Raw genomic sequence first — 144,179 nt, 5'->3', positions numbered from 1 at the left:
TCAAAATAAATGTTTGGGTTTTTTTAAAAAGCAAGTTATGGAACAATATGCATAGGTTGATAGCATTATGTAATTTTTTCAAACACATAAGCAGAAAATAGCATATCTTATTTATGGTTACATATGTAGCAAAAGTATAAGAAATACACATAAAATTTGTGAATGTAACTACCTTTGGGGAGGAACTATAATGTTTTATTTCTTTGAAAATTAGTATGAGGTCAATATGACAAAATATTATTAATTTGTGATGTGGGTGTTGTCTGCCATGGAAAAATAAAACTGTGAGGAGGGGCTAGGTACTATTTCTGCTTCTTACACACTCACAGAGTTGATGTCATATCTCGTTTCCCACAAGTTTACCTACTACTTGAACTCAAGTTATGGTTATTTTTCACATTGATATTGGAATATATTTTACTTTAAACAACTTAAAATGTCTACATTTAAGAAGCAACTGACTCTTGATCTTATGCAGACATAAACTGGTAGAAGATTTAGTGACCTGGAAGCATGACAGGTTTTATTAGAACTGCAGGCAGAAATCAGGAGGGGCTCTGAATTATCCTTCCCTCTCGGACAGACACTGAGCTCTGATATTCTACCAAGTTATTTCCTTGGGTAAGAGTGTTGTTACTTCTGATCACCCTTGCCCTTGTCCTCTCATTGCCTTCTTCCCTACCATCAAGGGGTAGTTGTAGCTATTAATATTTTCATACACATGGTATTTTTTAACACCTTTCTAACCTAATAGGACAACCAGCTGAGATGCAGAAAGTTTTGATAAGAAGAATGGGAATAAGAAATACAATACCCTGTGTCCAAGCATTTATTAATTAGTTTGTACTACGTTTGGCTTAGTAGAGAACAGCTGCAAAACAATTTCAAAATTGTAATTGGTTTAACATGCAAGTGCTTCTTTCTCATGTTACACACGCAAAGCAGATTGGCCGAGGGTTCTTTTTCAGCCAGGAAGACTGGCGATAGAGACGTCACCATTTCTTAGCTGAACTATCTGGAAGATGTAACCTTTTCGGTACCATTAGAGGTTCAATGGCAAATGACAAAGGCACATAAACTTTTCATCATTAGCCCTCCTTTCGGTCAGAAAAGGCTACAGGGTCCAGGAACTCCAGGCATTCGTCGTTCATGTGCCCGGATTGGGAGGAAATTGAATATTGGTGACCACTAGGAATAGGTACCAAGGTGTAATTCATGGTTAGGGCTGGGAGGTAGAGAGGAAATGCAAGAAGAGCAGTCAATGCAAGGTTGGAAAGAGAAGCAGACTTCCCAATCCCTACCTAAAAGTATCTCTTAATAAATTCAAATATTTGGTTGACATAGAGAAATTGGGGTGGGGAGAGGATTTAGCCAAGTGCTCTTAGTGTAGACTTCGGTGTCATATGTGCCAGATGCCCTGAGTCAGAAACACAGGACACGCACATTCAGGGCTTTTTTTGCTTTTCAAGACAATTCAAGCCAGATATCTTTTATTTTGCTGATGACTATAGTTGACACATAGATGCTAGGTCTTCTATGATTTTTTTTTTAAAGATTTTATTTATTTATTTGAGAGAGAGAGCATGAGCGAGGAGAAGGTCAGAGGGAGAAGCAGACTCCCCGTGGAGCTGGGAGCCTGATGCGGGACTCGATCCCAGGACTCCAGGATCATGACCTGAGCTGAAGGCAGTCGTCCAACCAACTGAACCACCCAGGCACCCCCAAGGTCTTCTATTATTTAATGTTTTTGCGAGAAAACACAATAATCAAAGAAAAGGAATTCATTCTCATTCTTTTACTTCTGTTGATGAGATCCAGTACAAGAATATGAACATTTGTTGACGTTCCAGAAACACTCTGTGCAGAGTTTTGAAAACATTTTAAGGGGATTTTATTATCTTCAGTGATGCTAGAGGTTTGTGCAATTACACCTAAAATTAATCTCATGAAGATGAGTCTCTTTACCAAATTTATTTATTATACTATAGCCTCCATAATATGATTGATTGTCTTCTCGCCAGGACTGAATTGTAATCAGCTATGCTGAAAGTTCTCTATGTGAAGTTGCATACTAGATATTTTTATGTCCAAGGCAATTTAATGCCAAAATGTATCCATGTTCTGTAACAAGAAATTCTAAACAAATCTAACAGACCTTGTCTATTTCCTTTATCTTTTGTAAAAACTATCGGTAGTTGCAAAAATAACATAATCTTCCTCAAGCATAGTATTTAATTATTGGCTCATAATATTATTAAGTTCAATGCAGCAACTATAATGAGTTTGTGTTCAATTCTGCATTCAGAATCAAGATCTAGGGATTAAGTAATCTTCTTATATTCCTATTCATAACCCAAATCCAAAAGCACTATCTCAATTTGATAAGATGTAAAACCTCAAGGAAATTGCTATGGTCAGCTAGATCTGTAGTTTTAATTTTGATGTAGAGATAATATGATAAACTTCTGCAGGAATTTTTTCTTTCTTACAGTTCCCTTAGACCTACCGCATTTCTTTGCAGGCATGTCTCTGACAGCAAACCCAGAGTGTTTTTCCCTTCAGTTTTCCATTTTTGACAAAGAGAGAAAACAAAGTCGGCAAGCAATCCTTTTCCTAGAACCAGAGCAGCAGAGCCTTTTAAAGGACCTTCATTATTTCACGTAGTAAATGTTCACAGCTCTCAAATTTATTGGCATAGCTGTCAACATGTATATTCAGTTTGATAACAATGTTCCAGCTTAACGAGGCCTCTTGGAATTATTTATTATTAAATTTCATTACTTTCTGCAAATGTTCATGCTGATTAAGCCCACCCTTTCAGGCTCTACCACACTTAGAGCAATCATAGTGTGACGAGAGCTAACGTGTTTTCCACAGGACCTGTCTTGTCAAATCTTTAAATATAATTTAATGAAACGTCTGTTGACGTAAATTTGGAAAGTGGAAAAACTCATTTATAAAATCAACCAACCATACCTGAAGAACATTTGCACTCTCTGACATGACAAGAATTACTTAAACAGTTTGGACTGCCTTTGAATGGAAAGAATTGTCACATGTGACATTTGCCAAATATTCTGTCCATTGTACTCTGCTGTGAACATGGCACATTTTTCATGAAGCACATTCCTCCCAAGGCTCACATGTCCATAGAAAAAATGCTTTGAAAAATAGGAGCACCTGGGTGGCTCAGTGGGTTAAAGCCTCTGCCTTCGGCTCAGGTCATGATCCCAGGGTCCTGGGATTAAGCCCCGCATCGGGCTCTCTGCTCAGTGGGGATCCTGCTTCCCCGCCCCTCTCTCTGCCTGCCTCTCTGCCTACTTGTGATCTCATTCTCTCTGTCAAATAAATAAATGAAATCTTAAAAAAAAGAAAAGTGTCAAATGATACAGAAATATAGTATGATATTATCTTTACAGATGTCAACAGTCAGAATAGATCTTGCCCAAATTCTTGATGATTTTGAAAGGTATTAATCAAATGCGATAGGAATATATTATATATTATCAATATTGCCATAAAAGGAAACCTAATTTTATGCATGGGATGAAGAAGGCCCACAAATGAAATATATGTGTATACACATACATGCCCACACAAACTTATGCAATATGTATAATTTCCAACATGGGAAATGAAAGTATTCAGTGCAACAAGAAAGAGGGGTATGACAATAACAGAAAGAGTGTGGACCCATTAAAAATCTTCATGGGCAAGCTGTGGGATAAGAATATTCTATTTTGAAAAGACTGACAGCCAAAAGCAGGTTGAATTTGCCCTGGGGTGCTCCCACAATACCTCTGAGTTCTGTCTCTGCACCAACCATACCTTTATACTTATTTGTTACTGATTTGTCCTTCTCACTTTTCATGTGTTCTTTGAGGTCAAGGACCTTGTCTTTTTTTTATGTTTCATTTCCTGAGCATCTAGAAAAGTATCTAAAACATGGGAGGTGATCCGTTAATGTTAAGTAGATGAGTCAAAGGTAGAAAAAACAATTATGGCCAAAACAAAAACCTCTAGAAATTTCCTTATGTACAAATAGATGTAAAATTATTTTCATATTCCTAAAAAAAGAGGTACTGGTAAAGACAAAAAAGATAGATTTTCTTTTTCCAAAATCCTGAAAGATTATTTTATATTCTTTCTTTCTGCTATGGTTTGGTTGGAAATGTATCTCTTATTCAAATCAGCTAATATTCGAATACCTACCTTACTAGGTAGTGTCAGGATGATAGGCAGTAATATATGAAACACATTCCTTACTCATGAGGACCGTATAGTTTGTTTCAAATGCATGCTAATTTTACAAAGCCCACTTCAGCGTATCCTCAGAAATGTAAAATTTTGAGAGAACTGCGTGCTGTGAGAATCTAATGTTTTTCTCTTGGAAGGGTTCATGGAAATGGCGTACTTCAAGTTGTGCTTTGAAGTACAGCAAGATTGTGGGTAAGCGAAGGAGGCCTTGGGTGAAAAGAAAAGTCTGCTTCTAGGGGAGTAGATATGAAAAGGAGGTCATGAGAGCCTGCCCCAAACAGACCATGATCAGCCAAAGTAGAACCCAGAGAGGTTTCGACGACAACAGGTCCACATTTAAAACAATTGGGACGGGAGGGCATTAGGACATTATGATAAGGAATGAAATAATAATCAAGAAATGGGCTTCAAGGTGATTCAAAGAGTAGCAACCATTTACCCTTTTAACCAAGTCTTATTGAATGATTATTATGTCCACATAGAGGAAAAGGGAAAACAAGAATTTTAGAAATAGTTTTTTTTTTTTTAAATATTCATTGAGGGGCGCTTGGGTAGCTCAATTGGTTAAGCATCTGACTCTTGATTTCGGCTCAGGTCAGGACCTCAGGGTTATGAGATCCAGCCCACTGTCCAGCTCCACACTGGGTGTCGAGCTTCCTTACGATTCTCTCTCCCTCTCTCCTGCCCCTCCCCCATTTTCTCTCTCTCTCACCAAAAAAAAAAAAAAAAAAAAAAAAAATTTTTTTTAAATGGTATTCATTGAGCTGTTTTGTGCCGGGTCCTATGATTTACATATTTATCTCAATCATTTTGTTAATTCCTTTTGTAGAAGGAAAGTGAAGTACAGAGATGTTATTTGTTCCAAAGCCAGAGAGCCGTTAAGTGGATTTGAAACTTCCGTCTTTCTGTGCCAGAAACATACCGTCTTTTCATTCTCCATCCCAGGCCCCCTGTGTATGTACTGTTTCCCAAAGGTCTCTCCCAACTGGAACATCCAGGGACAGGGATGCTGTCCACAAAGGAATTCTAGTCTTGTATAAAAAAGGGAGAGACAGAGAGATAGCGATAGAGATCCATAGATACAGCCATTAAATAGCAAGTGAAAAGCAAGCCACAAAGGCAACTGCAGAGTGAAATAGTTTTATCAAAATCCTGCATGTAACGAACAAACAAAGGAACCACCCTGAAGTATGAAGAAACAGAACACAAATTATATCACAAACATACTTACCCATCCATACCACCATACATAAGTCTACAAATCCAGAACCTCAGTTTCTGAACCATTTAACCTATTTTGAATCATTGTACTGTTGCTATTTCATTCACCTCCATTGTTTACCCATGGATATAATTCTGTCCCGCTGAGTTTGGAATGATGTGCAAGCACATAACCCAGGGGAAACTAGAGTGACACAAGTCATCGTCAGAAAACGATCCCCAGCAGAGGGAGGACTGGTAATCAGTCTCATGCGGGCAGTGTCCAGGGCTACCAGAAGAAGAACTGATCAATCCCAGGGTTAAGTGCAGACTCTTGAAATGGTCTTGAGGCTACTGTTTGTATTCATATAATTTTGCCATCTTTAACTTAAGACTGAAAATCCCTTCTTCAGTTTCTGGTCTTTCATGATAGTGCACCAAAGTTAAACAGTAAACACAAATGTTCTACATGGCTCTGACTCCAGCATCTCCAAAAGATAAGCAACTAGATTTGATCTTATGGGGCACTTCAAAGGGTACCGAAAGAGTCTTGGCAGATACTTTCTGCCCAGGAACGCTGGACTTCTGCATTGGTGGTCCTCACATTTAAGTCAACATATTTAGTGCAATGCCTGAGCAACCCCTGGCCTTAGAAAGCATGGTGGCAGCAGCATCTGCAGAAAATGGCCCTATAGCAAAAGCTCTTAGGTTTCTGAGTTGGACACTCTACGGTTTGAAAGCCAGCTCCTACTTTACTTTTCTGCTTTCTCTTCTATGACATCAGAGAAGCATAACGTCCCATATTGGTTTTTTTCAAAAATTAAATGAGGCAAACCATGCAAAGAGCCTGTGATGGTGCCTGACACTTAGCAGAGCCCCCCAAATTATAGTTATTCCTGATATGGTTTGATTTGCCCTATGACGTAGCTAAAGAAAAAAAAAACAGTAAGTATGCAGTTTAAACGTCTTTTCTGCTATCACACAATGGAAAGACCCGGACTGACTCCAAATTTGTGCTCATAGCTGAGAAGAATCCATGATCTGGAGAAAAATGCATTTTTAAAAAAACATGAATTTAGGGGTTGGAGTCGCTAGGGCAATTTCATAATTTTATAATTAACTAAAAATAGCTTTATTATAAGCCAGGGGATCTCAACAGCAGTCCTGATTTGATCTGGACATCTACGCTTCACTGCGTACACTTCACAACAAACCTTCAAATCGGAAAATTCACTGAGGTAATTAAGATTTTTAATTGGAAGAAAAAGTATACAATTTGCAAAATGTATTTAATTAGCCCTCAGACCACTTATGCATCCAACAGATAATTTCCAAAACACTTGTACAATTCTATACATAGTCTTTGCTAGAAAAGGAACCTTATTAGAAAAACCAAAGAACTACAACTAACTTAGAGGGTAAATGTATCCTGATCAAATTTTATTCTTACTTCTTGGCATTTAACCCGATTCCCTTTAATGTCTCTCTTCTTTCTTGGATGCTTTCAAGCTTGTTTTTTTATTAATTATACAAATCATTAGTATTAAAAGACAATATAATGGTTTCAAGAAGTAGCTTCACAGACTATCTGCATATTTAATCAACTGCCTCTAAATTTTTAATCATTTGAGTCCAGGTTCTTGTCTTGAAGCTTAACTTGATAACAAACCTACCAACTGGTAGAACTAATTGGTACAGAATCAGTCAATAATTTATAAGGAAAGGAAAAAAATATCGGATGTTACGAAGGTATAAGACCACCAGCCGCAGTTATTTCTGAGAGGTAACAGCAAAAACCAGACTTGATTCTACAAATCCATGGCGCACTGGTGACATCCACTGGCTATCCTCTGACATTGTCCAGAGATTCTTTGGATTTTTAGTCTAAGACTGGAAAAAAAAAAATCAGCAGGTTTTACGTAGTTATGTCTTTCTTTAATGTTAACATTAAATGTTACACTGTTATTTGGGCAAATCCACGCATCCATTACATTTACTGCATCATGTTTCTGATTTTTCAAAAGCTTGAAATTCAATAATCCATGAGAATCATGCTGTATATTCTGAGTTGAGAGTGACTGATGAAGCTTCTTCCCACCATGAGTTTGAAAGAAGACAAACTGAAGCATAGTGAGAGGAGAAAATATCCCGCTTCTCATATGATCAGCAAATATTTTATACTAAAGAGAATGTGGTAAATTGCCTTGCTGCTGTAATTTTGAAAATAGTGGAACATGTGACAAAGACTAGCACTGGGCAGGAATGGTCATGTGCATCAGTGACTTATGGTCCCTGACCATAAGTCAGTGGCTCTCGTGTTTAATAAGCATCAGAATCACCTGGATGGCTTATTCCAGATGCAGATTTCTGGGCTCCATTGCAGAGGTAACTTAGAATCTTGGAGAAGTCTTTAGTGCAGCTTGTTCACAAGCCACACTTGGAGGAACCCTGCACTAAGAGATAGAATCTCTTATCTCAATGCTCCATGGAATTAATGTAATCCCATACAGAATGCAGAACATGAACTACTTTGGACATCCTATTGGGGGCAACATGGTGAAGAGGCTCAACTTTATCAGTGGAACAAATCCTTTAAATAATTGTTTTGCATTATGTTACTTTCCAAATGCAGTCATCAAATCATCAAAAAATTCTTTTCTTAATTTCTTCAAATCTTCAGGCAGTGCATATAAAACAGAAATAATTTATGATTACATATAAATAAAAGTCAGATGCCCAGAAAAAATGAGTTTAAGTGGGTGGAAGATAACTAGTATGAAACACTCAAAGACAACATGTAATTTATCCTCTCCATGCCAATGTGTCAGCACTGTTGTATTAGTACTAGCAATATTATAGACAATTGTTCTTTTTATCCTCTCCTACTTTTTTCTAATTTTTCTTCAAGAAAGACATGTTATTTATGTGATTTCTTTTACGTTTAGGCACACATGCACTATCGTTTCTGGGGAAATCAGGAGTCAGGTGTGCTTTCCGCAGTCCCACGATATTTAATCAATCATCATAATTATTTTCATCATCATCCCCCTAAATCTCACAACTAAGCCTTCAATCAACAGAAGCTTTGTGGATGATGTTAAGAACTGAGTTAGTGCAGGAAGAGTTTGGGTATTTCCTTGGCAGCTATGATTTAATAACCTTACGTTAATAATTGTCACCTTGAGTAAAGAACAGTTTTGAGAAGACCCAAGAAGGTGAGAGATGTAAGCGCAAGAAAGGCTAAGACTAAGCTATTATCTATGGAAACCAAGGAAAAGGTATTATAGAGATGGGGTTATAAAGTGGTAAGAGCAGGAGAGACAGCATCTAGAACTTAAAGGGGGGAAAACTATTATTTTCCATTTAGGGAAAAGACTGAAAATTAACCAGGGAGCTTGCAATTCCAAGTAAGTTACTTCTCTTTACTGTAGTAAAATGTCACAATGTTAGATGTAACACAATAAAAAAGAAAAAGTAATGTCCTTTCCAAAAACCTGCTCAAACCACCTGCAGGCTCCCAAGGACCAGGGTGGGGTTGCTGCTGGAAGAGGACTAGGCTGTTTGATGCTGAAGCCAACTTGTGATCTTCACTTGTCCTTCAGGATAAAAGCTGAAAGCTAGCCTAGACTTGGAAGATAAAAACAGGTCCCTTTCAATGAAAATTCTGTAGTACCTTTGAGTTACAAAGAGCACAGCCTGGTGAGAGAGCCTACATGTAGATTTCTCTTCTTTCCTTAAGGGAATGGCAGGCATCTGCCAAGATGTATGTTTGTTGTCATTGAGAATTAATGGGAAATAATAAACCCACATGTTTGGCAGACAACGAACATGCTCAGATGGAAACCCTAGATAAGACAGACTAGCCCCCCCCCATTATCCACACGTGTGTCCTACTAGACAAGAATGCCAGTTTACATTAAGTGGTGACAAACTATTGAAGTAGGTGAACTTAAAAAAGTAGAGGGTATAAAATGTTTTAAATGACTTCCCTCATGTAGAGAAAATTTTTTTTTCTCTAAAGCACAAAGAGATTCAGTTTTGTTATTATGAAAAGTACACCCACTCAATAAAAGCCATAAAGAAAAAAAAAAGACAAACATAAAGCCACCTAAAAATCTCACTTATTTCACATTCTAGGCAGAACAGGGTCAACTACTTATACTATCATTTTGTGAACATCCTTCCGACTTGTGCACATGTGCACACACACACACACACACACATGCATGCATAAACACACACAAGCACGTGTGCTGTCTCTCAAAAACTGTGGAGGTTTGTTTGGTTTTTTTTCCGGTATCAATGAATACAGATACATGATCATTCATTATGATGATTATGACCAATCTGCTAAGTATTTCTTCTTTACAATTTTTCACAATATAAATGATACTGCAGTAAACAGTTACTCTTTCCCACTTCCAATCCATTCTCCACACACCCTTAGAATAAAATCCAAATTCATTTCCTTGGCTTAGAAGGGCCTATGTAGTCTAAATGGTACCTGTCTCAGGGCACCTGGGTGGCTCAGTGGGTTAAGCCTCTTCCTTCAGCTTAGGTCATGATCTCAGAGTCCTGGAATAGAGCCCTATGTCAGCTCCCTGCTCAGCAGGGAGCCTGCTGCCCCCCTCTCTCTGCCTGCTTGTGATCTCTCTCTCTGTCAAATAAACAAATAAAAATCTTTAAAATAAATAAATAAATGGTACCTGTCTCTCTGCTTTCTGCACTTCTCCCCCCTTACCCATCATGTTCAACCTTCGTGTTCCTTGAACACATCTTGTTATGTTTTGCCTCAGGCTTTCGCCCATTCTCTTTTCACTGCTTGGAAAGCCTTCATCCTCAAGATCCTCACATGGCTACTGTTTAATTGTTTGTCTCTCTTTAAATGACACTTCCCTAAGGAGGTCTTCTCTGCCATCTTATCTAATGTACATTCTCTTGTTCTTGTGAATAGTTCCTTACAAGTAACGTGAAACTCTTTTTTAAATTGGCTTTCTTGGATTTGAACCTAAGTACCTCGAGATCAGTGACCGCTTCTTTCGTGTATACCAGTTCATAATCAAGCATATAGTGGGCACTAACAAAATATCTGTGGAGTGAACGAGTAAGTGAACAGAGGTACAGATGAATCGAAGTACATGTTGATGAATTACATGATGAATTTTCTCCTCAGAATGTTTCTAGAAATAGAGTTTCTATAAACTGAGGGTTGCTGGAGGGGAAGGAGGTGCGATGGTTGGGGTAGCTGGGTGATGGACATTGGGGAGGGTGTGTGCTATGGGGAAGAAAAAAAAAAGAAATACAGTTTCTAGCTAAAGGGGAATTCACATTTTTATTTTATATAAATATTGCCAAGTATTATTTATCCATAAAGAAGAAAGAATTCCTGACATTTGTCATAGCATGTGTGAACCTTGAGAGCATTATGCTAAACAAAATAAGTCAGACAGAGAAAGACAAATATGTATGATCCCTCACTTATATGTAGAATCTAAAAAAAAAAAGCAAAAACAGAAAAATGAACTCATAGATGCAGAGAACAAATTGGTGGTTGCCACAGGTTGGGAGTGAGGGATGGGTGATATGGGTAAAGGTGACCAAAAAGGTACAAACTTTCAGTTATAAAATATATATAATATATATAAGTACTGATAGTGTAATGTACAGAATGATGCCTGGAGTTAATACAAAGAGTAGATTTTAAAAGTTCTTATTGTAAGAAAAAAGCAAGTGTAAAATATGGTGATGAATGTTAACTAAGTTTATCATGTGAATTATTTCACAAAATATACATATAACAAATCATGATGCTGTTAGATGCTAACACCTAAAACTAATACAATGTTCTATGTCAGTTATATCTCAATTATTTAACCGCAGATATATATATATGGCCTAACTCTTCTACCAAAAGTATGGAGCACTCGAAATTCCCACCAGTAACATGATAGGGATGTTTAATTTTCCTCCTCACATCCTTAACAATACTTGATATCAATTAGGAAAAGAAATAATTGATCAAAACTTAAATTTTAGTTGCTGAATGCTAATGAGCCTGGATGTCTTTTTATGTTTCCTGGCTTTTTAAAAAATTATCAGTTTATTTCTTTCCTTTTTTTTCCCCACTGGAAGGCATATTTTGCTTATTGGTATATAAAGACATTTTGTATATTAGAAATAATCTTATTTCTTCTTAACAATGTTATCAATATTTTACCCAATTTTTTTTTGTTACTAAGCCTTATTTATGGTGGTATCCTTTTATGTAGATTTTAATTTTGTACATGTCAGTGCTTCTTTTATTTCTGGCTTTAATATCATGATTAAATACAACCATAATTTTACAAAAATATTCCTCCATAATTTCTTGTTCTTTATGATTTCATGTTTTATATTTAGGTTTTTGAACTATCTGAAATTTATTATGGCATAAAGAGTGAAGTAGAGAGCTATGAAATGCTAGCTGTCCCATTAAACCTAAAAAAAATCAACTGTTCCCTCATTGATTTCTAATTCCATGCATATTCTTGATTCTTTTTCTGGCTTTTCTCTCCTTTTTTCATTTTAAAGAAATATAGATCTGCTCAATCATATTTGAGTGCAACAAACTTCACCTTTATAGAAACCCATGGCATGGTTCCAAGCAATGAGGGCCATATCTTGATCTTTCTTTAGTGATTAGTGCCATTTGAAACTTTAGTTAAAAATGTTGCTGTCAGGGGCACCTGGGTGGCTCAGTGGGTTAAACCTCTGCCTTTGGCTCGGGTCATGATCTCAGGGTCCTGGGATGAAGCCCCGCATCGGGTTCTCTCCTTGGCGGGGAACCTGCTCCCCTCCCCCCAACTCTCTGCTTGCCTCTCTGCCTACTTGTGATCTCTGTCTGTCAAATAAGTAAATAAAATCTTAAAAAAAAAAAAAAAGAATCTTACAGTCGAATGGATCTTCTGCCTTCGGAAGGCCTTTTGGGCTCCTATTTCCAAATACATGATCTGCCACAGAAGCCCTCATCTCTACTTTCAGAGATAAAACCATTAAGAGTCTAGTGTCCCAGGCATCCTCCATTCACCCACCCTTCTGTAGAGCTGTAGAGGAACCAACCACCCTTCTGTAGAGCTGTAGAGGAACCAACCACCCTTCTGTAGAGCTGTAGAGGAACCAACCACCCTTCTGTAGAGCTGTAGAGGAACCAACCACCCTTCTGTAGAGCTGTAGAGGAACCAACCACCCTTCTGTAGAGCTGTAGAGGAACCAACCACCCTTCTGTAGAGCTGTAGAGGAACCAACCACCCTTCTGTAGAGCTGTAGAGGAACCAACCACCCTTCTGTAGAGCTGTAGAGGAACCAACCACCCTTCTGTAGAGCTGTAGAGGAACCAACTACCCTTCTGTAGAGCTGTAGAGGAACCAACCACCCTTCTGTAGAGCTGTAGAGGAACACACATTTCTGCTCCTTGGGAAAACCCCATTCATCTACTTCTCAGTTTAGGTTAACCTCTCTCTCTCTCTCCTCTTTTGTTAGAGCATTTCTACTTCTTGCAATATAGAAATTCCTTTTCTCCTCTTTGGATAATCTAGCTTTATTATCCTTCAATAGTCAAAATGTTAGCACCTTTTTTTCCCCCAGAAGTGTAGGATAGAGTGTGTAATTGTAGGCTCAAATGTATACACTCACAATGCTGATCTCTGCTTCCTGAACTAATAAGAGGAAAAGTAACAGCTTTACCCTTCTTTTCAACAACAAAAGCAAGTTGAATTAACTTAATTACACAATGATCACATCCATCTATTTGAAAAATTATTTTAAACACTTTATGTTTTAATATCTGTTGTAATAAAAAAAAAACAGCTCACCATTTTCTAAGTGTTCTTACTATTCTTATATGTTTATACCTCCAGACAAATTTAGATTATATATCTATACATATTTTATATCCAAAGGCCCAGAATCCTTTTCTCACAGTGTGTCATAGCAACTCTGGATTTAAAAGTTCCAAAACTGACATCATATTCAATTTCTTATCATGGTACTGATTCATTCAACAAATCTCTGCTGAGCACTTAATATTAGCCTTAGACACTTGGCTAAATTCCAAGGCTACAACCAGAAGCAAGAGAGTCCTTCCTTGCCAGGAAATTACACCAAATAGGAAAAAAAAATAATAATTCAATAGAGACTGATGAGTATTATAACAGATAGGTTGAAGGAATATACTGTTGGGTAACCTAACCTAATCTATAGTCAAGAAAATTGTCCTAAAGAAAGTAGCATTGTTACCTGACCTCTAAAAAGTGAAAATCATTATCTGAAATGGAGAGACAGGTACAAGAACTTGTTGAAGACAAAGGGGAAACCATTTACAAAATCCCAAGTTAAAGAGAATATTTCAGAATAGAGTTTATTCCAGGGGATAGCCTGGTTGGAAAATAGGATGCAAGGCAGAGTGGTTGAAGATTGTGCTAGAAATACAAAGGCAAAAAAGCCTCATCACCATGTTTGGGTGTTTTATCCAAGGGCAATAGGAGGCCAATGAAACTTTTAAGTAGTAGAGTGTTATGACCAGTAATTCTGAGAGAGCACTCTGACTGCAGGGTGTAGAGTGAACTTGGGGAAGGAGAGTGAGTGTGGAGAAAGATCAGGGGAAGAAAGGCAATTCAAGAGCCTGCTGTGGTAGTCTAGGAAAGAAAGTGGTCTTGATTTGTGTAATGGCAATGGGAATGGAAAGAGGCCCATGGATCCAAGTGACATTTACAACAGCTGGTGTTCTTTGGATCTGGAAAGTGTCAGTCTTCCAATACCTTTCCAGGTTACTGTTTTGGAAAACTGAATGGTGATGCCATGTTTACTGAACCGTAAAGTTCTAGTAGGGACCAGGTCTCAGGGGAAGGTAAAGAAACCCATGGAAATGTGGAATTTGATGTAACTGTAAGATGTATAAATGGAGATGTTGAATGGGTAACTGAATACATGATCTAAAGTTCAGAAAGGAGGCACAGTTTTTTTTTAAATTTTATTTATTTATTTATTTGATAGAGAAATCACAAGTAGGCAGAGAAGCAGGCAGAGAGAGAAGGGGAAGCAGGCTCCCTGCTGAGCAGAGAGCCAGATGTGGAGCTCAATCACAGGACCCTGAGATCATGACCTGAGCAGAAGGCAGAGCTTAACCCACTGAGCCACCCAGGTGCCCCAGGAGGCACAGTTTTTAAAGCCATCTAGACAAAGCCATGACATTAAAGGAAAGAGTCTATAGGGATGGGGTAGAGTAAGAAAGCAGGGGAATTAAACCTAGGACCTAGCTAAGCATAGCAACATTTAAGGGATGAAAAAAAGGGAAGTGAGTTGTAAGGAAGACCAAAAAGGTACTCAGATGGATAGGAAGAATATAAGGATTCTGTTGATGTGGAAACCAAAAAGAAGGGGAGTGCCTAGAGGAGAGAGTGGTTAACAGCACCAATGGCAGTGAAAGAGCAAGTGCGAAAGGCCTGAACAATTCCCTTTCAAGGGGCCTTCCTGTTTCCGTGAGGTGGAGGGAGGTTAGTGCTTTTGAGTACCAGCAAGCCAAGAGATGGTGATGTACACGAAGGTGAGGTCAGTGAATGAGTCAGGGTTCATGATAAAGCAACCAAAGGGTGATTTAAGAAAATGTAATAGAATGTACAAATTTTTAACTGAGGGCAGCCTGCCTCTCCGTTTTTGTAAAACAAACTACATGCACTCAAAAGGCCAATGCCCATCTCAAAGTTTCTGTCATGTGACCCTACCGTTGGACTCTCCTGTTTCCACTAAGATTTTAGTGGTGGTCCGCCTTCACCTGCCACCTGAACCCTGATGTGGAGCACGGTCCTTCCTCTGGACTCCCTAGAGCACTCTTCCAAAGTATGTGTATGTACAGAAACTTCACGTCAGGTTTGGGAAGCTGAAAGTGGTTAAACTGTAGAAACACAGAGAAAAATCCTAAAAACTATGTGCTCGGTATCCATGTTCTTGAGTGTCTTTTTGCCACCTGGTCTCTGGACATTCTTGATGGCTGTTTTTCTCCTCAACTTCCAGACTTCCCACTGTCTTGTTGGGTCTCTTCATTGATGCTCTCCCCACCTCCTCTCTTGGCTTTCATGCCTAAATTCTTAACTGCTACATCAAACGGAGTGCTTAGTACTTACCTATTTCTTTCAGAATGAAATCTTCAGGCCTCACCATCCTATAAAAAAAAATGTTCTAAATAAAGACAAATCTTTCTCTAAGAATTCCGATGCCATCTATTCATATTGTAACTTTTTTAAAAAAGATTTTTACGAGAGAGAGGGGGAGAGAGAGAGAGAGAGTGTGTGTGTGTGTGCGTGTGTGTGTGTGCGTGTGTGTGTGTGTGCGTGTATGTGTGTACGAACGGGGAAAAGGGCTAGAGAGGAGAGAGCTGAGCAGAGAGCCTGATGCGGGGCTCGATCCCAGGACCCTGGGATCATGACCTGAGCCAAAGGACTCAACATCAGGACCCTGGGATCATGACTTGATCTTTTACATTCAGGAGTACCCAGCTGACTCAGCTGGTAGAGCAGGTAACTCTTAATCTCAGGCTGTGAGTTCAAGCCCCACCTTAGGTGTAGAGATTACTTAACATCTTAAAACAAAACAAACCAATAACTCTTAAATTCAGTCTGTGCCCTTGTCAAGCTGCCTGGTGTTGCCATTCCCCCTTTGCTGGTTCCACACAGTTCTTGATCACAGGTTTTGAAAATATTAATTCCTACACGCCTCAGGCCCCACTGCACCCCTCCCACCTTCCAGCAAATTTAACTAGTGTCTCTCTTCCATTGTACTAACAGTATAACACTTACCCAGCCCGGCTTCTAAAACAGATACTTGTATATCTATACTCTATTCAATTTTGCATCTCAAAAGTGTCTTTCTTATAATAGGCACTCAATACATGCTGAAGTGAACTTGAAGAGCACACAAGGTAAGAACAGTGTTTTCAGCTCCTAATCAGATGGCTAACATGACAAGAGCTTCTGAGGACAGCAGAAACCTCGGGTATACTCTATTAATTCCTCAGGGATGCACCAGTCACCCAGGAGTCTTTTCATCTTCCTGTACTCAGCTCTGCATTAGCCCATTTCCTGGGTTGTCCAGGCAGGACAACCCTCGAAAGAGGGTTTTCAATCTTTTCTATTTCCCAATTCCTGTTATTTGGGAGGAAAGAGATGAAAAGTGCAAGAACCCCAAATCTCACTTTATATATTTTTTTTAAAGATTTTATTTATTTATTTGACAGACAGAGATCACAAGTAGGCAGAGAGGCAGGCAGAGAGAGAGGGGAGGCAGGCTCCCCTCTGAGCAGAGAGCCTGATGCGGGGCTCGATCCCAGGACCCTGGAATCATAAAATGAGCCAAAGGCAGAGGCTTTAACCCATAGAGCTACCCAGGCGCCCCTCACTTTCTATTTTTAATCAGCCAAGTTGCAGAAAGCATGGGAGTCGGTAAGTTCTGGTGCAGGTGGGGACAGTTGTCCACAGAGTGCCTATGAATGGGCTGGTCCCCTCCCCCCACCGCTGTACCATAACCATAGCTGCTTCCATTAGTGCAGTCTCATGAGGACTAAAGTCAGGGTAGGCATATACTGTGCATTGTTTTCTTCTTCTTCTTTTTTTTTTTTTTAAGATTTTATTTATTTAACAGACAGAGATCACAAGTAGGTGGAGAGGCAGACAGAGAGAGAGGGGGAAGCAGGTTCCATGCTGAGCAGAGAGCCCGATGTGGGGCTCAATCCCATGACCCTGGGATCATGACCCGAGCCAAAGGCAGAGGCTTTAACCCACTGAGCCACCCAGGCACCCTGCATTGTATTATTCTTGACAAGAGGGACAAACAAGTGGTGGCAGAGCAAGGCACTCAGTAGTGGAAAGGACAATATTCCAGGGAGGCAGAGTACCTAAAATTATAATCATTAATGTGATAAGAAATATATCAGTTAAGATTCTAGACAGAATCAGACAGCAATGCACCTACACGAATGATATAACTTAAGAAGTGATGATGATGACAATGATGATCCTTTCTATAGAAATGAAGAAACAGGGGCGCCTGGGTGGCTCAGTGGGTTAAGCCGCTGCCTTTGGCTCAGGTCATGATCTCAGGGTCTTGGGATCGAGTCCCATATCGGGCTCTCTGCTCGGCAGGGAGCCTGCTTCCTCCTCTCTCTCTGCCTGTCTCTCTGCCTGCTTGTGATCTCTGTCTGTCAAATAAATAAATAAAATCTTTAAAAAAAAAAAAAAAAAGAAATGAAGAAACAGATTTGACCAAGGCTACAGAGCTACTATGTAGTAGGCTGGAATTCAAATCCAAAAAGTAGGATTTCATGGCGATGAACTTAACTCTAGTTTCTAATAATCTTTTGTATTATGTGGGATTGAACTAGGAAGTGGTGAATTTTTTATAATTACAGAGGAAATTGACACAGCAAAGGATTTGCCTCCTGGCCTTCCAACCCCAGAAAAAGACTAGTTAGAAATTCAGCTGGATATTTTCTCAAGATGCCCCAACAATGTAATGAACTGGCTGAGGATAGTTACATGCTCAGCCAAAAGTCTGGGTTTTCTGTGGTTCACATCTATAATTGGTGGCCTGTATTGTATGCAATTAGAGACAACACAGAGAGTGCCTGGGTTACAAGCATCATCCCAGACAGAAAAAAATGTGGCAATGTGGCAGCCAGGGCAGGTAGGAGGTGGTCCATCCCACAAGAGGCAGGTGTGACCATTTGGCTAAATGTTCAGGTGTTACAAGAACCATGAATCTCAAGAAAACTATCCTGTACCCCACTTGTGCAGGTAACACAGGCTGAGAATCACCCAGTGTGTTCTCTGGAGGATACAAAACAGAAAACTGGAGTCCTTCCATGAGAAACTGTCACCAGAGCCGGGAGACACGAGAGGTCATAGCACAGCTGCATTTCCAACTGGGGTACAGGTAACATTATCATTATATTTCTGTCATTAGTTTGCTTTGAAATTCTACTTATTTTATTCTATGCATTAAAAGGAATTCTGGGAAGGGGGTCCAGAAATTTCATCAGGCTGAGAGACAGATCCAAGGCACAGGAAACTTAACTATGTCTGGCTACAGAAAGGATAGCTTTCTAAACAGAGGAGTCAGCCTGAAGCCCCAACTTATAACCACCACTGAGACAAAAATTCCTTTTCAGAGAAGTCATAACCCACGGAATAGTCTAACGCCATTAACATAATACAACTCCCATGAAGAACTGGCGTTGCTGGTAATGAGAAGCTAGAGACCATGTGGGACACTGATTAACTGACGCTGACCACCCTAAAACAAAGTTAACACAAAAATCTCTGTCTCATGTGCTCAGATCAGTCAGAGATTACACCATTATACACGTGAAACAAATAATTACTCTGAATTGAAAGACTCCTCAAAATTTTATCTGGTTTGACTGGGGTTCCTGAAGGTTTTCAAAATAATGACTTAATTCTTCCACATAAGGAAAAAACAACATAGACCAGACAGTCTGCAGTTTCTTCTTAGGAGAGTACAACACACTAATTCCAATATATGAAAAGAAAAAAGAGGGAGAAAGATGGGAGGAGTAGGAGACTTAAATTTCATCTGGTCCCAGAAATTCAGCTAGTTATCAAATGATCCTGAACATCTACAAACTCAACAGGAGATCAAAGAGAAGAAGAGCAGCAATTCTAGAAACAGAAAAGCAACCACTGTCTGGATGGTAGGACAGGTGGAGAAGAGAATCCAAAGCAATATATGGGAAGAGAGACTGTGAGAGGAAGGGAGTCTCTGTCAGCCACTTACCAGCAAGTGAGAAAGCAGAGGAGCTTTTAGAAGCCTACTCCACAGAGGGATGTCACTCCAGTGGCTAAGCAGGGCGTGGAATCCTCCCTGGGACAGTGTGATCTCAGGACCCTTTAGGTCACAGAAAGACCAGGGGTGCCCGAGTGAGGCAGAGCTCCCAGGTATTGGAGGGGGAAACTGGCAGCAAAGATGGAGCCAACGAGGGGCTTGTAGCTTGAGGTTGCCTTAAACCATGATCTGAGGCACAGTCGGGCCACTATTCTTCAAGCAGGGACACCATAAGTGGCAGATCCAAGGAGACCCCCTCCTTCCTCCTTTGGAAGGAGTGGCACAGGAGAACACAGTAGGACTCAGCTGGGTTTGGAAACTCCAAATGGAGCCATGCACCAGAGATAGAAATGTTCAGTCACAGGCTGGCGTGACCTTGGAGTGCAGCCATAGACCAGGAAGAGAGGAGAGATTGACAGCTTTTCTCTTAGGGCGCACTGAGAAGTGGGGCCCTGAGCTCTCAGCTCCTCGGGCCAGAGACTGGGAGGCTCCATTTTCATTCCCATCCTCTAGAGCTCTACAGAAAGCATTCAGGGAAAAAAGCTCCCAAGAGTGAATCCTAGCAAATGACTTAGCCTGGCCCCTGGCAAGGGCAGTGCAATTCCACCTCGGGCAAAGACATTTAAGAGTCATGGCAGCAGGACCCTCCCCCAGAAGATCAGCAAGAACATCCACCCAAAACCAAATTCATCATCAATGAGAACTGTGGAACTCCGGAGCTAGGGGAAATCACATAGAATTCATAGAATTCATGGCTTTTTCCCCACAATTCTTTAGTCTTTCAAAGTTAAATTTTTTTAATTTTGTTTTTTTGTTCTAATTATTTTTAATTTTTCATATTTCCTATTTTAATCTTTTTTTTAAAAGATTTTATTTATTTGACAAAAAGAGGCACAGTGAGAGAGGCGAACACAAGAAGGGGGAGTGGGAGAGGGAGGAGCAGGCTTCCTGCCAAACAGAGAGCTCAATGCAGGGCTTGATCCCAGTACTTTGGGATCATGACCTGAGCTGAAGGCAGATGCTTAATGACTGAGCCACCCAGTCTCCCCTATTTTAACCTTTTTTAAACTATTTTATCTTATCAATGCCTTCCTAAAAATCTTTTTAAATTTTCATTGTTATAGTCATATTCTATCCCTTCAAAGCATTTAACCTTATTTTTGGTATACGTATAGGTTTTTCTTTCTTTAAAATTTTGGGATACAGTTTCTTCTAACAGATCAAAATATACCCTAATCTAGTAAACGGCTTTGTTCTAGTCTCCAGCCTGATCACATTATTTCCTTTTTTTTTTCTTTATTCAACCAAATTTTTATCTTCACAGTTCCTTTTTCAGGATCTTTTTGAATTTTCATCATTATAGCCATATTCCATCCCTTCATGGTGTTCACCCTTATTTTGTATATATATAAGTTTTTCTTTCTTTAAAATTTTGGGAGGCAGTTTCATATATATATATATATATATATATATATATATTTCTTTCTTTCTTTCTTTCTTTCTCTCTCTCTTTCTCCTTTCTTCTCCCACCAGTTTTGGGTCTCTTCTGATTTGGTTAGTGTATATTTTTCTGAGGTAGTTGCTACCCTTTTAGTATTTTGTTCTCTCATTCATTTATTCTTTTTCTTTTTTTTCATTTTCTTTTCCCTTCTTTTCTTTTCTTTTCTTTTTATTTTTTTTTTCTTATCTGGATAAAACGACAAGGCAGAAAAACTCACCTCGAAAAACAAAAAAACAAAAAAACAAGAGGCAGCACCAATGGCTAGGGACCTAATCAATATGGACACTAGTAAGATGTCAGAACTAGAGTTCAGAATGATGATTATCAAGGTGCTAGCTGGGCTTCAAAAAAGCATGGAAGATACTAGAGAATTCCTTTCTGGAGAAGTAAAATCCCTTTCTGGAGAAATTAAAGAACTCAATTCTAACCAAGTTGAAATCAAAAAAGCTATTAATGAGGGGCAATCAAAAATGGAGGGGCACCTGGGTGGCTCAGTGGGTTAAAGCCTCTGCCTTCAGCTCAGGTCATGATCCCAGGGTTCTGGGATCAAGCCCCGCATTGGGCTCTCTGCTCAGTGGAGAGCCTGCTTCCCCTTATTTCTCTGCCTACCTCTCTGCCTACTTGTGATCTCTGTCTGTCAAATAAATAAATAAAATCTTTTTTAAAAAATGGAGGCTCTTACTACTAGGATAAATGAGGCAGAAGAGAGAATTAGTGATATAGAAGACCAAATGATGGAGAATAAAAAAGCTGAGGGGTAAAAAAAAAAAAAAAAAAAAAAAAAAAAAAAAAATATATATATATATATATATATATATATATATATATATATATACACAACTACTGGACCAGAGGGGAGAATTTGAGAGATAAGTGATATCATAAGATGAAGCAATATTAGAATAATTGGGATCCCAGAAGAAGAAGGAGCGAGAAGGGCAGAAGGTGTATTGGAGCAAGTTATAGCAAGGAATTTCCCTTAATTTGGCAAAGGAACAAGCAGCAAAATCCAGGAGGCACAGAGAACCCCCATCAAAATCAATAAAAATAGGTCAACACTCTGTCATCTAACAGTAAAACTTACAAGTCTCAGTGACAGAGGAAAATCCTGAAAGCAGCTTGGGACAAGAGGTCTATAAACTACAATGGTAGAAATATTAGATTGGCAGCAGACCTATCTGCAGAGATGTGGTAGGCCACAAAGGACAGGCATGATATATTCAGAACACTAAATGAGAAGAATATGCAGCCAAGAATACTATATCCAGCTAGGCTGTCATTGAAAATAGAAGGAAAGACAAAAAGCTTCCAGGACAAACAAAAATTAAAGAAATTGCAAACACCAAACAGGCCTACAGGAAATATTGAAAGGAGTCATCTAAGCAAAGAGAGACATAAAAGTAACAGACCAGAGAGGAACAGAGACAATCTACAGGAACAGTCATCTTGTAGGCAATACAAGGGCACTAATTTAATATTTTTCAAGTTAGCTAAAATGTAAATGGGCTAAATGCCCCAATCAATAGTTACAGGGTATCAGAATGGATTAAAAAAATAAGAACCATCGATATGTTGTCTGTAAGACACTCATTTTAGACCCAAAGACACCTCCAGATTTAAGTGAGGGGGTGAAAAATAATTTGCCATGTAACGGACATCAAAAGAAAGCTGGGTGTCAATCCTTATATCAGATAAATTAGATTTTAAGCCAACGACTATAGTAAGAGAGGAAAAGGACACTATATCACACTTAAAGGGTCTGTCCAAAAAGAAGAACTAACAATTTTGAATATCTATGCTCCTAACATGGAAGCAGCCAATTATATAAACCAATTAATAACAAAATCAAAGAAACACATTAACAATAATACAATAATAGTAGGGGACTTTAACACCCCCCCTCACTGAAAAGGACTGATAATCTAAGCAAAAGAGCAACAAGGAAATAAAGGCTTTAAATGACACACTGGAACAGATGGACATCACAGATATATTCAGAACATTCCATCCCAAAGCAACAGAATACACACTCTTCTCTAATACACATGGAACATTCTCTAGAATAGGTCACATCCTGGGTCACTAGTACGAAACCAGTACGAAAAGATTGGGATTATTACCTGCATATTTTCAGACCATGATGCTTTGAAACTAGACTCAACCACAAGTGGAAAGTTGGAAAGAACTCAGATACATAGAGGCTAAAGAGCATCCTACTAAAGAATGAATGGGTCAACCAGGAAATTAAAGAATTCAAAAAATCCATGGAAACAAATGAAAATGAAAACACAATTGTTCAAAATCTTTGGGACACAGCAAAGGCGATCCTGAGAGAAAATTAAATAGCAATACAAGCCTTTCTCAAGACACAAGAAAGCCTTCAAGTACCTAACCTAATCCTACACCTAAAGAAGCTGGAAATAGAACAGCAAGGAAATCCTAAACCCAGCAGGAGAAGAGAAATAAAGATCAGAGCAGAACTCAATGAAACAGAAACCAAAAGACCAGTAGAACAAATCAACAAAACTAGGAGCTGGTTCTTTGAAAGAATTAATAAGATTGATAAACTCCTGGCCAGACTTATCAAAAAGAAAAGAGAAAGGACCCAAATTAATAAAATCATGAATGAAAGAGGAGAGATCACAGCCAACACCAAAGAAATACAAAAAATTATAAGAACATATTATGAGCAGCTATGCACCAGCAGATTTGACAATCTGGGAGAAATGAATGCCTTCCTAGAGACATATAAACTACCAAAACTGAACCAGGAAGAAATAGAAAACCTGAAGAGACCCCTAACCAGTAAGGAGATTGAAGCAGTTATCAAAAATCTCCCAACAAACAAAAACCCACGGCCAGACAGCTTTGCAGGGGAATTCTACCAAACATCTAAAGAGGAATTAATACCTATTCTCTTGAAATTGTTCCAAAAAATAGAAATGGAAGGAAAACTTCCAAATTCATTTTATGAGGCCAGCATCACCTTGATCCCAAAACCAGACAAAGACCCCACCAAAAAGGAGAATTACAGACCAATATCCTTGATGAACACAGATGCAAAAATTCTCACCAAAATACTAGCCAATAGGATCCAACCGTACATTAAAAGGATTATTCACCATGACCAAATGGGATCTACTCCAGGGCTGCAAGGTTGGTTCAACATCCACAAATCAATCAATGTGATACAATACATTAATAAAAGAAAGAACAAGAACCATATGATACTCTCAATAGATGTTGAAAAAGCATTTGACAAAGTACAGCATCCTTGCGTGATCAAAATTCTTCACAATGTAGGGATAGAGGATACATACCTCAATATCATAAAAGCCATCTATGAAAAACCCACAGCAAATATTATTCTCAATGGGGGAAAAACTGAGAGCTTTTCCTTTAAGGTCAGGAACACAGCAGGGCTGTCCACTATCACCACTGCTATTCAACATACTACTAAAAGTCCTAGCCTCTGCAATCAGACAACAAAAAGAAATAAAAGGCACCCAAATCAGCAAAGAAGTTCAACACTCACTCTTTGAGATGATGTGATGCTTTATGTGTAAAACCCAAAAGACTCCACTCCAAAACTGCTAGAACTCATACAGGAATTCAGTAAAGCATCAGGATATAAAATCAATGCACAGAAATCAGTTGTATTTCTATATACCAACAGCAAGAAAGAAGAAAGAGAAATTAAGGAGTTGATCCCATTTACAATTCCACCCAAAAACATAAGATACCTAGGAATAAACCTAACTAAAGCAGCAAAGAATATGCACTCAGAAAACTATAAAGCTCTCAGGAAAGAAATTGAGGAAGACACAAAGAAATGGAAAAATGTTCCTTGCTCATGGATTGGAAGAACAAATACTGTGAAAATGTCTATGCTACCTAGAGCAATCTACAAATTTAATGCAATTCTCATCAAAATACCATCAACTTTTTTTCCAAAGAAATGGAATAATCCTAAAAGTTATATGAAACCAGAAAAGACCCTGAATAGCCAGAGGAATGTTGAAAAAGAAAACCAAAGTTGGTGGCAACACAATTCCAGACTTCAAACTCTATTACAAAGCTGTAATCATTAAGACAGTATGGTACTGGCACAAAAACAGACATATAGATCAAGGAAACAGAATAGAGAGCCCAAAAATCGACTATCAACTCTACGGCCAACTAATCTTTGACAAAGCACGAAAGAATGTTCAATGGAAAAAAGACAGTCTTTTCAACAGATGGTGTTGGGAAAATTGGACAGCCACATGCACAAGAATGAAACTGGACCATTTCCTTACACCACATACAAAAATAGACTCAAAATGGATGAAAGACCTCAATGTGAGACAGGAATCCATCAAAATCCTTGAGGAGAACACACGCAGAAAACTCTTGGATATCAGATGCAGCAACTTCTTCCTAGAAATATCACCAAAGACAAGGGAAGCAAGGGCAAAAATGAACTACTGGGACTACATCAATATAAAAAGCTTTTGCACAGCAAAGGAAACAGTCAACAAAACCAAGACAGCTGACAGAATGTGAGTAGATATTTGCAAAATGACATGTCAGATAAAGGGCTAGTATCCAAAATCTATAAAGAACTTACCAAACTCAACTCCCAAAGAACAAATAATCCAACCAAGAAATGGGCAGAGGACATGAACAGATGTTTTTGTAAACAAGACATCCTAATGAACAACAGACACACGAAAAAGTGCTCAACATCACTCTGGATCAGGGAAATACAAATCAAAACCACAATGAGATACCACCTCATACCAGTCAGAATGGCTAAAATCAACAAGTCAGGAAACAACAGATGTTGGTGAGGATTCGGAGAAAGGGGAGCCCTCCTACGCTGTTGATGGGAATGCAAGCTGGTGCAACCACTCTGGAAAACAGCATGGAGATTCCTCAAAAAGCTGAAAATTGTTACCCTACAACCCAGCAATTGCACTACTAGATATACACTCAAAGGATACAAAAATACCAGTTCAAAGGGGCACATGCACCCCGATGTCTATAGCAGCATTATCAACAGTAGCCAAATCATGCAAAAAACCTGAGTGTCCATTGACTGATGAATAGATAAAGAAGATCCAGCAATGGCACTACTGGGTATTTACCCTAAAGATTCAAATGTAGGGATCTGAAGTGGCAGTGCACCCAAATGTTTATAGCAGCAATGTCCACAATAGCCAAACTATGGAAAGAACCTACATGCCCATCAACAGATGAATGGATAAAGAAGATGTGATATATATATATACAACGGACTCCTATGCAGCCATCAAAAGAACACAAAATCTTGCCAATTGCAACAACATGGATGGAATTAGAGGGCATTACGCTAAGTGAAATAAGTCAGTCAGAGAAAGACAATTATCATATGATCTCTCTGATATGAAGAATTTGAGAGGCAGAGTGGGGGGTCATGGGGGGAAGGGAGGGAAAAAAACAAGAGGGACCAGGGAGCGAGACAAACCATAAGAGACTCTTAATCTCAGGAAACAAACTGAGGTTTGCTGGAGAGCAGGGGAGAGACAGGGTGGCTAGGTTATGGACACTGGGGAAGGCATGTGGTATGGTGAATGCTGTGAAGTGTGTAAGACTGGTGATTAATAGACCTGTACCCCTGAAGCTAATAATACATTATATGTTAATTTAAAAAAAAAAGAAAAAAGTAAAGAACTCAGATATCCTAATTCTTATCTGAAATGGTACAAGATAGTAGAACTTGACTGTATCAAATGAAAAAATAACCCAAAGATAATTCACATTTTTCTTGGAAATCCACTTTAATGCTGAACTAATGCTGAATATGTCTGATATTTTCAGATTTAATTTTATATCAGATTTACACACATGTACACGCAAACACACATTCAAAACCCTATTTATCAGAAGGAATCATGAAGAATAAGGTCTACCTTTCCTCAGCAATTTTGCTTGACTCATGCTTTAAGATCAAAGTAAGCAGCTACATACAACATCCAGGCTGCACAATAATAAATTTAGATTGTGAATGAATCCAGAGACACAAATAACAAAGACAACACAGGTTGGTCAATTTACAAGTCTAGTATTTAAAATATGACATCCTCTGATATTGTCAATTTAAACTGGGTGCAAAATGAGAAAATTCATTTCAGTTCAAAACACAAACTACTTTTATAAATTGGAAATAAGTCAGAAATACTCAGGCTATTCTGAAAGGTTGAAAGGGCCAATGTTGTTGACCTCTCACCCTTCCATGTGGATGGAGGTTCTGTGTGTCTTCCGAGCCCTTGTGGACACCAGATGGATATTTTATAACATCAGAGTCATGTTCTAAGTTTCAGTGTTTTAAGAATTGGGTTTGCCTGGGCTGAAAGTAAACTGAGTATTTTTTTTTACATTCACCAATATTTTTTCAGTAATAACTGATTTAGTAGCACTTCGTGAAGGTTTTCAGATGCTTTGTTGTCAAAAATGTAAAACCTTTATGTAAAACCACAGAACGTATTTTTGAGATGTTTTCAAAAAATCATCCTAACTTTCCCACAATGTTGTTACAGGATCAATTAGAGGAGATGAGCATATTTTGAATGATTTTAATTTGATGTTTTTCTTTTTTTTGAACACTGAATTGTCCCACAAAAAGGAAAAAGAGTCACAGAATCCCAACAAAAACTTCCCACATGGTCTCAGAGAGGTGATAAGGGAGGTGAGTGTTTTGAGTTTTTTAAAAGAATAGCACAAATTTGCCTATTAGGGACATCATAAACTTTGAATCTTTGATCTCACCAATTTTGATCAGGTTCATGATCAAGTAGTGAAAGGATATCAAGAGCTTTCTGAAAGTTACAGCAGGGGCAAATGTGAAATATCAGGTGACCACTGTCCCAGATTATAGGCCACAAGAAGTCATGTGCAAATTATGTAAGGCCCTTCTAGATCTTGATCATTTTCTTTGAAAAGATAGTTCCGGTTAAGATAGTTCTGGTTAGTCTTTAAAGAGTGAAATAAAATGCAATCAATAATGTACCACTAATAGGTACAGTGTAAATATTATAGTATAGTAATAATTTAAGAACCTACTAAAAGTTACCCTGAAAAAAAACCCAATATATTTCAAAAATAATTTTAAACTGATACTTGAAAATACGATTCGATTTTAAGATTATAATAAACTCAGAAAATATATAATATTCAAAAATACTTTTTAGTTTTATTAACAAGTTGTGGGTAACTTTTTCAATTGATAGCTTGAGATTTTATCATTCTTCCTAAGTTACAAACAAGCACTGTAATTGAAATCCAGTCTGCAAATAATTCATCCAGAACCTTCAAGTTTTCTTCATATTTTGTGTTTGAGAATTCAAATGTTACTCTAGTAAATGAGGACAGAAAGATGTTTTATATGCATATTTGATGAAAATACTATAGTTATGTAAAATCACACAAGAACACACCAAATCATTTTTTCCAAGATTTAATTTTAACTAATGAATTTTAGATGATGAATGTAATGTCAATCCAAATCTTTGCTTATCTGCAATGCACAAGCTATTTTTTGTAACTTGTAGGTGAAATAGATTCTTTTCACCACGGCAACATTTTTCTCCCTTGGTTACAGTCTTTCTTTTTCTTTTCTTTTTTCTTTCTTTTCTTTTTTTCCCCCGTCGTGAGTCCTTTTTCTTCAATAGTTTAACAAGTCACTTCTGATTTGGTTAAAGAGCAATCCTAGCACAATAATGTTTCAACTTGCAAGGAAGAACACCCTTATTGAGTTGATAGAACTCCACCAGCTGGATTAGATCCGTAAATCTCGTGTGGCCATCGTCCAGAGTGTGGAACAGGTCCCCATCATCCTCCACCTAGTGGAAGGAAAACAGCAAACTGGTAAGAAGGGTGAAAACCCACAAGGACAGCCATACTCTATTGCATACTGTGTCTTCAGACACTAAAATGAACAGGTGGACAAAACTAAAGATAGTGGGGAAAAAACCCTTATGATGGGTCCACTTTTTTTCTGTAACTTTACTTGTACACAGATGAAATATCATCTGACCCTAGGATGCACCGGGTGGCTCTACTTTCTCTACCTCAAATTCTTCCAACATTCTGTAGTTAGAATAGTGTGACTACTATAAATCAAGAAACGGTGAGAAATCTGCACTATTCAGTATAAAAGTAAACAGAAGATGTTAATGCTCCCACAGACATTAATCTCCGTATCTGAATGTTGTCTAACAGCCTCACTTAGTGTATTAGAAAGAAATAGTCATATAATTTCTATCCGTAAATTGATTCTGAAGCAACCAAACATTATGTTAAGAGGATGACAGCTGCTTCTTCTGCTGCTGCTTTTTTTCCTGGCAGTGAGGCCTGGTGACATTCAACAACTCATACTCACCCAGGGGCATTATGTGCATACACAGTGAAGTTGGGAAGATACTTCATATGGACTTTGGATAATTCCAAAAAGAGGCCATTCAAAAGGAAACGCTAGCAAGGTAGCAATCATATGTAAAGCTTCCCTGAAAATAGATGGGATCTCTATTCCACATCACCAGGTTCCGACACACAGATCATGTGCATACACACATGCACACACACACGGAGAATATCAGCAGGAGAGCAGCAAATATCCCAAAGCCAAGTTGTGCCACTGAGAAACAGAATTATAGATATTTTTGAAATGTGCTCAGAATGGTTTAAATGTTCTCCGGTTCTGCAGCACCTGTGTATCTATCCATCATGATTAAAAACAAAACTAGGAAAACAAAAAAACCTGTTTGAGATAAGAAAGGAGCAAGGGTTTGAAAATAATGGTTTTTAGAGAACCGCTAGTAGAATTCAGAAAGAATCTTTGGTGGCCTTTTAACAATAGGTGGCATGGGGTCTATACAATATTGGTAAATCATATTTCATGGAAAAAGGGAAATTTAATTTTTATAATTCCTGTATATCTTATATGAATTCAGGCTCATAAAATCATTTCTGCCAAACTTAAGTCTAGTCAAAACACAAGCTCCCCAGTTATATTTAATAAAAGATCCAAAGGAAACCAAAGTTTCCAAAAGCTGATGCATTAAGATCATCTCTAATATACGAATGTGAAATCACAAATTACTTACTGGTATAATTTGAAAATGCTTTATTTTTTGTCCATGACTCATTGACAGTACGAAAGTTTTGGGGTTACTCTGACTATCCCGTACCAAGAAAACTCTAAAGAGAGAGAAGGAATTTTAATATGTTTCTATATTTACTCACATATTTCATAAATATATAGCATGTAACAAACCCAGGAAATATATTTATAAATGTAGCCAGAGTTCTCCTTTTCTGTGTATTCAAAGATGAGAGTATCCAACATGGTAAGCAATATGGTATAACATAATTTTATTCTATAAAACTGTCAACAGTGCTAATTTCATTTTATTAGGATAAATATACAGCCCATTTGTCAGATTGTTCACTCATAATAAGCAACATAATGCTATGCTGACATCAATAATTAGTGCTATGTTCTTCTTCCATTGGAGAATTGGGTATTTACATGTAACAAGTTTGTGCAGAGAATGGGGCATTAGCGTATTATTACTTGAACTACTGCATTATGTTAGTCCCTGAAAAGAGAAAATTGCTTAGAATGAAATCATTTTAAACCCCTCTTCAACACTGATCCCCCTTTTTCTTTTGACTCTGGTTCCTATGTTACATATACAACAGAAAGTGAGAAATGAATATATTCTAAAAATATCAACCCTGAAATCATCTATTCAATGTTTGAGTACAATGTCTTAAGGAAAAGAAACACCCAAGCAACATATATTTTAATCTAGAAGAATGCAGCAGAAAAGCCTCTATAACGTCAGGCTAGCAAAATATAACACATGACCTAATGACCTAAGAGGAAAAACGCTGCCAGGCGTGGATTCTTATTTACTGGCAATACGGGGCAAAAACCAGCTTTGTGTTAATTGTTGGCAAACAGATTGTGCAAACAATCCCCGCTGGTGACTCCAATGTTAATCTCACTGTGCCTGGGCACGGAATTTGAGCGATCACAGATGTCGGATGAGATTATGCATTTCATTTGTCCCGTGTGAGATTCCTACATTACATCACTGGGAGATAGGACAAAAGGGAGGTTCACTCATAAAGCACGCTGTGATTCCTTCCCATCCCCGAGTGGATCACCACTACCATCTAGTGGACTGCCTGGCATCATCACATCTTTCCAAAGGATTCTGCCCCCCTTCCTCCATTTTTTATTAAAAATTTAAAAAATAATAAAAAATAAAGATATTACCATTCTTTATGTAGTTATTTCATTCAACTTATAAAAACTAGGCTTGAAAGTAGGGAAATTCTAATCCTCCAAAACATTTTAACAATTCCTTATGATTTATTTCTCTTCTTGGTCTCATCAGATTGTAATTCTGCTGATTGTTCAAATTTATATCTAAAAAGACTGCTCCACATAGAGAAGTATATTAAAATCTTCTCTTATATACAGTCTAGTGAAATGCTGACTTGCTGTTAATAATCTTCCATGTGAAGATGCATTTTTATCCAAATGTCAGTATTAAATCACCTTGAAATCTTGTCATCATCTTAAGCCAACCCTTGAAGATAAAAGACCCCATCACCACTTGTTTAAATTGACGCTGGTTTCTCATCCAAACCTCAATACAGCCTCCTTGATTTGCACTGCATTTGAAAAGGGAATTTAGCCAGCATTACAGGAAGTAGTTGAAACACCAAGTCATTTGAGAAAAAGAAAACTCTTCAGATGGTAAATATTTCATAATACAATTTACATTTCTCTTCTATCTCCCATGGTACCCCACTAGAAGATGACATGAGAAACACTCAAGAAGTACTCTTTTCAAAGCTTTATACTACTTAAAGCTGTGAAAATTTAGAGAAAATGGGAATATAAACAGAGAGGAAAAAAATAAAACAAGCAGTCAAAATATATAAAACAGAGTTTTTTAACTAAATACAGTCTGCACCAAACTTAAACCTATATAGAACATGTAAGATTATGTCATGACACAAACCATACTTTGGAATCATATTATATGTTGTTGACACCTCAAAACAAGTTCAGTTTTTTTTTTTTTAAAGATTTTATTTATTTATTTGACAGAGATCACAAGTAGGCAGAGAGGCAGGCAGAGAAAGAGGGGGAAGCAGGCTCCCTGCTGAGCAGAGAGCTGGATGCGGGGCTCGATCCCAGAACCTTGAGATCATGACCTAAGCCGAAGGCGAGGCTTAACCCAGTGAGCCACCCAGGTGCCCCAACAAGTTCACTTTTAACTGAGATACTAATATTGGCACAGTAGTAGGAGTAGTTACTAGTTAACAGCGGAGGATCCTATTCCGTCATCTGTTCATTTACGCACAAGTACTAAGCACACGCAATACAACAGGTATTATCTAGATACTACTAGGATATGATGGTAACCTCCAGAACAAAGTCACTTCTGTTTTATGATAACTTGAAGTCAAAACTATGTGTATTAACTAAGTAATTACCGATTCTAAGAGAAATCAAAATCACGACCATTCAAAACCCAACTTACCCATCCACAAGTCCCTGCTGAATAATTAACCGCTGAGCTTCATCCCTAGAAATTTTGTGGTGAAACCATGGCTGGGACCGGTGAATGGCTGAAGAAATAAAATGGAAGAATACAGAGCTTTGAAATCCTCCTAGTTTAATTACACATTCTTCCCACCAGAGCTACCCAGTCACCTCCCCCATGTGCCCATCCATCCAAACAGTCCCCGCGAACAGGCACAGACATACCCATGTTTGTGGCAGAGCTCTGGGAAGAGGCAGTTGGGCTGCCGTGGGTGGCCAGGCGTAAACAACCTTTTTTCTGCACAATGAAAGGGGAAACAAATTTCAACTTTTAGGGTCAGACAAACTCAAACCATAAATATTTTCAAGAATGTGAAGCTATTTGTACCCTCCAAGCAAGTCCTTCTTCAACAGCGACTGAAAGGGCTTCTGTGGGATTTTCTATAACTCTGCTTTTCTGTCCTGAGAAGTCCATTGCTACGAGAGAATTTTCTGATATACTTCTCTGGAATAAAACAAAACAAAACAAAACAAAACGCACGTTTTTTACCACAAAAATAACTTTGAATGTTATCTCTCAGTGTTTCGCTGACAATATATTTCCCCTCTAGGATGTGATTGTAAAGGTGGCTGGCAGGAAATTTAAAAAGTCAAAAGTGAATATTTAAGATAAAAATAGTGCTATGAAATATTTTGGTTAAATAAGTTACATAGTTTTTGTTAAGGTCACTGAATTAAGTGGTTGAGAAAAGAGATTAAAGGCTTTCAGAGTTAGCTTGTCTTTCTCTTAAAAGAACCCTATCTCTTCATACTGTCTGGTAAAATAGGAAAATACCAATTTAGAAAGGAGCAACTCTTTCTGTGGCTAAAAGATGCACCACTTCTGAACTAATCTCTATTATGATTTGAGATTCATCCTTTATCATTTAAATGTCAACCCTCTCTACCGACATAGCAGCTATTTTATAAATTTAGAATAGACAAAAGCTGTAACTTAGATTGACTTACAGCACTTCCTGAGAAAGAAATAGTACTCCTATTTTACAACGGAACAAACTATACTACGTATTTTAAAACTGTATCACACCAATGTTCATCTTACTTAGAAAATAAAATTTAGTGATGTCTAGGTGGCTCAGTCTGTTGAGAAATGACTCTTAATTTCAGCTCAGGTCATGATCTCAGGGTCTTGGGATCGAGGCCCATGATGAGCTCCACACTCAGTGGGGAGTCTGCCTGAGGATTCTCTCCCCCTCCCCCAGCTCATGCACACGTGCCCATGCGTGCATCCTCTCTCTCCCTTTCTCTCAAATACATACATCTTCAAAGGAAGATAAGACAATTTAGTGAAATAATGACTCCGCTAATTCCATGGCATTAAAATTTTTATGATTTACTATGTGAATATTTTTTTCATCTGGTGAGGATGCCCATGGAAAACTGAGAGCTGCGAAGATAAATTTGACTGACAAAAAAAAGAACCGATACAGAAGGAAGACATCTCCAAACAAACATAATTTAAACAAATAATAGTCTTCCTTTGGCGTTACTTTTCATATTCTCTGAAGGTGAAAATATCGAAACCTGGACTTCATTTTTACTTTTTGTTTAGGGCTCTACTTTGCAACCATCTTTTTACAAAGAGTGCCACTCCCATCATGCATCCTAAAAAAAAAAGATACTTATCACATTTCCAGTCAAGAGCCTCAGTTTGTAAGAAGAAACATTCTCCCAAAGGGGGAAAAAAATATTCAAAAACAGCATGGACAATGTTTAACACTTACTCCCTACTCGTTACTAGAGGAGTGAAACAATGAATGGGAGTTCTATTGGTAAAGGGAGAGCAGTGTGCCTACGGAGACTCACTGCTCAAGACTATTTTATATCTCTCCACATGGATTCAGCCCTTCCTAGCTTGGTCTAAGAGACTATAGTTAAATGTATGCTTGAAAGAACACCCTGTCCATGCAAAAAAACAGGAAAAAAAAAAAAAAAGAGGGGCTCACTTATCACTGCGTCATACATCCTACACCATTAGCATTTGCCAGCTCCTCTTTAAACCCTGCTGTAGTGGCCCACAATCTTATTACGGTTCATCTATATTTCTAGAGATCTGTCATGCAATCTTCCATTTGTTACAGGAGCCTTTGTAACTGACAGCTGCTCTTTGCAGACAGACGCTGTCTCTGCAATCTCTATCTGCTGTCACACCTTAGCTCGCCCTTCTTTCCCACACCCCACCCATGATCTTCTGTGTGGGGCTGTAGACCAGTCAGATACCCTTCTGTTTTGCCGACATTAATGAAAAGCCTTCACTTGCTCAAACCACAGAGTAACTAATTTCAATCATAATGATAGCTTTATCCTTAGAATATCTCTACTTCACATGCCAAGATGGGAGCCATAATCACAAGGTCCTGATAACATATAAACACTGTTAGGAAAGAAAAACAAACATAACCAGTTGTTTTTGCTTTTGTTTGCCTACAATACAACAGGATAGAATATAAAACAAGGTCCCATGTTCCATAATTACTTGACATTAGAGGGAGTCTACAACACAAATAAATATTTTCATTTGCTACATTAACGACACTAGGGAACACACAGGAATATAGCAAATGTTTCCTACTGAATAGCAGGTGGCGGATGAAAAATTAATAGTTTACCTTTGGTGGACAAAGAAATAGACGTGAAGCAGAATCTGACTTGAACTCAAAAGGTCATTTTCAGCTCAATTTCTTTCACATAAGAAAGCAATGTTGATAACATTCCAAATCAGTGTATTTCTCAAACATCGGTCCCTTTTTCTAGCTCTTTCTTCTGGTGGAATAAACAGGGCAAACCCTGGAAAAGGGTCCATGATTTTAAGGACATCTCTCTTTTTTCGAGAAAGAAAAGACCTGGGTAAACCCTGGATTATCCCAGCCACAGCCTGAGCTCAGATCCAGCCACTCCTAGTGTGCTTTGGACATGAAATGTTTTTCAGGCAGTCTAGGTCGGTGGCACACTCTGCCACCCCGCTTGAAAGACGGAGATACACCTTCAGCACAGTCCTCAGCAAGAGGGCACAGAAGTTCCTGACATCGTTCTCTCTGTTTCAGACAGAGCCAGAGGACATCAGAGATGTTATCAATTCCCAAACTTAAACACCTGTCCCCCTTATTATACACTGAAGGCTACCAGTGACTAAACCAGGGTTGCACAGGCAGCTTACGGTAAAAGCAGTGGCAGATACAGACTCTTTCCAGTGTCTTTTATGGACCACAGAGGGGGAGGTACAGGGAGTGCAGTTTTCAACATCTAGCTCAGGGTCAAGAATGAGGAATATAAGGCCTTGAGTCGACCAGTTTTTCCCATCCCAGCTGTCCAGTCAGCACCCCACTAACAGATGCTCCTTTGTGCTGAAAAGGGCCAAATATTTGGCTTCCTGAAATATCTGCTGATGATTCTCATTTCAAAGGCAGATGAGGTGGCCATGATGTGCTGTAGATAGCTAGGATGTTGTATTATAATATAAGACTTTTTTTTTTCTTATTTTCCTTCTCAAAATGTATCCCTGGAGAAGTTAAGAATATTGTTCCTTTAAAAATATATAACTGTATCCTCAGTTTTCTATGAGTCTCACTGAAGACAGTGTCTGGAAGAAAACCAGCAGTGGCAGGTTAGGAGCACTGGCACCCATTATACAGGTCACTGATTCTTCTGTGGTAAGCTAGAAAGGTGGGATTCTAGATAGACATCAAAGTACATATAAATACCTCCCAAAACATCTCAGTTTCCTTCACGTAAGTTAAGAAGAGTGGAGATAGAATTCTCAAGTACTATTCTGTTTCATCTTGACAACGGCCATACAGGACAGCCAGGTCCTCCTCCACAGGCCCCTACAGAATCCCTATCGCCTACTAGATTCACTCAAGACGTGTCCTTTCCTATATCTGATGTTGAACAGGCAAAGTCACACTATCCAAACTGCCATGTATACAGTGATCAACAGTAGGACCACTTTCTGGGGAAGTGGCAAGAATAATACCATGCTTATGAGCTAATGACAGTGATGAGACTAGACAGTACTTTGTTGATGACAATTTTCTCCTGTGATTAAGAGGACACTAGGCAACAGCCTCTAAATGTACCGCTGTTATTAACATGTTCATCCTAATACCTTTAGACTCTAAAGGAAATTTAGAAGGATTTAGAAAAGGATTAAGATAAAATCCATTATTCTTTATATACATGTGGATTGAAAGATAAAGGTACTGACAAATTATACAAATACTCAACTAAGGCCACTGCTTTTATAAAAATTCATTCCAGTCTTTAGTTTCTTATTTTAGGGCTTAAAAGTAATATGATACAAAGATGAGAAGTTACTCCTCCATAACTTAAAGCAACATAACTACAGAACTGGAGTTCTTTTTTCCCTATTAGTCTATCAGACTTTGTAATCAACATTATTTCATGCCTCATTCCTAGAACTGAGCATTTCATCTGCCACATTACATGCGGGGAAATGCGCCTTCCTTGGTCACAGCCATGAGGGGCATATTTTTAACCTAAGTGGAAATGCAGCATGTTAGCTGATTTCTAACACAGGCGCATATACCCACATTCCTAATATACTCAATATTAAGAAGCAAGGACAAAAATGGCCAAAAATAAGCTTAAAGTTCAGAAACAAATCTCTTGTGTTAATGCACAATAAATTAAAATTAGATTCTAAAGAAGGGAAAAGATGTTGTGTGTGTGTCTGCAAATAAATATTCAAGTTGCAGGTAGTATAAATCTGAGAAGTGGTGTTAGACTTAATGTAATGCACAAGCTCTATTCTGGCTTGCAGTTTTTGGGTTTCCTGAAGAGCAGTCTGCTTTTCAAGGACTTAGACCTTAAAACATTTTATTGTTAGAAGCCCAAAATGCAAGAGCTTACCTGTGTTTAATGCAGCTCTTAAAATTCCAAGCCACTGGCATCTTTATATTAGGCTATTACAATCCCAAAATCAATATTAAACAAATAAACCACAACAAAAATCAGTGGTTAAGGAAACATCCACAATCCCAAAAAAAATACTCTAGAAATTGTATTAAAATGAAATCCTCAAATGTTGTAATAGAATGATTCACATAACTCTTTCAAATATTTACAAATTTTCTTTTGCATAGAACATTATCTATTCTAATGTAATATCACATAGGCTGCAATCATGTGAAATCCTAGAATAAATAATTCAGTAACGTTATGTTAGGATGGTGTCTCAAGAGTTACTTTGAAGGAAAGAACATAGATGTACCGTAATGAACGTTTATAATGCAATATTATTGCAAATTGATATAATGTAAATATAAAATACATAGGTTAATAAATAAGGTCCTTACCATGGGTGAGACACTCTGAGAACCGCAGCCACTTCTACCTTGATATGGATGCATGTAATTCTGGTATAGTTGCATGCCATACTGTGGAACAAATAAATAAAAACACATTCCCACCACTTTTACTACACAGGTAAATTGGGGAAAAAAATCAATACTTTAATTAGTTATATATCATAACATTAAAAATAAAAATGATAAGCCTTTCTTAAATCAAATTAGTAAGGCAATCATAATTTTGAAAGGTAAACTTTTACTGCCCTACAACGATACATTTAAAAAGACAGTGTTTTTTTTGGACACCTGGGTGGCTCAATCAATTAAGTGGCTGCCTTTGGCTCAGGTCATGATTCCAGGGTCCTGAGAATGAGCCCCGTGTCGGGCTCCCTGCTCAGAGGGGAATCTGCTTCCCCCTCTGGCTACCACTTTCCCTGCCTGTGTTCTTTCTCTCTCTCTCTCTCTGATAAATAAACAAATTTTAAAATCTTAAATAAATAAATAATTAAAGGAAAGGAAGGAGGGAGAGAGAAAGAAAAAAAGAAAGAAGTGTTTTTTACTTGAACCCACACTTAAGGTCTAGCTCACCAGTATAAAGATCTGTAACTGACATTCCTACTCATTATTCTTAGCACCAAAACCACTTGGAATGGTATATCACCTAATAAAAAGAGAGCTTACTTGGGAAGGATGTCAGACTTTTTGGAACAAAGATTCTGAAAACCTTACAGGCATCTTAAGTGAAACAGGGTAAAATTCACTGTAACTCCTCAATGACTGATTGACGAATTATAGTGTCTCTTCAGCAAATCCATCAACCTGGTCCTATGGTAAAGATTCTTGACACTGCAGCATGTTCTACTAACAATACTCTTACTGCATTGTTTAATTTTTAGCTTTAAATTCAGGGAATCAAAATGGTACGGACCTCACACAAAGGGTCACAAAATACAATGTAAACTGCAGTAGGGAAAAAATGCAGCATCTTTATTTTCAGGAAGTAGCATCGCAAGACTCAGCTGCCAGGCTATGATTAGAAAGTGGGTCTGGACTGTGAGTGGATTACTGGAGTTGAGAAAACTAAGAATGCTAACTGCCATGACCAAACTTATTTTGGAGGGCTCACCGTATGGAGCTATAAGGTACTCCCCTTAGATTTGATCCACTTTATTGAAAGAAAGAAAGAAAGAAAAAGAAAGAAAGAAAGAAAGAAAGAAAGAAAGGAAAGAAAAAAAAAAAAAAAAAAAAAACAAAAACAAAAACAAAACCATAATGGGACAGAGAGGCCTTTACATTTCTTTTCTTTCTTTTTTCTGGCTATCCTCAACAATTCTATTTCACAGAGCCACAATGAACCCAGAAGTAGGTCCTATATAAAAGAGACTGGGGAGACATCACGGAATCCAATCTCACTGGTAGGATGAATTCCATTTAAACATTCCAACAGAGCTGTTTCTTTACTGAAGACTATTTCCCTAAAAGCAATTCCAGCAAACTGGATCTATCTGGTAATTAGGTAGAAAAATCAGAGGGCGGCATGGAGAGTCTCTTCTTCCAAGATTTGGCTTTTAACACGAATACAAACCCACATTCATTTAAAATTCTTTATGTTGACTTCTTTATCCAATTATTTCCTGTTATAAAAATTGCATTTTTTAATTTACAGTTTGATTGATATTAATGGGACCTAATGAAATTTACTTTAAAACAACTCTAAACCTACCACAACTATAAAAAGAAGACAGAGGAGTTTAATTCCCAGTCAAGTTCATTTTGGAGAATACACACTAACCTCTAACCAATACTTTCACAAGGTGCACGCATGCCGTTTGGTCACCTTTTATTTATCTGCAGTGGAAAGCCAGCTACCTGCTATCAAGACTGTTCCTTCAAAGGTCTATTGCGCCTGGTACCTGCAGTGTTGGGTAGCTGCTTCTGTGCTGTTGGTGGTTGTTAGTAAGTACTTAACTCTGGAGGACAGGTAGGACATGAGTCACCTTAACATGTCCCTGTCCTACAAAGGGGCAGGTAAGGGACCAAACTATATAAGAAGCTAGCAGAGTTCTAGTTGAAGGGATGGGGAGAAGACAACAGGGAACCAAGGCACTGTACATAAACAATTCTCAGATTTTCTATGTATCTCAATATAACTGGAATGCCTCCAAAGAGAACCAGAGACTCTTCCTCTGCTACTACATGAACGGTTCACATGTGTGTATGAAAAAAAAAAAAAAAAAGGAAATAAAAATTAAACAAGACGCCAAATTCTCAAGGCAGGATCTAGTAAGAAGCGTGTGAAGAAAATCCCATGCTCTTTCAGTCTAATCAACATAACAGCCTCTGCTGTCCCTGCACCTCCCACTAAGCTCAGTGATAAGCTGGAAATACAACAGACATCCAGAGTTGAAAATCAAAAGATACATCTAACACCACCTGAGTCCAGGTGCACTAGCCAGGGGGATGAAGCCAGTGCCCAGCTGATGACAAGCTGCAGGGGAACCACCTGCCTCCCCTATTAGAGTCCTTCAAATACGTCATGCTGGCAAGCCCTGGCTTCCCATATCTAGATATTTTAAAGGGTAAAGCAGGTCATATCACTTTCCCATTTGAAACTGTTCGGTGGTTTATCATTGCCTTCAGGGTAAATGTTCTCCCTCTATGCCTCATCTGGAAAAGCTTTACCACAATTAATAAAGGGGGAGAAAAACAACACAGGGAACATGGACAGGGTAGGCAGAATAATGGACCCCAGAGATGTCCACATCCTAATTCCTGAAGCCTGGGAATATGTATAGATCCAATATAATCACAAGGGCCCTTAATAAGCAGAAGGGGGAGACAGAGAAGAGAACCAAGTCACAGCATGAAAAGGTCTCAGCTCCTCAGTGCTGGTTTTGAGGGTAGAGAAAGAGACCATGAGCCAAGGAATCTGGGCAGCCTCTAAAGTCTGGAAAGGGCATGAGAAAATGGATTCTTTCCCCAGAGTCTCTAGAAGAGAACTGGGTCCTTGGACACCTTGCATTTACGGCAATAAGACTCATTTCAGACTTCCTGAAAGACAACAGTGTAGGATAATAAATTTGCATTGTCTTAGGTCACTAAAGTGGTATAATTTGTTACAGAAGCCATAGAAATGAAACAGAGCATCTTTGAAGTGGACATTTGTGCCTTGGAAAAGGCTTCAAAAAGATCAAATGGGGAAAAAAAAAAAAAAGTGAGAAGGGGACCATCTTCCAGGAAGCATTCTGGATATGGAAGGATCAAAAGAAAAAAAAAAAAAAAAGAAAGAAAGAAAGCTTTTACTATATTTCATCAATTCTTGGACACGTGCTTCTTTTCAAATTTTAACATTCATAAATTTGCCTTAACTATAGCATTATATTCACTGTTGACCAAGTGACTTGTCACTGCCTGAAATGTTTAGTGAGATCAAAAAATCATTCCCATCAAACTTTGCAGAAGGGAGGCCACTGGCTAGAAAGACAACTCCAGAGACCATGGCAAAGCACCTGTCTGAGAAGTTCTGCCTCCTTGAAGCTCTTGACAGCACAGAGTAAAATAGTCTGTATGAAATATGGGTTATCGATGGCTCTGAGATAAAAATGATTTCGGAAAGCTAGTCTTAGAATATGAAGTTTTAGAGATGCCTCACATAATTTATTTCATGTGTGTGTGTGTGTGTGTGTGTGTGTGTGTGTATGTATGTACACAAAGCTGATAAATGATGAAAATCTACATCTACAGGCTTAAATAAATCTAAAATAACTAGATAAAAATAAAAATCATAGGGGATACGAAAGCATCATATCATAGTTTTATTGACATAATTCTTTTCTTTCTACTTATACAAAAAGTAATGGTGTATCCTTGGCACTAAAGGAAGTGTGCTCACCACCTATTTCAGAGTTGGGAGGAAGCCTTGACTAACCAGGTTGGAAAGCATCTCCTTTACCAGCCTCTCCTGATTTCCAGAGTTCTGATGGAAGGAAAGAGAGAACCAGAGACCTCAAGGTATTGTCTCTACTATAATTGTGATAGGTTAAAGTATTCCAAGGAGTGACAGCCTCTTCATCTGTAAAAAGAGAGGACTGGATGAGGTCACTGGTTCTTAATCTGGAGTTCACTCACTAAATCAGGATCCCCAGTGATGGGGCCGGACACACAGAACTTCAGAACATGCCTCAAGTGACTCCAGTGCACATCCCGAGTCAACTAACTATTACTTCCCTGATCAGTTGGTTCCCAACACTCTCTAAAGTTCTTTTTTTCTTTTTATATTTTTACATTTTATGACAATGAGGGCAACATAGAAACAATTACTTACCATGAGGGTTTCAAAGAATCAAGACTTCTAAGCTTTGTTGAAACCGAAATCATGACAGTCATTTAACAGTAGACTATTTGAAAAACAAACCTCTTGTAAAAAGGTAACTATAGTGACTATCTGCCATGACAGCAAAAGGAAGCAAATTTCAGAGTTAATCCAAAAGCTTCCTTTAAGCCATTTAAAAAACTTTCTGCCAATACCACTTCACATGCACTAGGAAAATTATTTTTTAAAAAAAGGAAAATAACAAGCATTAGTGAGGATATGGAGAAATTGGAATTCTCACACATTAAACAGTTTAGCTATGTGGAAAAATTCTGGCAATTCTTCAAAAGGTTAAACACAATTACCATATGACCAGGAATTCTATTCCTAGGTATCTACCCTCCAAATTGAAAACAGGTATCCAAATAAATACATAAACACATATGTTCATAGAAATGCTATTCAGAAGAGTCAAAAGATGTCAACAACCCAAATGTCCATTAATGGATAAATGAATAAACAAACACACACACACACAAATATTATTCAGCCATAAAAAAGGAACCAAGTACTAATATACACTATAAGGTAGATGGACCACAAAACAGTATGCTAAATAAAAGAAGTAAGACACAGAAAATCAGATATTGTATGATTCCATTTCTATGAAATGTCAAAATAGGGAAATCCTAGAGAGACAGACACAGATATGGTTGATTGCCAGGAGCTGGGAGTTTCCATTCGAGGTGATAAAAATGTTTTGGAGCTAAAAGCTAGAGAGATGGGGGCGGTGCACAACATTCTGAATGAACTAAATGGCACTGTATTGTTCACATAGTTAAAATGAACACAGTTAATATGTTCATCAGATTAGCCCAGTTGATTAAAATAGTTAATTCAGTTAATTTTATGATATGTGAATTTCACCTCAATTAAATAAATTAAAAGAAAAAAATAAAACTATCTTCCCAACATGGTATGAGGACTAATAATTCTGATTCTGATTATTCTGCCCTTCTTCAAAAGGAAATGGTTGATTAATTTTTAAAATTATGAAGTTGTGTTAAATTTATTAGAATAGAAGCTTTGAAATTAAATATGTGCTTTCTGTACATTCTGGAAGAAATCATTCTATGTCTTTCTTCCCCAAATAACTTTTAAAACTCTTATTCCTCTCAAAATGCTTCCCAGTAAACTATGCTTATTTAAGTTGTAACTTCTACTTAACACAAAGGTGATATTTTAATAGTATATTATACTAAAATTTACATTATAATTTGAAGTAAACTGGAAAGCAACTTATACAACAGTTCAATGAAGTGTAAAACAATTGCACTAGACATACCTAGGTGGGCACGTTTTATAATACACGTCATGGTGGATTGATGACAGTATTTTAAAAATACAGACTGAATCATTTATAGAAGGTTTTTTAAAATTTTAATTTAATTTAATTTTTTTTCAGTGTTCCAAAATTCATTGTTTATGCAGCACCCCCAGTGCTCCATGCAATAGGTGCCCTCCTTAGTACCCACCACCAGGCTCGCCCAACCTCCCACCCCCGCCCCTTCAAAGCCCTCAGTCTGTTTCTCAGAGTCCACAGTCTCTCATGGTTTGTCTCCCCCTCCAATTTCCCACAACTCACTTCTCCTCTCTCATCAGTTATACTAGCCGTATATGTAATACCCTTGAGAAAAAAAAAAAATCAGAGCATTTCTAAAAATGGAATACTTACTCTACAAGTACAAGATAAATGCATTAGGCTATTCCACTCTACTAATGTTTATCTTTTAGATAAAAAAAAAAATACAAACATTTGGGTATACAGACTTACAGTAAGTCTTCGCATTTTGAAATACAGCTATTTTCAAACTTTGATGGCACTCACAGCATTAATAGAAATTCACGCCTGCAGTGAGATTACCTTAAGCAATCTAATCGCAGTCACCCAGCACGTCCTACTCTGCTCTTCTTCTGCACAGAGCATTTTCAGGTCTCGGGGCCCTCCCGCTTTGTTAGGCTAGAAGGCCACAGCACATTGTTTATCGTTAATGCATATCTTGAAGGTAACACCTGTTGAAATAAAAGCCACTAAAATTCTCCTATATATAAGAGAAAGCTGTCTCTTTTTCAAAAGAAATTAAAAGAAACCCAAGCTTACCTAAAAGGCTGAGGCTTGCTTTATTCATCTATCAAAATATTAAGCCTGTACCTTAAAGCAGAATCCATAGTTAGTCGGTGCTCCGTGTTTTTTTTTGCCTGCCAGGGACACATATATATCACTATTGCCAAATTCGCTGAAAAACTGCAAATGCCGTGGTTCCTTTAAAAAGATACAAATGTGAGAGTTGAAATGAATCCATACTTTTGCATGCTCTCTTTTGCATTTCTATTATATTACATAATTTACACCTTGGCAAAACAATTATTCTAAATAATGGCACAGAAATACAAAGGGAAGAAAAATGAAGTTACTGTATCCTTCAAGAACCAGGAACTTAATACAGTATTATTTGAGAAGTGGTGATTCGTTTATCATTTAACGGCCAATATATGCAAAAATCTTCATCTCCCTATTTTAAAATGTTCTCTTTAACCACCATTTCACGAATCTCAGGGAGAGACAGCAGCAAAAATGTCTTTTAAAAATGTTTTCCTTGTCCAGGTTTCAAATAGTGATAGTTCGACAAAGGCAAGAAGGGTGGTTTGAGCCTCCACTGCAGTTAGAGAAAAAAAAAGGAGAAAGAGACAAAGATTCCTGCTTCATTTAGAAAAGATCCCCCTCCCCTCTGGGTACTACCTAGCACCCCACGGCAAGCAACGAGGCAGGGGGCATAACTACCTTCTGTATGAAAAGAAGGTAGCTGATACAGATGAGGTCCGGGAAATTACCTGGCAGTTGAATGTTTCTGATTTTCAAGGTAAAGTGGAATCATGTACAGCTATTTCTTCTCTGGGAAATCCATGAGATTTAAAGCTGGTCAAGGGAAATCACTGGGTCATATTATGCTGTGACAGGTTAATAACTTGGAGAAGTGCTTAATTCTGGGGTTGGATGTATGATCAAAACTGACCAAAAATGCATTTGTTCTTTAAAACCTTGCTACTAGTAGTATGGTCACAGACCAAGACCACAGGCATCACCTGGGAGCTTATTAGAAATGCAAAACTCTGTGGCCCCACCATAGACCTACTGAATCTAATTCTGCATTTTAACAAGATCCTGGGTGATCCATAGGCACTGAAAACTAAGAAGCAGTGCTCTAAAACAAAACCAAAAAGACAGAAAACCCAGAACATTAAGCAATTGGAGCAACCCATTCAAATCCATATCCAAAAAATTTTAGTCATTTACCAGCAGGCTATTCCATCCCAGATGACTAGTAGAGCGACAGTTTCTGTGTATGTCACTGTCCTCTGTGTGTCACTGTTCTTAGGCATTTTGATCTAATGAATGGCTACAGTTCCCATCTCCATAGGAGAATAAGGCAGAAAAGAAAACTGTTAAAAGAGATCCAGCCTAGGGCCCTTGGAACAAGGGAAGAGGAAGGAGAAAGGTACTCTTACTGTCATGGCCTTTAAAACTATTTTTTGATAGAAACTGATTTGCTAGTAAAAATGTCTGATTCCTATGAAGAAAAGATAAAACCAGCCCTGTCCACTGATACTGTAGAAGTCTGTGAAGCTGAGTCTTCTGGATATAAGAGAAAGGCAGCTTGAGAAAATCTAGAAGGCTGCAGAGGCAGGATGAGGTTCATGTCTTGACTGATTTTTGCTCTATTAGTGCAGATATATCAAGACTTATGATACTGTACGATCAGAAGCCTGAGCTGGCATGGTGAGCAAAGTCCACGCACGCACATGTGTATATATGGCGAGAATTGGGAGAGAGGTGTGGTACTTAGACGTTTCTCTGTAAATAAAAGTCACAGGCACATCTCCAAGGCTTGTAGCAGTGGTTAACTAACTCCCATGCAGCCCACATCTTCAGAAAGTATAATAAATCAAGACCTTCTCACAGAAAAAGGACAGGAAATGGTCTCTTTCCCAGGCAGAAATGTCATATTAAACATTAGATAACATGCATAATTTATGTCAAGGTCATAATCCTTGAGGTTACCTAATACCTTGTATTTCTTTTTTTTTTTTTTTTCTGAGGGGAAACTTAAAATCATTTTTATGTATAGATTGTGGAACATGACCTCATTAGACACCGGCTAGAGAGAAGAATATTATGTACTGAAAGTACAGCAAAGTCAGACACCAAGTTGAAAAGAGCAAAATATGGACCGAGAATAGAGGTTTGATGCCTGTAAATCTGCCTGGCCAGGGAGAAGACCAATGTAAGGTTCAAAGCATGGATCCAGGAGACGGAAGAAGGAGCTGCCCTTTGTGTCATAGGTGGGCAGGGAAAGGAGGTGAAGGCTGAAGTGAAAATATAACGGGCAGTTGATTTTAATGAGAAACCAGTTGAAGAAATAAGAATGTAGGAGTGAAAGAAACATTATCACATCTTCCAGTGAAGTTTTACTGGAAAGAGTGCAATCAATATGATCACTGATTTAGAAGCCACCTTTCTCTGACGTTAAAAGTATAAAGATATGCATGTATTTGTTTAAAAAACAAATATGTAATTTCATACTCAGGAAACAGGGAAACGAATAACCTCATTAAAATTTAGACTAGGGAGACTCTAAAACCTTAATTACAGAAATAGGTAATTATTTATCCTAACATTATTCCTGATAGAAAAATTTGAAAACTAGTTTAAATGTTCAGGAAAAACTGGTTGAATACTAGTAGTCCAATGACATATACTTAAAAACAAAACATTTCTGTGAGGGAATGTGATACTAAATTAGTAGAGCCCTGTGCCAGCACTTACACTTCAAGGAGACACACATGTGACGTGCACACATGTGAACAGCAAAGAAGGAAAACTGTGTATGAGGGAAAGCTGAGGGAAGTCTGGAGGAGTCAACTATCAGTCCTTGTGCCTCCCTATCACCCGAAAATCTGGTCACTGTCATTAATTGTTTTCTGGGCGTTTCCACTCGGATGCTTCACCCTTAACACAACAGATCTAGAACTAAGATCATTATCCTACTTCTAAGATAATGTGATAGTAAACCTCTTTTTCCTGTCTACGCTATTAAATCACCGCCTATTTCTTTACTTCTTTCTCTAAGAACATCTCAAATGCTTCCTCTCTTTTTGCACCAATCAGTCAACAAAACCTGGCCAGCTACTTCTTAATCTTGAATCCATCCCTTTCTTCCCCCTCCACTGCTCATCGTAGGTTAGATCCTGTCACCTCTACTCTGGATTACCGAATGACCATCTATTCAGCATCTGTGCCGCTAGTAAATCTCTCTCTCTCTCTGTCCCCCAGCTCCCTGCAACCTTTGATCCCTCCCCCTTGTTCTTTTTTTTTCCCCCCCTTTCTCACTCTATCTACCAATTTTTTAAGCTCCTTATGGCCATAGTAATCTTACAACTTGATCATCTCACTCTCTTGCTCAAAATTTTTCACTGGCTTTCTATAGTGAGTTGAGTGATTATCCCTGCTCCCAAAAGATATATCCATGCCCCATCCCAAGAAACTGTGAATACCACCTCATTTGGAAAAAGGCTCTTTGCAGAAGTAATGAAGCTAAGGATCTCAAGATGAGACCATTTTTCAGATAATCTATGTGGGTCCTAAACCCAATGACAAATGTCCTTATAAGAGACAGAAAAGGCCACATAAAGACAGGGAGGCTGGAGGGAGGCTGCCACAAGCAAATGGGTGCCTGGAGCCAAGACTACCCAAGACAGAAAAGCCTGAAGAAATTTAAAGGATCACATAATGATAGCGACCAATAAATAATGGATGAACATTTCCAGCATAAATATAAACAGAAATTTGCAGATTGAATGCATATGTTGAGAATCGAGTAAGATTTATCAGAATACATTTGAGTGCACCTAGAAATATAGTCAGGGAAATTACTGAACACCAATGAGTATCATGATATTTGAAAAACAGCCAGAGAAAAATGACAGATTACCCACAAGGAATTAACAATGTTGTCTGACAACAACAGATGTATGAAAACAGAATTAAAATACCCACCATGAAAACTCTCAAAATTAGTTTTACTTGGGATGCCTGGTGGCTCAGTCTGTTAAGCCTCTGCCTTTGGCTCAGGTCATGATCCCAGGGTCCTGGGATCAAGTCCTACATTGGGCTCCAGCAGGGAGCCTGCTTCTCCCTCTGCCTGCTGCTCCCCCTGCCTGTGCATTGTTCGTTCTCTCACAAATAAATAAATAAAGTTTTTAAAAAGTTTTATTTGAAAAGGATCAATGCGTTGCATACAACGTCAGCACTTATAAAACACGGCGTAGTTCACTGACTAGACCACACAGACATAGGGACAACATGGTGCTGAGCATGGTGGGACTGACATGGGCGAGTGGTGGTGTGGGAGCATCTGCACGTGTGCTTGTGCGACTGCATGTACAGCTGTACGCACTCCAGCACACACACGAACACGTGCCTCCACCGCCAGTCATCACACAACCCCCTTTAAATCTATAATGTGGCTAAGGAGACAAAACTGTCACACGCGCAAAGGAAATAAAAACAATTACAATTCAGCGGAGCGTTACTAACTGCATCAACAAAAACAGAAGTTCAGGAGGAGGCAAGATCAGGAGGACAACCTGGGTGGAAAGAGGAGACATGGACTGTGCCGGACCTCATAGTCTGTAGCCAAGGGTAAAGAGGAAGGGGGTGAATTTGGTGAGAGAAATGAGCACGGTATGTGGTCACAAAATAAGAGCATCTAGATTCCATCACAGGATATATGTTGAAACTAGTGGGGAACTGAATAGTCCGTTTTTAAACTGATTATGGCAAATGTTTGGGATCTAAAATCAATGTACCAACTCTTGATATCCAGTAATAAACTAATAAAAACAAAGGAAAACCCACTTTCACTTACAGTTCATAATACAACATGGACATTTCAATTACCTTTGATGTCCCTTTAGTAGAAAAATATAAACCAGATCTTCTTAGAAGGAAGTAAATCTTTTTCCAGGACTTCTTTCCCTGCTCTTTTGCATGTAAGAAGCCATGGATTTCAGGGTATGTGCTTGAACTCAGAAACATCTGCAAGAAAAGTTAGACATCCTCATGTTGTTTCCGAATCAGTTACTGTAACCTTCTAGTAACCCAAGATTTCAAATATAAACATGCAAACTCTAACTGTGTCAATATCACTTAAACGTATCATTATAGGCATGGCAATATAAATACAATAGAAAATAAATCAGTCTTTTGATAACCTGAGGCAAATTCCAAATGAAAATCTGTTCACAAAATATATACTCTAAGTGGTCAGGACTTAGTCAAACACTAGAATCATAAGTTTTTTCAATGTCTATTTGAAAAGCTAGATTTCATCTAAGAGTTAAGTCCTGATACATTTCATCCTTTTCTATGATTTTCCCTGAGAATCTATCAGCTTCATTACAGTGCAAGTAAAAGACCACAATCTTGACTTCAATTACTGAATTGTTTAGAAAGTTGAGCCATGTTCTCCTCCCTGATGAAGTAAAGCAAACAATCTTTTCTCTGTCCTCTATGGGGTTCAGTAGTGAGTGGCTAGAGTACATTGTGTTTTCCAAAGAGAACTGCAACACTATCTCCTGTCCCACATGCTCTTCTACAAAGGGATCTTGCCACCTAACCGTGCAGGGCTGGAGTCTGTGTCTCTACCCCCTGAATCTGGGCAAGGCTCTTATGACTGCTTTGACCAATGGAATACAGCAGAAGTGACAGTCAGCTAGTTCTACTTCTAGTTCTAGACCTTAGCTGGCCTGACGGCCTCCACTAGTTAAATCCCGGAAGCTAGCAGTCACATAAGAAATATGACTACACTGAGACAGCTCTGCTGTGAGAAGCCCTATGTGCTAGTAAAGCCCTTGAGGATGGAGACCCCATGTGGAGAGAAGAGAGGCCAGCGGGTAGAGGGGACACATCATGAAAAGCCATCTTAAGAAGGGGAACCTCAACCCCCAGGGAGTCAACATACCTCAAAGATGACCCACCCAGCTAAACCCTCTCCGAATTCCTCACCTACAAAGTTGTTGGCAAAATGTGAGTGGGTACTTAAGCCATTAAGGTCTGGAATAGTTTGTTACAATGTAATAATGAACTGAGACAGTAGGCATGTGCTGGTCAGGGAAATGAGAATGAAAATGAATAGCTCTGTGTGAGTGGTTGTACTCAGCATCCTTAATAAGACGATGGAAATGCATTAGCATCTCATTAAAAGAAGAAAACAGAAATCCCTATGAATAAACAAATGCAAAATGGAAAAATGTAAAGTAAGAGAAATTACTCTCTAAAACGATGTGACATATTTTAAAAGGTTACTCAGGGAAATGCTGAGAACAGATATGTATGTTTTTAAGTAAATTATTAAAAATTTTTTTAATTTAATGAGCCACAGTTATTAATTAATTGACATGCAAAACAGGCGAGTAGGTTTTTTAGTTTGAGTGCTTTCCAAGTTATTAAACCAAACCAATTAAATTTTAAAAAGGGAGTCAGAGAGGTCATACTAGAAAGAGAAGAAACATTTTAAAAAGTGGAAACGTTGCCTCAGTGGAGAGAAAAGGTCAGAGGCACATGCAGGACTATCTGATTCCAAAGCTATGATTTTTCTTGTTTTTGTAATTTCACATTAAAGTCATATAACTATATTAGAGGAGAATTGGGAAAAGGAGTTGGAATAAAAGCTCCAACGCACCACCCTGTCACAATCCAGTGGTGAGGCACAGAGAGGGCCTGGGAGCTGGGCCCTCCCCTCGGGCACAGCTGTCGACGCCCCTGCCATTCAGCCTAGTATTCTGATGGGGTGTCTGTGAAACCTGGTAGCGTAGAAGAAGCTTTTAGGAAAATCTCTTGAGACTCAACATATGTCTAAAATATTATGAAGAACAAAAATGAAATATAAACTATTAAAAAGCCCATAGAAATACAGATCTATAACACCCAATATATTTACCGATATACTTAACTACCAATATATTTCAAGTACTATCTCTATCGGAAATATTAAAAGCTGTCTTCTTTAAAGATCAGAGAATACTGAGTGGGTTTCACGATGCCTGTGGGCTTAGATCAAACAGTAACCATTATAAAGACATTACTGAACATTAACCTGTTAAAAACTGCAGAGCTTCTGATGTGAAATCTACTGATCTATGAAAAATAAAATAATGAAAATCATTGTTTGATTGAAATGAAAATACCTTTTAAAAAATGATCACATAAAGCCACAGCCAGTTTGGAAGAAATGAGCCCCAAAGATGCAAAATTAAGGAGATTTTTAATTAAGTAACTAGTATTCTTAATTCAGCTAAGACATTTTAGAACTCTGCTCAAGAATGCATCATAGCTATGACACGTCAGTATACAAAATATATGTTTTTACACCTTTTTTTCTCCTTTCATGTAGTTGCTAAATATTTTGAGACAAATAGGATTGGGAGCATTTGCTATAAAAGTTAATACTAAATATCTGTTAGCAAAATGTCTACAATTTACTGGGGGTTTTGATTTAAAGACTAACATAGTCTTTAAACACATCACAGAACAAAATTCTGCCAAGTTTCCTTTCATGATACACATTTTTTGAACACATTTTTTTAAACACTGAAAATCCTTTGACAATTGGCCAAAACTAGAAAGAATAATGGTGTTAGGAGCCTTTCCTGAGTCAGGGACTTCTTTTTTCAGGTTTTGTTCTTTTCTTTCCTATTGTTTCTTTTCTTTTCAGGTTCACCTCCAGCAAAAATTCATCCATCAAGGTATAACATTTCAATCTGGGCATGTAAAAATATGGACCTTAAAGTTTCCCTTTATTACACTGTTTCTTACAGACTTTAATGGAAATATATCTTACCTGCAAAATCTGTGTGGGGGATATTTCACCATTGGTTTCAGTTGCAAAGGACACCATATGCTCTGGAAAAAAATACTGACGAAAAGATATAGGTTATATTATCTCAAAAGCCATGCTAGAAAAGATTAAATTATGACTCTATATTCAGGTATCTTCATGAAAAGGTAGGAGTACGGCCCAAAGATTAGCAGGCACCCTCAGATAATGCAGATAAAGAGAGAACCACCTTCATCAAGTTCAAAACAATGCCTTCAGGATGACAGTGTCTCTGCTCCCGTATCTCTTCTCTGAGTCCTGTGGCCACTCCAGCAGATACTAAAGGACCATCAATTCCTTGTCACAAAGTCAAGACTCATAGAATTAAAGGGTATATCTAAGGTCACAGTCACAGGACTTGTCTTAGAGCCAGGGAACTAAAAGAACCAGGACTTGTCGTAGGGCCAGGGAGCTGTAAGTCAGGTCCTTTCCAACCTTGTTCAATCATAAAATTCATCCAGGCAGTTGTTTAAAATAGGAATTCCCAGGCCTTGTTCCTGGAGTGTCTGATTCAGTAGGTCTGGGTACTCTCTTCTCCCCCTGGGTAATTTTATGATCAGACACATTTTGAAAATATAGACTACTATACTTCCTCCAAGGACAGGGTTTTACAACTATTCTATTACTATCTGATCTAACTCTGTGGTCAGTATTAGTTACACCATTTCTGATCTCCACCCACTAGCAGCCCCGTCCCTCCACCCCCAAAATGACAAGCAAAAATGACTCCAGACATTGTGAAATCGCCCCCAGCTGATAACTACTGCTCTAGGTCTACAAAAGGAATATAGAGCCTTGTTCAAATAATAGTAATAATAATAAAATATAACCAAAAGCAAGCACTATAACCATATGCCTTTAACTATAAGCAAAAGCAAGCACTATAACCATATGCCTTTAACTATACTTTTAAATTCCTGCATTTAATAAAGATTCACAAAAAGAAAATAGTTTCCCTTCAAATTCTAATTCTATTTAATTTTTATTAGGATGCTTTTATTTTCTTTGTCAAAGATCATCCCATTATGTTTTTATTAATAAGTTCAAATAAAAGAGAACATAAGAGGTCTTCCAGGGTTTGAAAATATTCTATTATAGTGTGTATCATATATTTTTCATAAAGGATCATTTCAATCCAATTATCCAAAACTTCCTGTAGAAATATGTTACAACTGCAGAGACAAAAACAATTTAAAATAATGAGCCCAGAGGCTATTCTGACTTCTCCAGATCCCTAGTCTTCACTAGAATGTGACACACATTTTTTTTTTTTTTCATTTAAAGAGAACTACCATAAAAGTAGTATTTATTAGATAATGCTCTGGTCTTTTACCTCATTTCTATTTAGCTCAGTTATTACTGCACTGAAAAAATATTTTGGAACAGCAAGATGCATGTCAATTTGAAATTTTTAGCTAAGCTATAGCATTCCCAACAATCATCTATCTGTTTTTAGGTTAGAAATTTTCTTACTTTAATTTCCAAAATTCTGTGAAAAGTGTTCAGCTATAATACTTTGGAGCTGCTTATGGATATCTAATTATTGATTCCCAAAATTAAATGTATAATAGTTTTCTTAGAAAGAAAAAAAAAGAAATAGCTCCCAAAACAGTTCATTGGAACTTCTGTGATAATGTTGACTAATCATTGTTAGAGTACGAAGAAACGTTAACTGTGATGTTCACAGAACAAAGTTTTTACTTACAATTTACCCAATGGGGAATTGCATTTGATTTATGATGACTCTTTTCTTCACATAAAATAAAATAACATTTAACAAATTCATTATTCCCCATAACTATTCATAAGGATTTCACTTACCATTGGGTTTTTAAAGAATTCATATTTGGCATAATTTTTTCTAAAGTATAGTTTATTCTCTTCTTCCATTCCCCAGTTAGACAGCACTTCAATCACCAGCTCATGGTCTTCCATTGTTCTTTCTGTAAGGAATGTTTCAGTGAGTATGTCAACAGACAGATGGATGGATGGACGGACAAATGAATAGACAAACATGTAGGTAGAAAGAAATATATATGGACACATGTAACTGTATAAATTTACAGATTATATTATGTATGTATCTTTATCAAATATAGGAAATTTCAGCTCAATTCTAGAATAGCCAGATTGATACTATTTTAGCAATTTTGAATTAGCAATATTGATTTTTTATACCAAAGCAGACTGTAACCTGAGGAGAAAAATGACAAGATATCACAATGCACTCTTTGTTAATTCTCAATTCCTTTTATTGCTATGTAAATTATAATTAAGTTTGATAATAAATCTGCATTAATAATGCAGAAGCTATTCTTTTTTCTCCAATTCGTCATGATGTCAAAATTAAAATATTTGCCTCAAGGTTGAACAATTCACCCCATTAGGAGAGAAAAATTTTGACAGGTTCAAAATACATTTAAGATACATAGTCTGGATAGTTGAGAAAAATTAAAGTAAAAGCTTTAAAAGAAAAAATTTTAATGCAAGAACATACAATTTTTAAAACACCTAATTTCTTGTGAGACATTACTATTTCAAAGCTAGTGTTCAAACATTAACATATATACCTAAATATACTTATATATTTATATATAAATACCTATATATAGGAATATATTAATATACCTAAATATATTTCAGGTATGGTGGGAAGGCACTTGGGAGGAAAGGTACTTAAATGAAATAAGCAAAAACAACTCTACAGAGGGGAACAAACCATGCACAATTCCCATTTTAATAAGAAACTTGATTTCCATAGTAGTGTTATTCATAATAGCCCCAAACTGGAAACCACCGAAATGCCAATCAACATGAGAATGACTGAATAGTGTAAACAATGTAATAAATAGTGGAATACATATACTACAACTGTATGGGGGAATTTCACAAACACAGTATTAAATGAAAGAAGTCAGGCACAAAGACTAGGCACTACATGATTACACTTACATAAAGTTCAATACAGGTAAAATAAATATATAGCGTTAGAAACCAAGATAATGGGGAGGGTAGGAGATGGAGCAGGGGCATGAGGGGAACCTCCTCCCACTGGGTGTGGGAGATACTGTTTTGTTCTGGGTGTTGGATATCCAAGTTGATGCGACATCTGAAGTTCAGTGAGTTGTCTACATATGGCTTATTCACTTTTCTTAAGGTGCATCATATTTCAATAAGAGGTTAAAGAAAAGTGTGAAATTACTAATGCAAAACAGGAAGTGAAGAACAGCCAACTAAAGCATACAGAAACCCTCTGCTTTTTAGGTGCTTCTAGGACCTTTTTGGAAAGTATCTGTGTCTCAAACATTCAACACTCAGTAGTAATCTGTGATCTACAACACCCAAACCCTGGAAAGTAATGTCATACTTAAATAGAAGTTTCTTCATCTGAAAGGAAGTTCTTGTAAGAGTTCTCGATGCATATGGATGAGTTTGAGCTAAATGTGCATCAACACTTGGGTTCTGCTCTTAACTCCAATTACTCTTTTTCTGTCTCATTGATGAGCTCCCATAGCTCCTCCTCCCTCCTAAAATGCAATCCTTGGCTAAAATCTTTTCTTTCGCTTTCTTAAGCTAATTCACTCTCCCTTCTTCAGCCATCCCATCTGTTGAGTTCCTTGAGATGAAATCTCTTGGTACTGTTGCTTTTACTCATGCTCTAGTCCCAACTGTGAGACTTTCCACCACCTCAAACACAGTGTGTCTAAATCCCAAATCAGTATGGTGGTTCCCCCCAAATACTAAAACATTCCAGCAATGCCAATCCTGAGCATCTAATCAAAAGACAGGACAGCAGAGATTAGAACAGATGTTTGTACACCAATGTTCATAGTAACATCATTCACTACATGTAGAAACACCCTAATGTTCATGAACAGATGAATGGACAAACAATATACAGGACACAGGTACAATGGAATATTCAGCCTTAAAAAGGAATGAAATTCTGACACGTGCTACAACATGGATGGACCTTAAAGATATTATATGTAAAGTAAGAAGACGTAAGAACTGTATGACTCCATTTACAGGCGATACCTGGAATAGACAAACTTGTGCAGATGGAAAGTTGAATTGTGGTTGCCGGGACTGGGGAGCAAGGAATTATTGTTTAATGGGCTCAGAGTTTCACTGTGAGAAGTTAAAGATATTCTGGAGATGGATGGTGGTAATAGTTGTTCAACAGTATGAATGTACATAATGCCAATGAATTATACCCTTAAAACTGGTAAATTTTATGTTATGTACCTTTTATCAAAATAAAAAATAAACTTCATAACAAAGTCATCTTCCTTTTTCTCTCTCAAACTGCTTTTTCCTATATTCTATCTCCACTGCATCTTTATATCCACTCCTATAGGTTCCGTTTCTGCTATCTCCAAATACCAGAGATTTTCCCACCAAATGTCTCTAAACAACCCCTCACTCATTCCCATTGTCACAATCCCAATTTGGACCTTTGCTTTTTCTTAATGAATCTCCAAACTTCTATTTTCTCCTTCTTCCAGTCCAGCCTGGACATTGATACCACAGCAAACCTCACAGAACATGTGTGTCAATGCGACCCTTGCTCAAAAAGCGTGTCTACTCCCTACTTGCTGTGAGATACGTCCATGGAGTCTGGCAGTTTTACTATTCATTCATCCATTTGACAAATATTTCCTGAAGGCCTACCACATGTCAGACATTCATCTGGGGGCCTGGGATTTTGTAGTGCATAAAACAGTCAGAAATCACAGCCTCATGGAGCTTTCATTCTAATGGGAAGAAACAGACTACAAATAAAATGTAAATCTTAATAGGCAGTGATACAGACTACAGCGAAAAATAGAGCAGGACATAGGGAGAGAGGAGGCCATAAGGGAAACAATTCATTTTCAACAGCTTGCCAGGAGAAGTCTCGCTGGGAAGGTAGTGTTTGAATGAACCCGAAGGAGAAGGGGGCATGAGCCAAGCAGACACCAACAGGAAGAAAAAGAACAAAGCCTCTGAGGCAAGAGCAAGGGTCTATGTTTGAAGTACCAGGAGGAGGTTAATGTGGCCGAAGCTGAGTGAGCAAAGGGGCAAGTCCTAGAAGAGGCTAGAGAAGCCGTGGTGATGAGCCGGGACGACTGGAAAAAGGCCTGCAGTTCAGAGTGAGGTTCTGGCTTTTCCCTGGAGTCAGATGAGGAAACATTTTGAACAGAGAAATAACATGAACTGACTTATATTTTCACTGGATCGCACTGGCTGTGGAGGAGAACTGATTTTAAAGGGTATAAGGGTGGAGGGCACCTGGGTGGTTCCGTCAGTTGAGCAACTGCCCTTAGCTCGAGTCTTGATCTCAGGGTCCTGGAATCAAGCCCCGAATGGGGCTCCCTGCTCAACAGGTAGTCTGCTTCTCTTTCTCCCTTTGCCCTCCTCCCCCTATTCATGTTATCTCTCCTTCTCTCTCTCTCAAATAAATAAATAAAATCTTGGGCACCTAGGTGGCTCAGTGGGTTAAGCCGCTGCCTTCGGCTCAGGTCATGATCTCAGGGTCCTGGGATGGAGGCCCGCATCGAGCTCTCTGCTCAGCAGGGAGCCTGCTTCCTTCTCTCTCTCTCTCATCTCTAGAACTTCTCATCTCCAGAACTGCTACAGCCTACATTTCTGTTGTTTGAAGCCACCAGGTCTGTGGTTAAACAATAACATTGTCTACTGAGCAAGTAAGTTATAGTTCCATCCTACAGAAAAGGAACCTGAAGTTCAGAATAGCAACCATCTCAGGATTTGAACGGCAGCCGCATGCTGGATCCCAAGCCGAGGCTCTTCCCCTGCGAGCATTGTCTCTGCCTCCACCTACAGCCCCTGCTGGGGGGACATCCCCTGCTGCCTCTGCCGAGCCTATTTATAGCCTGTTCATTCTTTCCATATCCACTAAAACCCTCTCTTGTGTGCCGACAGTTCTCATGTCTCAACGGCCTCAAATTCTTTCATTTTGAATTGTGTTCAATAAATATTTGCTAATTAAGTGAAAATAAACCACCACATTTTGAGTATAAGGGGAATGAAAATAATGGGCAGTATTTCAAATGATATCAATCTTAATCTCAAATGAAAGTAACATAAGTCATTTGAATTTTGACTGTACCAAAAAAGGAAATAAAATAAAAAGGGCAGAAAAACCAAACTGCATTTGAACAGTTATGACAAATGTGTAACGAAAAGCACTTTGGGCAATATCCGTGATCCCCAACCAAGCAGCAACCGACATGCAAACAAAGCCCAGCATACCAATCTACAAAGGAAAGATAACATACGATGTTCACAGACAATTTCACTGAACTATAATACCCAATGTCTAAATAACACATAACTAGCATAGGGAAAATATTCTGCTAATCTTAAGGAGAAAATTTTCTTCAAAGAAATCTAGACTAGAGTATGTGAGAAAGCAGAAGACATATTTTTCATTCCTTCAAAGATGATCTCTGGATAGTCTATTGAAAATTCAGATAATGTAAAAGAAAGCAAATAATTCCAAAGGATCAGATGTGGCTACAAGTTTTCACCTCATATACTCCTCTGGCAATGGAGCTAAAACTTACTAATCACAGAAACTGGCTTTTCAAAATTACATTATATTAATAATCTTTGTAACTGTTCACAGTCCTATCCCAATTTGGATGCACTGTCATATATCATCCCCCAATCAAGTCTCATTATATTAAAAGATCAATGTCACAATAATCCAAATAATACTAAAAGGCATGATTGATTATCCGTTCATCACGTCTTAAGAAATCATGATTTCTAAAGGCAGATACCTAACAAAACACAGACCCTTATATGGAGGAGTTCAACATGAAGATACAAGATGCCTAGACAGATAATTTGGAGAGGAAAAGAATGCATAAAGGGAGATGAAAAGTTGTTGAAGACCAGCTCTGTTTTACTTAGCCAAGGCCCTGGGACATCACGGAGACCTGAGAACGGAGGGGGGGGGGGGTCGGGGGGACAAAACAAATACTGGTCAAATGGCTTCTAATTAACTTTCTAGTGACTCTTCCTCTCTAACGTCATTCTAAAACCAAGTGGACTTTAGCCAACTGAATGATCCTACAGTAACTTATAATACGTGTTTTAAATACCAAAAAAGAGAAAATTAATTCTGTAACCAGGAGCTCTCTACTGCGAACCTCAAAAACAATGATGCTAAGAACTGTCAGCCAGAATGAACTGAGGCACTTTTTGGATTACCATATGCTAAATGACCCTAAGTAACCTTCTCATAAATTCATCCTGATTCTTTGAAAGACTAATTTTAAAACTTCACAAATCCACCTAAAATACTACATTGAAATATACTATCAAAACTTTATAGATACAGGTCTACTTAGAAGATGTTCTGCAGTATTTGTCAGGCATTGGAAAGTGAATGGCCATGACTGAACACCATTTCTATGTAGGTAGAAAAAGAGTAGAGAAGCCCTCCTAAATCACTTCAAAACAGTGTCCAAAAAGGAGAAAAAGGGGGGAAAATTCTCTGAAGGAGTAAAGAAAAGCTTTCTTAAAACCACGACAAAAGCTTCATGTCAATTTAAGTTTTATCTTTGTATCTGACAGACCAGGGTAAGGTGTCATAGCAATGCAATGAAATATTATCAAATAATAACTACATGTAATTCTGTTTTCTATTTAATTTCCAGAAGTTTTTCTTTAAAAAAAAAAAAAAGAGAGAGAGAGAGAGAAAGAAGAAGAAGAAAGGAAAGAAGTTTCTTCTGAAACTGTTGATTTCACTTCAAAGTCTTTTAAAAACCCTCAATCCTCCCAGAATGGAAAGTGTTCACCTGTGACCTTCTGCCTGGATTTCTTCGCTGAATCTACTGAAAGTACAGTGTGGGGCTCAAATAGAAACCTGAGTCCCTACTCTTCTCATCACTTGATAAGAGAAGAAACAAAAGTGGCTTTTACCTCTAATTCGCCCAGAAAACAATTCTTTGTACACCTTTGTTACAGGAAACTCCTGGAGACAAATGGTCCTTGTACTTCTCTGGGCGAGGCAGAAACTACATACATTTTGTCAATCTTATTTTCAGATAAAAATGAACAGCCTCTGACCAGGCAAAACAAAAACTGGAGAAGCAAAGAATAAAAATAGGGCTCAATTCTAAAAAAGGTTCCTTAACCTAAGAAAACGAGCTTACCTGGAAAAATTGCTAGCACCATATTCAGCTCCCCAAGTGCAATTAATAGGAAAATCTTGACACTTAAACTTGATGGATATAAAGGCCTTGCAGATCATTCTTCAACAAATTAAGTAATCTTCATATTAACTCACACTCACTAATCACAACTTGTATTCCTAGAAATCCTTAGTCTTCGGCAAAGTATTTGCATACACATCACCTCAAGCTGACAGATAAACACCTGAAGAGTTTAGAAACCACTTCCATAAATTCTAAGTTACCTGATGCATCCTTTAAAGACTGAGAGCAGGGGCGCCTGGGTGGCTTAGTGGGTTAAACCTCTGCCTTCAGCTCAGGTCACGATCCCAGGGTCCTGGGATGGAGCCCTGCATAGGGGAAATCTCTGCTCAGCAGGGAGCCTGCTTCCCCCTCCCCCTCTGCCTGCCTCTCTGCCTACTTGTGATCTCTGTCAAATAAATAAATAAAATTAAAAAAAAAAAAAAGAGAGAGAGAGAGACTGAGAGCAAATTTCCATCTGGGCACGGCACAGCAGGTCTCTGGCTTCTTTTCCCTGTCTCTTCCTTCCTTGCATATTGTTATCCATCCTTTGAACTGCTTGATATAAGTACCTTACAATTTAGTATAGCTCAGTTCACAGACTATTTATTTGTCCTAGACCCTGGGTTACAAAGAAGTATACACAGAGTTCCAGCTCTCATGGAATTACTGTCTACTTTTAATAACATGATTAAAATTAAGATAGTTAAAGAAAATGTTAACGGCAGCTCAGAAGATGGGTACTTGGTGCAACTTGGAGCTTCAGGAAGATGTCTCAATCTTTAAAAATCTCTTAAGTTTTCGAAATTGTGTTTGTTTCCTTTCTTCTGATTTCTAAAATAGTATGTTTCCATTATTGGAAATTCGAAAACCCTGGACAGTAGACAATCACAATTCATCTTTAAATCTATCAATTGGGAATTAGCACTTAACATTTCAGTATATTCCCTTCTTATATTTTTCTCTGGGCCTATATGAATATATTTGTATATATTTTTCACAAAATTTACACTGAATATAGGTTTATAAATATACATTCAATCAATCAATCGTCTTTATAATCTTATATCTGTCCACATCATTCTACAAGGGAAGAACTCCAAAAACATAACCAAAAGCTACCTAACTTATATCCTATGAATGTACTGTAATTGATTACATCCTCCTATTATTATATCATTGGGGTTTTTCTGATTAATATTATAAATACTCCTGCTTGAAGAGCGTTGTATCTATTTCTTGGCCAAATCTGTTTATTTTCCACACCCCAGTCTAGCATATACTTGCGGAAACATCCCCTCCCCGGACACAACTCATCACTCACTCGCAGTGTTCTGTTATTTTCAGGATTTGCAATTTCCTAAAAGATGTATGAGAAATGGTGGTGCCAACAAGGATCCTAGTTGTCGTGAGGAGCAGCTGCGTGGAACACAGAAGAGGCCGATCTGTCTCCCTACCTGCTCTCTGACATAGGGGGTGACTCTTCCTCGTAAGGCTGAGTGTGGGGTGCCTCCAGTTGCTTTTCTCTCTCTCTCCTCTTAGACTGTGGCACTAGGTTAGCTGGCTGTCAGCTTCAACAGTTAAGAGTTTTCATCTTACTTTGTTTCCATAATATTTTTAGGACATGGTGAGCAGTTATACCTTGCTATCATTTTTGACTCAAATTCCAAGTAAGCTTTGGAAAACGCACAGCCAGGTAAAGATGATGAGAAAGAACTCGCTGAGAATCCTAATGGGAGGAGCAAGGAAACCAAGGCATAGACACTACAGCATATGTGGGCAACTACAGGCACGTCTTCAATGTATAAACTAAGAGGAAGGAGAGGGGAGACACGAGGCTGGTGATAGGAGGAGTAGGCAGGTCACAGGTACCTCAAGCCCTCCAAGGAATCTTGGACCCTAATGCATAAAGAATCAGGTCTGCATTCTCATGGATAACCTTGGTACGACCAGAGGCAAGAGGACCAGTTACAAGGCTAAAATAATCCCCGAGGAGAGAAATGGTAAGACCTGAACTCAGGCTATGAGATACTGCGAAGGAAAAACGAGCGGCACCAGGAGGCAGTTTTAGTTCTAAGCCCTCCTTACATGCTCCTATTTTCTGACTCCACCTTAGTGTGCCACCAGGACACCCTGCCTCCTCAAAGCTCAGATCAGTTTAAGTAGCAAAGGAAGCCCAAGGCCACAGATCCTACAGGCTTCACAATTATTTGTGCTGTTGATAAGGGCGGTGGCAACTCTGATGCTGACAGGTTACACACAGCACTGAAAGCACAACTACCTATCAGCTCCAGACAACAGGAGAAAGACTTGTGAGTCTTTGCGGGGGGGGGGGGGGCAGTTGGACAGAAACAGTGAAGGGAAGCAGCTTCAAAGCTGCAAAGAAGCCTTTCCTGGCCACAGCCGTGCGTGGCTTCTGTCTTAAAGAGATCACGTAGGTATAGCTGCACACATAAAAATGGTTTCATTAAAAGCCTCCAGTCATTCATTTTGCTTATTAAAGCCACTCCACAATGATATTCACAATGGAACTCTCAGCTGTCCCCAGCAATACAATTAATTCCTCTTCCCGAGGAGTCTATAGGTATGCGCTTGAGGTATTGTGTTAATTGCCACTGCTTCATACCATGGCTTCAATTAGGAATCAAAATGGGAGCAAGACAAACATGGATCCCATTAAGTTCCAGAGGACTTAAAACTGAAGTTTCTGCCCCCACTCCACTCCCCCACTCAGTCCTCACACTGATTATAAATGGAGAGGGCTCCATCTGGGGAACGACAGTGACATCCAGTGGCCATGAACTAGAACATGCCAGTTATAAAACGTGATTATATGAGAGAAGGGCAGGTATTTGTGGCCGTACTGATATTTTAAATTCAGTGTCCATAAAGCTGTGTGCAACTAGAACCTCATCATAACATGATCTCAGATCGGGAAAATCAGAGATTTATAACAAAATCAGGATGTTTGGGATTGTCTTTGATGATGTACTCTGCCTATTAAAATTCCCAGCATCATATTACTAATAATTATTTGCGAGAGGAGATGAAATACTGATATTGTATCCAGAGTTCCAAATATCATATAACATTTATGTTGTATACAAATTCAAGGGTAAGTCTTTTTTTTTTTTTTTTTTTTTTTTAGATTTTATTTATTTATTTGACAGAGAAAGATCACAAGTAGGCAGAGAGGCAGGCACAGAGAGAGGGGAAAGCAGGCTCCCCGCTGAGCAGAGATCCTGATGCAGAGCTGGATCCCAGGATCCTGAGATCATGACCCGAGCCAAAAGCAGAGGCTTAACCCACTGAGCCACCCAGGTGCCCCAAGGATAAGTTACTTCTAACATGATCCCCTTGCTCAGCCAAAAGAAACAGCTGGTTCTGTTATAAAGTGAACTGGGTTCCATCCGTTGGACCCCAGTAATTTCAATACTACTTTGTTAAGAAAAATTTATCTGATGTTAAGAGGATTTAAGTTCCGTGGTTAGTTTTCTATAGAAGACCAACCCTGAAGGCCCTCGTTGACAACCCTGTCAGGACTCCTCTCACTCTTGAGAGCTTTTTTCTGTATCTTTCCTTAACAAACTTCTATTGTTTTACTCATTAAAAAAAAAAAAAAAAAAGTTATCTGAAAATGTCTTTGAGGGTTCAAACTTTTAACTTGTTCTCACAACATGGATTAGAGCTAAAGACAGAGAATAAGAAAGAGACAAACCAACCATGGGATCCTGGGAACTTGAGGAGAAACAAACTCACTTTCGTGGAAAATGCAGACTTTGAATTTCAGCCTCTGAAAAGACCTACATTTCAGCAATGTTTGACTCTAGGCAAGGAATTTCGTCACTGAGTATATGTTCCTGTATGTCAAAGGGAGATTAGGAAACACATCTTGCAGGATTGCTATGAGGCTAAGTGATGAGCGCGTCTATCAAGATTAATGTTAAACCTCTCACTCCGTGCCTTGCACATGTCAGATGCATGGTAATAGTCGCTATCACACGTATGCATTCATGTTGAAACTACTACTAAGACTGGTTTCCTTTGTCACAGAAAATGACACTCTGAAAACAGACTTTCAATTCCATAAACCTATCATATTTTGAAAGTCAAGTGCTTCTCCATCTGACTTTAGTAAGTTTGTGACGTGTTTTAAGGGATCAAAAGCAACAATGATAGCACATTTATTAACAACATAAAATGTCTCTGACACTTTCCTAAGGTTATCTTGGTCATTAAAGTGACCTCAAGTGCAGAAAACCCTTAACTGTCGTTTATCACATAAGTCACAACATTCTCACCTGTAAGGCTTCAGGGTCTCACAAATACCACACCTCATACCAGTGTAGACTATCCTGTGAAGTTAGTCCCACAGGAGAAATGACAGAGAGGCCAGGATTGATCCAGGAAGCCATGAGTAGTGGGATGTAGAAGCAAAACAAAGTCGTTCGGCCTCTAAAAGGTTGGATTCTGGCCTTCTAAGCAGTATACAGTTGGCTCTTGAATGATGGGCAGCACAGGGGTACAGACTTCCCCTTGCCGCCAAAAATCTGGATGAAATGTTTGACGCCCCCAAAACTTAACTACTGTCAGCTGGAAGGCTTACTGATGACATACACAGCCGACTAATACATATTGTGACATTTTAAGTGCTAGAGACTGTATTCTTAGAAAAGTACACTAGAGAAAAGAAATGTTATTAGGAAAATCGTAATGAAAAGAAAATAAATTTACAGTACTGGACTGAATTTATCAGAAAAAGAAAAAACCCACATGGAAGTAGTTCAAACCCATGTTATTCAAGGGTGAACTGTACTTTCAAAACTAAATCAGGATTATATTGCTCTCTGACTCAAAGACCTCCGTTCACTTTTTCTCTCACTCAGGGGTAAGAGTCAAGCCCTTCCATGACCCATGAGACCCTACACGAGCTGGCTCTGCAGAAGCCCTGCTGAAGTCTGCTCCATCACTCCCCAGCTTGCTCAGGGAGCGCTGGCCTCAGCTGAGCCCTGAACACCAGCACGCTGCCACCAAGGTTCTCCTGAACTTCATGATTCAGGGACACCTTCCCTGATCCCTCTAGTTAAAGGGCATCTCCCTCTCACCCCCAGCATGTTCTTCCCTTTTGCCCTGTCTTCCTTTCTCCCCAGTTCAGGCAACTCCGGCTTTTCGAATGTTCACCTTACACAATAAAATTCTTTGCTTTTACAAAAGATCCACATTCGTACCTGTTTTTGCCAACCAACAGAAATCCAAAGAGGATTTTTGCTTTTACAAAAAAGGTGAAACATGGAAATGCCATTAAGCATTTGCTTTGCAGTGAGCCCTTATAAAGGCCGTGGGCACCACAGAGCCACAACGAGAGTAGTCCCACCAAGCTCCTTCCAGGGAGCCACGTTCAGCATCTCAACATCAAGCCACCGGAGCTTTGAACTTTGTCTGTGAGCCTCTGTACTTTATCATGATTTATTTTGTGCATCTGTTGCTAAGATATGTCCTAAGATACCAGAAGATGCTGAGAGAGGTTATTTCTGGCATCTGGGAATGCTCAAATATTTTCCAATATAAATTAATGGTAAATGCTTCTTTGGCTTATACCATTTGAGCTTTCAAAAGTTTTCATAGTGTTCTACTTTCAGATAGCAGGAGAAACTCGTGCTTATTGTCACCTAAAGGATTACAAGTTTTAGTCATGTGTCTCTTATCTTTCCACTTCCCAGAAGAATGCAAACTCGCAAGGGCAGTGTTTCTTGTCTATTATGTTCATACTTTACCCCCAAGACCCACACACAAAATAGGTGTGGTATAAAATAGTCAATAAATATCTGTTAAACTGTGTGAGGAAGTCAGGGAACAGGAATAGGCAGGGAGAGTTCCTAGAGTTTGTGGGATCTGTGAAGTGAAAAGAAAAAAAATGGGGTGCCTTGGTGGCTCAGTCATTAAGTGGCTGCCTTTGGCTCAGGTCACGATCCCAGTCCTGGGATCGAGCCTTGCATAGGACTCCCTGCTCAGTGGGAGCCTGCTTCTCCCTCTCCCATTCCCCCGGCTTATGTTCTCTCTCTTGTTGTGTCTCTCTCTGTAAAATAAATAAATAAAAATCTTAAAAAAAAAAAAAAAAGAAAGAAAAATAAAAAACCAGGGCGCCTGGGTGGCTCAGTGGGTTAAGCCGCTGCCTTCGGCTCAGGTCATGATCTCAGGGTCCTGGGATCAGGTCCCACATCGGGCTCTCTGCTCGGCGGGGGGCCTGCTTCCCTTCCTCTCTCTCTGTGATCTCTTCCCTTCCTCTCTCCTACTGTGATCTCTCTCTGTCAAATAAATAAATAAACTCTTTAAAAATAAATAAATAAATAAATAAATAAAAAACCAAGATGTGTTTTTAGGTGCACACACACACACCCACAGAAAGATAGTCTATAAAAATAAAAATAGATTATGTTAAAACACAGAAATTAAATAAAAAATAAATGAAAAGAACAGAGGTATTTATTAGTTATCATCATCTAATGTGCTTTAGTATATGGGTAGCATTATGTCAGCAATCTTCCTATTTAAAGATAGCGTCTGAGGGGCACCTAGGTAGCTCAGTTAGCTCAGTGGCCCTGGGACTGAACGCCACATTGGGCTTCACTCTCAGTGCAGCCTGCTTATCCCTCCCCTTCCCACCCCCCCACCCCCCCACCCCCCCACCCCCTGGCCCCAAGTGTGCACAGGCTCATGCTCTCTCTCAAATAAATAAGTAAATAAACTCTCTTAAAAATACATATAATTTGTATTTGCTCAAAACAAAGGGAAAGAAAAAGAACACAAGAAAGTTGTGGATCTCAATTTCTTTCTCATAATCTTTGGTCTAATGCATGGCTGATAAAACCAGGAGACAATAGTCTCACATCTTTGGTTTTATTTCTGCATTTCCAGAAAATAGAGTAATGGAGAAATATATTTCTATTTGATGCTTAAAAGTTTAAATTTAGTATGTAACTCAAATTAATTCTCAATGTTCCATTTTAAGCCTCCACATTAAAAGAATCTGTGCATTTTATTCCTTAATATAATTTGCTGTGGTCTCAGTGAAAACTGGTGCTTGATTTACAGAGTAGATTTTTATTATTAAACTTTAAGCTATTTGTTAGAGATAAACTTAGTGACTGTAAAAAAAAAAAAAAAAAGGAAAAGAAAAAAAAAGTAAAGTTGCTCCAAAAGAAAAAATTAAGGGTATAAAATACTGTAATCACATATTGTGTTAATTAAGAACTGTATTTTCAGGCGCCTGGATGGCTCAGTTGGTTGAGCAACTGCCTTCGGCTCAGGTCATGATCCCGGACTTCCAGGATCGAGTCCCGCATCGGGCTCCCAGCTCCTTGGGGAGTCTGCTTCTCCCTCTGACCTTCTCCTCATGCTCTTTCTCACTCATTCTCCCTCAAATAAATAAATAAAATCTTAAAAAAAAAAAAAAAAGAACTGTATTTTCACAAGCATATGTAAAACTAGTTTAGAAGACGGCGTTTATCTATTGAGGAGATAACACTTTGCATTTAGGAGAAGAATGGTCACAAACAGAAGTCAGATTGGTAACCAACAGCAATGCAGAAAATAAATGTTGAACTTTTTCTGCCCTAGGAAGGCGAGACAGCACGTCACACTGGCCGGCCTGGCATACCTTCAGAATTCAGGTTTTCTGTGAATGTTACTTGATATGAAGAAAGTGGGGGGGGGGGATTTTTGCAGATATGATTAAGGGATCTTGAAATGAAGAGATGATCCTAGATTACCCAGGTAAGCTCTAACCGGTACCATTTTTATGAGAGAGACAGAGGGTGACTTGACACAGACAGAAGAAGGAAATATGAGGTGACCATAGAGGTAGAGACTGAAGTGAAGCAGCCACAGCCAAAGGAGGCCAGCGGCCACCAGAAGCTGGAACAGACAAGGAACAGGTTCTTTCCTCGAGCCTCCGGAGGAAGTACGTCCCTGATACCTTGATTTCAACCGAGTGATACTGATTTCAGACTTCTGACCTCCAGAACAGTAAGAGAATCAATTCTGGCTGTTGTAAGCCCCCAGGTGTGTGGTCATTTGTTACAGCCGCCACAGGAAACTCATAAGGTGTTCAAAGGATCAAATGGCATTACCATAACAAACTTCTTTTGTTTTCACTACTTATTATGGTAACATGTTTTTTAACACTAGCATCTGTAAAAATAAGGAAAGGTAAAATAAAATTGGTGCCAAATTCTCTTACTCTACTAGAAGAACGAAAATCACTTATACCTTATTTTAAAAATTTGCAGGAAAAAGCCCTCTAATTTTACAACACAGAGATGCATTTCCAATTTAAAAACATATGTATTTTTAAAGATCACTCTTTATGGTTATGACTTTAAAATGTAGAGGAGTTATTTAATTCTTTAAGAAAATTTTATAAATTTTTTATAAATTTTATATATATTATATATCATATATATTTATATATTGTATAATATAGAATATCATATATGAATATATGATATATATTTATATATTATATAATATATGAATTATATATTTATATGTGGTATTATATATAAAATATATAATATATATTTTATAAATTTATATATTTTTTATAAAATAAAAATAAAATAAAGAGAACCAATGTGGATATTTTCCATGTCTACATGACAACCAATTCAAAAATCAGTACAAATAACAACTTATTGTATTAATTTCTCAAACACTAAGCTACCAAAAATTATTATGAAACTTATCTATCCATTCGGACTCTATGTTTTGGCTCCGAAATTCTCATAGAGCATTAGTTAAACAAGGAAGTGTGGGGAAAGTGTAATATTTGTCCCCTTACTTTCATTTTGTGTTACATTCTTGGTCTCCCAAACACCAACACCAAAAATAAAGAAAAGGACTACTCATAATTCTCTTCTATTTTTCTATGTCTGAAGAAAATCTTTGCCATATGATTGAAACTATAACAAACAGAAAAGCAATGATGTGGACTATAGTTCTGTATCCTTACCTAGACCTATGTGAGGCAGATGCTCAAAAAGGGTCCAGCTGTGGTCATCAATGTAATGATTCTTCAGGATCAACAGCTGGCAAACATCTCGGGCAGTTATGTCACTGGGTACCTCTAAAGCCCTGCTGGTTTCATCTTCACTGTATACTTTAATTACCTGTGTAGGTAGAAATAAGAAAATGAGCTAACATATCCTACGAGAAATATCATTCTAATAAGTCATACTTATCGGATGAGCTGATTATGAAGTCCTTATATGGATTCTTATACATTTGATTTTCTAAAACACTGAATAAATGTTGCCCATCCAAGACTTGTTTATCACCTGTCAAAATTGCTTTGTCCGATGGCTGCCACTCTCTTCTCTTCAGTGTCTAAACAAGAGGACGTTCAGTGACCACTCAACATCATTGCTCTACCATTCTGGTCTAGTAAAAAGCTACATATCTCTTAACAATATTTAAGGTGTTCCATTCCATATTTATATCCTGTAAATTATGGTCAATTTATTCCCAGATATCTACACGTAATGAAAACAGTAAGTAGAATCTGCCTTTATGAAAAGATTCTCTATTTCAGGTTATGGAAATTTTGGCAAAGATTAGTTAGATGTATAACAGATTCTTTTTCTTTTTTTCCTTTGTAATTAGTTGTGTCCGTGGAACTGAGTTTACATTCAATGTAAGCACTTTCAGGCCTAATCCATAAAAACCGCCCACAGATTGTTTCCCATTCTCTAATGCCGCCCTCTCACTGAATGAAAATGACAAGGACCCAGAGGGGAGAAAAGCCTTGGGACAGAAGGAGCCTTCATCTCTTCAGGACCACATGAAAGCTGCCCGAACACCCATGTGGAACTCTGACATGAGCAAAAAATCAACTTTTATTGTTTTCACTTACTGTGAATTTGTATTTATCTATTACCTCAGCTAATGTAGCTGATGTTACCCTAAATTGCACAGAATTAGGGAGAATTTCATACGTAGCACTTCCCTCAATATTTACCAAGTTGTATGTGCTAGAATTTTCACTATTAGTCATATAATTATTCCACTATTTAGTTATATTAATTGATTATAAGAGGATAAATACTTATGATAATAGTATATTAAGAGCAACATATACACATAACACAAGTGGGAAATGGTAAGGAAATTCACTATAAAAAATATACTTGTTAAAAAAAATAGACATTTCAACATTTTTAATAATTCAAACAAATGTAAATTAAAATGACATATTAATTCTGTCCTAACTATTTTTTAATTATACTTAATAACAAGACAATGAAATATTTGCTCTCTTACAGTGATAAAAGTGATATAAATGGGTAAAACTATTTTGTACACCTACTGGAGAATATTCAAAAACATTAAAGGTCCATTCCTTTGACTCAATAATAGCACTTGGGTCAACTATCTCAGTAACTCTGTCCTAAATATGGAAAATGGCTTCAGGCATACACCTATCCAGCAAAGCATTACAGTAATTCAATCAATCTAAATATTCAACAATGAAAGAATGGTAAATGGCAGTATTTTCCTAGAATGGAATATTATACAGTGCTTAGAAATGTTATTCAAGGAAATGACATAGGAACTTTCAAAAATTTTTAGGTCAAATAAAATCATAACATCAAACTATATTTCGCATGGTCCAGGACAAGTTTCCTTGTGGGACTGGCTACCAGGCACCTACCTGTCTTCTTCTAACAACATTCTGATTGCCTTTTGGAGCACACTGCCTCCCTCACCATGAGTCTTTGTGATGCCAGCAGCTCCCCCACCAGCTCAGCCATGGAGTGCCTGAGCTGGGGGGACCTGCTTGCAAGAGGCGGCTGTTAAACATTCAGGAATCGCAAGCCAGGGATCCATTTTGAAATCAGTCGCAGTAGGACCATGTAAACCAAAGAAATTGGTAATTGCTACAAAGAGGTCTTTTTAAAAAAAGAAACATTATTTTTAGGGCCAGTTTGCCAGGGCACCACTGCCTCAAACCCAGTTATTATCCAGATTGATCAACCAGCTCCAGGGACCCCTCTGGTGACAACAGTTACTTCACGGAAGGGCACATGACCTAATCAGGGCCAGTCGGAGTCAATCTGGATATCTGCTCACATAATCATAAAGTGGACCCTTTCCTACTAGGCAGATGGAGGATGAGCTGTTACTGTTCACAGAGAGAAAGACTGTGGGAAAAAGAGATCCACGTGGAATAAGTCACGTTAAAAGACAGTAAGAGTCCTGAGACTCTTTTTTTATTTATTAACATATAATGTATTATTTGCCCCAGGGGTACAGGTCTGTGAATCATCAGGCTTACACATTTCATAGCACTCACCATAGCACATACCCTCCCCAGTGTCCATAACCCAGTCACCCTATCCCTCTAACTCCCTCCCCTTCCAGCAACCATCAGTTTGTTTCCTGAGATTAAGAATATCTTGGGGTGCCTGGGTGGCTCAATGGGTTAAGCCTCTGCCTTGGGCTCAGGTCATGATCTCAGGGTCCTGGGATCGAGCCCCGATCGGGCTCTCTGCTCAACAGGGAGCCTGCTTCCCCCTCTCTCTCTGCCTGCCTCTCTGCCTACTTGTAATCTCTCTGTCAAATAAACAAATAAAATCTTTAAAAAAAAAAAAAAAGAATATCTTATGGTTTGACTCCCTCCCAATCCCATCTTGCTTCATTTTTTCCTCCCCTCCCCCAACTGAATTTGATTTGTGTTTTTATCATAGATGAGCTCTGAGGCTCTAAGTGTCTAGTGGTAACACCCACCTACTAATCTCGTGGGCTCTAGCGGTGGACTCCCTCTCCAATTTAGTCTCCATACTGCAGGCAGAATAAACTTGCTAACTGCCAATCCAATCAGGTCATTCTGCTCCTGAAGTTCCTCAACATTTCCTTGTTGTCCTAACTCACACAGCTCGTCATGTCTACTAAGACTGCTTACAAGGTGCATATACTTTGCTAAGTGTTTTAAGACAAGGCTGTCACAGAGACTGCTGTTTCCTTCCGAGAGCTTAAAGTCTAGTGGGGAAAACAATATTTCAAAAATAATTATAACCTAGGACATAAAAATGCAGCATATTACTAATCATAAAATGGGTTAAGAGAGACCTGGAAGATATCTGTGAAAAAGCAATATCTAAGGGCAGCTGGGTGGCTCAGTGGGTTAAGTCTCTGCCTTCAGCTTGAGACATGATCTCAGGGTCCTGGGATCGAGCCTTGCATCAGGCTCTCTGCTCAGCGGGGAGCCTCTTCCTCTCTCTCTCTCTCTCACTCTCTCTGCCTGCCTCTCTGCCTACCTGTGATCCCTCTCTCTCTGTCAAATAAATAAATAAAATCCTTTGAAAAAAAAAAAAAGTGGTATCTAAGCCAAGACCTGAAGTAGGAGTGGGCAATAGCTAGGCAAAGAGAATGTGAAAGCACTTCAGGCTAAGGGAAGAGAAGTCCTTGGGTGCACTAGTAAAGAAGAAATCTGGCAGGTTCTAAGACTGGGAGGAGTCAGGGATGGCAGCTGCAGCAAACAGGGAGTCGGGTCCTAAGGAAACTGAAGTGGTGGGCAGGATGGGAGTAAGAGGGATGTACGGTCCTAAGCTCAGAACTGATTTAAGAACCATCGAGCTTTTAAGTCATAACAAATACATAGACATTGATCTATCTGGTGAGGAAAAAAAAGGGAAAAGAGAATCTAGGATGGAACCTTGAGAAATACCAATATTTAATGGTGACTTAGAGGCAATAATGTCTGAAAGATCAAGTGAGGTAAAAAGGGAACCAGGAAAATGGGGACCCATGGAATAAAGCCCAAACACTAGCGTGCACAGGGCATAAACACTCTCCAGGAAACCAGTCTGCCGAACAGGACATTCTGTGATCCTAGCCAAATATGACAGGTACTTGCAACCTGCTCTTTCTTCATTGCATGGGAGTTATCCTCAACTTGGAATCAATGCTTTAAGCTCCAACAACAGGCTTTATTTGGCAAATTCCTAGTTATCATTTGGCCCCAGTTTCCATGGCCCCGCCTTCAAAGAGTCTTCCCTGACTGCCCAAGGCTTTGTCATTTACAGTGCCCTTTTTCCATGCTCTTATTTTGTAACTTTCTATTTGCATGTCTTTCTCCTCAACTGTACTAATAATAAATTCCTTCAAGGAAAAATTTATTTATCATTCAAGATCGTGTTTCAGCTACCTAGCCCAAGGCAGTGTAAGGATCTTTGGAACAAATGATCTTCGTACCCCTGCAGTGCCAATCAAAGTGTTTTTGACATAAGAAGGACTCAATATATATTTGTAAACTTTAATTGAAAAATATTTTGTCACAAAGTGTGTAATTAAATTGTAATGCTTAGTAAATTAAAATTCTTTTCAACGATCAACAAATGCACAAGTTTTCTTACAAATATAGTTCTAGGTAAGGATTGACTCAATATTGCTGCTTGTGGGCAGTTCTGAGTTGTGAAGTCACTGAGGTTGCTATATGAAGTCACATGAAAAAGGTCATGAAAATACACAGCCCAAATCAGGTCCAACTGTAAGCATTTGTCTTGAGGATGTGTATCTGTGGTAGACAACTGGTGGGCTTCTAAGGGATGCTGTCCTCTGTCTATCCATCTGCTGTGGCTAACACTGACTATATCAGGCCCAAACACTGACTATATCAGGCTCCTAACCAAAGCAATGAGAAGATGACCACTCCTGAGAGGAAAAGAGGATCCGAGCCTGTGGCTGTCCCTTCAGGAGTCGCAATGATGAACCACTGTTTCACATCCCTCAGAGGCCACCTGGCAAATCCCGTGCCAGGAGATGGAAGGTAAATGGGAATGCCATGGGGGCCTCTGGGAAGGTTCCCAGGAACTCCCAACTACCTATGTTTTCTTCCAGTAAACTTTGACCACCTGGGCAAAGAGAAGTATGTCTCTTACTTTTCATGCTCTATCATTTACATCAGAGGAACTGAGAAATTTAAAAAACAAAACAAGACTGGAGACATTCTGAAGCCTAAGCCAAATCCAAGAAGTGGACAAGAACTGAACAAGAGGTAAATTTGGGGAAAATGAACAAGGTATCTAACTGATTAGGAAATGCTGTTATTTTCTTCAGACTATGTTGCTGCAAATTTAAAAGACCACAAGTTGCCAAGAATCAAAACACATACATTAAGAAGGGGTAGGCCAACTCAAATGTTTGTACTAGGCGCATGTATTCATTTTAAATTAAATAACACGTGCTTGAAGGAAAGCTTGATATTTTCTTTTGAGCTTCATTTCAAACTCGTATTCTCAAATTCTTACTTAATTCTGACATTTATCCCAAATACACAGCAGTAAATCCCTGTCATCTCTCAAATCTACTCAATAATTGTGAAAAATTCCTTATTCTACAAAGGGGTTCCTGGTTAAAAATCTCATTTATTACTATTTTTTTCCTTAAAAATCTATGAAAAGGGGAAAGATCATCTAAGCCTTAACCCTCCAGTAGAGCTGAATATGCCTCTTGCCAAAAGTATTATACAAACTGTCTTATTTAAGAAAAGAAGTCAAGGGGCGCCTGGGTGGCTCAGTGGTTAAGCCTCTGCCTTCATCTCAGGTCATGATCTCGGGGTCCTGGGATGGAGCCCCGCATCAGGCTCTCTGCTCAGCAGGGAGCTTGCTTCCTCCTCTCTCTCTGCCTGCCTCTCTGCCTACTTGTTATCTCTCTCTGTCGAATATTTTAATAAAGTCTTAAAAAAAAAAGAAGTCAAGTCACCTGAAAAACCTCCATCACTAGTATGGATTAAAACTAAGTTAAAAACATTTGTGATTAGGCAAAACAAAAACAAAAACAAAAACACAGCAGAGCTAGTCTTAATCGTTAGAGCAAAATAGTGGTATCCTGTCTCCTCTACGTACTGAGTGGTAAAAAAAGAGTTTTAAAATCATATAATTATGGGGGTACCTGGGTGGCTCAGTCATTAAGCATCTGCCTTTGGCTCAGGTCATGATCCAAGGGTCCCGGGATCAAGTCCTGCATCCAGCTCCCTGCTTAGCAGGATGCCTGCTTCTCCCTCTACCAGTCTCCCTGCTTATGTTCCCCCACCCCCTCTCTGTCAAATAAATAAATAAATTTTTAAAAAATCATATAATTATGATACTTAATAAGGGGATATTATAATTTCTAATTCGGTGGTCCCAATTCCCAGCTTGTTTTATAAAGTGAAAACAAGGGGGACGTAAATATTATTCCTACCCACTGATCATTTGAAATCATGTCAGTAGGAAGAAATCCTGCCTGACACTAAAGAAGAATAGGAACTTTCTTTGTTTCATCAATGACTAGATACTTGACCAGCAAGAGAGACATGCACTGATAACGGTCTGTCCATAACATCCCCGCAGCATAAACAGAGAGCGTGCCCAAGGACAGCCAGACGTGTACACACAGGCTGTGTTTAGGCAACCGTTCCATGTCACTGTAATCCTGACAGTCAGGGCAACCTTGGCCTTTGGAGTGGTTTACAGCTGCGCGAACTGCGCGGGGAGGATATGGCATCGAGCAGTGCCAATGTGCTGCACAGACACAGTCCCCCTGCAGGGGATGTGCTTACAAGCGGGTGGAAAAGATCTCTGTTTTGGCTGACACCCTTATCAAGGTAGGTTATACACTTTGGACTTCAATTCCCCTTGACTGCCCTCCATAAACGTGGAGGCAAGAGATTAAAAACCCATTTTCAAAGCAGTAGACACAACATCGTTCATATAGAGAGAGGTAGCCAGAAATGGTCAACTTTTTAGAAGAAAGCCTGAGGTCCTGAAAGCCTTGAGACTAAAAGAGAGAAAATATTTAAAACATAAGACAACAGCAAAAGCAAAATAAAGAGATTAAATTTGAAAGTCAGTTCAATACACATCCCCTTGCTCCCCAAAGTGCACATCATATTCATCTGCTACAATCACCAGAAACTCTGATTCTCAGAACAGATTATTCAGAAAGCCTTCGAAAACCACTGGGCAAGGGCCGAACCGCCAGCCTTCCTTCTCCCTGCAGCCTCCAGGAATGTGACCAGCCAGGGAGAGCAAGTTCCTTCCCAGCACGGGTTCATTCTGGAATATGCGAAACAAACTCAGAGTTGTCGTCTGGTTACGGGTCAATGTCCTAGAGCAGAAGCGGGCAGTGGCCTCCTTGGCGAGTAATTCACTATAGGGTAGCTTCTCCCCCAACTTACCCTTTGTTTTTTCAGAGATGGGAGGAAGGAAGAGGAATCCTCACTCAGCCGGTAAAAAATGAGCATGGATTAAGCATCGAGGACCAAGAATCCACAGAACTAAGTGAGAAAAGTTAAAAGAAAAGAAGAAGGAGGAAGAGGAGTGAAAGAAAGGAAGAGGAAACCAGAAGGAAAAGGAGCACTGGGACATGGTTATCTCCTGTGTCAAGGTTTCTACTTTGGGAAGATTTAAATTTGATTTTTAAATTAACTACATTTAAATACTACACTTAATATTTAATTAAACATTTTTATTCATTACGATTTAATTTAAAATAATTTAAGCAGCACTGTGAAATACTAAGACCTTCCCATGGTGAAAAGTATAACTTCTAAAAAGAAACATTGATTTACTTGTTGCATCTATTAATTATATGTTGTTTACATATGGTTAATAGGAAGTAAGAAATAAGGCCCACAGGGGTGTGATGTCAGCCAAGTCCCAAAGTAAAGCTTATTTCTACAGCTCTTTAAAAGTTTGCCATCCGAGTGCAGTAGGATTATAAAGCAATCTTTAAATGTTTCCGGGTCCTTTTCCCCCCTACTATTTTCAACAGATAAACAATGTACCTAAATCATGAGAAATATTTTTATATCAAGGTCAGAGTAGCCCTGGATTTTTACATTCTTCTAAATGAAGAATGCAGTGTCCTAAGATAAAAGAAAACATTCTTAGATATTTTGAATTAGGCGACTCTCTGTGTTCCCTTGAAGGAAACGGAAAATAATACATTCATTATTCCTTATTCCAAATCTCTAACAAAATACATAGTTTAGAGAGAGCCAGTTGTAGGGTGTCTTAAATTCTCCCCATTAAAAAAATATTTCAAAAACACAGTTTACTTGCACATAAAGCATACATGTTCAATTAGTTATAAGATATTAACTCAAAATAGATATTGCCAGCAATTTCAGAACTATAGAAATTAACCAGCACAAACAGGTCTATTCCATACCTTGTGGCTCTTTTCAAATTTATGGCCTGTAATCTTTTCCTTATTCTCTAACTCCAAACAAACTATTTTTCCTCAGTTTCTTGAAATAGTCATGCTCCCTCCCGATACAGAGCCTTTGCATACGCTGCTACGACTGCTCTGTATACTGTCTTCCCACCTTCTACTTTCCATCCGTCATATGAACCATTATTTCTGTGGGGAAATTTCAGTGACCCTCCCTGTGTAGTTCCAGGCCCTCTTTGCCCTGGGTGTGTGTCCACAACTCTATGATTACTATCCATCAGCCTCCAATGCTCAGAATGCTGCATGACAGCAGAAACGATGTCAAAGTTTGCTTTCCACTGGGGCCCCAGCAGTTGCTACAGTGCCTGGCACACAGCTGATAACCAGAACTATTTTTTTAGTGATGAATGAACCCATCAGTCTCGGGTCTGCAGAAGACAACATTAGGGATTCCTAATGTTGGAAACCTCACAGGGTTTGAAAACCCCCAGGGGAGGAAAAAATACATTGAGACCAAAGAGAAAACATAGGGCAAGATTTTAGGAAATCTGTGAACTGAACAAAGGTGGATAAGGTGATTTCTTTGGTCCATTTCAATTCTGGTATTCTGTGAGAAAATAAAGAAAGAAAGAAAGAAAGAAAGGAAGGAAGGAAGGAAGGAGAGGGAATAGTCGGAGGACATCTGGGCAGGACAAGACAGAGAGGACTGAAGAAGGAAAACACGTGCATGCAACAATAGACAGACCGCTTTGCCAAGGTCAGAGGGACTCAGCTCTGAGGAGCAGGTGAGGAAGCACAGGGTTCAGGAGGCCTGCAGAAGGAGGGTCCTCACCCGGCACTGCTGGACCCTGGTTTCCATCAACACAAACCAATGAGGAGGCCACCACAGACGGGATCTTTATTTAGATATGCAAATGGCAGGATACCTTTCTTCAATGGTTGGAAAGAATTAAGTTTTAAATGATAATTCTATAAAAATAGGATTACAAAGTGGTAGGAAAATAATGACAAATAACCACATGACGACCTAACCACTGAGGAGCAGGTTCTGTAAGGAACAGAAAGCATACCCTACCATGGACTCTTGACCAAATGGAGGCTAATTTTTCTCTCACATTCAAAATCAGAGGCAGACAGCTCTGAGTTCGCTGAGGCAGGCCCATCACACCACCAATGACTGAGCCAGGCTCTTTCCATTAGTCTGCAGTCCTCAGGGTCACAAGCTGGCTCCCTCCCCTCAGCATCTCTGTAAAAACTCTGACCGCATCTACATTTGTATGTCATTTTACCTCAATAGGAAAACTATAGGGCATGCCTGGATACACAGATAAACGAATCCAGAGTTGAAGGACCTGTGTTACTGGAGGCCCATGTAGAACCTTCCAGGGGTTCTGGATATAAATTCAAAATGTAAGGATGGAGATTTAAGATGTATTAATTTGTTTCCCATCCAGCATCGAGCCAAAGGGCCCCAGGGTGGAAAAGCCCCACGGCTGGCATGGCAAGGGACTGGGAACTGTCACACCTGACTGCTTGGAAGAGTGACAATGCCAAGTCGTGGTCTGGCCAGGCTTCCACCCAAGAGAAGAAAGCCAGTCTGCAGGCCAAGGGGGATGCAGGAAGTCTCTTTGATGTCCTTCTCCTTCACTTGAGCCTCCAACTCCATTACTGAGCCTTTCTGCTCTCCTTCTCAGGCCAAGATCCCCCACAGGCTGTTCCTACCTTGGGTTGTCTTTCTTCCTCCAGGGTAGCAAGAAAGACTTAAGTGGGGGTTCAGTTTTGCAAAGAAGAAACTGGAAGCCCTTTCAGTACGCTCTGTTACATAGTAGGGGGGGAAAGGGCAAAAGAAACAGCTCCAACTTCATTATAAAAGAAGGCAAACATTAAAAAATGGAAGTCTAAACCTAAGCCATGCACACACACATCTACGTATGCATACAGACATGTTATTTTAGGACCTAAATCCAACATGAATAAAGAGGGTCAAATCCCAAACCCCACACTCATGTTTCCAATGACTTCATCAAAGGAGTACTCTCTGAAGCCTCAGTGTTTTTAAAACTCATGTAATTCCTGTGAAGATGCCAGTGCTAATTCATCTTTGAAGTTAAAAAAAAAAAAAAAAAAAAACTTCACAAGTGCTAATGTTTATTCATATTTAAAGCAGAAAACCCACCGGTCATGCTTATGTTGGACACAATGTTATTCCAGTATCTCATTTCAGGTTTTAAGCAATCGTTTCTTCCCAGAATACCCATAAGACATGTCTAAGTAAAAAAGTTAAAAACGGTGTGACACAGTGGGAAGGACAAGTTGGGGAGGGGTGCAGGAAGGGTTAAGAAGAGAAAGGGGTAAGAGAGGGGTGAACGAGAAGAAAGGAAAGAGAATCACTTATTACTGCCTGGGACACATCAGACTTTTCAGTGCAATTCTTGGGCTGCTGGCATCAACTGAAGCACTACCTTATTTTAGTAATTTTTAAAGGCACATTTCCTCACATTTAACGTCTCTGAAACTTGGATGCAACATGTCATCAGTGGTATGTCAAATATAATTGGAAACATATAAAATAATGACACTTCTTATAATTCAAGGTGCCATAGGATCAATGAAATATGCTTTGTTCCGTCTTTCTGGGACATCTGGGAGGTATTATAATAGTATATATATAGTATAAAGTTATAATTGCATACAAAATATCACTTTCTAGACCTATCATCCCCACGCTGTGACAGCAGTAGAAGCAAGTGATTTATAACCATTTTTGTCATTTTACCTTTCCTTCCTTTCTTAAAATATTTATTTTACAGTGCAAAACACGTATAGTACACATTCATGAAAAAGAAATGTAGTCAATACTGTTCAAAACACAAAATAGTAAAGGTCAAAAGGACTCTTGGAGAACATCCACCAAAATCCTCTCATTTTACAAACAAAGAAGCCGCTTCTGAGGAGGGTCCAACTAGCGGAGGATGCCCACCTATTCCGTGGCGGAGCCAGCTGGGGAATCTCTCTGGTCTCTCCTATCTGACCCTGTTCTGGACACTCTGCTCCTCCAACTTTCACGCTTCTGTAAGCTGCTGCTTCTATATGGCATCTCAGGTAAAAGTATTAGATAACTAAAAACCACAACATAAAAATGCACATATGTCTCCAAACATCTAGCTTTTTGGATGTCAAGACAGGCTGTTCTTTGGTTTCACTTTTTGCAGCATTAACTTGCCTGAAAAAGTGCATGATCTGAAACGGCCAGCAGAGGGAGTCTTCACTTCTCAGTGAGCACAAATAGAGAAACTAGGATGTTCTGAAAACTACAACTTTAACATTGTTAACCCTATGGAGGCCCTATTATAATTACAAGCTTTAACAAAAAATTTAAAGCCATTTAAAAATATTCTTAACAATTTGAATGTTTCTATCTGAAACATACACATGGTTTATCTAACCATGTGTACATCTTAACTTCAATAAGGATTTTTTGGGAGAAATATATATATACACACATACTGCATATAAAGTCACCTCAGTAACAATCTTTCCTAGAACTCAAGACGGAGGTTTCCCCTAGCATTTTTGAAAGGTGAAGTCAAAATATTTCTTTGAATCTTGATAGAACTACCCAAACGAATCTGACTTCTGAAACTACAAAATAAAATTCCTGATATTTTTACAAACACAACTGAATGTATATGTCCAAACACACACAGCCGATTAAGAAGCATTTATGCTCACTTTCCCACAATGGCATGTGTGCCAAAAATGATTTTCGAATTCTTTTTCAGGAACTGTCTAAAGAACAAGTATTTTTAATACCTCCAGGGGTAGAAAATCTTTACCCTTGCAGAGGGTTTAATATCTGAAATTACCAAAAGTCTTGTCTCTTTCTCCTGCCAAAAAGAAATTATTATTTTCCAGATTTGACTTGGGTGCTGGCGCATGGCCAGGAGAGCCAGCCCTGACACTGCCCTCAAGCAAGAGTCAGAGACTGTTGATCAGCCTGAGGATTTTTAATCTGCCTTCATTGCCAAATGCAGACCAGGCATTGTGGTTTACAAAACAACATGAGCTGGGGCGCCTGGGCGGCTCAGCCAGTTAAGCGTTTGTTTGCCTTTGGCTCAGGTGGTGATCTCATGGTCCTGGGGTTGATGGAGATGGAGTCTGGAATCTGGCTCCTTGCTCAGCAGGGAGCCTGCATCTCCCTCCACCTGCTTCTCTCTTTCTCTGACAAATAAGTAATAAATAAATAAAATCTTTAAAGGAACCAAAACAACAACACAAGAACAAGAGTTACAGCCCCCATTCCCACGGAGGTTCAGCCCAGGTGCTCATGGTGATGGTGGACTTTGAAGTCCGCTCTGTGATCAGATCCTAAATCACCAGGTCCCCAGCGATGAGTCCTAGATTCCTCATTCTATAGAACGGACAAACTCGTAGGACCCGATTACTCTAAGTGATCTTTACTACAAATTTTTGAAAGTGAATAAGGCATTTAGTAAGTCTCACGAGACTCCTAGAGCCCCACTGAGCTCTAAGGAACTCTGACATATGGTTTAGTCACTACATCTTTGAGGCACGACTGAGTGCGCAGCAAGGAAAAATGACAAGAGGGATAAAGAGATGGAGGAAGGTGGGACCAGTCCCACGAGAGGACTAAGGAGCCGGCAGGGTTTGCTGAGTGGGGAAGGCAGAAGGCTCTGCCTCAGACACACCCATGCGTCTGGGAGAGGTGGCCTCCTGCAGGCACGCTGGCGCTGACCCAGAGCTCCGTCCTGCCTGGTCACTGACCAAACATGTGCTTTGGGCAGGACACTTAACCTACCCCGTCGTCCTCCTCCCTCCCCCGCCCCGCCGAGCTTCACATTCCTCATCCCAAATGGGGTTTGGGTTCTTATGAGGACTAAAGGGAATGTGTCATCAGTGCTGAACACATTAGAGCTGTTTTGATTTTATAGGTGTGTGTCCAGGACAGTGAGTATACCAAGTCATTCCCAGTGGCAAGCTGGAGCTGGATAAAGGTCATGAAGAGGGAAGGTGGGTAGCTGAGGTGGAACCTGAGTGCAAGGCTTTTCACCACAAGTGTGAGACCAGGGGAGAATGAAGTGAATGCGACAGGGAGACAAATGTATCAACTAACAGCAATTACATACCAACTCTGAAACTTCCCTATGTTGGGCACTTGAGTCCAGCGATGCTCAAGTGACACAGCCCCTGCCATCATTAGTTAACACTCCGGTAATGTCACCTTTGTCTACTGAAACAATACCTTTACATTAGGCACAGTTTTACCTCTTTTAAATACATAACTGTGCCTGATTCTTCCCAGGACAGTGAAAAGAGAAATTAGCTCACCTATCTTATTTTAGTTAAATCTATGTTCCCAGGTTTTTAAAAAAAATTCACCAGCATTTAATAGTTGTATTAATGTTTTTAAATTCAATTAGAGCCCCCCCCTAGAGTTACCAGCATGTGAAAAGTGATTGGCTTTGACTCACGTCTCTGGTGGTCTTTTAAGGTGGGGGTAATACTCTATTGGCATTTCAAAAGCATACTTTCTCTCCTTGGCTGCATTATATCAAGGATACCTACTTTTTGTTTGATTCATTTGTTACAAGGGAATTTTTATATAATACCTTAATAGGATAGGGCACAAAAATATTTAAATTCGTAGTAGTAGGGAGTTGCAAACTGTTTATGAATCTAGTAAAACATGCCATTTCATAGACGAGGGGGGAGAAAAGGAACTGGTGTTTGTTGAGCTCCTACTATATCAGTCAAGTACTTCTAAATACTCATCCTATTTAATCCTCACAAGTGTTCTGTGAGGAAGCATCATTATTCCCAGGCCAGAGAAACTGATTTTCAGAAAAACTTAAAAGAAGGCAACCAAAGTCACACCACTGCTCAGTGACAAATCTGAGCTCAAACTCAGGGCTTCCTGGCTCTAAAACACACAATTTCTAAAGCATCACACTTCCTAAAAACTCACTTCTCAGGAAAAGACACATTTTGTGAAAACACAAAATTCATTGGTCTGTGTGGTACCTTTCCCAGATGGATATGTAGCAAAGTAACCCTGTAAACAAAGAAAAGGACAGAAGAAAGATCAAGGTTTAGCAAGAATGAGAACTCCAAGTAAACAACAACAATCACACTCATTACCACATCACAACCAAGCCAGCCAGCCCTCTGTGGGTCTCCATTACCCTCTCGCCTCCACAGGATATCTATTCTTTCCCCCCTTACTATGCCTTCTACTATCCCCATACAAGTGAAGAGAATACATTTGTCCATAAAGCATAATCATAACGTGTACCTGGAAACAGGATAACACAAATCCAAGGGACCAATATTTACTGAATGTCTAATATGTTGGAGGCACTTGTAATTGGACGGCAAGCTACCCACCAAGAGCCCCTGTTCCCCTCCCCCCTTCCTGATGAGTCCAGACTCTGATGAGAAGGGCAGAGTGTGGTGCTCAAGGCCTACATTTCCTGGCTTCCCTGGTCACTAGGGTTGACCACATGACAGAATCCCAGCCAGTAAAATGTAAGCAAAAGTTCCTGGTTACTTCAGGGTGCCATGCTAACATCTGACAGAGCAAGCCAGCACGCCCTTGGTGCTTCCCATTCTGTATGCCAGGAATGTGAACAGGATGACTGGAGATTTGCATTTATCTTTCCATAAAAGGAAAAGAGACCCACACTAAGGAAGATACAACAGAAAGCAAGAAGGAACTTGGTTGCCTCAGGACATTGTCAGGCTGCTATATTAGCTTTGGATGGAGTCTTATAAAGTGAAAGAAAAATAAATCTTCCTATTTAATGTGCTGTCATTTCAGTTTTCTGGGTACATGAAATAAAATTCAGCTCGTAACTGACAAAACACTTTAGTTAAGGAGTCTCTTCAATATCTAAATTCTGGATGTAAGACAAAAAAAGACAGGTTTTTGAAAACGAAATAGTACAAGATTTATTTAAAAAAAACAAAAACAAAACAAAACCAGACACACAGAAAAGCATAAAAGGCAAATCTGAGTCGTCAGAAAGCATAATTATGATCCACAACTATAGAAGACTAGGGAAGCCTTCAGTATCAGAAAAGGCAATCAAAGAACTGTTGTCACAAGGCAGTACCTACTGAATTGGGAAATCGGGAACAAAGGCACATCCACGGACACGGAATCAAGATACCACTAAGAAAGATGTGCTGCAAAAGTCTTGAAAAGCTTCAGAATGGAACCACAGCTTGAGCAGCGGCACAGACAATAGACAGCCTCCAGGAAAAGCAGACCGAGTCCTGGAGCTGTCTACAGGCCCTGGAGCATAGAACCGGGGGCCGAAGTACAGAGGGACAAACATCAAACAGTGTTTCGAGCGCCAGGAAGAAAGCCACGGACTGGGCAGAGGCTCCACGCGGGGCACAGGCCTTGAAGCAGAGGCAATACATCCATTTGGATAGATTTTGTATAAATTTAAAAGTTTCTGGGCAAAACAGTGATATGATAATCTGTATTCTTTCATTCTTTACAAAATTATTTTTAGAAAATCACAGCAATGATTCTAACTGTATGAGGAAGGAAATGAATATAACATAAACTATTCTCTTGTATAGACAGAGCATTGACTCTTCTGATAAATGGCATTGCTCCATATTACACTCATGAATTTCAGATTTTCAAAAGGATTTGAATCTTAAGGAAAATGTATTCAAGAAATTATCCTTTTTCCTCTCTGAGATTTCAGAAGATGCTTCAGGATCGTGTGTGTTCATGAATATCTCTCATAATTGTAGTTTGGATTAAAAAATGCAGAAATGCTTGTAAATATAATTTGCAAAACAATGTAAATGTGATAGAGGCATGAAACATACCTACTCATAGAGTCAGAATATGGACATCTGGCCTTCTGATCTTGAAGGCTTTCTATAAAAAGAATATGAATTTTATATTACATGTAATGTATACTTTACAATCTTTGAATCTTTTGTTAATTCTCTGGGACCTTAAAATAGTTTCTTGATGTAATGTACCAATCTAGACCACTGGGTATAAATTCTATCTCTCTCTCTCTCTCTCTCTGTCTCTCTCCACACACACACACACACACACACACACACACACTTTGCTGCTTACAATTGCTTTCTGAATAAAATGTTTTCTACACTAGAACATATGGGAGTTGGTGGAGGTGCAGAGGGAGATGAAAGGATTGGCCTAAGCTAATTCCAGACTAGAAGTTGAATGGCAATTATACACCCCATAAGGCAATTTCATTAACATATTAATTTCAGGAGGTAACACATATCTAGGAGAAACACACTGGAAGTCACAAGACCTAGATTCTATTTCTAGCTTTGCCAATGACCTTCTGGGTGACCTTGCATAAGTCACTCAACACCCAAGAGACTCAGACTTCTCTCATTTAAAAGAAAAAAAAAGATCTAATCTAGTAGTTATCCGAGAAAAATGCTATGAGGTAAAAGATTCATTCAGAGCATTTGGTGAGGAAGTACCGTGTCTGAGACAGACGAAATCTTTGCTGGAACCATGATTAACCAGAATCAAGGAAATCTGACTCTAATAAAATTGGAGGAAACCAAAAATTTTTTTCTAAAACTTTACTCGATAGAGAATCTACCAAAAGTCTCTATTCCTCAAAGATCAAAGTGTATTTGATCTTCTACAAAAAAGACCCATACTGTGTTAAGGGGCCATGTTTAAAGTTAAAGTTCCTAGTCACTCTCAGGAGAATCTCATGGTCATTTAGATCAGATATACAAGTTGATAAGAAAATTACTCCCTAGTGCTATTAAGCATGTTTAGAAATGCCCTCAGCCTTTCAAATGATTAGGATTCCAGCTGGCAAATTATTTTTCAAGAGCCACTCATTCAAGATGAGCAAACTTTATGCCAAGCTTAAGGAAAAGCACCTGCTGCCTTCTTGGGAAAATGAGAAGCTGCCCCCAAAATACTCCCAAGAAATGCTTGTACTAATTTGTCAGATCATCTTAAATTATGGTGCGTATAGAAAATGACAAGTTAATTACAAGTATGGAATAATTTTCTATCTTGGAAAAAAAGAGCCATGGTGTGACCAGAGCAGATGGAAGTCTTTTAGTCAGAAACATGCCCAATTCCTAAAATAAGAGATATTAAGATTTTTCAGAAAAGTCTCCTAGATAAGGTGTCCTTTGGAGGTTAAAATGCCAGAGAAAGAAACCATGTAAGTACTTTCAGCAAATGGTGATGCCCTAAATTATATGGAAATTTAATATGTGTACTCACTGGAAGGCAATAGCATGGACCTGGGTGCAGGGAATTTTGACTTATTAACTATTATAATAAAAACCTGACAAATGGCTTATTATAAAAGACCAAGAGAAATCACAATGATGTGAACATCAGCAGCTCAGACTTAACATCAATTATAATCACAGCTTTCCAGAGTATTCTCATTCTGCTACTTACCAGTCAATGCTGGATTTTCTAGCTGAGTTTCACTCATGCCAGCTGCCCCTACCCCAGTGCTCCAAATCCTTGAAAACGACAGCATCTCTTTCTAATGTTTTATACTCTAATAAGAAATGGTCTAGATATCTTAACTATGAAAATACAAAATATATTAGTTGAGTCACAGAATTGTAAACAATAATAATACTGCAGAAAGCATTTAATGAAAATCTGTCAGCTCTTATATTACAGGTAAGGAAGTAATGACTGCGAGTTTAAGTGACTTGCCCAAGGTCACACAGCTAGCAAACAGTCGAGTGCTATGCTTCCTACCAAACTGACATGTCATATCAAAGGACATGATGAAAGCTTCCTGGTTATTCTAAACTGCAATATTAATTGCATAAAGAAACTCAGTCCTAAGAACACACATTTGATATAGATTAGTATACCTTTTCACGTTCCAGTGAGTCAGGGAATCTCTACGGTCATTATTAATGCTTAGTCTAAATCAAAATGAAGATTCAAGCTCAAAGCAAAATATCTGCAATTAAATTTGCCTAACATGAGAAAAAGGCATCGAGAAAGATAAAGAACAAATATTGGCAAAATTACCATATACAATTCCAATGTCAAGTAAAAATGTCCCCAGTGAATAAATGGTCAAATGTATAAGGAAATGAACTGAAAACCTAAAAATTAAACACAATAAAAAAAGATACTAATTTAAAAAAAAAAAAACAAACTCCTGTATTGTTACATTTGTCATTTTCAACCAAATTACACCATGACCTTTGACTTACGGAATACACTAATAGTTAACTAACAGTTAACTATTAAAAGTCAGGTATGGAAATAAACATTCCAGTCTCTAGTGTCACCAAAACCATTCAGAAAGCATATTGCCAAAGATGGGTTTTGGTGCCTTTCTTTTCTATACTAGAGAGCTGATTCTTTAAGGATTTCAAGACATTGTTCTTATTTGGAGTAGTTATAAGAAAAGTTTAGTATATTCAGTTTTACTTAAATGCTACATTGCATGGTGTATTTATTACCTTATAAAATATGATGCTGCAAGTTAGACATGGAAATAAACTTTACAAAAAACAAATAGATACAGTATTTTCATACACAGGATTGACTGCATTAATAATTAACAGAAAGCTCTTTCACAAGGGAATATAATGGAAAGTTTTTCTTAAGCAAATAGGCAGCAGCTCAATAGAAATCGGTAGAAACCAGAGAATAAACTGGTGCCATATGTTTAAACAGAAAAAACAATTAATACAGTCCATTCAACAATGAAGATGGATGTATTATGAATTATAGTGAAACAAAGGAACTGCTTCTCAGTAAACAAATATAAAACATAATAGCTAGCAGATTTCCTATTGAACTGAAGGCAAAGAGGCCTAAAGTTACAGAAAGAAAAAAAAAAAAGCAAAAGATTCAGTATACTCTCTAAATCACAATGCCCTGAAATCGAGACCGAGCTGCTTTTACATGGAGAATTTTTACCAGAGGTATTCTAGCGCGGCATTTCCCCCCTTTGTCTAATTTCACCTAATATCCCCTTTAATTGCCTCTAGCCTCAATGAATGACAGCCTCTCTCAGGACATGTAACTAAAGTTTCCAGTGTATTAATAAACAACACAGTAACAGGAAGAAAGAAAAACAGCAAGGAAAAGGAAAGAACAAGGCAAAAGAAGTCACATACCCTTTTCTGTAGGACTATTGGCGTTATTGTAGGCAGAGTGACTCTTCTCGCACTCAGACTCATGCCTGCTCTTCGTAGAAGGAACCCCTCTCATAGATCATGGGTGAAATGAAAGAAATCTTTTACAGTGACTCCTTGGAAATCTCAGGGCTCAGTGCAAAGAAACTAGGAAAGTAATAAATGTCACTCTGCTTATGTGATTCCAATCTACCCAAAGCCAATTAAGGATGGCTGTGGGACAGGACAAGGCAGTGACCAATCAAAGCCGGGAAAACTCCGCCTTTGTCCTTGGAAACACATTCTGATACTTTTGTTTATGATATTTAAAGAACCAGATTAACAGGCATCTAGTTCACTTAACTTTTTTTTCCCAAAACAGTGCAATTTAATGCCATCTTTGTTGACTAAGCAGCTATGTCTTTAGTTTACTAAAACATTTCAACATATGGCAGATAAGAAACTGTTTACATGGATCTATTTAAAGTACATAAATATGCAGATGAGCTAAATTTACTTATGCAACTCATAAATTCGATAAATGGGTCGATTAGAACATATTATGTAAGGTGCAAAAAATAATCCTGAGGTTAGAATTGGTCTCAAAGTATTAATTTATGTGTTACAATAAAAGGTTTTTAATATTCACTGATGCATTTCATTTCTTAACTAGCTAAAATTTTTGTATTATGGACTTTTCAGCTATCCTTAAGGTTATACGCTTAAGTATTTCTGTTAATTATTTCCTTAACAGTCAACCTAAAAATAATAATGTTAAATATAAAGGGCGCATTAAACCACAATATGTGAATTTCAAATGTTTATCACTTTTAAAAAAGCACAGAATTCTTTAACTCAGCATCTTTCACTCAATTAAAAGCATTTAGACAATAATCACTGCTCAATGCAAACACAAAATTTTAACAACCATTTAACAACCATTTTGCCTTTATTCTTACACTAACTGAAAACTGTATTTTAAAAATGTGGGGGGTTTGGAGGAGAGTCACAACTAAAATCATTGATTGCTAACAAGAAAATTTTCAGAAATTCAGTGTTTCTAAATAAAGAAAAAAAGAAACACTCAACATGACAAAAAGTATCATAATATTAAAACTAATCTAAGGTATTAGGATGGTAAGATCCCTGCTGCACTGATGACTTCACAAGCATCTACTCTGCTCTTCAGCCACAGCACAGGGAGTGAACCACTGCAGTCAGTAGGAGAAACCGTCTTGTAATTTCTAGCTTACAAGGCGGTTGTTGTAGTAACAAGGCAAAATGGAAGATTCTAGGCAACTCAGACACAAACTTTCCATTTCATTATCTAGACTGGTACTAAGCAGGGTTCACTTAACTGCTTTACACTTGACGCTTTTGGGGTAGGTTTTATATGCATAATGATCTCATATTCCTCAAAAGGAAAAGAGACATTACAAACTCTACAGAATTCCCTACTTGGAATTTCAAAACCTGCATAGATTCCCCAGAAAGGTAGCGGGGTGGGGGAGTTCACTTAATATAAAAAGTCACAGATGGATCTAGTTTGGGGGCATTCATTTGATCCTTATCCAATTAGGTTTTCGTGCTCTTTTAAAATAACAGTATCAATAAAAACTTACTAGTACTGGAATAAAAAATAAAAAATTAATTTAAAAAAAAGAAAATTAAAAGAAAGAGAAAATTTAAAAAAAACTTACTAGTACTGAGATGGGAGTTACCATTTGTAAAGTGGAAGATTCTGGTTTAAACTTAAGTCACTTTTTTGGCAGACCAACAATAACAAAGCCCACAGTAACTACGTCATTTCAAGATTATTATCTGCAGTATTTGGCTTTTTCTTTCTTCTTTTCTCAATTTAGTCTTCGGACATTACAAAGAAGTGCTATCTCTGGTCTCCAAAATGGGGTTTGACCATAATCAAGGCAATTCATGTCACTAAATAACGAGGCAAAGTACCCACTATGCATGAGGCGGTGTGTTTGGTGGTAGGAACACACTATTGACTAAGATATGGTCACTGGCTCAAAGTAGAATAGAGGGAATTCATATTTAAATTAAAAAAAAATCATACTCAGGAGTGGGCTAAGTGAGTCTAACAGTGATTAAACTTAAAAATACTAGAGATGCACCAAAGTAGAAGAAACTACACCACTTCAAGGAGGAAATGACATTTTTTTTGACAAGTGATTAGAGGAAAAGACTATGCAGAACTTGATGCCTGATGAGGAGATAAAATGAGGTTCCCAAAGCTGATTCCACATTTTGAGGTCTAGGCAAGTGGGAAGTCAAAGACGCTGTTTTACTTCACACTACAGAGCTTTTTATAACTAAAAACGAATCCTTCAAGTCAAAATGATGTCCAGGCTCTATATTTATTACAGTGCAATATACCTGCCCTATAAGGGCTTTGAAAAACACTTGACAGACAACCAGTGTGATAGGTCATCTCTTCAGAACACTTGAAAATTGAAGTTTATAAATTTTCAGTGAAAACCATGAAGAGCAAAATGTGGCATTTTGTGACTCTGTGTTGCCAAAAAGGTCATTGTCTTTGAAAAATGAGACTTGCATACACTTTTCCTAGTCAATAGGCTGAAAGACTAATGAGATGACATTCACGCTTACGACAGGCAGAGTCTCATTTTTCAGTGATCTTTCCAAGTGTTCATATTGACTGTGCTTTATCTTACCTCCCACTTATTGTAGACACTGATTTAAAATTTAACTTTAGCCTATGCTTTTTCTTACCATTATTATAAATGACTTTCACACTCACTAACCTTGTCACCTGATCCTTAATTTCTTCAGCTTCTGCAAAATGAGGATAAAAAGCCATAGCCAACAATTTTTGAACTGCTATGAGGGTCAAGGAAATCAAGTTTGCATAGGGTCTGGAAGGGACCAAGGCAGGGGCTGAAAACCCTACTGCTGAGAAGAATGGGGCCTACGATGCATTCTCCTTAGAACCATGTCACAGGTCATTATTTCCAAAACCAATATTTGGTAGAACACGGTTGTATGTTATTTTGGTCCTTGCTCAATAATCTGACTGAAAGAGTGCATTTTGCCACTCAAAACATGCATACCAAGGTTTCAGTGTGAATTAAGAATAACAAAAAATAACCACTATTATGATCTTTTTTAAAAGATTTTATTTATTTATTTGACAGACAGAGATCACAAGTAGGCAGAGAGGCAGGCAGAGAGAGAGGGGAGGAAGCAGGCTCCTTGCAGAGCAGAGAGCCCGATGCAGGGCTCAATCCCAGGACCCTGGGCTCCTGACCTGAGCCGAAGGCAGAGGCTTTAACCCAGTGAGCCACCCAGGCGCCCCCAGTATTGGGATTATTAACGGTAGTTATGTGAACACCCACTCTGAGCCAGGCACAGAGCTAGCTTTCACTGAATCCTTACAACAACACTGTGAGGGAGGCACTCGCTCCTCAGTAGAGGAGGGAACAAAGGCCAGAAGAACGGTAGCTAAGAAATGGTCTCAGATACAAATACATATTGCAAAAGAACTTGCCCAGGTTCATGAAGTGCATAAGTCAATGAGTCCTGATGAAAACCAGATTCGCCCCTTTCCATGACACCCCACTATTCTACCCTACAATATTCTCTCCCACATTATACTATATAATTTGATATAATGTTAGAATAAAATGTCATCATACGGGGCTATTTCTGAGGTACCTAAACATGTGTTAGTTCTCCTAATTCAGTAAGTAGGTGTTGAGGGCCCTACTATGTGTCAAGTCCTATGCTATTTGCTATAGGGAATTCAAAGTTGATAGTTCCTGATTCCTGTTTGCCAAAGGAGCTGACCCATGAAGACATGTAAACAATTAGTCAAAATAGTATCCCAGGTAGGATCTGGGCAAAAGACAATGTTACATAGGCACCAACCAACCTCTAGATTCCAAACCAGACCTTCAAATCTCTTCCCCTACTCAAGGCCAACAGAAGCTTCTTACAGATCCCAAAGGCACATTCCATATGTCCACCTCTTTGTTTCTAATGTTCACTCACCAAATGCCACCAAACTTTTGAGGCCCAAGACAAGGCACAGCTCTTCCAACAGTGACATTGATCACGCTTCCTTCAAACATCTCTCCTTTTCTTGGCAGTGGGTGAGGGGTACGAGTCTACCTTAGAACTGACAGGTGGAGAAGAAGGCAGTCATTCCTCCACCTAGATTATACCATTCTTTATTTTGCACATTTTTAAAATTTAAACTTTTCTATTGCTCGTGTCTTGCTCTGTACATACTAATACACTGTTTTGGCAACTAATAAATCTTTCCATAGGCCCTAGTTTTCTGCCTAATGAAAGTACAGTCCTTAAGGGTGGGACCCAGTCTCTTATTTCCTCTCCTGCTCCCAGAATACCTAGCAGAGCACTTTCTGTACACAGTAGGCATTATGCTCACTCACAATCATTGTGGAAAGACTAGTCGCTCCGGTTACATAGCAGACAAGCCTCCTTTCTTGTTTTAACAATTGCTTGCCTTATGATTTATTCTGAACAAAAACCACAGTCTTCTTCACAAGAGCATTTGGACATTCTTCTGCTACCTGACATAGTTCTACTAGTAGCAGTAATGTAAACACTAAATTTAACTGTTGTCCTAAGAACACTGATTTCACAGAAAACTTAAAATATTTTATCATAGCAAAATAACAGGCCAGATCTTCAGACATAAACTCAGTACCTCTAGTTCTACCAGCTCACACTAAAGTGCTTTGCTTCCCTATGTATGTGCCACGGCACCAGGCTTCTCCCTTGGTGAGCCGGGACTGATCTCCCTCTCTCCTGTTTTGGCCTCCACCCTGACGGCTACTTCCTTCTGTCAGGAATGGCTATGTTTATTTTCAGGGATTCAAAGTCTAAAAGAAAATTTTCTCTTTCAAAGAAATGACTGAATGACTGACTTATACACCCTAGTGATGATAAATATGACCAATCCACAGTTCATTCAAGTATTTTGAATTGACTATGTATGCCACACCTGACATAGTTTTCTAGAAGCATTACACCTGCCTACCAAGGAACTACTATCTAAAGAGTGCCGATGGACACTTAAAAATAATCACAACAAAGTGTTCAGTTCTGTAAATCAGCACAAATCAAGTACTGGAATGGTAAAAGAAGAAGAGCTAACTTCACCATGAGAGAGCGAACAAGTTCCCTAGTTAAAAAAAAAAAAAAAGATCAGAATGAAGATAATTCTGGGGCCCCTGGGTGGATCAGTTGGTTATTCATCTCTCTCTTTTTTAAAAATATTTTATTTATTTATTTGGAAGAGAGAGAGAGCATGAGAGGAGAGAGGTCAGAGGGAGAAGCAGACTCCCTGCCAAGCAGGGAGCCTGATGTGGGACTCCATCCTGGGAGTGCAGAATCACAACCTGAGCCAAAAGCAGTTGCTTAACCAACTGAGCCACCCAGGTGTTCCTGCATCTTATTCTTGGTTTCAACTTAGAAGCTTGTGAGGATGGTGAGATCGAGCCCCGTATCAGGCTCTCCACTCAGCAGGGACTCAGCTTGAGATTCTCTCCCTCTGCCCCCTCTCCCCCATTGCGTACATGCTCTCTCTCTCACTCACTCTTTCCCTAAAATAAATTAATTAATCAAAAAAAAAAAGAATACAGGTATTTCCAGGTAAAGAAAACATAAAGATGAATCGGGGAAATCATGGAGGGAAGAGCCAGACAAGAATGGTCATTCTATGTCACACTGAGCAGTTTGACTCTCATCCTTAAAGGGAACCATATTTGATAAGAAGTGAATTTTATCTCAGTGTGGAAGATGAAGTGTGTCATTTCTGAGAATGGTAACTAAAAGAAGAAAAACAGTAGGAAGGACCTAAATGAGTCCGAGAAAGAAATGGAAATAACCAGATTAGAAAGAAGTCAAGATTTCAAAAGATAACAAGGAAATAGAAACAGCAGGGTCAAGTAGCCAAACACATACAGATGTCATTAATTGTTTCCTAAATATGAGCTTACAACACAAGTTCTAGAAGTATAGGCTGTAAAAAGATAAACATCTTGCCTACACTCTTCATATTTCATATACTTTAAGGTTTTCTTAGGAAAAATCGTCTCTGAAATTTTGGAGAGATAAGACGAGGAGAACAGACAGAAAACAAGCACCTACCTTTCTTCATGCTCCCATAACCTTAAACTGACAACAAGAAGAGGAGCAGGGGGTGGGGGGAGTAATTTCCTTGGTAAGAAAGAAGAAATCCTTTCTCTTTTTCTAATTGTGCTGGGATATAAGGAATGTACTTCAGTTGACCATGCACTAAAATAATTTCTAGAAGCTAGAATGTCATTGGGATTAGACTGATAAGAATACATGCAATTATAGCAGGAATTTATGTTAAGAGAAATGATGTAAGTAGATTAAAAGAAAGTAAGATTAGAATACATATATATATACATATATATATATATATATTTTAAGATTTTATTTATTTATTTGACAGAGAGAGAGACAGCAAGAGCAGGAACACAAGCAGGAGGAGTGGGAGAGGGAGAAGCAGGCTTCCCCAGGGAGCAGGGAATCTGATATGGGGCTCGATCTCAGAACTCTGGGATCATGACCTGAGCTGAAGGCAGACACTTAATGATTGAGCCACCCAGGTGCCCCTAGAGTATATTTTTTTAAAAAATATAGAAGCTCATTATAAATACCGTTTCTTAAGAGTAAAGGAATGTCAAAGCTGAAGCAACACAAAATTTCCCCAAAAAGACCAAAAAAGGGGAAACAAATCTAAATAAGTACTTCCACATAAATAAACAAACAACCAAGGATTACTAAACATTTGAAGAAAACAAACAACAGGACAAAAGATATAAATATGAACAACAAAAAGAAAAAACCCTCCCATCAGAGATAATTCAAAAGACAGAATATTAAAATGTCTAATCGGACTCCTGAGATCAGGTGAAGATTCAAGGGCTACAGCCTTGATAAAATAGAACGCTCTGTAACAGGAGTGATCAAAGAACCACAGACCATTCTTTGATATTATAAATGTTTGGAAATATAATTATTATTATAATAAAACTAAAAGCTAGTAAGTGGCATGGAAGATAAAGATGAGAGAAGGTCTCCCATAATGTAAAGGTCAAGGAAATGAAGAAAAAAGAAAGGGAAAAAAACACAAAACAACATGGAGGAACAATCCAGAAAGATCAACACATAAAATATGAGTCACGGAAAGAGTAAAAAAATAAAGTAAAAGAAATAAGAAAAGGCAGAAGAAAAGATCCCTGAGCCAATGTAGGTTACAAACCATTAAACTAAAAAGACCCACAGATGGCTAAGTAATTTGAATGAAAAAGGAATCATGCTAGACAAATAGTGGCAAATGGGACAACTTCAAAGAGAAAGGATAAAATTCCTAACACTTCAGAATCAGACTGGTAACAAAATATAATCCCATTTCTCATTAATATCCTCCAAGAATGTAAGCACAAATATACTCAAAAAAAGAATAAAACCCAAGGGCACCTGACAGGTTCAGCTGGTAGGGTGCAACTCTTGACTAGGGGTCGGGAGTTTGAGCTCCATGTTGGGTGTAGAGATCACTTAAAAAACAAATAATTTTTTTTTAAAGGCAGAGAAGGGGTGTCTGGTGGCTCAGTCAATTATACATCCGCCTTTAGCTCAAGTCAAGATCACAGGGTCCTGAGATCGAGCCCCACATCAGGCTCCCTGCTCAATGGGGAGTCTGCTTCTCCCTCAGACCCTTCCCCCTCTTCTGCTCTCTCCCTCTCAAATAAACAAATAAAATCCTTAAAAAATAAAAAATTAAATTAAATTAAAAGGCAGAGAAAAAATAAAAACCCAAGGAAGTCAGAAATTCGTCTTTGCAGGGAACAGGATACCCCTGGAGCAGTAGGAAGCCATTATATGAAGAAAACTTCACACTTTCCCATTTCCATTAACACAGAAGAATCAAAGACTGAAAAAAAAATTCAAACACAAAAATGAAAAGGCTTCTTAATTTAGTACTTGGACCTTGGCTTTCTTCCTCATGAAACTCTCATAAATACATTCGAAGAAACATCCCCCCCTTGAAGATGAATAATAAAATGGAACCATCAATGAATCCATACAAACATACTAACAATGGACAAAAAGGAATAAAGTAACAGGAGAAACAAATGGCAGGAGATAACTACTTGGAAGAAAAGTTCTGCCAAGACTGGATAAAATATAAGACCACACATTAATAATAAAAAAGAGAATTAATGAAGCAAAATCATGTATGTTTACCCAGAAAATTTAAAAGCAATATGGAAGAAACAACAAGACAGTAAGAGATGAAACATTAGCGGGCAGAGTTCAAGAGATTTAACTGCTGTATTGAAATCACTTGAAATCAGAGTTAAGGTAAACAAATGACAGATACAAGAAAAGCAGCCAAAGAGAGAAGAAAAACTGTTTTAAATTTAAGCATTAAAAATAGAGACAAAGTTAAGGAGATCTCTACACCTGTAACTGAAATCTCCATAGATAGAAATCAAAATAATGGAAAAGAATACATGTATTAAGATAAAAATATAAGAAAAATTTTGAGAGGCACCTGGGTGGCTTTCAGCTCAGGTCACGATCCCAGAATCCTGGGATCTAGCCCTATGTTGGGATCCCTCTCAGTGGGGAGTCTGCTTCTCCCTCTGCCTCTCTCCCCCAACCCAGCTTGTGCGCTCACTCGCTCTCTCTCTCTCTCACAAAAAAATAAAATCTTAAAAAAAAAAAAAAGAAAAGAAAAAATTATGCAATAAAATACCTATTGAAAAGGCATGCTTTCAGGGCACCTGGGTAGCTCAGTGGGTTAAGCCTCTGCCTTTGGCTCAGGTCATGATCTCAGGGTCCTGCAATCAAGGCCCGCATTGGGTTCCCTGCTGAGCAGGGAGCCTGCTTCCCTCTCCCTCTACTGCTCCCCCTGCTTGTGCTCTCTCTCCTTCTCTCACTCCCTGTCAAATAAATAAATTCTAAGAAAGAAAGAAAGAAAGAAAGAAAGAAAGAAAGAAAGAAAGAAAGAAAGAAAGAAAGAAAGAAAGAAAGAGGCACGCTTTATCAGAGAAATTCATTTCAGGAGTCAATACCAGATTACCTCAGTTAAGTTACTGGTCTTCAAATTTAAAGGTTTCTTGGGCACTGCGCCCCTGGGTGGCTCAGTTGGTTGAGCCACTGTCTTTGGCTCAGGTCATGATCCTGTAGTCCCATGGAGTCCCGCATCAGGCTCCCTGCTTAGCAGGGAGTCTGCTTCCTCTACTGACCTTCCTCCCATTCACACTCTCTCTCAAAAAAAAAAAAAAAAAAGAAAAGAAAAGAATTCTTGAGTGTCGAGACAAAAAAGCTCCAGCAGCTTTAAGGAGTGAATCCACCAGCTGCAGTATTTCCCTACAATACCACCCAACCACATGCTTAGGAGGACCTCACTGCCGCTGGTTACAACAGTGGGTAGAGTAATGCCCATGAAATTCCTGAGGAAACAAATATTTTGAGATTTTAAAATGTAGCCAAACTCAATTATAAAAGCAACAGCCAAAGTTCAAAAGTTTTGAACATATGCAAACACATAAAATCTTGTTCCCATGGGATCCTTTTGAGGCATTTACTAGAAGATAAACTATAGTCATCCAATAGATGGCTGAGAAAAATCAGAGTAAAAGGACTATAATGAATACCAACACTACTTATGGGACTAACACACTACATCATTGTGTTGCTATAATAAAATATAAGTAGTATAAGCTTTAACAGTGCATAAGTGATAAAACATACCAAAAAAAGATGAAAGTTGAGGAGGAAAAACATGGAACGTTACTCAGATCAAAAGATATTATTCAAAACTGATAAATCACAAAAGAATTTAAGTAAATTATTTTATAATGCTAAAATCAGCTAGTAGAGAAGAGAGAATCAAGAGGAAAATATTAATTTTATTACTGCTCCTTAGAGGAGATTAATAAATAATCTTTAAATAAACAAAATGATTAAAGTTTTTTGTATCATTGCAGTCATGATGACAAAACATAAAACTTTCTAATTAAGAGAACACAATGCTAAAAAGGCAGAACACACTGTGAATTATTTCCAAAACCTATAAGAAATATAAAATAAAATAAAAGAACAGTATTCATACCAAACTTCCATGTTCTCTCAGTATTTAAGAGAACCAAACTTACTTACTGAAAGGAAAAAAAAAACAACAACTCCACATTTGAATTATAAAGCAAATGCCAGTTTATTCTGTGGGAAAGAGATCACTAAGAGTGAGAAAGTCTGAAAACAAAAGGATGGGTGGGGAGAAGGGGGTAAAAAGGAGGGAAGGAGGGATGGAGCAAGGACAGAGAAGCAGACAGGGAGGGAAGGAAGGAAGATGCACTGCTCAAATGAGGGTAAGACTGAACTCAGGGCAGAAGAGCAATAAACAAGCAATGAAGGACACTTTATAATGCTGAGTGATATAAATCACAATAAAAATGTGCTGACTATGAATATCTAGGTGTCATATAATACACACGTGTGATGCATATATTATAGGAGATATAGGAAAAATCAGATAGAAACATTATTAACCAACTCTCTCAAACCATGCAGAACAAGAAGTTTTTGTTTTGTTTTGTTTTTTTAAGTAGGCTCCACACCCAGCATGGGGTTTGAACTCATGACCCTGAGACAAGAATCGCAGGCTCAGCCAACTGAACCAGCCAGGAACCCCAAAGAAGAAGCAGACTAAAAAATACCTATAAGTATTAAAAATATAAATAGGCTAATATGATTAATAAAATATTTAACTGTTATATATTGAATTCTCAGGTTATATCAGAGATTATAACTTCTATTTAAGTAAGTGATTTAACAATAAAAATCTGGTCACATTCTAGGTCACAGATAAAACTGCCCCAAATTCTAATACTGGAAAGAGTAGAAACAACAGTGTGTGATCATAATACAACAAAATGAAAATTGCTACTAACTCTGGGGTTAGGAAGCATCTAAAAATTTTAAGACTCTTCACATAACTCTTCCAACAAAGAAAAAACAGGAGTTGAAATTGCAGACTATGTAATAGTAATAATGAATATAAATAGGAAAACATTATAAATCACATCTTATACTGCTTAAACAGTTCTCATATTATAATTCACCTCCTTAAGCAACTAATCTATTAATCTATTAATAAATAAGAATGGAAACAAATTCATTAGCATCCAAAAATTAGAAAATATCATGAAACTAAACCTGAAGAAAGCAAAAGAAATAAACTAACATAGGCAGAAGTAGAAATTAAAACTTGGAAAAAAGCAAAATGGTAGAACTGATAAATATCTGTTCTCTGGAGACAAAAATAAAATAGATAGGTGGGGAAACAAATCTAGGGGATAATAAAGTACCAATACACAAAAGAAAAAATAATACCAAAGAAATGAAGAAACAATTAAAAGAATATTAAGAAACTACTTCCTCCAATTTTATGCAAATAAAACATGGGTGAAATGGTTTATTCTTTAGGACAATATAATTATATATAGCGAATCAAAACAAAACAAAACAAAAAACCCAGAAAATTCGAAGACATCAATTACCAGAGAAGAAAATTGTCAGGGAGCTACCACCCAAAAAGGTGGGCCAGTTCCAGATAGTTCGTTTCACAGGTAAATTCTGTGTAACCTTTCATGAACAGATCATTTCTGTGCTATTAATTGTTGCAGAGTAAAGAAAATGTGAAATCATAGCCAAGAAAGTTAGAAGAACAAGATCAGTGAGGAGTGTCTTTCCATACCTGATATACTTTATATAAATCTATAGTCACCCACTTTTTTTAAAAAAGTACTGAAACATCCATGTGTGTATGCAAAAGTTGACACTAAAAAGCAATGGACAAAGGATGGAGATAATCAAAATACACTGACTGTAGCCATCTAAGTAAACTAAGGATACAGATTCTTTACCTAACATCATATACTTAAATGGACTCTAAAATTTGAACATTAAAGAGAAATTTCTAAAAATTACCTAATTTATAAACAGGTTGGAAGAAATAACCCCCCCCAAAAAATGGTTTAACAGTCTTGTGGGGCGAAAAGCCTTACTAAGTAAGCCCTACAAGCCATAAATAAAATCAACACATTTAACTCATAAATATTTGTAATGTCTATAGTATAAAAGACTCCTACCTAAAACTCAAGTGTAAGGCCCAGATTGACAGTAAGAGAGGATGAATATCCAGAATATATAAAGAGTTTCTAAAAGTCTGGGACGCCTGGGTGGCTCAGTTGGTTAAGCAGCTGCTGCCTTCGGCTCAGGTCATGATCCCAGTGTCCTGGGATGGAGTCCCACATCGGGCTCCTTGCTCAGCGGGGAGCCTGTTTCTCCCTCTGCCTCTGCCTGACATTCTGTGTGCCTGTGCTCACTCTCTCCCCACCTCTCTCTCTGATAAATAAATAAAATCTTTTGAAAAAAATAAAATAAAATAAAAGTCAATAGAAAAAAAAATACCCTCTCCTCAAAATGAACAAAGGGCAGAAATGAGCATACAATTCATAAACACATAAACATATTATACCATGGAATATAAAAACTTGGAAAGATATTCCTAGTAATAAGTGAGACATGCATTTAAAAAAGGCATTTTTTTCAGAATTGGACAAAAATTTAAGATGGATAATGTCAAGTGCTGGCACCAGTGTTAGAAAAAGAGTAATACTCTCAAGCACTGATAAAAGTAGAACAAAAGGCAACAAACTTTAAGGAAGGAAATTCAGCAGCATCTATAAAAACCTTAAAAAGCCAGGGGTGCCTGGGTGGCTCAGCCAGTTAGGCATCTGCCTCAGGTTCCGATCATGATCCCAGATTTCTGGGATCAAGCCCCACACCGAGCCCCGCACCAAGCCCCTCACTAAGCCCTGAACTGGGCTCCCTGCTCAGCAGGGAGTCTGCTTCTCCTGCTCCCTCTACCCTTCCTCCTGTTCATGCTCTCTCTCTCTCTCTCTCAAATAAATAAATAAAATCTCAAAAAAAAAAAAAAAGTTCTTAAGAAGCTACACCCTTTGAAGTAAATACTCCTTTCCTTGTTCTCTACCAAAAAAGTAGCATAAATATGAAGACATCTGGAGAAATGTTCACTGCATTATTGTTTACCAGAAAAAAAATTAGAATTGACTGGAAATGGTTGCATATTAAAATATATCACATTCAAACTATGGAATACTAGGTAGCAGTTGATAGCACTAAGGTATGGATTAACAAAAAAGACCGCAAAACGATACTGTTGAAATTTTTAAATTACAGAACAGAACTTAGTATCACCCCATTTATGTAAAAACAAAGAAAATGCTTGTACTTTTATATATGCACATTAAGTGTAGGTAAGTGCATTGAAAAAGACCTAGAAAAATTCATACCAAATTTTTAACAATCTAATCTTGAGAGGAAAGTGAAATTGAGGAGAGAGATAATCATGAACTGGTTATTTTCAATGTATTTATTTTTATAATTTTATATTAGTTATTATTCTGTAAAATTAAAATATAAAAAGCTGTAAGACTACTCACTAAAGGGCAAGTACTTAATAAAAATAGTGTGCTATGAGCTCTGACTGTTCAAATATTGACAATGTCTCCTTAAGAACCTTTACTGTGTTCTCACTTTTTTTTTTTTAAAGGTTTTATTTATTTATTTGACAGAGAGAGATTACAAGTAGGCAGAGAGGCAGGCAGAGAGAGAGAGGAGGAAGCAGGCTCCCTGCCGAGCAGAGAGCCCGATGCGGGACTCGATCCCAGGACCCTGAGATCATGACCTGAGCCGAAGGCAGCGGCTTAACCCACTGAGCCACCCAGGCGCCCACAGTGTTCTTCACTTTTGAGCAGTTCTCTCTGATATTGACATTTAATCCATTTTATGATATATTACCCATTTCTGTAAAATATATTGTTTTAAGGAGTACACATCACTTACACAATCAGCAAATATTAGAACTGTCTATGAGGCCATCTTGTATAACTTAGTACCCAGGAATTCCTTCTAAACTAACTCCTCTGGCCAGATGATCATTCAGCACACATTGGAAACCTCCAACTACAGAAAAATAATAACCACTGTGTGTTGGTATCTCTGCGCCCACTGGGTTATTAACTATTAGCTAAATGAAGGAGTGCTCTAGTTTTTAGGGGGTACTTTCTTGTGGTAAAGATCTCCTGCCCTCAAGTAAAAGAATCGAGTGTGATTTTAAAGAGGGAGTCATGAATAGCAGATATAAAATATATTTTCACTACCAGACATACATACCACCTCTATCTGGAGCATGTTCTACCTTCTATCTTTCTAATTAAATTAGAAACTGTTCCCCTCTGTCTTCTAAAGACCATCATTTTGTCTCCTGTAGTGTGCTGAGTAATGTTCTTTACCATCACCAAAAAAGTCCATGTCTCATCTCTGGAAGCTGTGCATACGTTATCTCACACAGTAAAAGTTTGGCAGATATGATTAAGTTAAAGATTTTGATTAAGGGATGCTTATCCTAAGTTATCCAGGTGGCCCCAAAGTATTCATAAGGGTACTTATAAGAGAGGGGCAGGAGGGTCAGAGTCAGGGAAGGCTATATACCTGTGGAAGCAGAAAGTGAGAGATAAAAATGCAGAAGCAGGGGTCAGAATGAGGCAGAACCAAGAGCCAAGGAAAGCAGGTGGCCTCTAGACACTAGAAAAGGCAAGGAAATGGAGCCCTCAGAAAGAATAAGGCCCTGCTGACACCTAGGCTTAGATTTCTGAAGTTGTAAGAGAATAAATATGTGGGGTTTTTTGTTTTGGTTTGGTTTTTAAAGACTTTATTTATTATTTATTTGACAGACAGGGATCACAAGTAGGCAGAGAGGCAGGCAGAGCAAGGAAGGGAAGCAGGCTCCCCACTGAGCACAGAGCCCAAAGCAGGGCTCGATCCCAGGACCCCAAGATCATGACCCGAGCCAAAGGCAGAGGCTTTAACCCACTGAGCCACACAGGCACCCCAATATGTGTTTTAAACTAACTAAATTGTTGTAATTTGTCACAGCAACAACAGGAAAGTAATATATCCCTCTTTCCCTCCCACCTTCTTAGGAGCCTTACTTTATATTCTCCTTTCTCTTCCAGTATTTAAGCTTTTCTCAACCAAATTCCTCAAATTGGCTTTTAAGCATATTGAAGCCCCTGGATCTGAAAACAAAGAATGCTGAAGTTTCTCTCCACCTAAAACATCTACCTTTTCTTTTACCAACAAACGTCTCCAGATCTAATCTAAGGGCTCTCCTCTGAAGGTCTTAATCCACCCAATGATCCCCTTGATGCTAAGGAACATTCCATTTACACTTCAGTATCATGTGGACAGTTTTGGCTCACCTCTCCCTGTTGACTCTACTTTGGCCAGCTTATTCAAACCTAAGATTTCAATCACCACAACTCTAGGTAGATACTCACTAACTTCCATCTCCTGCTCAGATGGCTCTGTGAAGCAAGACACCCCTATATTTCATTGGCTGTGTGACATCCCCATTTGAGTGACTCAAATGCACCTTGAACTCAAAAAAATCCTAATCAAACTCATGATGTCACTGTCTACCACCCAAACCTGGTGCTCTTCCAGTGTTTTCTTTGGCTCAGTGAATGGCATCACCATCCATCCAGGTGCATAAGCCAGAAATTTCATAGTAATTCTGACATGCCCCACTTTTCAGATCCTATATCCAATTTTTCACTAAGTCCTACTAATTTTATTTTCTAAATATCTTCAAAATCAATCTATTTATTTTTATCTCTTATAACACACTCTAGGAATGACGTGGAAGCTTCTGATCTCCATGACCACTCACCTCTCCTTCCCCATGGTCACTGGAATAGTTGATAGGAGAATACAGAAATTTTAATGCTTATACAAAGATTTTCCCTCCTTACAGTTTCACCATGATTATCTATCTGAATCCCTCAAAAATAATCTCTTTAGGTTTTTCCCCTGTTCATGTCAGTCACTCCAGGCCCAGAACCCCTAGATCATCCATTCTTGAGTCCCACATTCTCTGCTTAGGATATGTACATCACCTCCTCTCACCTCATCACTCACACTTCCCCAACTACTGAAATCCTTTACTATGCCTCTGGATCTCCCAGTCAATCATGAACAAAATCCCACAAAATTCAACCACTTCTCTCAACTGCTCCTTCCTTTTAACTGAACCCTGATTATCAATGAAGATCACTGTTTCATACTTAATGACCCTAGACCCACAGGTGGGCAGAAGTCTCCTTGTTCCTCATTGCTCTTTTTTAGACAGATCTCCCTTCTTCTTTTCTAAATTTGCCTACCATTGAATCTTTTATCATTAAACTATACCACCCACTATTCCTCCTCATAGCAGCTATCTCTGGTCATCTGAGCTACTGTCATGAATGCCTTAAGATTATCCATCAGATCAGAGAACAGAGTGAGTGACTATCCTCGGGGAGAATGCAGCTTCATCTAGAATTGCTCCAATTATCCATACACAATGTCCAACATTTGAGAAGAAATCCACTGGCATCTGAAGTAACAGAAGTAGTGTAGAGCAGGAGGGAAAGAGACCATGGAAAAAGATCTAGATATTGAGGTGAGCAGATATGGACTTCAAAATAATTGCAATTACTGTGTTCAAGAACATAGAAGACAAATGCAGAATTCATAAAAGAGCTCAAATCTATAAAATGAATGAAATAGATATTTTATAACATTTTAAACATTATTTTGAAGCATGGATGTTTTTAAAATATTATTGAAAGGACAAAAATGGAATTAAAAACTCAAAATGGCCTTAATAGCAGGCAGGATATAGCCAAAAAGATTAGTGAACTGGAATATCTCAGTAAAAACATTCAGACTGACATAAGAAGAGCAGAGTAGAAGAGGAAAAAAGAACATATGTATATGTAAGATATGCACAAGGCAAGAAAAACAAAAGTCATAATGGCAGCTGAGAAAGAACCAGAAAAATAATATTTAAAGAACTTTCTTCACTTATTCAAGACACTCCAAAACTGAGGAAAGCCATCAAGTCAAAGAATTATGAAGCACTATGCATGTTAAGCAGATAAATATCTGAAAACAATAATTATGCTCAAGAAAAGATAAAGGAAAATCTTAAAAGCAGCCTGGGGCGGGGGGTGGGGGGGACAGAATCTTTGAAAATCCAATGACAAGACTAGCAGTTAATTTCTTAACAAAAATGATAAGAGTCAGAAGACAATGAAAAGACATCTATGAAATATTAATAGAAAATAATGGCAGAAGTTAATATGCAATAAAAATACCTTTCAAAATAAAGACATTTCTGGGCAAAGAAAATCAGAGATAATTTGTGACTGGCAGAATACCATTAAAATAAATATTAAAGGGAATTTTTCAGGCAAAAAGAAATTGATTCCAAATTTTTTTTAATTGCAGTATATAAGAAAGAGGAATGGAAAAAGTAAATATATTGGTAACTCAAAATGAATTTTGAATGAACATATCCATTAACGTTATCAACATCTTATGAAATTTAAAATATGTGTATGATTAAAATATAAGATGACATTCACACAAAGGATGAAAGGACAATAATAGAACTAAGTGATCTGAGTTATGGTGACAGGATCCCTTGGGTGAAGTCAAAAAACCATGTTATAAAGTCAAGGACAGTACCAAGGAATAGTAAAATAGTACAAAACTATAAGATGATAGAGTGAAATAGCTAAATGATTTAAAAATACTTGATTAGTCCAAAAGAAGGAAGAAAAGGAAAAATAAGTAACATAAAATAGGTGGGAAAAGAGTGAAAGGTATACAATAAACGATTTGCAGTTGTAAAACATTGTACTCATTTTTACATTAAAGTTGAAATAATTTCTTCATGGATTTTCTAATCATAAAAACATTCTAGGTAAGCTTAATGAAGCAGTTTTTCTTATTTTAGGGTATCTCCTTTACTGGTGCTGAAAATCATACTTGTTTTGTCTTCCTGCGAATCTAACAAAATTAGTTGACCTCATTTGCACTTCGGCATTAAATCAAATTCTGTGTTAACATCCAGAGTTTAGAATGGATTATATTTAACTCAATTTATAAACTACAAAAGGTTTAACCCAAATTCAATTTCCATCATCTTTTTATTTTAAATAGGAAATTTTTATTTGGCCCAATAAGGAGTTTTATTCTATCTTTGTGATTGTGACACAGATATGCTCTGCAATGAAATGAAATAACATTTAGGAGACCAACACTAATACTAATGTTGTGATGTCAGGTTTAAAATTAATCCTTATTTTCTTAGAGAATTTTTATCTACTCAAAAGCTTTGTTGAAAGAGTGAAACCAGGGCTGCTTGAGTGGTTCAGTGGGTTAAGCCTCTGCCTTCGGTTCAAGTCATGGTCTCAGGGTCCTGGGATGGAGCCCCGCATCGGGCTCTCTGCTCAGCAGGGAGCCTGCTTCCCCATCTCTCTCTGCCTGCCTCTCTGCCTACTTGTGATCTCTGTCAAATAAACAAATAAAATCTTTAAAAAAAAAAAAAAGAAAGAAAGAAAGAGTGAAACCATCTCTACTTACTAGATGTGATGCTGCCTGATTCATGAATTGTTTAATAAAGCCATTTAGATCTTCAATCAATTAATCAACAATGAAAGGTGAAACCACAGATGACTACATCTTTGGGTTATATTGAGATAACCTGTATCTGAACCCTCTTAATGATGGTGTGAACTGAAGTAAGGCACTTAACTTACCATGCTCAGTCTCCTTATAGTGATAATACATGGAAATAATATGAATTATACATATTAGCTGCTAGTATCATTTATATGTTGTTAATATTATTGGTATTATGTTAGAAGACTTGAGTTTTCATCCCTTGTCTTCTACCAACTCAGAGCATCTATCCTTATCTGCAAAATGCATTTTTAAAAATGGACTTCAAGTATTTTTCCATTTATAAGGGGGAAAAAATTAAAACAAACTTGAAAACACTCACTTCCTGAAAGAAACAAAAAGATTTGCCTTTTTAGACAAAGAGAGATGACAAGGATTAAATCTCTACAATTTAAAAGTTCTTTTCAGGAGACTTAAGTATTTTTCTCTTATCATTACTGCAAAAATACAAAGGAATACATTGTCTTGCCACAAATCAATGTCACCCTGATGACTGAAGACACAAAATTAAAGCTGCTCTCCTCCCAAATATAAATCACACCTAACAAACTGCCATATAATGTCTTGCCTGTTCCTCTTCCTCATATTTATCAAGAAACTGCTAATACCTTTATAAAAGTTACACATTTCCTTACAGTTTATAGGGAAAACTACAACTTAAAGAACAGGATATTCCACTATCTTCAATTTCATCAGTGGGAAAGAAGCAGAAGAGAGAGGCATTTTGAAAGAGACCTTAACTCTCCGCAGATTTATTACCCTTGATCCCAAGTAGCAAGTCAGTTTCTTCTCAAACCATTCCCATAGGCAAAAGAAGTTCGGTGGTATAAGAAATGTCATTAAAATGCATAATATTTTCAGTGACAGCTGTATTGTATTTGACTTTCATTTTTCTTCATAGAAACTCTTTAAATACAGGACTAAAAGCTAAGTATGTCTGAAATACCTGACGGTATTCCCGTTCCATTAGCAAAGTGCTTCCAGCTGTTGATAAACATCAAAAAGTTGTCATAGTGATAATATAAAAACTTCTAATCCAGACAGTCAACCAAGCACAATGTGGTCATTCGTCAGCTCCACGAAGATAAACAAAGCCCTCCACATTTCCTTTGCTGCATGCGGTATGCAATGGGGCACCAGGACAGCAACACCTTCCCATTAGCTCATTCATCCAACCAAACTTATGGAGTCAAACTACGAATGAAGCACTGTTAGAGCTTCGCAAATCACAGGTGAGTATGACACCCCCCCAACTCCCCCCAAATCAGTGCAGTGTGTCGGGAATGCACGAATCCCATGCACTGGGCCACACAGAGAAACAGAGTTACGGAGGTTGGAAGAAGCTCGTAAAGGAAGAGGCTGTGGAGGTGGACCTTAAAGAGAAGGACTTTGCTGGAATAAATAGGTGGCAGGGAGAACCCCACTCAACAGAACAGCGTAACAGCATGGGCTAGATCTGGGAAACAGAGAAATAAATTTTGATTAGACTGAAGACATAGAGAATAGCAGGATATACGATTGGAAAGCTTCCCTGGAACCACTCTTCTGGACAACTTGAATATTAAGTGTCAGAGTCTGACGTTAATTTTATAGGCAATAGAATCCAGCGAAGGTTTTTAAGGAGCGTGACATGACCAGAGCTGTTCTTTTGGGAAGACTTAATCTGGCGGCCATTCATCAGATGAACTCATACGGAAACACTGCAGGTCCCCCGTTTTGCTTCTACAGACTTCTACCACTTCTACCTTCTAACAGACTCTAAGTGTCGCTTTGTATTTAACATTCTAGCTCCCATTCTCATATATACTTTGACTCTTCTCTTTGTGCTGACCTCTGTCTTGGCCATATAACACGTGCTACAGTATTCAAAGAAACCTTCAGAAATGAGCTAGTGCTACCTTGAGGAAGACCAGAGTCATGTTCAATAACCTTCACGCTAAAAACAGCCCAGACATCACTTTTAGAGCCAGAAGTCTATATTTAGATTCAAGTGCCTTGATCAAAACGATAAGCTTAGGGGAGCAAGCCATCTGAAGGAGAAAGAATAATTACCATATTGGGTACGGGCCTCCTGGGGATTATAATTTCCACTTTATAATAATGCAATTGATGATCAAAGATGTTAGAGGTTAACTCGCTCAAAACCACAAGGCTGACATAATGCTTGGCAAAATTTGGACCCAGAAGGGGAAAACAGAAGAGAGAAAATAATGAAACACATAATGTTCTCTTAGCTGAATAAAAGACTGTAGGCTTGAGATTAAATGAGCCTATCAAGCACAAAGCCAAACAGTGTATTTTTTATGAGAATTTTTAACATATTTTAGTGAAATATCATAATCCCAACAGTAAAAGAAAAACTGCAAAGTTTCCAGAGAGAAGATTAAAAAATAACAATAATAAACAAATCAAAACAAAAAGTCTTACTTAACAAATAAACAGGAATCAGTTCAGCAATAAGCTTTTTATCTTCAAAACTAAATGCTGAGTGACAGTGGATTAATATCTTTCAAGCTCTGAGAGCAAAATTATTTTGAACCTAGAGTGCTATATCTGGCCAAATTATTAAAAAAGACTGAGGGTTAAGAGAAGACATCCCTAAAAATGGAGCCTCCTTCTCTAGTTAATTATAGGTGACCATCTTTTCTGTTTCAGGCATGATGCTGGGTATTTGTTCTCTCAGGTACACTACTCGGTTAAAGGCAGTTTTCTCCATTAAAAAAAAAAAGTTGTATTTTAGTGTTAAAAAAAAAAAAATCCATTTACTGGAACACTGTATTCCCCAAACATGCTAACTCCAATATTTTTACAGATGAGCTATTTTTAATACTGGAATTGACACAATAATGTAATGCTGTTTATATTACCAACTCTCGCGCCACAGACGAACAGAAAACTTTGCTGACAATAAAAGAAAGGAATGAACGAGGGAGGGAGTCTGTTGGACAGTCAATGAGTTGAAAATCTAATAAATACTTAGAGGCAAAAATCCTGACTCATTTTTATTTTCCTTAATTCAAAGTCTGCTAACATTACCGACCAGAAACTGACATTTGGAATGATCTTCCAAAGTAAATTTTCATTTGAGATATCTGAACCATTATAAAGAAAACTGACCCTGACATAAAAATTTTCTCACACAAGTAAAAGCATGGCATCAGCAGCGAGTGACGTGGAACCACTGTAGATAGCATCAGAAGGAGGTGAGCACTCCTTCCTGAACACAGTGTTTGTCACAGCTACTTCTGATGGAAACATCCAGTTCCAAAGACAGTCTCAGCATTTGTGTGGGGCTTCCCTCCTCCTCTTTCTGATGCTCCCACCTTAGAACCGCAGTGGTCACCAAAATATTTCTTCAGCCAAATGAGATGGTCAGCTTCTCGTCAATTAAGAAGATAAATCTGCTTCCAAACTTCATAAATTCTCTACCAGTAAGACGAGTTAAACCTCGAGCCACTTTAAAAAAAAAAAAAATTATGCCACGTGGAAAAATGCTTTTATTATTTAAATGATCCATTTACTGGTTTTATAAAGACAAAAAAACGACTGACAATGCCCAGCCAAGGGCAGGCAAGAAATGCAGAAATGTTGCCAACCTACCTCATCTTAACAGCAGCATCCTTATGTTCTCTCATTAGACTCTCCTGAGCAGATTGAGTATGACTACTGAATTAAATAAAGGCCAAAGAATTTTTCTACTCAAATCAACAGACCATCTGGTCTGCTATGCTGTTTCTGCCAGTGGTCACAGCAGAAACTTTGAGAAAGCAAATGTGGACATCATTACAGAGCTTTATGTAGGTGGAGAGAGAACAGGATTCTTCACTGTGATTGTGGGAGAATATGCATTTTCTGACCACATGTTCAAATATTGATGAGGAGGGACTATGTGATAATGACACAGGTTTAACAAAGACACCAGAAGATACAGATGCAGCAAATGGTGGAGAGCCTTCCAAAGTGACTGTCTCAGAAGTTATTCAGGTAAATCTCATCCTGTGGAGCTTTAGTCCCAACTGTTTACCACCAATCTGTGTTTTTATTTTCAGCCACATTTATCCATTTGACAGTTTGCTAACAAAGGAGAGACCACTGTTTTCTGGCATAAATGGGAGGAGTTGCAAGCTATTTTAGGTAACATGGTTCTAAAGTCAAGCCAGGAGTTTTGAATATTCAGCGCACTGCAGGAAAGTGATTTTGAGAAAAAGATGGTTTCTGTTTAAACCTCTCAGACACCTTTATCAAAATTCACGATTCAGAGAAATCACTCCAAAAATTTCTTCTGGGTAGCGTTCATTTAAAGGTACCTATCAGTTGCATGACAAAACTGATGGGGTAAAAGTACGCTCAGTTTGTTGAATGAACACTTCAAAGTACATAGGAGCCTTTCCTGGACCCAATGTGTACATTTACAGACATTTTACAGGAGATGGAATACAAGACCGTACTCAAGTGCTATTTATAATGATTTGTGATTATTGCTGTTTTTGCTTTTGCGAAACTATCCTACTAGGATGTATTTAGTTCAAATTACAACTATAATAATACTGTGCCCTTGGAAAAAATACTATCCCAGTTAAAATATTCTACTTTGCAGTTTCACAGAAAATGTCACACAAAGTTTTCAGACATCCTATATCCTTATTTTAACAACGTTCCTGTCCACAACTGATTTTATATTCTTCCTAGGGAACACCAGAGTGCTCAAGTCCAGCAAAAAGCTCAGAGACTCATTAACTTCAGAGATTTCCTAGTGTGCATGTCATTCTCTAGAACTGGCTTGAAACAACTTTTCACTCTTTCTTAAAATCAGATAGTCACAAGGAATTAAGATCAGTCACCAATGGGAATGTGTAAAAGATAGTTATCAATGTCCCAAGAACAAGTCAGTTGTTCCAAAACTATTGAGCGGTAATACCACCACTAGAAACAATGTTACCTCCCAGTGAACTGAATGTGACTGCACTTTTTCAGATCTATCAGTTCTGTAATAAAATAAATAAATTGTTGGGGCGCCTGGGTGGCTCAGTGGGTTAAAGCCTCTGCTTTCGGCTCAGGTCGTGATCCCAGGATCCTAGGATCGAGCCCCACATCGGGCTCTCTGCTCAGCAGGGAGCCTGCTTCCTCCTCTCTCTCTGCCTGCCTCTCTGCCTACTTGTGATCTCTGTCTGTCAAATAAATAAATTTTTTTAAAAAAATCTTAAAATAAATAAATTGCATGACCTTAAACCACACTCAAAGGAAGCTAAATCCAATAGTTTTGGGGTGGGGGGGCAAGGAAACTATTATTGAGATCATAAACTGGTGCAAATGATATTTAACTTACGCTCTATACACAGCACATAGCACCTCGTTGAAGTCCTGCATAGCATGGAATGAAGACTAAACACATGTCTTTTACAGCAGTTTGATCTGAACATATGGCTGAAACTACTTTCTGCTTTATAGAAGTGGTTTCACTTTTTAAAAATTTCACAAACAAGACATTATCACCTTCATCACTACATGAAAAGAAAATATTAACTTCATTATTTGCTATTAAAAGTGCTCTAAATTCACAGCTGCCCTGGTTCTTTTCTAATGCACATTTGCAAAACTGCCCCTTGATTTATTAGGTGAACAGCTCCATCGTGTATGTAATAACATAGCGATACTTGGCTGTATTCCTATTACCAATTATACAGTTTTTCAACCTAGTGAAATTATTTGGCCTAATGAATTTCTATCAGCCCTAAGGAACTGCTTTCAGTTCTAATACTAAGCTGATCAGAGATAATACACAGACATTTCTGTGTATTTAATTGAGAATTCCTCTCAAACCCAGTGGTTAACGAGATAAATTGGCACTTAAAAATACTCTTCCCACTAGTCTTCTGTGTAGAATGTAGGCTTTCTATGACTAGGGATGGAGAAAGAGTGCACAGGGAGATCATTCTGGCACTCGCATCTCAAAATGAGGTGCCTTCCACCCCAGGAAGTAAAGGGTTTTGACTGAATATTGCTGAGAGTATCTATCGAGTGACAGACTTGGAAAGCTTCAGGACTAAAAAAAACAAATTTCATATTCATATATATATGAATGGGGCACCTGGGTAGCCCAGTCGGTTAAGTGTCTGTTGATTTCAGTGCAGATCATGATCTCGGGGTTATGAGATCTGCTCCATGCTGGGCATGGAGCCTGCTTAAGATTCTCTCTCTTGCCCTACCTCTACCCCTTCCCCACCCACCAAAATAATAAATACATACATAAATAAATAGAATAGAATAATTATTGCTCCCCCCATGCCCAACATCAATAATAACCACAAGCAGAGCTCTGGGCCCAGGGTATCTTAATAGTACTTCTTCAATAAAATTCTTCAATAAAAGAAGTTAAGAGAAAAGGCTATTCTACCCAGGTCCAACTGGATCCTATCCAGTGACACCTATCCAGTGATTTTGTTAATTTTCAGAGAATCTGGATATATATGAAAGTCTAATACCCTCTGATCTTCCCTATTATTGGTCTGAAGAGCAGAGGTCTTCAAAGGCCTCAGGGCACTTTAATTCCCTATCATTCCTCACTAATCCTCAGAAACTACTTCTTGATCCCACTGCTTTCTCCAAAGCAGTATCTATTATTCTGGGCCACTGGGCTACATGCTTCATAAGCTTGGCCCAGAGCCTCTGTTTCAGAGGCTACTGATCTCAGTGAGGCCTTTGGGACCCAATGCTGAACAAGCCAGCTCTCACTTGGAGGTCCTGCTTCTTGGGCACCGCCAACCTGGGATCCAAGCAGGTGGCTGGCAGCAGCTGCTAGGCACACTGTGTTCATTGAACCTTTCGTCTTCATAGTCTGGCATTCGTGTACATAGCAACCTGCTAACAATCTGAGAAATTAAAGAGGGGACCTGCATGCAGTGACATTGTAGAAAGATTAGAAAACAGGAGTTCTATTCTCGCCTCTCTTCCACTTGATAAAGAATTATGGCCCCGTGCTGGCAAGTAATTTAATTCCCTTGGGTCTCGGTCTCTGCATTTGTAAAGCAAGAAAACAAATAATTAATAGGAACCCTTACTGCTAAAAGTTTATAATTTTAGATCAATGTATAGTGTTTGATCTAAAATTTAAGATTATGTTCAGATGCATTAAAAAGTAAGAAAAAGATGAGGTACCCAAGATATTAGCAAGAGCTATTCCTAAGCAATGGGATTGTGCTTTTAGTTTTTGTTCAGTGGTTTTAGCTCTATCTTTTATTTGTACATAATTTCTAGTTTTCCATAATATTTATTTTTTTAAAGAATATTTTTTAAGATTTTATTTATTTATTTATTTATTTTAAGATTTTATTTATTTATTTGACAGAGAGAAATCACAAGTAGACAGAGAGGCAGGCAGAGAGAGAGAGAGAGAGGGAAGCAGGCTCCCCGCTGAGCAGAGAGCCCGACGTGGGACTCGATCCCAGGACCCTGAGATCATGACCTGAGCCGAAGGCAGTGGCTTAACCCACTGAGCCACCCAGGCGCCCCAAGATTTTATTTATTTATGCTAGAGAGAGGGAGCCAGAGCAGTGGGAGGGGCAGAGGGAGAGGGAGAAGAGGACTCCTTGCTGGGCAGGGCCAGTGGGCTCCTGAGGGCTTAACCGACTGAGACACCCAGACACCCCACAGTTTTCCATAATATTTAATAGTTCATTTAAACACATTATTTAAATGTAAGTATTTATTCGAAATTTAAAATATAAAATAAAATTGTATTATTTTCCAATTAAAAATATAAGATCACTCAGGTAGCACTCTTCTAAATCACTGAACTTTTTTGTATTATGCTTTAGTAGAGCTTTCTTATTTACATATACAAAAAGCCTGATGGAACTATTTATTCAACATCATTTTTTTTTTTTAAGATTTTATTTACTTATTTGACAGGCAGAGAGGCAGGCAGAGAAAGGGAGAAGCAGGCTCCCCACCAATCAAAGAGCCCGACACGGGGCTCAATCCCAGGACCCTGGGACCATGACCTGAGCCGAAGGCAGAGGCTCAAACCCCTGAGCCACCCAGGTGCCCCAATTTATTCAACATCAATAACTCAAGTCCAACCAGCAAAGTCTTTGTTTAATTGTTTTCATAGTATGTAATTATAGATGCTTGGAAAATTGGGCCCTTGAAGGCATCATCCTCATTCTGAATCCCTGAATACATATTCATTGCTGAATGTACATAGATAAGGCAAAAGTCACAGAAACCTTTTAATAGTCTCAAGTCTATCAAAACTTTTCCAGATGTGTACAGAGATGTATACTCTTTCGGAAGTGACAGAACTTTCTGAAACAAACTTTGCTAGTTACTATAGATCTTTGGGAAGACGTATGGTCAGACTAACTCTCTTCTCTGCTTACTTTGTAAGGGCTTTGTATGTGGTTCAGCACTGTGCTCTATGACCTCTCTTTTTTCCATCTGTGGAAACCGTCCTTAGTATATGAAAGTTGTCCTAAATTCCAACTTCTCTTTTTCTTTTTCACTTTCAGCATCATGCTGCTTCTCTCATAGCATCTCAGCTCTACCTCCACATTCCTCCTTGATCTGTTATTTTCCAGTTATTTGCATTTCCTGGTGATATGTCTTCAGTTTCATAGAAGTGTCATTACAACTCTGCAAGAACCAATCCTAAATCATAAATTGATACAAATCACTTTTTGTTATATAGTAGTCTGTTCCTTTAAAGTACTTTTATGTACTTTAAACATTTAAGCCAAGAGAAACAATTAAGCCAAGAAGCAAAGTAAATAGGACATATGTGTGTACACATACATACACACAACTATGTATAACTACATATCCAACTATATATAGTTATTAATATTTACATAAATGAATACAGGGCAATATATAAAAGACATTGATAAAAGTGGATCCCTATAGGGATTGGGGGAGACATCATGAGCCAATGGATTCAAGAATGGGAGCAAGACTTCTCAATGAGCAATTTTAATGTATTTTTATATTGTGAACTACAAGTAATTTCTACTCAAGAGAATAAGATTACAAATTAAGGGGCACCTGGGTGGCTCAGTTGGTTATGCATCTGCCTTCGGTTCAGGTCATGATCCCAGGACCCTGAGATCAAGTCCTGCATTGGGCTTCTTGCTCAGCAGAGAGCCTGCTTCCCCCTCTGCCTCCTACCCCCTTGCTTGTGCTCTCTCTCTCTCAACAAATAAATTAATAAAACATTTTTTAAATATTATAATTAAATGAATAAATGGACTAATAAATGCATTTCCAATGTATTTAAAGTTTCAAGACTATAGATAACACATTCTTTTTTCCTTTTCAAAACCCCCCAAACAAGAATAACAAACACAAACACTAAGGCCATCTACAAAGAGACCAGGAAGCAAATTTAACCATGAACTTTAATGTATGAAAACATAAAATGGTTGGAAGAGGGGTAGATGACTTAGGAGAATGCAGGGAGGTCAAACCTGAGGGCAAAAACAATGATAAGCAATCCAATATGTACAGCAAATCCTGAAATACTCGGAAATTAGAAATATAAGCCATGTACAGAAGAGGTGTTATTAGATACTTAAACAAACAAACAAAAAAAGGTCATGGCCTGTAAGTCTATAAACGGCCTTTCAATCCCAAGTCCTCCCTCTCAGATATGGAGAGGAGACAGTAGGCAAGGGCAATGCTGTCAGAAGACAGATCACTGAAGGCCTCGAAGCAACAATAAAGAGTGTACACTCTATTTTGTGAGTAGAGGACAGTCATCCAAGAATTAACATAGAAGAATGTCATGCTTGGATTTAGGCTTTTAGAAAGAGTGCTCTAGCACTAACACAACAAGAAAAGAAGGCTATGACCTGGGAGATCAGCTGATGGCATTTAGAGATGACGACAATAGTACAGAATAAGACCATGAGTCTAAGAAGAATAAGCTGAGTAGAAAATTTAAACAAAAGCTATATTCCATATTCGATACCCACATATAAACCTCCAACTGGCAGTGTACTGTAGGCGCTCCACTCCATCCACAATGACAAATAAATTTTTCCAAACATGAGTGGCTAAACTGTAATAGAAGGAAACAATAACACTTACAATAAATTCTGTAACATTAATAAGTTTTAGTAAAGCAAATAGCATTGTTTCATCTTCGAAACACTGAATTTCTCATGAATTTGTGCCCCAACAAAAGTCTGAAGAATCCTAAACCCAAATATAAAGACGGTAATTAATATCTCTCAAATGAATAAACACCAGCTTTCTTTAAGATGGGTATAGAAAGGAAAAGAGGGACTGAGAATTAACCAAGATCCTTAATAAAAAGTTGCCTTGCACATGATTCTAAGTTTCTCTTAAAATTACTGTTTGGAATTCTCTCATTGCATATTTTCCTTCTGGATTACTTAAGGAATTATTTAAAGTACATTTGGTCTAAGAAGATAAAAATAGCAAATAGTTTAGAATGGTTAGAGCAAAAAACTGATAAATACACAAAGATAACATTTGGTGGAATAATATGTTCTTCAAGTTGGGACTTTTTGGCATCTTATTTTTACACTTTCAAATCAGGCTCAAGGAAACATAAAACACAAAAATTACCTTGAACTTTCCAGCACAATTCATGTCTTATCCTGAGGAAAGCTGGAACTGTCACAGTGCAAATTATTCTGCTTAAGTAAAGAACTAGAGTTCACTCACCATCAAAAACATTGCTGAAAAAAAAAATGTTTCCTAGATCTAGTCTTTAATCCTTGAAATACACTCCAAACCTTCATTTACTTAATCTTACTAAGGAACAGAAGTAATGTCAGGTATTTCCCTTATTATTAATGAGTTAACTACACCACATCTATGGCTTTACACAGCTGCACTATTTGATGGTGTCATAACAAGAAAGCCAAACACTATTGCCAGAACACATCAGTGAAAGTAAAAAATACAGGTACAAGAAAAAGCCAAAAGCAAAATTTGACGCTAAAATATCACATACTCGTATTAAACACACAGGTTAGAAATGCAGACAGCATGCACACATTCACGGGTTTTTAAAATAATCTCCATCAATGCATTTCACCCTCCTTTATGGCACTGATACATAATCACAGAAGGAGGTCATAACTGATATTCAATTTTTTATTCATTTACACAACAAATATTGCTAAGTATTTCAAGATACTAATGAAAAGGGATTGTAGAGAAAAACTGCCTATATTGCCTCCTACCAAGGGTTTACAATCTGGAAGTACCCATACCTTGTTTTAGCTACATAATCAATAAAGGTGCCACTCATTTCCTCTGAATATAAAAATTAACTTAAGGATTTAATTAACTATACTAACAATTGTCAAGGCATAGAAGAACATAGGTTGATTTTAAGAGAAATAAGACAATGGGTAGAGAGGAAGGATAGAAGGGTGAGTGTAGATAGATAGAAGAAAGGACAAAAGGAGGGAAGAAGGAAGGAAGGGAGGGAGGGAAGAGTAGGAAAGAGATGACAAGAGAAGAGAAAGGAAAAGAAAAGAAAATGAAATAAAAGAAAATTAAATAGGGGCACCTGGGTAGCTCAGTCCGTTGAGCATCTGACTCTTGGTTTTGGCTTGGGTCACATCTCAGGGTCGTGGGATCCAGCACCACGTCTGACTCTGCACTGGTCATGCAGCCTGTTTGGGACTCTCACTCTCCCTCTCCTTCTCTACCCCACATTCCCCACCCCACCTCATGTGCATGTGTGCTCTCTCTCTCTAAAAAAAATAAATAAAAAGAAAAAGGAAGAAAGAAAAATAGAGGAAAATCACTTTCATCTTTAGAAATAGGGATCTATAGAAAAATAGAAAGATTTCATTTTGCTGTCTAGTGAGTTTAAGAATTAATACCTTGAAAGGAGGAAGCTATTGGGAAGGATGAAAATGAAATCAAGTACATACCAATCTCTAGGATACTTGGAAGAAAGAGGGGAGGGAAAACTACAAGGAGCTGACCTCAACTAAGATATTTAACCAACAATAAGTCCTGAACCACACTCTCTTTCTTCTCATCACCAAGCAGAGCACAATCTCGAACTGCATGGAGGCCCCAGAACCTTCTCTCCTTCATCATAGTCATAAGGAGATCTGTGCCACCAGTGTGTGCTAAGAGCAAGGTAATTGCTCATTCCCACAGCTCATAGAAAGAGCAGAACCCAGTTCTTCTGCCAAAAACAAATAAAGGGGGTGGTTGGACTGATGGGTTCATAGATACCAAGCTGGTATTTGGAAAGCATTTTCCCATAGAAAACTGATAAATAAGGTGATTATTTAAACATTAGGCACATTATATATTAAAATAAATTTTTAAAATCATTGATCCTATGGAAAAATGCATTAGAAGTTTCTGAGGTTACCAATGAATTTTTGAATTACAAATTGCATGAATGTTGAAATTGCCTGTATAGGAAGTGAGCATTCATCATTTGTGTGCATGTTTATTTTTCTAGTGTTATTTAATGTATTTGATTTTTAAGTAAAACATACACTTATACTGGAATGTATCTTTTTATTATAGCAGCTAAGTAATAAAAAATAGTTGGGCTGAGTATTTCTGGAACAAATACTGTTTTGGGGTCAGGTTCTTTTTGAGTTTGCAAAAATTCTTTCTGTCTTGGTAGTAGTTCTTTAGATGACCTCAAGGCTGTAGCTATAGGTCTTTACTTATCAGTTCTGAAGTACGAAATTAATGGTCTTAGCCCTCCAGAGGCAAGAGCAACAAAGATTAGAATACTGGCTGTAACCATAACTGTCTGTCTGGATGACCCTGAAGTGAAAATGTCACTTCCTCTCTCTAGAACGCAGTCTTTCCCTACAATGGGGAATGGTAAATAAGATATTCTCCAAGGTTCCTTCCAGTTGCCACCATCTATTCTCACAGGAGCTCTGACTTTGTTCTGGTTATCCTATTGCTGCATCACAAATTGCCCCAAAACACAGTGATTTAAAACTGCAATGCTTTTATTGTTTCTCATGCTCTTGTGGATCAGGAGGGCAGATTAGCTAAGTAATTCTTCAGTTCTAGATGGTGTCAAGGTATTCAGCTGGTGGACGGATGAATCTGGAGGATCCAAGATTGCCTCACTCTTATGTCCAGCATCTTGGCAGGGAGGCTAAATAAATGGGCTTAACTGAAACTACTGGTCAGAGACTCCACATGGCCTCTCTGGTGGTCTCAAAAAGTCATATAAGGCTCACATAAGAAAGCTCAGTTTCCCAAGACAGCATTCCAGGAAACAGGAAATGGAAGCTTCCAGTCCATTAAAGCCTTGGACCAGGAACTGTCACAGTTTCACCTCCATTATATTATAAGTCAAAGATTTTATCCCTCCAAGATTCTGAAGGACAAGAGAGGAATGTGAGGCATAGCAAAGAATCTACACCCATCTTTAATCCACCATAGCCTCTATCTAGGAATTGATACCAGTGGTGACACTCCTTATTTTGTCCAATGTTTCACAGTAGAAACTACAGAGATAAAAAAGAACAGTCTCTGCCTTCAAAAAACAGGTCACAATTTGACACAAGTAAAGGCAGAGGAGGCATTCCATTTCTGCTTAACCTAATTCAAGTTGATTTATTCTTTTGTTACTCATAGAGCATTAATTGGTAAAAGCAAGTATGGAAAAATGCCATATAAAAAAGAACACCAAATTATAAACAAAAGCATGTATATGTGTACAAAGTCTGGAAAGAAAAACAAACAAACAAACAAAAAAGTTCTAGGATATGGGACTCATTTCCAATTTTTAATGATATAATATGGACTGAATGACATATATCTTCAATTCTCAGGCAAAATATTACCGAACTTTATTCAAAAAACAATCTGCAGGAGACATCTGTCAATTCTAGTTTTACCATCAACTAACTCTTTAGCATATCAGACTCTTATTTCTTACAACTAAAAATAAAAACCCAACCTATAAGAGAAACTATCTAGAGCCACTGTTCATATCATAATATGAAAGTGTGAAAAGAAACCAGAATTATTTAAATACATAATTAAAATATTTTTCTACAAATAATTAACTTATAAAACCTTCCAATCATATGGTCCCTTCTAAAACAGATCGCTTGTTTCAACAAATGATACTTCTCTAATAGTCCAAATGTAAATAAGTTAACAATGCAATCTAGAATACTGTATACTAAAACAATCAGGTCACAGGTTCTTTGGGTCATCTAAAGCATGCCCCCTCTGCTGTCTGTATTTGGAACTAGCCACAGACAAAAACATGAGCACCTCCGACTGTGGTTTACTTCAACAACCACTTTTGCACTCATAGCCCTGACAATTCCCATTGCCATGAACGTTCTTTATTAAATAACAAATAAACCTTTTAAAAAAATTTTTTTCTTAGTATAGTTGACATACAATGTTGCATTCGTTCTCAGGTGATAACATAGTGACTTGACATCTTTATACATAAATGCTGTGCATGGCACCCTCTTTTCCTCTGGCAACCATTTGTTCTGTGTTGATAGTTCTTTTTATTTTTTTTTTTAAGATTTATTATTTATTTGGCAGATCACAAGTAGGCAGAGAGGCAGGCAGAGAGAGAGGAGGAAACAGGATCCCTGCTGAGCAGAGAGCCCGATGCGGGGCTCAATACAGGGCTCGATCCCAGGACCCTGGGATCATGACCTGAGCCGAAGGCAGAGGCTTTAACCCACTGAGCCACCCAGGCACCCCTGTGTTGATAGTTCTGATTCTGCTTTTTGTTTATTCATTTGTTTTGTTTTTTAGATCCTACATATGAGTAAAATCTCATGGTAATTGTCTTTTGCAGTCTGACTTATTTCACTCAGCACAATACCCTCTAGCTCTATCCATGTGTCACTAATAGTAAGATTTCACCCTCTTTTATAGCCATGTAATTTATTTATAAATTACATGCTATAACGTTTTCTTTTTCTATTCATCTACTGATCAACATTCAGGTTACTTCCATATCTCAGCTATCATAAATAATGTTACAATAAACATAGAGGGCTTATATCTTTTTGAATTAGAAATATTCTATTTTTAAAATTCACTCAAATTAAAATTCAAACAAAAGCTAAATCCAGACCCAATCCAGACCTACAGAAACAGACTTCCCAGGGATGAGGCTCAGGAACCTGCACTTAAATCAAAGATTTCTAGGTATGTGTCGTGCCCACTGAAGTCTGAGAATTACCACCCTAAAGCATTTTATATATATATAAAAAAAAATTTTTTTCTAAGGCTAAAGGGTAATCATATTGCTACGTAAAGGATTACTAACTTCTTTTTATTAAATGGAATTTAATTCAATCTCTAAATACTTGAGTCATTTTTTAAATCCCATACTTTATAAACCAGTAATCTCTGCACTGATATTTATAGCCTTGCATTGACTCCAATGATGTGTGTCTGACTTGGTAGGGTGAGTGTGTAGTGGCAGTACAGGTCTGCTTCCCTATCTCTGCAGGTGACCTGGGTTCTGTCCAAGGGGGTAAGAAGATTTGAGAAAATACTTTCCTCTCTACTTCATCTACTTTGTCCAATTGTTCTCTAGGCCACAGGCAGGGTTTTTACTAACTTAAATCTCAATTAAATCCCAGGCAAGTGTCTGTCAATGAAAATTAATTTAACACCCCAGAGTACAGCTGAACTCTTTCGGTCAGAATACATCCTGAATTGAGAATGATCCAGTTTCCCTGGTAGTTTCAAAAAAAATCATTCAAAATCCTACAAATTAAAAAATAATAATAAGGATTTCTGACATTTCCTGAAACAATAATAAAAGGGATTTCTGATATTTCCTTAAAGCAATATACCAATACCACAAGAAAAACAGTAGAGGTAAAGGAAGACCAGAATATATTAAAGTTGGGTTTCTCAAACAGTTGAAAAGACAACTCTTTACTATTCTCACAGACCATGTTTCACTGCACAGAATCTCTCATCATTGAAAACAGAATGTGCCCATCAATTTTGTGTTAGGTACTCAAGAGCTAGAACTGAAATCTGAAAATCTGGGATCAAGCCCCAGCTCTGCCATGCAGTACAGTATGATTTAACTCTTATCTTTGACCCTACCTCTTTCCATCTATAAAACTGAATAAAACTAACTCATATACTGACAACAGCCATACATTAAAAGGATAAAGATTATAACATGTTTGAAAGCACCTTGCAGATTATATCCTTACTCATATAAAGGAAGGATATATGCACCCTTAGAAACCAGTGTAAGAGAAAAGAAATCAGACTGCTCTACCAGTGCAGACCTCCACAATCCACAAGACAGTCTGCCTAGTTTGATGAAGTGCTTTTCTCTAAGAAGGAAAAAACCATTTTTATATTTAAATTGTATGTGATTACTATAATTTTATATAAAATCTAGAAATAAGCTAATCAACGCCAAGCTGGTGTTGACTGAAATGAACCTTTGGAATAATCTAAAATTGGTTCTGTTCCACAAGGCACATTGGTTATGCCACATAAGAAAAATATCTCAGCGGGAAGCCTGGGTGCCTAAGCTTCTGCCTTTGGCTCAGGTCTTCATGTCCCACGTTGGGCTCCCTGTTCAGCAGGGAGTCTGCTTGTCCCTCTGCCTTCCGCCCTACTGCTTATGCTCACTCTCTCTCTCTCTGACAAATAAATAAATAAAATCTTAAAAAAAAAAAAAAAGAGTGATGTCTCAGTAAGGTCCACCTCTAGAACCATGCCCTTTAATATTACTCATAGTATGGGCCTAATCTATTAAAAACTTTCTTTTTTTGTATTCAAACTGTTTTTGAAAGTCAAAAAAAAAAAAAAGAGGAAAGAAGGGAGGAAGGAAGAAAGAACGGGTAAATAAGAGTCTATAAATCTTACCAATACAGGGCAGTCTCTGTTTAGATCCTGCCTCTGTCACTTCCCTGCTATGTAATTTTGATTAAAAAAAAAAATACAATATTTCTTTTTTTATTTTTTTTAGATTTTATTTATTTATTTGACAGAGAGAGGAGATCACAAGTAGGCAGAGAAGCAGGCAGAAAGAGACAGGGAAGCAAGTCCCACGCCGAGCAGAGACCGACGCAGGGCTCGATCCCAGGACCCCAAGACCATGACCCGAGCCTAAGGCGGAGGTCCAACCCACCAAGCCACCTAGGCACCCCCCAAAAATACAATATTTCTCAAACCTAAATGTCCTCCACTTTAAGATGGATGTGATGGTAGTGTCTACCTCATTGGTGTTTTGGGAAAAGGGGATCTTATAAAATTATCTTCTTAGCACAGTACCTGGTGCATTGTAAGAACTGAATAACCATTACTGATAATAGTAATAGTCACTAAGGTATTACTATTTACATAAGCCTCTACACCAACAGGTCAGCAGAGTATCTAGAACTGAGATATCTTGATATCTAAAGAATAACCAGAAATGCCTCATAATGCTGCTGATAGGCAAGATGGAGCAAGACCAGTATGATAATGCAATTACACAGCAGACCCTTGAATAATGCAGTGTTAGGGATACCAATACCCCAAACAGTTTAAAATCCATATATGACTTTTTTTTTAATTTTTTATTTTTTATATAAACATATATTTTTATCCCCAGGGGTACAGGTCTGTGAATCACCAGGTTTACACACTTCACAGCACTCACCAAAGCACATACCCTCCCCAATGTCCATAACCCCACCCCGCTTCTCCCAATCCCCCTCCCCCCAGCAACCCTCAGTTTGTTTTGTGAGATTAAGAGTCACTTATGGTTTGTCTCCCTCCCAATCCCATCTTGTTTCATTTAGACTCCTCAAAAACTTAATTACTAGTAGCCTACTGTTAACCAGAGGATTAACATTAACATTAATAATCAATGAACATTGATAGTAACATTAATAGTCAATGAACACTTATTTTAGATGTTACATGTATTATGTACTGTATTATCATGATAAAGTAAGCTAGAGAAAAGAAAATATTATTAAGAAAATCATTAAGTCAGAGAAAATATGCTTACTGTATTATTGAAAGAAATCCTTGGATAAATGGACCCACATAGTTCAAACCCAGGTTGTTCAAGGGACAAATGTGAACACAATGTCTAGTACAAAGAACATACTCAATAAATATTGGTTGAATGGATTAGCAACATGTTGAGAAAACTTAGTGTTGACTAATCCACTAGATTCATCCGTGAGGGCAGGCTAACAGGGCAAGTTTTGTCTTCCTTTTTTGAATGAAGACATTAATGTCATCTATTCCTATGTGCATATGAAACAAAGTTGAGAGGTACAATTACTGCAATAAAAGAATACAATTCAATAATATCCTGACATGCTGAGATAGTGGATCAGAATCAAGATTTAAATAGGGAAAGGTAAAATCCTACAAAAAAAAACAAGCAATTAAATTTTATTCTAAGAAAGTATACATAATCTTGGTTTTCATGCAGTTCATAAGAAGGCATCTATATAGGGATTTTATAGATCACAAGCAAAAAAAAAAAAAACTCCTTATCATTGAAAATGTTCAAGGAGACTATCTGGATGGTCATCTATCAGATATTTTAGAAATGAATCCTACTTTGGGTAAAAGTGCCACTATCTGAACCATCTGTTCATGCAGCAAGTATTTACAGATGACCTAGGACGTGTATTTACAGAGGACCTACAATGTGCCAGGCACAACACTAATGTCTGGAAATGCATTGATGCCCAAGGCAGACTTGGCTCGTTGCTACCTCTAGAGAGCTTCCTGGAGAGCAGAACACTGATAAATAAACAAACTGATAACACAACAGAACTGACCTGGTAGATTATCTCAAAGCAGGACACCTAATGCAGAATGGAAGAAGTCAAGAGATATTTTTCCAAGAGGACTGTGTAACCAATCAGATGAAGAGAGAGGGGAATAGGAAGGAGACTAAGAAGAACTAAGACTTCTGATTTCTAGTATGGGTAGAGTATATCACTCCCAATGACAGGAGACATAGAAGGAACAAGCTGAAAAGGAAAATTATTAATTGAGTTTGGAATATGTAGAGTTTGAGGTGTCAATGAATAGTGTAAATGAAGATATCTAGCAGGCAACCCAGGATAACTAGTCAAGACTTCTATGTATATTACTGCTGAGGCCATGGGAGTAGATGAGATCACCCAAGCAATAAAAGGAGACTAATATGAAAACAAAAAGTTCTAGGATAAAACCCTAAGGAAACAAACACTGAGATCCAACAACAGAGACCTGTAAGAGACAGAAGTTAAGAAAGTGTTTTAAGAAGGGAAGAATAGTTAAGAATGACCCAAACTGCTTAGGTTTGATATCAAAATAATCACAGAAAGTCTTCTGAATAAGATGGTCTTCAGAGACTTTGGTGAGAGCCACTTCCTGCTAAGCTGCAGGAAAGCAGAGTGGAAAAAACACCGCAAATGGTTAACAACACAATAACCTCAATATTAAATGATATAGGTATCAACAAAATCAGAAAAGCTTTAGAGAGAAAGAATTTTGGTTAGAGAAAAGTGGGGAAGGAAAAGAGGATTGATAACCAATCCTCCAAGGATTACAAAAAGCCACGTCTCATAACATTGAAAACAACACTAGTGTTTCTTGAATTTTTCCACCAGAACGAATGAAAATGCAAAAGAAAGTAACTTACATAGCTACTGTCATCTCCGGGTTGACAATGATGTTAAGATATTAAATTTGTTCTTAAAAATCGATGTAGATAGTGCATTCTGGTCATAAAAACAGGAGCATTTGTTTTAATATAAAAACATGTGCCCTATTTTCAATTAAAATGATTGTTCCACACAGACCAGTACCCCTGGGGATAAAAATATGTTTATAAAAAATAAAAAATTAAAAAAATAAAATAAATAAAATGATTGTTCCAGAAAGGTGTTCCATGTTTACTGTGTGACTTCCATATGGCCCTCCCACCATCCTCACATACCCCGTATGCATACACGCATCATTTACTCCCACTTTGAGAAATATGGAGGAGGTCCTTCATTCTACAAGAGGGACATCCTCTGGCAATCTCTGTAGAAAGCATCTGCCAGAACCCAAGTCCCATGAACTGCTACATGACCTGTAAACACTTTTCCTTTCATTCTTCTTAAAAGTGTTCCCTTCAACCTTCAAAGTACATTTCAGACATCATGGAATCTGATGACTACAACGATGTTCAAGGGACCTGAATTATACACCCTCTTCATCTTTCTTAACTAACAAGCCATCATTTAGTAAGTACTCTGTAAATGGAGGTTGACCCAATGCCTCCAAATATTTAGTCACTTTTCTCTAAAACTTTCCCATATATTTCCCAAGGTGCAGACATGGTTTTGTAAAGAGGCTCTTATGCCTTTGGGACAAAGGCAGGTTCAGCCTAAATGAGGTCATTAAAACAAAACATCAAGTTCTCAGTGCCCTGAGATTCCAAGCCAATGACCTACAGAGTGTTCCAGCTGATCTTAATTTCCCTGGCACAGCACAGTAAGAGTACTGTAATATAATGCAAAATGTCTCTAAAGAGAAACCAGATACTGGCTCAAGTCTTGCCAATACACAGTTAAATAATACCAAAGTACTCCTTTCATCTGAATCCTGGGCTTCACACGTATATGTCACCCTTCCCAAGAATGAAAGTAATCTTCCACTATGAATGTGGGCTTATTGAAAAGCTTTTATTGGACTCAGCCCCATAAAGTATACGTGGTTTTTAACTGGCACACACAGGCTGGTAAGACTGAAAACGCCCACAAGGGGACCGAAGAGACAAAGAACAGAACTTATTCCGAGTAAGGGTAATCCAAATTTAGAATGTGCTAATAGTGGTAAATCAATACTCAAACATTTATCCTGACTCGGATCTTTTCAACGTCTAACAATATCAGATCCCTCCCAGTGACTAAACCAAAGTTCACTTTTCTAAGTTTTCATGCAAACTCTTTATCTTTTATATTAAATTATCAGTACATTCCCAAATATTCCCTCACTCTTTCACTTAATATTAACTACTTCCTCTGCTCCTCCCCTGCTCATTAATCCATTCATTAATGAAGTTATTTATTTTTCAAAATAATTTTATTTATTTATTTGTCAGAGAGAGAGAGAAGCAGAAGGAGCAGCAGGCAGAGGAAGAAGCAGGCTCCCCACTGAGCAAGGAACCCGATGTGGGATTCAATCCCAGGACCTTGGGATCATGACCTGAGCCAAAGGCAGACGTTCAACCAACTGAGCCACCCAGGCATTGCCATTAATTTATTTTTTGATTCAGCAAAATTTACTGAGGGTCTATTAAGTGCCAGGCATTGCTCGATCTGCTGGAGATTGAGTAGTATATAAGACAAACCATCTGAGTTGAAAAAGATTTGTTACCAATCAAGAGTCATTCCCTTCCTCAGTTTCTGGATAGTTTATCAATGAGGCTTTGCTATTAACGACATGTGATTCTCTCACTTAAATACAATTTGTTCAAACTAATACACTCAGAAAAACTGGGGGGTAAAGTGTTAATTTTATCACATCTTGGCCAAACCAACATAAAAGTGAGGCTTTCACATGACTTTTTCCCAATTTTTTAAATAAAATGCCATTGTCTTATAATGTGCTTTAAATACATTTTCATCAAAAGTTTAGAGCTATAAATTTAGTTTATTCAATCTAAGGAAAATGTCAACCATATAATTAGAAAAGTTAGTCCTCACTCTCAAATCAGTCAGCCAAATTAGACTTATATTCTATCAGATCAAGCCCAACTTTACTTTTCAGTTCAATTAAAGGTACGCATTCTGAGAAAAAAACATATTAAAAAACACTGAAAATTAGTTACAGATTATATCTTATAACACAAATAACTGAAAACAGTCAAATTTAAAATAATATAGAACTAAGAGCTCTGAGGGACACCTGGGTGGCTCATGGGTTAAGCCTCTGCCTTAAGCTCAGGTCATGATCCCAGGGTCCTGGGATTGAGCCCCACATTGGACTCTCGGCTAGGTGGGGAGCCTGCTCCCTGCCCCGCGCCCCCACGCCCCCCCCCCGTCTGCCTCTCTGCCTACTTGTGATTTCCATCTGTCAAATAAATAAATAAAATCTTTAAAAAAAAAAAAAAAGGAACTAAGAGCTCTGAGGAGGATGATGATGAAGTGGTAGGAAGGACATGGAATTCCTTTGGTAATTGTGTAAGCGTAATTCCTGCCTTGATTTTCAGCCTTTGGATGTAATTAAATAAAAACCAAGTATAAAATTAAAAGAAGCTCCATTAATTGCAGTATTCATCAAGATAAAAATTTCTTGTTTTTAATGAAAGCATACGATGTATATATACTAAAAAAATTAATCTAATCGTTTATTTGTTATTAACAGAAAGTAGAAAATACTGAAGTATTTTATGATAAAATGGGATGGGAATTGATTGGTCTATTAGAATACATACTTCATATGATTTGGTGTGATTTTACAAAATAGGTTTTAAACACACACAAATAACACAAAATCTACAAGGAAATCATGTACAAGATATCCTTGAGTTTCTCTAATTCATCTTCAAAAATCTTGTAGCCTCAGAAAGGATTTCTGTCACATTTAGAAGGCTCAGAATTATTAACTATTGTAGCTGCTATGGACCCTGCCCAGACCTGCCACTTCGAGGCGAAAGCCCTCATCCTCCCCCCAACTAACAGCAGCCACCGAGCTAAGTCCTCCCTTCCTGCCATTACGCTCAGCTGAAGAGAGCTGCGTGGTCAGGCCTTTCCTGGGGAGTCCCGCTCCTCCGTTCCAATTTTGAAGAATTCTGTAAGGCCCACCCAGCTCCAGAGCACCTATGGGATTGACTGAGACCTCTGCTGTGGCTGCTTTGGAGCCCAGCTTCTCCCTCAGTCCATTCCCATGAGCAGTTTTCTTTTCTCCTTTCTTTCTTTCTTTCTTTTAGATTTTATTCATTTATTTGAGAGAGAGAGAGAGCATGCATAAGCAGAGAGCAGGGACAGAGGCAGAGGGGGAGAGAGTAGCAGGCTGTCTGCTGAACAGGGAGCCTGATGGGGGCAAGGGGACTCAATCCCAGGAACCCCTGGATCTCGACCTGAGCCAAAGGCAGATGCTCAACCGACTGAGCCACACAGATGCCCCCAAGGGGCAGTTTTCAAGAACTCTCTCCAGGACACTCCTTGCAGGCAAACTTGTGCTCCCATTCTGTTTCCCAGGGAATCTCACCTGCAGCATGAACCTACAGCACACCAGGTATTCACAGGCACATTTTCTTTCAGCTATTGGTTCATCCCAAGTATTGAAAAATAGCAGAAAATACACTTAAATATGTGACAAAATATATTTCAGTATTTCACACTAATGAGCTAATTACTTTGTTCTTAGGAAACTTTTTCTCAAAGGTTAGGTATTCTCTGCCAAGAGTCAGGAGAGAGAGAAATTAAAGTCAATAATTAAAAACTGAAAAAAGCAGAAAGTGAAAATTTTTACCAATCCCATCACACAATCATATATCTGAATTCAGAACATTTCAATATTATCCAAAATTCTCCTTCCTCATCGTGTCTCTCCTTAACAGAAACCCCTTCCGATCTGTGGTACTTTGATTAATCATTAAAGCAAGCTCTCTTGTGTGTGACACCCTGGAGGTTTACACGCCCCAGGGGAATGCACCAGGTGAGAACGTTGTTACCAACACAGGTGGGTTCTCAGAAAGGTAAGTCTTAGGAAAAAGTACATGTGGAACATGAGGATCTGAAAACCGATTCTCTTAAACCTGTGAGACTGCACATCCCTTGGAAAGTTTTATATATTCGAGGGGTCTATGTCTCTTCATTTCTACACCATGAGCACTGGCCCAAGTTATTCCCCAATGATATTAATAGCTAATAATTAAAACATCTGCTAACACCTACTACCCCTTGCTCTGAGAGACTTGTTATTATGAGCCCAGTTGATATTTCCACTTAATTTTTTCTAACATGGGATTTTTAAAATACACATAGTAAGCTGGAAGGAACTATAGCAGCCCACTAAATACTTTTTACTTATAATCTCATTAAATAAGAATAATGTGCAGGGGGCACCTGGGTGGCTCAGTGGGTTGGGCCGCTGCCTTTGGCTCAGGTCATGATCCCAGGGTCCTGGGATCGAGCCCTGCATCAGGCTCTCTGCTCAGTGGGGAGCCTGCTTCCCCCTCTCTCTCTGCCTGCCTCTCTGCCTGCTTGTGATCTCTGTCAAATAAATAAATAAAATCTTTAAAAAAAAAAAAAAGAATTAAAAAAAAAAGAATAATGTACAGAATCAAAAATATCCATTAATTTTGTTACCCATGACCAAAATGTCCTATGTGTGTAATAAAAGCAAAAGATATATACTGTTAAAAATCCTATTGGTCTAGGATCCTAGCGTGTAATTTTATTTTTGTTAATAAAAACTGTTGGGGAGCCTGGGTGGCTCAGTCGGTTAAGCGTTTGCCCGGGGTCCTGGAATCAAGCCCTGCATCGGGCTCCTTGCTCCCTCTGCCTGTTGCTCTGCCTATTTGGGTTCTCTATCTCTCTAATAAATAAAGAAAATCTTAAAAAAAAAAAAACTGTTAATGGATTTGAAAATATTTTTTAATTTGATCAAGATGATTGATAATGATTAGAATGTCAAAATGCAATTTGTTAAAATTTCTTTGTACTATTTATTATCAATAATCCATTTACTCAATCATTCTTTTCATGAAAGCACCTAAGAACAAGGAACACAAGATACTCTATTTGGAGGGAAAAACAATAAATGATTAGACCAAGTAGATAAATGCCAACAATTCATATTATGTGAAGTACAGCCAAGGAAATGCATGGAAAAGTTGGAGTGGGGGAAATAAGACAAACAGGTGTGGAGGAGTGCGATATACTTTAGGCAGTCTAGTCAAAAAGCCTCCTAGATAAAAAGTCATCTTACACTGAGACCTACCTAAAGAATACAGAGGAGTCAGTTATGTAAAGAGCAAGGAAAAGAGGTTCCAAGCAGAGAAAAAAGTCAAGCCAAAGGCTCTCAGGTGGAATAAAAGATGCCAAGTTCACAAATGGGTAGGACTGTCCCTCCACTGTGGCTGGAATATAATCAACAAAAAGTAGAATACAGAAGAAGTTTCTAAGGTAGGCAGAAAGCCAAATCATGCAGAATCCTGTAGGCCAAAGTACGAAGTTGAACTTCATGCTAATCTATCAAAAAGTTTTCAATCAGGCAGTGACATGATATGATCTTACTTTCCAAGAGTTCCCTTCTAACAAGTGTATAGAGAATGGACCAAAATAGGCTAACACAAAAGAAAGCCTTTTATGCCTCTTGTATGGGAGTAGGCAGTGCTAGCAGGGAAGATGGAAAGACATTTATGGATTCCAGAATATTGCCAGGAAAGGTGTGGTAGTACTTGACAAAAGACCAGAAAGAGGTCTTCTTAGATTTTGGCTTCAGCAACCAAATGGATTATTCGAGGGTGGAGCAAGAGGAATTTGGAGAAGGACTTTAAAGGTTATAACCACCTCAAACCTTAAGCCAAGCAGACCCAAGTGCATTGGATCCACACCAGCCTCAAATATCTCACACCAAATACCGCATCCGTATTTCTAAGCTTAAACAGAATTTTTCTACCTAACCTGGCACATGACTACCTAACCTCTCCATATGACACCTTTTCCGACTCTCTACTATTTGGACCTTGACTTTGATGCGCAATTTCTAGTTTAACTAGCCCCTACTGCCCCTATCATCTCCATGAAGGTGGCTCCTGTGTTCCTTGTCCCATGACACCCAAATGTGCCTTTATCACAGAAGCTGTGGTGACCATGTGGGAGGATTGGAATCAAGGGTAAGGAGGAAGCTTCTGGGGCCAGTGGTACCAAACAAGTCTCCTAAAGTCCTGTGGCTGCTATATGGGCTCATTAGTACTCCAAAAGCCACCAGAATCGCTCACTCTAAGAATAGAGTGAAATGATAGCACTCTCAGGGCGTAGAAAGTGTGAGCGAAAGGCTCCTATCACACCACTCAGCAGCAGCAGGATTGTATTAAAAACCAGGCTTGCAGATTCCCAGTCCAATATTTTTAATCCCATCACACTGACTCTTATCTCTCCATAGAAACAATATTAAACATGGTGTCCAGGATGTTGTAAATGTACCATTCTTTGGGACTATTACAGATTAGAAAACTTTTACCGACTCCCTAACAACCTAACCACCACATGTGAAATTACATCTATGGACAAGGTATGTGAATAAAGAGTCTACTTCTAAATGATCTTTTGGAATTGGTGAAGTAGTTAGGAATATTAATCCTCCTGGAGAACCTGGCTGGCTCAGTTGGTACAGCATGAGACTCTTGATCTTGAGGTTGTGAGTTCGAGCCCCACGTTAGGTGTAGAGATTACTTAAAAATAAAACCTTGAAAAAAAGAATATTAATGCTCTCATTTGTGTTTATTTTCTTTGTGGCTTTGAAAAAGGCTAAATGAGTGGAATCAAAGGGAAGGACAAGAAGTAAAGGATGCTCTCCCCATATTGGGTTTCCCATTTCTCTCCTAAATTGATTCTGAAAGGCTCTCTTCAGCTCCCTTGCCTTGGCAAAGACTTGTGGCCTTTTCCGAGGTTCTTCATTGAGCTTATCGCTTATCTAGAGTGCCAAAAGGACAATGTCCCAGTCTGCCTATCCCCGCTTAAAAACATATCAGTGTATTCTTACAGAATGGAATTTCTTACTATCCTATATGAGTTGACGTGTTCAAATGCAACATCTACAAGACTACAGAAAGCTTTTTTATATTAATTAAGATCCACATTTATATTGAACCATGAACGGCTTCAATTTTCCTTCTGTTGAAAGAACATAATATATGCCCCTAGGGAAAAACAAGCCAGAAGCTGAGCTTTCAAGACAAGTGAAAAATAAAACCCATATTGCAGATAAAGGTTGGATTGCAAATGTACCCTGCAAATTAACCAAGAATTAGAGGCAACCTTCAAACTGGAAATAAAACCTTGACAAGCAGATCTGCTGGGAGATTTAAGTTTTAAAATAGGAAGAGACAGCTGTCTTCTGTTACAAATGGAAGTAACTAGCATGAAGTAGAGAGAATCCTGAGCTGGTAGCTCCTGTCATCAGAGGCTAAGGGACATCACTAAGTTGCAAACTCAAGACAATGGCCAAGAAAGATACCCATCGTTGAAGGGTGGCATTCACTGAAACCACTGTCAAGTAAATATGCTTCATTTGAATTAAGTGAATCAAAGCAAAGGAAGCAGACACTGTGAACTGGCTAGGCCACTCAGTCAAACTAACTGGTAGATCACCATATATCACAGGTATGCAATAAGGCTTTGATTTTGTGTCCACTGTTGTTTGTTTGAGATCTTTCTCTCCTAGGGCACTAATCATCCATTGTTTCTTCCTACCCTCATACGCCATACCTATTGAAGCTGGACTTCCTGCTCACAGAATTTGTTCTCACAAACTTGGCTGAGCAGCGGTCCAGGCCCTGTGCCCCTTTGGCTATAGCTGACTGAATAAGAGCTGGACACGCCGAGCTACAAGCTCTCTCCAGATGCAGACTCGAGTCACTTATCAAGTGCTGAACCACCAGTAGGAGGAATGATTTATTCCAACGGGGTGGTCATCAGGGACCAGGTACATGGAGAGGCATTCAAGACAAGCAAGACTGACGACAAATATGAGAATGAAATGGACATAGAAGGAGAAGCAGAGGGGTACCTGGGTGGCTAAGTGGGTTAAAGCCTCTGCCTTCGGCTCAGGTCATGATCCCAGGGTCCTGGGATCGAGCCTCGCATCGGTCTCTCTGCTCAGCGGGGAGCCTGCTTCCTCCTCTCTCTCTCTCTGCCTGCCTCTATGCCTACTTGTGATCTCTGTTGGTCAAATAAATAAATAAATCTTTAAAAAAAAAAAAAAAGAAGAAAGGAAGGAGAAACAGAGATTATGTGCTGTGCTGGTGAAGAATGGAGAAAGTGGCTGCCTTGATCTTGGCTGACTTTCCCAGATTCCAATCTCTCATGAGATCAGTGAACTCTTGGCCTTCAGATACTATAATACAACCTTTCAGGCTAGTTCATGTGAGGCTCTGTTTCCTCCAAACAATCAATACCTGGATAAAATACCAAATATTACAAAATATTTGTAATATTTCTACCTTTTCTCAACTAAATGATATTGTCCACAATTTTGAAAGGTCAGATTGCCCCAGAAGTCTAAAAGCAACTGGGAATATGAATACCCCTGATTTTCCAAAGAAGTCAAAGAGAAAAAAAAAATAATAAGTCTAATTCTTATGCCCTTCATCAGGACACTGTTGTTGAGGGGGTTTTGCAAGAGGCCTGAGTATCAACATTTTTAACAAGCAGCTCTACTGATTCTTACAAAGATGGTCCAGTGTTTACACTTTAAAAAGTACTCCTCTAAAGCCTGCTTCAATATTGCTACAAAGATCTGTGTACTTTCAAATTCTTCCCAAGAAAAATGATATTCATCAAGTGCCAACATTCAGAAGTAGCAAATTGCAGCTGGAAAGACATATTTGTTTGAAACCCTAATAGGAGCAAGTATTGTTTCTATTTATTTTTTTCTGCATATATAAGATATTTGCATTTCATTCCACATTAAATGGGATTTTGTAAAATGGCCTGGGGAAGCCTAAATGCAACTTATGATGCTGTTTCCATCTGAAAATGAATTTAAATTTCTAAAGAGCTAATTTAAGGACTTTTGAAATATAACCAGTTCATAATTTGAGGATTTCGTGTATCATTCCAACTGAAACAATTTGGTTATGATACCAAGGAATCATTATTATTTTTGTTAGACAATACTGGCATTTTGTTCATAGAAGAAAATATATTTTTCAGAGATGCATACAAAACTAGGTGGGGATACAATGAGAGGATGTTCAGGATTTATTTTAAAATATTTTAACAAAGACAAAAATTTCAGAAAAGAATACATGAAGTAAATGAAGCAAAATCTTACTAATTACTGAATCTGGAAAATGGAAATATGAGACTATAATTTATTGCTTTATACTTCTATGAATATTGGAGAAATGAGTATAGGAGAGATTAGTTAATGTAGCAGCCATGTAAGATTCCTACAGGACTATGCGAATTGGGTTAATTACTAGCATCACAAAGGAATGACATCAGAGGCCCATTAATTTGGGAAGAGATGAACTTGTCTTTTGATAGTTCCTGATATGTGAGAGAAAAAAGAAATCAAAGGCAGAGCACATGGAAAAGTGATTTCTTAATTATTTGAAAGATATTTTTGTTTTTCTGAGATGTACAAAAAGGCTTAATTCAATACAGAATACATCAGAAAAAAAAAAAAAAGAAATAGTGTGGTAAGGGGCAAAGCACATTCAGACATGATACTCTTTTTGATCTCCCTTTATTTAAATTGTAAGAGTATGACCAAATCATTTCTGGCTTTTGCCCTTTACCAAAAAATTACAAAATGTAGATCAGAGACCTCTTCTTGGCATTCTTCTAACTGTGGACTATAAACTGCACACAAAAGCTGATTATTAGAAATACTACTAAATCCTACTTGGTGATAAGTCAATTATTTGATAAATTTTGCATATCAGTTTTAGGGAGAGGATGGAGAAGAAAGCTAGAAGATAAAAAACACAAAGAGATAGCTACAGTTGAAGAAGAAGAAGAAAAATAAAAAAGAAGAATCTAGGTCCTTAAATGAGTATTAACTAATGGTACTATCACCCATGTTCTACTATTATGAGCAGTTGTAACTAACAATACTGGCATGTTTATTCCTTGTGCTGCTCTTAGTTTTCAACTTCTGTAGGAATTGGACCTTCCTTAAAAAGACTCTATTTAAAGCCTCAAGAAATGCAGATTCCAGGTCCTCCCTGTGCCATCATCAGCCACATAGCATTTTTTAGCCTCAGTTTACTCATCTGTAAAGCAGCATTCAGTAGATGAATTCAAAGTTCTCTTCCAGCTCAAATATTCCACAACACAGTTTTTCATGGGTATCTTTTTATCTTTAAAATCTTCAGATACTTTATTTTGTATGTTTCACTACCAAGTACTGGGAAGCAATTAACCAGACCTACAGCACAAGCTGAGTCCCAGTACAAAAATTACCTGAGGGTAGACAAACACAAGACAAGAACTGATTCTCTTGCAAGGGCTAAGGATCTTTTATTCTTTCTCTTTCTTCAAATAGTAGGTACTAAGGGTGATTTCCTGATAAATTTCAATCAGAAATAGAAAAAAAGAGAGAGAGATCTAAATTCCTATGTCACTTTCAATATAAAGTCTAAATTGCAAGTAATTTTTCTGGACCATGCATATAAAGGAATCTGCTTTAAATCTACTTTATTGGTAAGCATAGGGAAGTATGTCTAGGAAATATATCTGGCCAGTACTATAACAAGGAGAGAGAATAAAGAATCTATATTCTATATCACTCAGCTCTTTTTTAAAATAAAAACACTGGAAGCCTATAGTAAATATTATATACTTTTAGACACTTTATTTTCAGAGATAAAGTATATCCTATTTGTGGCTTCAGTGCACTTTACCACTCATGCATTTTGTAGGTGTCTCAAATTGTTAAAAAAAAAGAAATGTATGGCCTATGAAATGATTTTTGACTGTGGCTTTGAAAGGCCACATGAAATTTAACATGTCTAGTCTGGATTCTTTCAAACTTTCTGGTCAATTATTTGTAAATAACAAGTGCAATTCTTCACTTTTTCTACAAGGAGAAAAGAATTGCTAAAATGACTGGAATGGTTAAACAAAACAAATGAAAGAGAGACTATAAAGAAAAGAGACATTAGCTCCTGTAATGTGTCAACCATAAATAATGGTCAATAGAAACCTATCACATCCAGTCATTTACATCATCTCAAGTGAAGGTCAGAGATAATCGGGCCAGAAATACCATCTTGTAAAAGGGTCATCTGTGTCACAAAGATACTGTGCTTGGGAAATCACTGACAGAGTCAGCTGTTCCCAAAGCATCACTCAGTCCAAAGAACTGAGCATATATAAAGGAATAAAAACAAAGGAGCTGTTCTAAATGCAAAGTGTAGGTGGAAACATAAAAGAATGTAAAAAGGAACCTTCCTCTTCCCCAACTTTGGGACATTCTTCTCTTCACAGAAATCCCAACCCTTGGGCAAAGGAAGATATAGCGTGAAGGGCCCTTCCTGGGTGGGAAGGGCCCTCTGGGACTGGTCTCCAGGAGGCTGGCCAGAACTCTCAGCTCAGGAAACAGCACTGCTGTCTGTGTGGGCATAGTGCTCGCTGAGAAGGTCACTGTGGAAATAGGACACAAGGCCAGAGCAGGAAACCAGCTGGAGTCAAGAGTAACACAGCACCCTTTTCCCATTTTGCCAATTTGCTAAACCTGCGAAGAAATGCTCACTCCCCAATACATGATGTCTTACTCTAGCATGATGACTACATACCCTTAGGGCACACCCTGACTTGACCCTGACCCACACCCATCCTCTCTTTTTCTCTCCCTCTACTAACATATTTTCTCTCTATTCAAAACAAACCTTGCCCCACTGACATCTCTTGGACACAGGCATTTTCCCAGTGTTCAACCTAGAAATTAAAGTGAAAGTAAGGCCAGACCTCTTCTCTTCCACTCCCCTTCCTCTGTTCACCTCCTAACTCATACCAACTCTAAATCAAAGCCCCATCAAGGTATGGCATTTTTGCTTAGCTCAGTGCCCCAGAACCTAGGATGGTGCAAGGAATACAGCAGGCCCTCCATAAACAGGGAAATAATCTATTACATTCCCCCAGCTAACTATTATGCCATCATCAGACCTTTCCTTTTCCCATGCCGGATCCCACGGGCAATCATCAATTTTTCCGCCATCATGATACACAATCAAATCCATCACCCACATTTCCATCTTATATCCTTACCCAAAAGCCAAGCTCTTAAAAGGCCCAGACATTTCAGCAGGGCTGCTTTTTGCTTGGGCTCTGACTTTAAAACTCATCCTGATAATAAAGCTCTCAAGAATCTCCTCCTTGTTCATCTCCTCATCCAAAGTCACAGTCCCGCCCACTTAAGGACTTGCCTCCCCCATCAAAGTCTCTAATTGAGAACATACCTCTGCTCTGGGAATATTTACTCCCACTTTCTCCAGTCCTTTTCCAAAAAGCACATGCACCAATTAAACTTCAAACCGTCCCCCTCAAATTATATATATATATATACACACATATATATATATATATACACATATATATATATGCCTTGTTATACCAGACTTCTATCAAAACCCAACAGGATATGGAATGCTTCCCTTCTGTCTTTATTATTGCTCTATGTTATCAAGAACCCATCTATTCCCTAGGGTATTTCCTTCATTCCTAAAACATATATTATTGAACTCATCATAGGCAGAACTCATCAAAGGCAGAAAAAAGGAAAGAGAACAATAGGTGTGGGGAAATGATCTATGGTCTTCTATCCACTTATTACTCCTCTCCTCACTGCAAGTATCTGACTGTTTAAAATCCTTGCCTCCATCCTTGCAAGAACAAGGTACATTTTGCCTAGTGAAACCGCTCCTTGTTTTGCTGATTCAAAATTGGGAGGGAATATATTAAGGGATGGGATTATTCTAGGATACACTATTTTTTTTTTCAAAATGTATAATCATGATGGATCTCTCCATAGTTGCTGGGTCCCTGAAATCTAATTTGCCTCCATCAGTCTTAAACTAGAAATGGAGAAAGAATGCAAAATCATGAAAGTAAAGTTCTTGTTCTAATCATCACTGAGGAGTCATCTGCCTTTTGTTGCCAGAAGCCTCCAAACTGAGGAATTTACTGGTGAAGAAGCCATGTTGCATTCTCAACTCCAATTACCTTTTGCCACAGAATCACTATACCATTTCCTTTAGTAAGTGAGGTTGATGTGGGTTAAAAACGTGGAAGATTAAAGAAGGTATTAAAGAAATCAGCTAATCCCTTTCTCACCCCCAATACCCTCCTCCAATTTCTGACTAACATCGATAATCTATTATCACATCTAACTTTCCCACCTACCCTGTAAATAATAATGGCTCCCAAACTCTGTGCTTTATATATAGTCTCCCATTTAACCCATCCCAAAAGCCTGGCAGGTAAGTTTTTACATTCCCATTTTACAGCTATGATAACTGGGGGCTCAAAGGGAAATGATGCCAAAAACTGTCGGCCAATAGTTATTTAAAATAGGCCATACCACTCCTTTGTTAACATTATAAAGTACGGAGTATCTTTAAAAACTGTGTAGATTTAGAACTCCTAAAATTAGAAAATTTTAAAATGCATACCTGCTTTTTCCTTGAATTTGCTTTGGGAAACAGGCCTGCTGACAACACAGATGTAAATGGAGAACAGCATAGCTCAGGAAAAGGGTTTGGAATAGATGGCATTTCCAGAACATCAAGATCTTTCTTTTTTCTCCTACACCAAGAGAACATAGGAGGTAATTTACATAAAGCGGAATGTAAAATATAATTGCTGACAGGATTAAGAAGTTAAGGGCCAACATGTACCACTGTGTGACAACACTAATATTATATAAAGTACACAGCAAAGGTCTGTGATGTACTTTCTGTGGGTCAAAATAAAATTTGGTAATTGATATAAACCAACTTTCCACAGTATTTCAATCTTTTTTCAGGGCGGGGGACCTTTAAAAAAACCACTAGGTATAGAAACTCCATTTCCAGCATTTTTTAATAATTTTCCTAAGCTGAAGTACAGACTATATAATTATTGACCCAAAAACCATCCTGAGAAGTTAGATATTTTTATGGATCCATTAAATTGACAAAGTCTACATTTAGTGAATTCATCCCTATGCTATTTTACTAATCACTTTTGGAAGTATGGTTTATTAATTATAGCTGTGGTTCATCTCACTTCAAATTTCATTCACAATGTTGCCCACACACAGTCTGTTGATTTTTCAAGTGCTTATAGATACTAAACCGCAAGGCAGTGTTTTTGAAGAGGTAAGTGAACAGAACTTGCTAGTATAAAATGTACTCTAGTCCACTGCAGAGTAATTTTAACTTCAGTGAAGTTGAAGCACTTTGAAAATCTGGAGAAAAAAAGTACCATTTCAATGTATGAATATAAAGGACTACAGATTTTTGTATTGTTGCAGTCTTTTTCTTTCCTAAAGTATGTGCAAAATTGTGAACTCTAAAGGCACTTAGCGCTGAATGCTATGGAGATTGAGAAACCTTTTAAAGCCTCTATTCTTTCCTGCTGAACAGCAAGACTGCTCAAACGTCAATCCTTGCTTTGCCTCTCCAGGGTCGCTGTAAGACTCTATGTGGGAGGTGAACTCATTTATGCTATGATTTTTTAAAAATATATAAAATAAAAAGGATTAGGGTTTTTCTGTTTTGGTGTGGTTTGGGGTTTTTTTTTATAGTGCAGGGCCACGAAGAGAGGAAGGGGCTGGTCCGCCTGGCCTCCTAGTTCGCACGGATGGGCAGAGGTGAGAGCGACCAGGAGCTCTCAATGAAACGGTGATGCTATTTATAAGGCGCTGGGAGATCGCAATGTCCTGCTGAGCCGGTAGGAGCCAGCTCAAAGGGAATTGTCTTCAGAGACTTTCACAAACTTGGCCCAGCTCTGGGCACATGGCTCACCCCCTAGGACCGCCTCCTCAGCCCCTCGCCGGCTGCCAACCCAGGACACTCCCCCGCGCCCTCCGAGGGCTGCCTACCTGTCTGCAGCACAGCCGCGGGTCCCGTCCGGAGGGGGCAGGAGCGCCCGCGTGTGCAACCAGGGGGCAGGCGCCAGGTCGCGGGCGTCGCCCCTCCCCTGGGCAGCGCCGCACACCTGGGCAGCCAGCGGCGAGTCCTGGGCAGCCGCCCTATCCGCGGCGCTCTGCCCATCTTGCAGGGAAGTGGTCATTGTCGTTGGCCGGGGGGGTCTCGGGTGTCACAGGAGACCCGGCGCGGCGGGGAGAGGGAGGCCGGGTGGCGGGAGGCGAAGCGCCTGCTCGGCAGCCCGAGCGCGCTGCAGGTGCGGTGGCCTCGCCGCCTGCGCTCCGGGCCCGGGCGGCTCAGACGCGCGGCCGAGCAGTCGGCGAGGCGGCGGGGGAGGGGAGGGGGCGGAAGAGGAGGGTGGGGAGAGGGGAGGAGCGGCCGGTGGGTGGGGGCCGCGGGCGGCGGGGCGAGGCGCGGAGGGGGCGGGGAGGGCGCCGAGCGCCGGGCGGGCCTCGCACCCCGCCCGGGACGCGCCGGGGCGCTGCCAGAGGTCCGGTGTGGCCGGGGTTCGGCCCTCGGTGGCCGGCACGCGAGGCTCGGGCCGCCACCTACCCAGGTGGGCACCCGAGCGCGAGGGCTGAGCCCAGGGTCAGGGCGGGCCCGCACCGCTGGAGGCGGGGACCCATGTGAGCCGGCGTTCCCGAGGGGTTTGCCTAGCGGAGCGCAGGCGGGGCTGGGGTCTGGGAGGCCCTGACCCCCCAGACCCTTCTTTCCTAGCTCTGAGATCACCTAAGCTGTGGCTGGGCCGCCATGACAGGCCCCACCGTGCCCGGAGGCCAGGGGCCATGGGGCTAGGTTTGCCCCAGTCTTCCCCCACGTGCCTCTTCCTTCCACTCCTGCAGCCTTAGACGAGGCCTTGGGGGGGTGGGGGGTGGGGGTAAGGGAGCAGGGAGTGCAATCCATGCAGATAGGAAACTACTGAGATGTTTCAGAATTCTTAGTAAGGCGTGAATAATCCTGAAGGTGTCTTGGGAGTTCGAGAAAAATATTTTCTTTTAGTAAGAGCAGCCCTCATGTAACGAATCCCCGGTCTGCCTTGTCCTATTCCACCCTCACAACAGCCTCACAAATCTCAATGTTTACCCCATTTTACAGATAAGGAAAATGGGGTTCAATAGCCTGCCTGGCAGAGCCCTAGAAATCAGTGCAGTTACGCATCCAATTCAGAAGATCCTTTCTTAAAAACCCAGACTGTTTGAAGTAGTAGCCCCCTTCTGTGATTTTGCTTTCCTCCATTTCAGTTACCTGTGGTCAACCTCCTTCTGGAATAGATGACCTTCCTTTTGAGATACAGGCAGAAAGTCAGTAGCTTCTTCTCAAGGCACACCTCATTCTCCTCAGGTAGGCATTTTGTCATCTCACATCATCACAAGAAGGGTGAGTACAGTTCGATACGATATTTTGAGAGAAGCCACATTTATATAACCTTTAGTGCAGTATATTGTTAAAATCGTTCTATTAATTAGTTATGATTGTTAATCTCTTACTGTGCCTAATTTATAAATTAAAATGTATCAGATAGCCATGTAGAGCATAAAACATGGTATATATAGTATAGTTTATAAGATAGATACATAATCAGTATAGGTGGTTCAGTCTGGCAATAGATAATGGTTTCAGGTATCCACTGGGGGGTCTTGAAACATATTTCTGCAGTTAAGGGTGGATTACCGTAATTACATTATGCCTACGCTCTGAGGTGCAACTACTCTGAAATTCTGTCTGCTCTTCCCATAAGTTCCCTCATCCCAGTGCACTGAGGAGGATTTCCAAATGCTTAACACACTCTTTGTTCTTTGACCAAATTAGGTAACACGTGTCCCTGGCATCTGTTTCACCAGGTTTTCTTAACCTCCACAATTCCGGCCCAGGGCGAGGCAAACACTTCTACCTGAAGAAGTAGGCAAAACCCTTTATTCCATACACACACACAGAACACCACAGCACCAGCCTTCTAACAACCAGGAGTCACTAACTCCCAGCTTCTAAGGAAACTGGGAGTAGACCA

At 38.5% G+C, this 144,179-nt stretch overlaps 1 protein-coding gene across 5 annotated transcripts; it reads right to left on the bottom strand.

Annotated features, from left to right (window-relative positions):
* Positions 1-26,619: 26,619 nt before the first annotated feature.
* GRB14 (growth factor receptor bound protein 14) lies at positions 26,620-142,503 on the bottom strand. Of its 5 annotated transcripts, XM_045066837.1 has the most exons (15): positions 142,126-142,503; positions 140,714-140,846; positions 69,308-69,464; positions 53,912-54,033; positions 52,055-52,129; positions 49,114-49,251; positions 44,308-44,418; positions 44,020-44,115; positions 37,790-37,870; positions 32,803-32,919; positions 32,640-32,712; positions 32,413-32,500; positions 31,419-31,534; positions 29,953-30,046; positions 28,553-28,689 (listed from the first exon to the last, which is right to left on the bottom strand). In XM_045066837.1, exons 1-14 carry the CDS (start codon positions 142,314-142,316, stop codon positions 29,991-29,993), a joined length of 1,554 nt encoding a protein of 517 aa, XP_044922772.1. In that variant the 5' UTR covers positions 142,317-142,503; the 3' UTR covers positions 28,553-28,689; positions 29,953-29,990. The 5 variants fall into 5 exon arrangements, with proteins under 5 accessions (XP_004744029.1, XP_012907470.1, XP_012907468.1 ...); XM_004743972.3 differs by lacking the exon at positions 31,419-31,534 and having other exon boundaries at positions 26,620-28,689; XM_013052016.2 differs by lacking the exons at positions 29,953-30,046; positions 31,419-31,534 and having other exon boundaries at positions 26,620-28,689.
* Positions 142,504-144,179: the final 1,676 nt, after the last annotated feature.

The sequence above is a fragment of the Mustela putorius genome, unplaced genomic scaffold, assembly GCF_011764305.1.
Source record: "Mustela putorius furo isolate JIRA1106 unplaced genomic scaffold, ASM1176430v1.1 tig00003869_pilon_pilon_pilon, whole genome shotgun sequence".
In the NCBI taxonomy this organism is placed as follows: domain Eukaryota; kingdom Metazoa; phylum Chordata; class Mammalia; order Carnivora; family Mustelidae; genus Mustela; species Mustela putorius.
The sequence above is the reverse complement of the archived record's forward strand: the minus strand, read 5'-3'. Positions and strand labels throughout refer to the sequence as shown.

Bases quoted from the DNA above. Each gene is read 5' to 3' on its own strand.
- GRB14 (XM_004743972.3), bottom strand. From the start codon at position 142,316: ATGACCACTTCCCTGCAAGATGGGCAGAGCGCCGCGGATAGGGCGGCT. The intron at 54,034-69,307 runs GTAAGGATACAG...CATTCCTTACAG, and splicing joins TCTGCCTCACATAGGTCTAG to AAAGAACAATGGAAGACCAT. The intron at 44,419-49,113 runs GTAATTGAAATG...ATCTTTTTAAAG, and splicing joins CTACTAAAGGGACATCAAAG to GAACCACGGCATTTGCAGTT.